Here is a 144,179-nt window from a genome sequence, read left to right as displayed (position 1 = left end):
AGTTTTAAGTATGGTACCGTTCCAGAATGTTGTCTATGTGAGCCGAGGTCGCGGGACCCGATCACATTCCCCCGAGTCAAGGAACCTGGCTAGATGTTTTTTTTAAAGTCTTTTTCAGAGTTTCGGGAGGTGCAGAGGACCATCGTGTCTTTGAATGCTCGGGGAAGGGAGCACCCCTAGCCCACGAAGGGAGGGGTCTGCAGGAGGTAGATGCCCACAGCAATTAAACTGTTATTGGATATTTTGTATTATGTACTGGTTCCAACTCCAAAGGAAATAATGTGTGAGTTTAGTTACTAACTGTGAGATTGTACTACTTGTTTAGAATTAATTGAACAAATTGCATATGCCTATGAATTGTTGTGTCCATAGATTGTGAAAGTTTGAAATACATTTATGGCTGATGAATGGTGGCATTTATTAAAGTGTCAGGCAATTGCATTATCAAAAAAAAGGAAGCTCGTTTTCTTCCGATTGTATTTTTAACAAATATGTTTTGGCTTGGCTCTTTTAAAAAAAAAAGAAAAAAAAAGAGAAGCTTGTTTTCTTCCGTTTGTATTTTTAACAGATATGTTTTGGCTTGGTGGTAATCCCATTAAAGATGTTGTATCATGTTAATGTCACAAGTGGTGCAGAGGTATTGGTCCCTCCATGCTTGAATTATTGTAAATACTCAGTGGTGCAGGGGTATTGGACGCCCTCCATGATTGAATTATTGTAACTAATCATGTTTTTCTATCGATAGATGCCTACCGTGTACTACGGTTCTCTCTGGTTAGGGGAGATGGAGGTGTCGGGGGATCAGAGATAGATATAGATAAGTATGAGGGAAGGTTGTTTATGGGGGGTCAGAAATTATTGCTCACCTTTAAAAAGGATACCACAAGCAAGTTTTAGTATCCGATGGGGGACTGTAAGGTTCGCAAGAATTTCAGAAAATTTCTACAGCCCCCGAAGACTATTTTTGATTAAAGAAAACCTGGGTGGAATATACCTTAAAAACCCAGGGCTTCAAAAATGGCTGTCAGGCCTCATGGCAGAAGACAAAGACAGCCTCTCCCATCGCTGGCTGACAAAGGATTTGAAAAAAAACACCAGCCTGTGCGAATATGCATGAAGTACTTGAAACTGTCAATCAACTGCAGTTTAGGAAGTTTCACTCACAGGACAAAGGGTTGTTTGTTTATAAGCCCTCTACAATGTTGACTCAAGGGCTTAAGTACTTAAAGCTGTCAATCAGTTGCGGTTGGGCGGTGACCGCACAAGAATGGATTGTTTACAAACCACTTGAGTGCTGTTGACTGAACACTTAGGGTTTCAGTGGGACATTTCAAACTGATCACAAACCAGTTAAAATGAATGGGTAACACATGCAAACACATTACAGTCAATGGGGACAGGTCGGTCCCTTTTCTATAGCCCAGGTGCATCCAGTTTTGGGCGTGAAGACAACAGCTCCCAATGGGGTATAAAGATAGCCCCTCAGGAAGCCATTCTCTCTCTCTGCCGCCTTGCTTCCAATGCCCTGCCTACAGCTCAACAGCCTGCCCAAAGAAGTGGAATACCAGCAGTTACTTTTGAATTACTGGGGTATCTCTACTTCGGGGCAGTGAAGAATCCAAGACAGAGCGCAGGGGCACGGAGCAGGCGTTTACTGGTGAGCATAAAACTTTCTGGCCCTTTACAAGGCAACCTAGATAGTTATTAGGGGTGGGAATTAAAGGTGGATTTTGTTAAATTGTGATTTTAGTCAATTTTCCCTTGATGTGTCCATTTCTCCTCCCCTATTAAGTAAAAGTGTGCTGTATTAAGTAAAGGTGTGCTGTATTAAGCAAAGGTGTGCTGTATTAAGCAAAAGTGTGCTTTATTAAGCAAAGGTGTGTTGTATTAAGCAAAGGTGCGCTGTATTAAGCAAAGGTGTGCTGTATTAAGCAAAGGTGTGCTGTATTAAGTAAAAGAGTGCTGTATTCATCATTATTTTCAATTTATTCTTATTTTCCATAAATACTGGTCTTCTTTGCACCCAACCACGAGTCTCATTTTGTCTACATCGCTACTGAAATAAGTCCGGCGGTCAGAACCAGAAAAGGGGAGTGATTCGAAACCGCACGGGGCTCTGGAGCAGCTCAGATACTTCTGACTGGCCAGAGACAATAACCCCATTACACCAAAAACACCCCCCCCCCTTTTCTACAAACCTTCCCCAGAAACAGACCCAGTGATCCAGGAAACTAAAGCCCTCGCTCCTTACCAGTGGCTGTAAATGTCACCACCACCCTCAATCTTTTTGCTACAGGATCCTTCCAGGGCTCATCAGCAGACATCAGCGGTATCTCCCAGTCGGCCACACACACTTGCATCACGTAAGTTACCGGTGCCCTCTTTGCAAAGTCGCACAATTACATTCACTTCTCCACGGATGAAGCAAGTGTAACCGTGTATGCAGTTGGCTTTGCAAATATGGCAGGCTTACCAAGAGTGCAGGACATCGTAGACTGCACACATGTGGCCATTAAGGCATCCCATCAAATCCCAGCTGTATTTGTCAACCGCTAGGGCTTCCACTCCCTTAACGTCCAGCTGGTGTGTAACTACAGGAAGAGCATTATGCATGTTTGCGCCAAGTTCCCTAGCAGTTGCCATGACTCGTTCATCCTGCGGCAGCCTACTGTGCCTCAGCTCTTCAATCCGCCCACCCAACTTTCTGGATGGCTACTTGTAGACAAGGGCTATCACCTGAAGACGGGGCTAATGGCCCCGTTCAGGAGGAAATCAAATGAAGCTGAGGAGCGCTACAATGCCAGCCACATTTCCACCAGAGCCATCATTGAGGAAACAATTGGCTTCCTCAAAATGTGATTCAGATGCCTCAACAGATCAGGTGGAGCCCTACAGTACTCACTAGCTAGGGTCTCTAGAATTATCATGGTCTGCTGTACAGTGCACAACATTGCACAGCAGCATGGCTTACCGGTGCCTGAGGAACAAGTGGCTCAGCGCACAGCCTCCTCATCTTCAAAGGAGGAGCAGGAAGGATGAAAATCTTGCAGAGGCGGATGTGCTAGTTCCACTATCATGCGAGCCCATTGCTGGCCATGATGCAAGGGATGCACTAATCCATGCCAGATTCACTTAAGTTTATGAAGCAAACACATGTGGCTGCCACCTTCTCAACACACCATACACCATCTGTACAATAAACTGTGGGTTCCTATCACTCTCACCACCAACATTACAGATGAAAGGCGCCGTGACACCTCACTGTGACACTTCCATTTCCAGACACATAGGCCAACTCTTTGAATGTTTGCAATCACATTACTTTATTACAATTGAAATGACGATGATAATCTTAAATTTGTATTACATCAAAACACCCAGGTGACTATCCTTGTGACTATTTGCATGCTAACTTTCTCTTCTGCGTGCTTCCACGTGGTGCTTCCCCTGTGGCTTCAGCAGATGTGGAGGCACCTTGCTCACTTTCATGCTGCTCCTGCTTCGACACCTTTGGCGGACGTCCTCTGGGTTTGCGAGCCTGGAAGGGCTCAGCAACAGTCTGCTCCTCCTGCGGCTGTGCAGGGGCTGAGATGGCCATCTTAGTTGGGTGAGGAATCTGGGGCTCTGACTGAGGGCTCCGCAGTGGCATGGGAGTGTGAGCACTTGGAGAGGAGCCCACACTTCCCTGTTGTTGACCACCAACATCCCTCTCATGGGTCACCTGCACTTCACTGCTAGCAAGTAGCTGGAGAGCACCTTGCTACACATCAGTGGGGCCATGAGGACCTGTCTCTGTACTGACAGTCCTCATAATGGGGACATCCACGTGCCTCTGGTGTCTCTCCTCAATAGCTGCCCATTTATCCTCCATAGCAGACCATTTTTTAGAAGAGTCACCATGCTCTGTTGAGTCTGGCGAGTTATGTCCTCCAAGGAGGTTGCCACCCTCTTCCTATGTGGCACGTTCATGCACCATTGCCTCCAACATGGCATTGCTTATGTTTGAGATAGACTCCTCCATTCAATGACCTTCCCGCCAACATAAGGTCAGAAATGGGGATGTTCACTGATAACTGCACAATGTTCAACGCCATTCACAACTCCTCAGATAATGAAACAGTCCACGCCCGCATGCAACAAGACCTGGACGACGTTCAGGCTTGGGCTGATAAGTGGCAGGTAACATTTGCACCACAGAAGTGACAGGCAATGACTATCTCCAACAAGCGAGAGTCTAACCACCTCCCCTTGACATTCAACGGCATTACCATCACTGAATCCCCCACCATCAACATCCTGGGGGTCACCATTGACCAGAAACATAACTGGACCAGCCACTTAATTACTGTGGCAACAAGAGCAGGTCAGAGGCTAGGTGTTCTCTGGCGAGTGTCTCACCTCCTGACTCCCCAAAGCCTTTCCACCATCTACAAGGCACAAGTAAGGAGTGTGAAGGAATACACTCTACTTGCCTGGATGAGTGCAGCTGCAACAACACTCAAGAAGCTCGACACCATCCAGTACAAAGCAGCCCATTTGATTGGCACCCCATCCACCACCTTAAACATTCAATCCCTCCACCACCAGCGTACTGTGGCTGCAGTGTGTACCATCTACAAGATGCACTGCAGCAACTCGACAAGGCTTCTTCAGCAGCACCTCCCAAACCCGCGACCTCTTCCACCTAGAAGGACAAGGGCTGCAGGCGCATGGGAACACCACCACCTCCAAGTTCGCCTCCAAGTTATACACCATCCTGACTTAGAAGTATATCGCCGATGCTTCATCATCGTGGGTCAAAATCCTGGAACTCCCTACCTAACAGCACTGTGGGAGTAACTTCACCACACGGACTATAGCGGTTCAAGAAGACAGGTCACCACCACCTTCTCAAGGGCAACTAGGGATGGGCAATAAATGCTGGCCTTGCCAGCGACATCCAGATCCCATATGTGAATTTTTTTTAAACTCGCAGTTACCGTGGATGCAAAACCTGTCAGAGACTCCTGCAGTTGTTCCTGGAGCTCTGGCACCGCTCTCTTTCTGGATGGCCCCAGAAACACAGGTTCCACAGTTAGGAGTGCCCTGTGGCCTCTGATGAGGACTCTCCACTGCTGTCCCTGTCTCCACCATCTGCTGATACTCACTTGTGAGCTGTGATAAACCAGGTGACAACACTAATCTATCTCGCGAAGGACCCACCGAGGTGTGCGTCTCTGCGCTGGTGTTGGGTGTGCTCAATTCTGCTGACACTGTGCCATCAGAGGTTGCAGCTACCTCTGAGGAGTCTTCAGGCTCTTCCTCCTGGACAGTGGGGAGGGGGGCTCTCGATGTTCCTGTGGGGGAGTAAAGGCATGAGTTAGACATGTGATATTAACACAGCAGGCACACTGAATTGTGCAGATGATCAGAACTCAATCTGTATGAACATCAGATGCCATACCAGTCACTCATGCAATCTAAATGAGAGGGCTGCAAATCTATTCTGTCACCAGCATGCTCTACTGCGCCCATCTGACCGTCCCCTACTTCCAGATCCTCAGCACCTCCGATGATGTCGAGAGCAGCCTCCGCAGCGGTGATCAAGTGGGCAATGGAATGTGGCCCTCCTCCTGTCCTCCCCCTCTCCCTCTTATTGTAGGCTCTCTTTTCCTGCAATGAATGGACACAAGTGGAGTTTGAGTGAGAATGTTGGAATGAGTGTAGTGAATCCATAGCATAGATGCTTAGAGGGGGACAAAGATGGGGTGAGGTGCCAATACCAAGGGCCCTCCCTGTGCGTTGTTAGTTGTTGTCTTTGCATAACAGTGATAGCGAGTATGAGGGGTGCATAGTAGAATAGTGAAGTGATTCTGTACATAGAGAGAGAGAGATGGTTAAGGTTGCAAGGGATGTAAGGGTAAAGTGGGATATGCAGCAGTAGGTTGACAATGCAGAGTGCTGGTGATGAGAGGAGATGGGGAGCAGATTGAAGGTAAGTGTGATGTTATACTCACTTTTGCTGTGCGTAGCAGGTCATTGAACATTTTCCTGCACTGAACCCAGGTGCAAGCACACAAAGACCTGGCACTCACCTCCTCAGCAATTTGCAGCCAGGCTGCCTTGGTTTGCTGAGGAGGCTTCCTCCGTCCATTTGAGGGGAACAGTACCTCTTGATGCCCTCTCACTCCCTCCACAAGAGCATGGAGGGAGTCATCTTCATATCTGGGAGATGCCTTTGGTCTTGAAGCAGTCATTTTCAGATGTGCCACACCGAGAAGCAGCAGAATAGGATTGATCAAAAACAAGGCTGCATGGGCCCCTTAAATACAGCTGGCTGAGAGGCATCAGCAGAGCCCAGCAGCAGACCTGAACCCTCTGATTGGGCTGGGCAGCATGCAAGATGGGCTTAATCAGCCCACTTAAGCAAAAATCGTTATTTCAGGGCGGCTGAAACCGGCAGCTGGACCGGAATCCGCTGAACATCAAAGCCGCCTCCAACATGCCTCCACTTGGAAAATCGCGGCCACAGCATCTACATGCAGCTGAGCAGAGCTAGGAGAGTCCTGTGACCTCCAATGAGGACTCTCCACTGCTGTCGCTGTCTCCACCATCTGCTGATGCTCACTTGTGAGCTGTGATACATCAGGTGACAACACTACTCTATGTTGCGAAGGCCCTGCTGAGGTGTGCGTATCTGCGCTGGTGCTGGGTGTGCTGAGTACTGGTGACACTGCTCCCTCAGAGGCTGCGGGTTCCTCTGATGAGTTGTCCGGCTCTTCTTCCTGGACAGTGGGAAGGGGGGCTCTCGATGGTCCTGTGGGAGAGTAAAGGCATGAGTTAGACTTTTAGGTAGCAGACACATCCTTTTGTGCAGATGATACAAAGTGAATCTCTATGAACATCATATGCCATTGCAGTCAATCATGAAATCTAAATGAGAGGGATGAAACTCTATTCTGTCGCCAGCTTTGTCTAGTGCGCCTGTCTCTCCATCCCCCACTTCCAGCTCCTCGCCACCTCCAACGATCTTGTGCGCAGCCTCCTCAGCCCTTGTCAATGTCACTAAGAATGCAGTCCCTCCTCCTGTCTTTGCTCTCTCCCTCTTATTGTGGGCTATCTTTTCCTGCAAGGAGGGACACAAGTTTAGTTTCAGCGAGAGTGATGGAGTGACTATGAAGAACCCATAACATAGAAGTTTAGATGGAGGCCAAGATGGAGTGAGTTGTCAAGAGAAATCTGACTCCCTGTGTGTTGTTAGTTGTTGTCATTGCATAACAGTGAGAGCGAGTGTGAGGGGTGCATGGTAGAATGGTGAAGTGATTCAGTACAGAGAGAGAGATGGATAGGTAAGAGTGCAAGGGAAGTAAGGGTAAGGTGGGATGTGGAGTAGCAGGCTTACAAAGCAGAGTGCTGGTGATGAGAAGAGAAGGGAAGCAGATTGAAGGTACGTGTGATGTGATACTCACTTTTGCTGATCGCAGAAGATCATTAAATCATTTCTGGCACTGGATCCAGGTGCATGAACAAATGGGGCTTGCGCTGACCTCCTCAGAAATTTGCAGCCAGGCTGCCTTGGTTTGATGAGGAGGCTTCCTCTGGCCATCGGGAGGGAACAGAATCTCCCTGCGCCCTCTTACTCCCTCCACAAGAGCTTGGAGGGAGTCCTCAGTGAAAAGTTGAGCAGCCTTCGGTTTTACACCACTCATTGTGTCCTTGGCACATTCCGAGACCAGCAGAAATGAGAAATGAAAGGCTGACACTGTATGGGACCCTTAAAAACAGCTACAGCAATGACGTCATCAGAGGCCAGTAACAGACCCGATCCCAGTCATTGGACTGGCCAGCATGCACCACTGCACTTAAGGGGCCAATTAAATTAAATTTCAATTTGGGAGTGGCTGAAGCTGGTAGCGGGCCTGGAACCCGCGCACCAGGCAACCCGACTCCAACCTGCCTCCTCCATTAAATTTGCGGCCCTAGTCTCTTTTAAATTCGGAAGTGGGTGGGTTTGAAGCAGTTTGGGTTTGGATTTAAATTTTTTAGCGGGAACAATTCAGTTGTTTGCACCTCCCGTTAGCGCCTTAAGAGGGCGCCAATTGGGGCGCAAAGCAACTAGAGGCCAGGTGCGGCGATGTTTGCGCCGCTCGTGAAATTAACAAGACATTTTGCGGCGGCGCTAAACACTACCGGCACGATCTCCTGCGCCGGCAGATTGTGATGTCAGTCGAGTGCGCAACGCCCCATTAGCGCCCCGAATGGGATATTGAGTGGCGCCCCCTGCCTTACCGTCTGCCGCTAGCAACGACAGGTGGAGGGGAGTGTTTTGCTGTCAGAAAGGGACGGGGGAGCACTATTTAAAGACGACCGCTTCCTGCCTTTTTTTGCTGGTGATATTTTTGCACCACGCATTCTGTGAGAGAGAGAGAGACTTCTGGAGAGATTCAATGCTGTGTGAAGGAGTTTTGAGCACTGAGCAGCACTTTGCAGGTTCATTTTGATTTGCCCTTCCTTGCTTCACCAGCGCTCTGAGGCAGCGCCTCGCTCCTCGGCCTTGCGCCTTAAGACAGGTGTGAAGCGCCTGATTTAGCACTCCAATCACCTCCAGGGGCGATAAAAGCCAAGTTTGCTGTCGGAGGCGATAATTAGCGCCAGGCGCTAAACTTTGCGCACAGCCGATAATGGCGCCCCAAACGTGGCGATTCTGAATTTTTCCCCCTTAATGTTTTAACTTCCCACCTGCCCCAAACTCATATGTTTTTGCGGGTTAAAATTACTCAATGTCTCTATTTATCCACAAATCTATTCCGTGCCTTATACATATGTACTGTATATTTGTATGCAATACATTTTGGCCTAGAAATTCATTATAGCCACTTTTGGGGCGGTAAAGTCGGGCGGCCGCTAAAGTTTGCGCCCGGCGCAAATTCGAGGCCACTTCTCCGATATTCATTAGCTTCGCCCTAAGAGTTTGCTCGAGTGCTAAAACTGGCGATGCATGCCTCTCTTTAGGTGCTAAGCCGGAGGTGCTGAGCGAGAGCGCCGAGGCCGGGCGCAGCGCAGGTGCAGCCATTTCTTGATTGACAGCAGACACCCTGGCGCCGGCCAGCTCTTAAGGGGGAAGGGTCGACTTGGTCTGCTGCCACGCCCTGGATAGTGGAGCCCTGCAGCTAGGCCTGAACACTGCTGCTGGACCCAAATAGCACCTGAAACCATGGAGAAGGCCCGTGAACGAGCGCAGCGCTTCTAAGAGCTTGACCTGAGGGTGCTGGTTGGTGCTGTGGAGAAAAGACGCCATATTTTGTTTCCGGACAATGGCAGGAAGCCGCCGGCCCGCGTCTACCGGAGAGCCTGGAGGCATGTCGCCACCAAGGTGTCATCCAACAGCGAGGTCCCCAGGAGCGGTGTCCAATGCCGCAAAAAGCTGAATGACCTCGCCAGGATTGTAAGGGTGAGTACCCTTTCCAGTGTCCTCCTCATCCTTGCATGTGCACCTCACATTATGGGCAAAGGGACCTGAAAGCCCTAATGGCCAGCCCTCATGCAGCAGCTATGGGACACTCATGAACATCAATTGCACATTGTGCACTTAACACACTGGCCAGGCTATTCAGCCATGGGAGGCAGTGCACACAAGATCAGGGCTACAGACTGGCCAGGCTATTCGACCATGGGAGGCAGTGCACACAAGATCAGGGCTACACACTGTACCTAGAGTCCGTCCGTTCTCTTGCAGGCCAAGCTGGCCAATAATAAGAGGAGCCGGAATGCGACCGGGGGAGGCGGACCCCAGATCCAGCCGCTCACCGAGCTGCAACATCGCGTGGAGCGCATCATGGGTGCCCGGGTGATTGGCCCCGTTGCATCTGGAGATGCCGACCCTGTTCTGGGCACCAATGGTAAGGACATCACCTTTTGGACCTCTCTCGTCCCACTTGTGCATCAGATTTACATCCTTTGCCACTGTCCGACCAATGCGCTGAATGCCACCACTCATGCATCCCTCGCTGACGCCCTCTCCTCACTCTAAAGCTACTCTTGTGCCTTCCTGCTTTCAGATGGTGAGGAGGAGGTCCCTGAAGTTGCCAGTGACAGCCCCTCAGAAGAGGAGGAGGAGGAGGAGCAAGAGGAAGGCGGCCCATCAGGGGAACCCTCAGCCGCGGCAACCCATGCCAATGTAGGGGACACGTCTTCCCTGGAGGGGAGCGTGGGGGAAGTGTCGGAGGGGAGGGTAGCTCCTGGGACCAGCGGCCTGCAGAAACGCGGGAGGGGGGTGGAAGCTCAGCGGCCTTCTCCCCAGAGGGGGGAAGGGTCGGAGGGGAGCCCAATTGCTGGGCCCAGCGGCATCCAGCAATGCAGGAAGGGTCGGCCAGCTCGGCGGCTGTGGTGTATGTAACCGTTCCACCTTTAAGAGAACTATTTTAAGAGATGCACTAATTTATCTTGGCTGCTGTATACTGTAATACCGGTGGTGACCACACCGGTATATTAGTGCTGTGTAATGATTTATTGGGCAGTTCAGCCTGACCTCCGACTAGTAAAGACCTGTTGAATTTACTCTTGTGGTCTGTGTGCAGTGATTCTTATTAACAATAACTAGAACACACAGACTTAACAGTGGCGACGATGACGATCTTACCCTGTGGCAGAGTTATGTCCAAGGCAGTTTAACGGGCGTCGAGAAGAGGCATCCGCCCTCATCATCCTGCTGAGAAAAGACTCGGGTCTGAAGAGCAAGGAAGAATCCTGACACGAAGCCTTCCATCAGCAACAGGCAGTGATCATCCCTTCTATCACGGTGGTGGGTAAGCCGATCAGCGACGAGCAGCAAGTCGGCCACGTTGGCTGTGAAGTAGGGGAGGGAAAAATGGAGGATATAAGGGCGGAGAACTCGACCACAGCCGGGGAAAAGAGCCGGACAGAAGTCGGGGCCAGAGACGCTGAGACTGGGGCAGCGTAAGGCACGGGAGCCGCGGTGAATGCAAACGCAGCCGGTGTAAAAGACCGGGCTGCAAGCGGGCTGGGAGACGCAACAGCGTCGAGAGTGAGCTCGACCGCGACCGGGGAAAAAGGCCGGGCAACTACCGAGGCCGCGAGGCGCGGGATAAAATTTTAAAAAACCGCAGGGAACTCAGCCGCAGCCGGGGGAAAGGACCGGACTGCAAGAGGGGCTGGGAGGCACGATTTGAGAACCGCTGGGGAGGGCAAATGCAGCAATACGGCAATCGCCATTACAGCCAGCGGGGGAGAAAGGCAAACGCGGGAAGCCGCCATTTTCGTAGGCGGGGGAAGAAGACAAGCGCGGGAAACCGCCATTTTGAAAAAAAAATAAAAGAAAAATTTATTTTTGTTTCTCAAGAAGATTGCGAGGATGCCTAAGCGTGGTAACATCAATGATTTTGATCCCGATGTTGAAGATTGGGCCACGTATGTAGAACGCATAGAGATTTATTGTAAGGCAAATAAAATATCAGATGAAGATAAAGCACTAGCCTTACTAAACTCAATGGGTGCAAAGACATACGGGCTATTGAAGCATCTTCTATCACCAGCTAAACCGGCAGATCAGGCTTTCGCTAATATTGTTGCTGTCCTGAGAAATCATTTGAACCCCACACCGCTGATGTTAGCGGAACGATTTAAATTTTATGCGAGAACGCAACTGAAAGAGGAAAGCAACGCGGAGTATTTAATTGAACTGCGTAAGCTAGTGAAATACTGTCAGTTTGGGAAAAGACTGACAGAGGCACTGAGAGACAAATTCGTGTGTGGATTGTCGAAAGAAGGGACACAAAAGCGGCTGCTTGAAGAGAATGATCTTACACTTGATAAGGCTGTCACTATTGCAGCAGCGCATGAAGCCGCAGCGAGAGGCACTGCGGAAATGCAGCTGAAGGCAGCGGTACTCAGCGTAGATCAAATGGCTTTGGGTACAGCGAAATGTTATCGTTGTGGAAAGACAACACACGATCAGAACCAATGCTGGTTTAAAAATCAGGAATGTAGAAAATGTGGCAAGCTTGGTCACATAGCTAAAGTATGCCGGTCAGGAAAGAAGACCAGCAACAAAAAGTCACCACAGGAAAAGTGCAGAAAGGTACATAAGGTGGCTGAGAAGAATTCGGATTCAGACTCCAACAGCAAGGAACTGGGTAGTCTGAGAATTCACAATGTGAGTAAGGAAGCTGACCGACAAACTATCTGGGTCACACTTCAGATAGCAGGGGTCCAAGTGAAGATGGAATTGGACACCGGATCGGCATTGATGGTCATGAATAAGCAAGATTACAAAAGGTTATTCACACATATTCCCCTACGGGATACGGAGATAGTATTGCAGACATACACGGGGCAAAGAGTATACCCCATCGGAAAGATAAAAGTCAAGGTGGTACACAAGGTCAAAGAACACCAAGGAATGGACTTATATGTACTACCTGAGGGAGGTCCACCACTTCTGGGACGGGAGTGGATCAGGAAAATAAATATGGACTGGCACTCCCTAAAAGCAATAACGGTAGATTCCGGAAAAAAAAAGATGTCAAACCTGAACGATTGTCCAGAATATTGGATGAGGCTAAAGAGGTGTTCCAACAGGGACTGGGAACACTGAGAGGAATTACGGCAAAAATCAAGATTGCAGAACATGCAAACCCAAAATTTTTCAAAGCCAGACCGGTACCTTATGCGATACGACCTGCTGTGGAAGCTGAGCTGGAAGGGCTAGAACGTTCAGGAGTACTGTCTAAGGTGGACTGGAGTGAGTGGGCCACGCCCATTGTTCCCGTCATGAAGCGTTCATCGAGTAACAAGCCAGGGGAACCGGGGAAGGTCCTAATCTGTGGAGACTTCAAGATCACGGTTAATCCGGTGCTTCACAAGGTGCAATATCCGCTTCCGCGGATTGAGGATATCTTTGCTTCATTGTCTGGCGGGAAACACTTCACCAAGATAGACCTGGCGCAAGCGTACTTACAGATGGAAGTTGAGGAAGAGTCGCGCCAGTATCTCACAATCAACACGCACAGAGGCTTGTATCGATATAATAGACTGGTTTTTGGAGTGGCTTCGGCTCCAGCAATTTGGCAGAGGGCCATGGAGCAGGTATTACAGGGAATTCCAAGCACTCAATGTTACTTGGACGATATCCTGATTACAGGAGATGACGATGAGGAACACCTTGCAAATTTGAAACTGGTGCTCACCAGATTGAAGGAATATGGACTTCGAGTTAATTGCCAGAAATGTGAGTTCTTTCAGAAACGGATCTCGTACTGTGGTCATGTCATTGACCAGGAGGGGCTGCACAAGTCACCTGACAAGATCGAAGCTGTTGTGAAGGCTCCCGCTACGGAAAATGTATCCCAGTTGAGTTCGTTCCTAGGGTTGATTAACTATTACCATAAGTTTCTGCCAAATCTATCCACGGTGCTGCACCCACTGAACGCTCTTTTGCAGAAAGAAGTACCATGGAAGTGGAGCGAGGACTGTAAGAAGGCCTTTCACAAAAGCAAGGCATTGATCACCTCAGAGAAAGTGTTGGCTCACTTCAACCCAGCGCTACCTATTCGTTTAGCTTGTGATGCTTCTCCTTATGGTATTGGAGCAGTACTCTCACACAAGTTGCCAAATGGCTTGGAAAGGCCAGTCGCATTTGCATCCAGATCATTGACCTCCGCTGAGCGCAACTATGCTCAGATAGATAGGGAGGCTCTCAGCCTTGTGTGGGGAGTAAAGAAGTTTAATCATTACCTGCAGGGCCAGAAGTTTACACTGCTGACAGACCACCAGCCGTTGGTATCCATTTTTAACCCTAAGAAGGGTGTTTCGTTGATGACAGCGCAGAGGCTCCAGAGATGGTCCCTTTTCCTAGGGGCACATCAATATCAGATATAATTCAAAGGTACAAAGCAGCATGGTAATGCTGATGGGCTGTTGCGCCTGCCACTACCTACTGAGGAGGAGGCACCGACGGTTGACCCGGTGGAGTTATTTCACTCGCCCATCATCGAATGTTTACCTGTCACCAATGCAAATATTGAAAGGGAGACTAGGAATGACCCGACACTGTCCCGGGTCCACGAATTGACAGTAAAGGGATGGCCAGCCCATGGTGATCCACTGTTACCGGCATTCTCAGCAAGACGAGAACAGCTGTCCATCTGTCAGGGAACATTGATGTATGGAACAAGGGTGATTATCCCTCCTAAGTTAAGAGAGAGAGTTCTAAAAGAACTACATGAAGGTCATCTGGGGGGAGTCAAGATGAAAAGCCTTGCTAGGGCTTATGTGTGGTGGCCAGGTATCGACCAACAGATAGAGGATCTGACGAAAAGCTGCTCAGGGTGCCAAAAAGTCCAAAATGCACCTCCAATTGCACCGCTGCATCCATGGGAATGGCCTTCAACCCCATGGCAACATGTACATATTGACTTTGCTGGTCCATTCATGGATTCCATGTTTTTAATTGCGGTGGACGCACATTCTAAATGGCCAGAAGTGATTAAAATGACTACCACTACCTCGGAGAAGACGATCGCGGTGCTAAGAACGATATTTGCAAGAAATGGATTGCCAGAGCAAATATGTTCAGACAACGGACCACAGTTCGTGTCAGAGGAATTCCAGAAATTCCTGAAGAAGAATGTGGTGAAACATTATACCTCTGCCCCATATCATCCAGCTACGAATGGGCTGGCCGAGAGGTTTGTACAGACGTTCAAAAAGGCAATAAAGGCCATGAGCGAAGATCAGATTCCATTGCAATACAAGGTGGACAATTTCCTACTGGCATATCGAAACGCCACCCATGCAACAACAAACCAAAGTCCTGCCATGATGTTCTATAACAGGAGGTTGCGGTCCAGGTTGGACTTGTTAAAACCAAATGTGCGGAGGGAAGTCAAAAACAAACAGTTCCAGCATATCAATAACAAGCCCACTCGGAGTTTTGAAATAGGACAACCGGTGTTAGCCAGGGACTATAAAAACGAGAAATGGCAATCTGGAACAATTTGGGCCAGACAAGGACCCCTGATGTACACGGTAGATGTTGGTGAAAATGTAATGCGACGTCATGCTGACCAACTGGTGGGATCGAGAACAAGGGTCGGGCCCATGGTTACGACAGAGACAACCGTGGAGGAAGTTAGTGAACCTGAAGCATCTACCTCAGAAGTGAATATACCCGATGATGATGTCCTATCCATAGGGGATCAACTAGATGAGTCACCCCAGCAACGAGAACCAGAGACCCCTGAAAGGCGTTATCCGTCTCGGATCAGGAGGCCTCCTCAGAGACTGAATCTGTGAACTGTTTTTACATGAAGTTGTGTATATATGTTATTATGTTATGTGTAATGGGGAATATATACTGTTAAGCTAAAAAGGGAGGATTGTGGTGTATGTAACTGTTCCACCTTTAAGAGAACTATTTTAAGAGATGCACTACTTTATCTTGGCTGCTGTATACTGTAATACCGGTGGTGACCACACCGGTATATAAGTGCTGTGTAATGATTTATTGGGCAGTTCAGCCTGACCTCCGACTAGTAAAGACCTGTTGAATTTACTCTTGTGGTCTGTGTGCAGTGATTCTTATTAACAATAACTAGAACACACAGACTTAACAGCGGCCTTCTCCCCAGAGGGAGAGTCCGGCCTCCATTCCGGAGACGGCCAACGCCGAGGAGATGCGCCGCCTCGAGGACTTGTCCGCGGACTCGGAGCGCCGGCACACGGAGCTCATGGGGGTAGTGGCACGGTTGCCTGAGGCCATCGAGTCCCTGTCTCGGAGTGTGACCGAGTTCGGGGCCTCACAGGCCACCAGTCGGGCGGAATTCGGGGCAGCTCAGGCAGCGAGTGGCCAGGTGATCAGTGGGGCCGTGCAGTCACTGGGTGCTCTGATGCGGTCACTGAACAGGTCAACACGGGCACTCACTGCTGCCACACTCGCTGTGTCAGCCAGGCATCGCCAGGGCACCCGGCGCGCTGCAGCAGCACAGCGGTCTGTCCCTCGGCAGATTGGTGCGCATGCTGCAGTGCTGGCCCGGCCGAGTGCCAGTGCCTCAGGCGACCAGCGAGCGCCTGCCATCTGCCAACTTGCCCCCGTTCCTCCAGCCGCCACTGCCACTCCCCCAGTGGAGCTGCCAGGAGCTGCTGCAGTGACTGATGCTGGCCAGCCACAGCTGCAGCATTCACCAGCCGGCCCCTCGACGGCCAGACCTCATCTAGGCCGACCCCCAAGGGCATCTGCCGTCACAACATGTGCCCCTCAGGAGCCTGCCCCCAGCCTTGCAGCAGCCAATGGCCTCACTTTGAGGAGGAGCAGCAGGGCGTGCAGGGGCCGCCAAAGTTTGCGGAAGGCATCGCCCTCGCGGGCCACTAAGTAGAGGGTGTGTCCAAATGTTGTGTTTTCTGGAATGTGTGTTTTGTGAAGGCCGAGGATGAAGGCCATTTTTGTTAATGCTCCCCAGGTTGTGGGAGTAAGTCATGTGTGTGAGTGTTTTTTGGGGGTTTCGTCTGTTTTTGGTTTTCATGTGGGAAGGGCCCTGAGTTTGTACAATAAAGCATGTTATTTATTCACATTGTCCATGTTTGATCTTTGAAGTGTTTGTTGCCTTAACCGGCTGACGGCTTGCGGAGCAGCTGCAATCATGTTGTTTCATTGGCACAAGCCATTCCCTGGCAGGGGGCCTAGAAGTGATGGTCAATAAGCCGCCGTCGGGCGGCCCTTGGACCTCCTGCCTCCCTCCTGGGCTGGTACTCCTCATCCTCCTCCTCCTCCTGCTCCTCCTCCTGAGGTGGTGGCCCAATGTGAGGTGGCAGTGCCTGAGTCCTGCGGATAGCCAGGTTGTGCAGCATGCAGCAAACAACGACGAATTGGGAGACTCGCTCCTGCGAATACTGGAGGGCTCCCCCGGAGCGATCCAGACAGCGGAACCGTTGCTTGAGGATGCCGATTGTTTGTTCTATGATGTTCCTAGTCGCTTGATGGCTCTCGTTGTATGCCTCTTCAGCAGGGGTCGTGGGCGCGCGGAGCGGGGTCATGAGCCAGGTACACAAAGGATAGCCTTTGTCCCCGATAAGCCATCCTCTTGGGTGAGGCTGTGCCTGGAACATGTCAGCCACAGTTGTCTGTCGCAGGATAAAGGCATCGTGGCTGCTGCCTGGAAAGCGGGCATTGACAGCTAGGATGCGCTGCCTGTGGTCACACACCAGCTGTACGTTGAGGGAATGGTAGCCCTTCCGGTTGCGGTAATCCTCGGCATGCTCCAGAGGTGCCCGCAAAGCCACATGCGTGCAGTCAATGGCGCCCTGCACCATGGGGAAGCCCGCTATTCTTGCAAATCCCACTGCACGCTGCTGCTGCTTCTCCGGGGTCATGGGGAAGGAGATGAATTGATGTCTCCTTCTGAAAAGGGCATTGGTCACCTGGCGGATGCAGCAATGCACGGCGAACTGGGAGATGTTAGCGATGTCCCCAGCAGCGGATTGGAAGGAGCCGGTGGCATAGAAGTTGAGAGCCACTGTCACCTTCACTGCCACCGACAGAGACGTCCTGCGCATCAGCTGTGGATGCAGATCTCTGTGCAGCAGCTGGCAGACGTCTGCAACCACCTCCCTTCTGAAGCGCAGCCTCCTAACACACTGCGCGGCAGACATGGTCAGATAGGAGGACTGCTGGCGGTATACCCTGGGTGAGTAAGGCCTCACTTGGCGACGCCTGTTGCCCCCTCTGTGTCTAGCCAGGGCTGCCACTCTCTCACGGCGTCTGTAAGCCCTTCCGGCATAAGGCTGAAACTCAGCGTTGGCACCCAATGCAGCCCCCATTATATGCTGGCAAACACTGAGATCTCAATGAAGGCAAAGATAATTGCTAAGCTCTGGTCTGAGCCAAAAATACCTGTCCTAGTGTTGGGCCAAAGCAGTAAGCTCTCCTCCTTGGTCTCTCTCCAAAAAACCGTTGCACAAGAGTGAATGCTGCAAAATGGCTGGCCTTTATAGTGCAGGGTAAGTGCCCTTTAATTTGCGCTCCCCGCGGCCCGACTCGGCTGTGTACCGTTCCACTTCACAGTCGTTAGGGCCGCCCGGCGCACAATGGGGCGGCGTGAGTGAAGTTCCGGTTCCGGGCGCACAAAGGGCGTTGCACGACGAAATGACTTTGCACCGGCGCTAAATGTCTACTGAAGTTGGGGCGAGGCGCAGATCGCGCTGCGCCCGGGCGCTAAGCGCCTAGCGCTCGAGATCTACTCCTCCTGAGGCGCTAACGGCTGGCGCGCCCAACTGAATTTCTAGGCCTTTATATTTAAAATTTACTACTGCTGAGTTATTGAACTGTTTGATAATGTTTCTGCCCAGTTAAATTGAACCATATCCCTAATTACCTCACTGAATTGTGCCTTTTTCCAGTCCATTTCTACCATTTTCCAGTCCAGCACCCTTATCTTTGATATTTTACATTGAACCGAACTATGGGTCCTTATTTCCCAAATGCTCTCTTACTCTCAGTCATTTCCAAGAATTAAGTTAAGCAATGCTTTAATTAAACTCAAACAATGATTCAGGGTAAAACCTAGGAATGGATAAGAAAATGGCTGAAGGATAGGAAACAATAATTCTTGTTAAAGGTGTTATATAAATGTAAGAGAGAGATATTCAAGTGCTGGAGGCAGTGCAGAGAAGAGCTATAAGGCTGATCTCCAGTGTCCAGAACCTGAGTTATTACTAAAGACTGGAGAAATTGGTGCTTTTTAGCCTAGAAAGGAGGCACCTGAGAGGTACATAAGAACATAAGAAGTAAGAGCAGGAGTAGGCTACACGGCCTCTTGAAACTGCTCCGCCATTCAATAAGATCATGGCTGATCATCGACCTCAACTCCACTTTCCTGCCCGATCTCCATATCCCTTGATTCCCCTAGAGTCCAAAAATATATCTACCTCAGCCTTGAATATACCCAAAGACTCAGGATTCACAACCCTCTGGGGCAGAGAATTCCAAAGATTCACAACCCTCTGAGTGAAGAAATTCTTCCTCATCGCAGTCTTAAATGGCTGACCCCTTATTCTGAGACTATGCCCCCTAGTTCTAGACACTTCAGCCAGGGGAAACTCTCTCCCTATCCCCCCCCCCTAAACATCTTATAAGCAGGAATATTACATTTCCAGTCCTGTCCAAACTTAAGCCCTAATGCAGGAGTTAGAAATTCACATTCTTGGGGGACTGAATCAATTTCTGGAAAATTATAACCACTACTGTATATCATATCCCTCTATAGTTATTAGTGCTTCTAACTCTCCAATTCTATTTTGAATGCTTTGTGCATTCATATACATACCACTCAATCTGGATTCCAAATATTTGGAAATATTGACCTGTATTCTTTTTCCTATTTTTCTCATTTAATTTTTTATCCTTTGCCCCTTCTATACAGTGCTTTTATTTCTCACTTCTTCATAGTCTATTTCTTTTCTTTTCTCCTCTGATAATATTTTCTCATTATTTATTTCAGCTAAGCCTCACGCTTCTATTGCAACTGCTTTATTAATTCTGCTCTCCCTCGTTAGTCTCAAGCCGACTCTTTCCCCACCTCCCAGTCATATAAATTTAAATCCTTCCCTGCTGCTCTAGTTACCCTCTACGCAAAGCATTATTGGTGTCATTTTGGTTCAGTTGAAGGCCACAAACTGTTTTGAATTCATACGGTCAAAAAAAAAAGTAAGATTTTCATCCCATAAGTACTTGAACCCATGGTAGAATTAGTTCAACATGCCATCAAGTCTTACATTTTATGACTGCAAGGATAAAACCAGCACTTATGTGACAAGAATAAAAACAGAAAATGCTTGAAATACTCAGCAGGTCAGGTAGCATCCATAGGGAGAGAAACAGAGCTAACATTTCAATGTTAACCCTATTTCTCTCTCCACAGATGCTGCCTGACCTGCTGAGCATTTCCAGCATTTTCTGGGTTTTTTTCAGACTTCCAACATCCACAGTATTTTGCTTTTGCTTCTGTGACAAGATTGCACAGTGATTATTTATGTTTGTTAGTTAGTGTGCACATGAACGTCTGTAGTGACTTCCTATGCACTTCTATAGTGTCAAGAAAACTACAAATACTCTGAAACCATACCTTATTGTTACTTTAGAAAGAGATTGACATTGTATTTGTGGTGTGACTGGGTAAATGGCAGCATGTGATAACAAGACAGTACTGGAAAATATTTTCATTAATTACTTAATTCGTGGCATCTTAAATATTGTTGCTGGTAAGTGAAGCTGCTTATTTCGAATGCTGTCACCCCACATTCGTCCTATTTCTTCAGAGCTGCAGAGTCATGTATATCATGCATTATCTAGCCAATGTATTACTTTGTCATTCAGTTGCCCTCACAAGCAGCTCTAATACATTTCTACAGCATTCACGGCATGTTTCAACACATGTCTGCCACACCTAATTCCCCCATCAGCTGGATTATATCGTTGTACTGACTTTGATAGTAACCATGTACCATTCAATCATTTGAGTCCTGTCAGTCGTTAATGGGCCTGGGGAGCCACACATGGTCTTTGAAATCAGAAGCATAGCTGAATGAGTGCTGCAACAGCAAGTGATCGTATATAAAGAGCATTAGTTGCTTTTAGCTGTGCTGGGTAATAACAGAAGTCAATGCAGTTGGGCCTCTGAAGAACTATTTTGAAAACCGATAAACTAAACAGCTCAAAAACATCTACCCTTTTAAACACATTTTCCAGTGGACCATTTTGGGAACCTTTTGCTTATTCAATGAATTTTTCCCATATTGCACTAAATAAGGCAGCAAAGGCTTTGAATTGTACTACTCGCACTAATGTAATTCAGTGATTATTCAGCCCTGCAGTTGCCTATACTCTTGAGTCTCTTGAAATTTATATTTAATAAATATCGAAATAATGGTTTCAAGATTTTCATTAAGTTCCATCTCCTGGGGTAATCAAGGTCACAGCTGCAAACTTAAAATTTGTTAGCCTTATTTAATGTTATTTGGCATGTCAGAATATAATAAATGTTGTACATCTCTTCTTAAAAACAATGTTGCACACAGTCTGCTAAAACTAGGAGAAAAAATAGTGTAATAAGTGCATGTATTTGTAATTAAGCAATAATGATAATTCATTGTAGATACATTATTGGAATCTGAGTCCATGTGAAGACACTGGGAAATTTCTCTCTTTGTTGTATGGTAAATTACAGAAAGGAATTGCACAAAGGTTACAAAGGTTTAGAGAACGGTAGCAAAGTGATAATGTTCCTGGACTAGTAATCCAGAGGCCTGGACTAATAAACCAGTGATAAGATTTTAGATCCCACCATGGCAGCTGGGGAACTTAAGTTCAGTTAATTAAATAAAAGTCTGGAATAAAAAGCTAGTATCAGTAATGGTGACTATGAAACTACTGGATTGTCGTAAAAACCAATCTGGTTCACTAATGTCCTTTAGGGAAGGAAATCTGACGTCCGTACCCGGTCTGGCCTATATGTGACTCCAGACCCACAGCAATGTGGTTGACTCTTAATTGCCCTCTGAAATGGTCTAGCAAGCAACTCAAGGGCAATTAGTGGATTGGCAATAAATGCTGGCCTTGCCAGCGACACCCACATCCCGTGAACAAATTAAAAAAAACTGCTGAGTGCAATTAAATTCAAACATTTTGGTTTGCTGAAGGCTTACACTTGAAACACTCTGCATAAAATATTTCTCCTAACCGCACCCTTCATCCTTTTGGTGATGGTCTTCCAAACTTTCCTTCTTGTTACCAACATAGAAACATAGAAACATAGAAGATAGGAGCAGGAGTAGGTCATTTGGCTGCTCGAGCCTGTCCCGCCATTTAATGAGATCATGGCTGATCATCTAAATTCAGTACCCTGTCCCTGTTTTCTCTCCATATCCCTTGATCCCTTTAGCCTTAAGAAAAATATCTAACTCCTTCTTGAATATATTTAATGAGTTGGCCTCAACTACCTTCTGTGGTAGAGAATTCCATAGGTTCACCAATCTCTGGGTGAAGAATTTCCTCCTCATCTCTGTCCTAAATGGCTTACCCCTTATCCTTAGTCTGTGACCCCTGGTTCTGGACTCCCCTGCCATCAGGAACATCCTTCCTGCATCTAGCCTGTCTAGTCCTATTAGAATGTTATAAGTTTCAAGGACATCCCCTCTCATTCTTCTAAACTCTAGAGAATACAAGCCCAATCGACCCAATCTCTCTTCATATGTCATTCCTGCCATCCCAGGTATCAGTCTGGTAAATCGTCGCTACACTCCCTCCATGGCATGAACATCCTTCCTCAGACAAGGTGACTAAAACTGCACACAATACTCAAGGTGTGGTCTCACCAAGTCCCTGTACAACTGCAGCAAGACATCCTTGCTCTTCTACTCGAATCCTCTCGCTAGGAAGGCCAACATACCATTTGCCTTCTTAACTGGCTGCTGCATTGGCATGCTTACCTTCAGCGACTGGTGTACAAGGACACCCAGGTTTCGTTGCACTTCCCTTTTTCCCAATCTATTGCCGTTCAGATAATAATCTGCCTTCTTGTTTTTGCCACCAAAGTGGATAACCTTGCATTTATCCACATTATACTGCATCTGCCATGCATTTGCCCAATCACCCAACCTGTCCAAATCATACTGGAGTTTTTCTGCATTCTCATCACAGCACACATGCCCACGCAGCTTTGTATCATCTGCAAACTTGGAGATATTACATATAGTTTCCTCATCTAGATCATTAATATATATTGTGAATAACGGGTCCTAGCACCGATCCCTGCAGGACCACACTCGTCACTGCCTGCCACTCAGAAAAAGACCCGTTTATTCCAACTCTGCTTCCTGTCTGCCAACCAGTTCTCTATCAAAGTCAGTACCTTACCCCCAATCCCATGTGTTTTAAACTGCTCGCTAATTTCTTATGCAGGATCTTATCGAAAGTCTGCTAAAAGTCCAAATACACCACATCCACTGGTTCTCCCTTATCTATTCTATCAGTTACATCCTCAAAAAATTCCAGTAGATTAGTCAAGCACGATTTACCTTTTGTAAATCCATGTTGACTTTGCCTGATCCTGTCACTGTTTTCCAAATGCTCTGCTATTACATCTTTTATAATGGACTCCAGCATTTTCCCCACTACCGATGTCAGGCTTACCGGTCTATAATTCCCCTTTTTCTCTCTTCCATGTTTTTAAATAGTGGGGTTACATTAGCTACCCTCCAATCCATGGGAACTGTTCCAGAGTCTATAGAATTTTGGAAGATGACCAGCAATGCATCTACTATTTCTAGGGCCACTTCCTTAATTAACCTACGATGTAGAATATCAGGCCCTGGGGAATTATCGGCTTTCAATCCCGTCAATTGCCCTAACACCATTTCCCTACAAATACTGATTTCATTCAGTTCCTCCCTCTCATTAGCCCCTATGTTCCGTGACATTTCTGGGAGGTTATTTGTGTCCTCCTTTGTGAAGTCAGAACCAAAGTATGTATTTAATTGGTCAGCCATTTCTTTGTTCCCCATTATAAATTCCCCTGATTCTGACTGCAAAGGAACTACGCTTGACTTCACCAATCTTTTTCTCTTCACATATCTATAGAAGCTTTTACAGTCAGTTTTTATGTTACCTGAAAGCTTACTCTCAAACTCTATTTTCCCCCTCTTAATTAATCCCTTTGCCCTCCTTTGCTGAATCCTAAAATGCTCCCAATCCTCAGGTTTGCTGCTTTTTCTGGCCAATTTATATGTCCCCTCCTTGGATCTTATGCTGTCCCTAATTTCCCTTGTCAGCCATGGTTGAGTCACCTTTTTTTTTATGCCAAACAGGGATGAACAAATTCTGTAGTTCATCCATGCGATCTTTAAATATTTGCCATTGCCTATCCATCACCAACCCTTTAAGTAACATTCCCCAATCCATCCTAGCCAACCCACGCCTCATACCATTGTAGTTTCCTTTATTTAAATTCAGGACCCTAGTCTCTGAGTCAAATATTTCATTCTCCATCTTAATTAAGTATTCTATCATATTATGATCGCTCCTCCCCATGGGGCCTCGCACAACAAGATTGCTAATCAATTTTTTCTCATTATACCCAGTCTAAGTTAGCCTGACCAGTGAAAAATAGTTGCTCTCTGTAGGGGGTGGTGTGGTTGGGTTGGCGCGTGCGCCCAGTCAGTTATGCCTCTGACTGTTTGGGAGCAGTTCGAATCGCTCCCACGCCCCTGGGTTCTAGACACCAGATTGGGGTGCAGGCAGTGATACAGAAAAGACTCGAGTAGACAGGTGGTTTGGATGTAAGCAAAACCAAGACTTTATTAAACAGAAAATTAACACAGTCTTACGAGAAGTTACTAGTATAAAATTACATGCAAATACAAATAACTATACTTATACGGGGAATGGGGAACACACGGCACATCGAGGGAAAGCAACTATCTTAACAATCCCCTGATCCTTATCCCACCCCCTATACTTAACTAGATTAAGCTATGAGGGGCCAGAATTTATGCTCACCAAAGAAAAATCTGCTGAATTCAAAACAGCGGTGGGGCTTGGGTTTCACTCTTTGTGCTCTCTGGAGCCTGACATCGTCACGTGGTCTCCGGGTGCTGCAAGGGCATTGTCCAGGTACGAGTGCCCCAAAGTTAACGTCTCTGCTTGGGTACTTTACCTCGCAGGGATGATGGTTCCTCTTCCTCGGTCGGCAGTTGGAGTTTGCATGAAGATAGTCACAGGTCAGCTGGATTGAAGGCCCGATTAGTCGAAGCTTGTCTTCAATCGTCTTCCCAATTCGTCTTCCTAATTCATCTCCCCCAATTCGTCTCGCCTCCTCGCCTCATTGCGTCCCACCTCGCCTGGCCTGATTTGTCTGTGTCCCCCCGGTGCAATGCCGGGCGTTCCTGATAGAATGGGGAAAGGCACGGGCAGAGGCCAGGGGGTAAGCGCGGGACGGGGAAGAGCAGCAGCCATGAGGGCGAGGAGCATGAAGAAGAAGAGAGCCCGAGAGAGAGATTGCTACCCGGGGCCTTCAGTTATACTCCTTCGGATGGCCCTTATCTGCGTGCCAAATCAGGTTAGTTCTTTGTCTTAATCTTGGTGGGCTATTTTAATAATGGTAGCAATCTACACTAACTGTTTTTAGATGGCTGGTAATCGCATCTACTGGCCTGATAATTGACTGGTTTTGTTATTAATACCTCTTAATGGGCCTCTCCTGCCTCGATGGCTTACTTAAGCTGTTCCCCATTAACTATGCAAACTGCTTAATGGCCTTAACTATAGGCCTAACTGGGTTTTGATCTGTCTCCGATTTGGCCTAATACATAATTCAAAGTCCTGGCTGGTTTTCAAAATGCAAAGTCTCTCTTCACAGAAACTGCAGCTTTGGTTTCGATTTCTCCACAAGCTGCCTGTGCCGCAGAGTCCAAGTTTTTAAAATCTCACAGGCTTTCAGCCACGAGGCGCGGACACCATCTTGGGTACCCTTTTTAATTAAAATGTCCACGCAGGGTCCCTTTTGTTAATAATAACCTTTGGGGAAATGTAGAAATGTTACAAATCTTACATCTCGTATAACTAATTAGAAACCATTCATAATTTTGAACATCTCCATGAAATTGCCTTTTAATTTTCTCTACCCTAATGGAGAGCTCCAGTTTTTCTAGTCTGTCCTCAGAACTAAAGCTTCTCAATCTTGGAATGAGCATAGTGAATCTTTTCTGCACCCTCTACAGGGCCTTGGACTCTAGCCTTTCAAATCACCCATTAGCTTCGTAACAGTGATTCTGCAACTATTAGCCCTGTATCCTCTTTCCTAATAGAAAATCATCCGATCCTTTCCTGAACATAGAAACATAGAAACATAGAAGATAGGAGCAGGAGTAGGCCATTTGGCCCCTCGAGCCTGTTCCGCCATTTAATGAGATCATGGCTGATCATCCAAATTCAGTACCCTGTCCCTGCTTTCTCCCCATATCCCTTGATCCCTTTAGCCTTAAGAAATATATCAAACTCCCTCTTGAATATATTTAATAAGTTGACCTCAATTACCTTCTGTGGTAGAGAATTCCACAGATTCACCACTCTCTGGGTGAAGAAATTCCTCCTCATCTCAGTCCTAAATGGCTTACCCATTATCCTTAGACTGTGACACCTGGTTCTGGACTCCCCCACCATCGGGAACATCCTTCCTGCATCTAGTCTGTCAAGTCCTTTTAGAATTTAATAAGTTTCAATGAGATCCCCTCTTATTCATCTGAACTCCAGCGAATATAACCCCAATCGACCCAATCTCTCCTCATACGTCATTCCTGCCATCCCAGGTATCAGTCTGGTGAATCTTCGCTGCACTCCCTCCATGGCAAGAACATCCTTCCTCAGACAAGGCGAACAAAACTGCACACAATACTCATGGTGTGGTCTCAACAAGGCCCTGTACAGCTGTAGCAAGACATCCTTGCTCCTGCACTCAAATCCTCTCGCTATGAAGGCTAACATACCATTTTCCTGCTTAACCGCCTGCTGCACCTGCATGTTTACCTTCAGCGACTGGTACACAAGGACGCCAGGTCTCGTTGCACTTCCCCTTCACCCAATCTATTGCTGTTCAGATAATAATCTGTCTTCCTGTTTTTGCCACCAAAGTGGATAACCTCCCATTCATCCACATTATACTGCATCTGCCATGCATCTGCCCAATCACCCAACCTATCCAAATCATACTGGAGTTTCTCTGCATCCTTCTCACAGCACACACGCCCACCTAGCTTGGTGTCATCTGCAAACTTGGAGATATTACATCTAGTTCCCTCGTCTAGATCATTAATATATATTGTGAGTAGCTGGGGTCCTAGCACTGATCCCTGCGGTACCCCACTAGTCACTGCCTGCCACTTGGAAAAAGACCTGTTTATTCCAACTCTTTGCTTCCTGTCTTCCAAGCAGTTCTCTATCCAAGTCAGTACCTTACCCAGCAATCCCATGTGCTTTAACTTTGCACGCCAATCTCTTATGCGGGACCTTAGCGAAAGCCTTTTGAAAGTCCAAAAACACCACATCCACTAGTTCTCCTTTATCTATTACATAGATACATAGAAGATAGGAGCAGGAGTAGGCCATTCGGCCCTTCGTGCCTGCTCCGCCATTCGATGAGATCATGGCTGATCCTTTAATTCAGTATCCCGTCCCCGCCTTCTCTCCGTAACCCTTAACCCCTTTTGCCCGTAGAAATATATCTAATTCCCTCTTAAATATATTTAATGAGCTGGCGTACACTGCCCTCTGTGGCAATGAGTTCCACAGGTTCACCACTCTCTGAGTGAAGAAATTCCCCCTCATCTCTGTCCTAAATGGTTTAGCCCTTATCCTTAAATTATGTCCTCTAGTTCTGTTCTCACCCGCCAAGGGAAACATTCCTTCTGCATCCAGTCTGTCTAGACCTGTCAGAATTTTATACACTTCTATGAGGTCCCCTCTCAATCTTCTAAACTCCAGTGTGTACATCCCTAAACTACATAGTCTCTCCTCATAGGTCATTCCCGCCATTCCTGGTATCAGCCTGGTGAATCGCCGCTGCACCCCCTCCATGGCAAGAACATCCTTCCTCAGATGAGGCGACCAAAACTGTACACAGTACTCGAGGTGTGGTCTCACCAGTGCCCTGTACAGCTGCAGCAAGGTATCCCTGTTCCTGTATTCTAACCCTTTTGCTATGAAGGCCAGCATACCGTTTGCCTTCTTGACCGCCTGTTGCACCTGCATGCTCGCCTTCAGTGACTGGTGTACAAGAACACCCAGGTCTCTCTGTACTTCCCCCTCTCCCAATCTATTGCCATTTAAATAATAATTTGCCCTCCCGTTCCTGCACCCAAGGTGGATAACTTCGCACTTGTCCACATTATAGTGCATCTGCCATTTATCCGCCCAATCGCCCAGTCTGTCCAAATCGCTCTGGAGCTTCCTGGTCTCTTCCTCTGAGCCCACCCCCCCTCCTAGTTTAGTGTCGTCTGCAAATTTGGAAATGCTGCATCCGACTCCCTGATCCAGGTCATTAATGTAAATTGTGAACAGCTGGGGGCCCAGGACAGATCCCTGTGGTACCCCACTTGTTACTGCCTGCCATTCAGAAAATGAGCCGTTTATTCCAACTCTCTGTTTTCTATCTGACAGCCAGTTCCCTATCCACGCCAAAACTTTCCCCTTTATCCCATGAGCCTCAATTTTCCATGCTAATCTTTTATGTGGGACCTTATCGAAGGCCTTTTGGAAGTCCAGGTACACCACATCTACTGGCTCTCCCCCATCTATTCTACCAGTTACTCCCTCAAAAAATTCCAATAGATTAGTCAAGCACGATTTACCCTTTGTAAATCCATGTTGACTCTGTCCTATCCTGTCCCCATTTGCTAAGTGCTCCGCTATTTCATCCTTAATGATGGACTCCAGCATTTTGCCCACAACTGATGTAAGGCTTACAGGTCTGTAATTACCTGCTTTTTCCCTACCCCCCTTTTTGAATAGTGGGGTAACGTTAGCTACCCTCCAATCCATCGGCACTGTTCCCGAGTCTAATGAATTCTGAAAAATCATCCTTAGTGCATCCGCTATCTCTAGGGCCACCTCCTTCAGTACCCTAGGATGCATGTTATCAGGCCCTGGGGATTTGTCCACCTTCAATCCCTTTAGCTTCCTTAACACCATATCCTTAGAGATATTGATTTGCGTCAGTTCCTCCTTTGCCAATGTCCCTATTTTTCCCGATATCCCAGGGAGGTTTTTTGTGTCTTCCTTCGTAAAGACTGACCCAAAGTATGCATTTAGTTGATCTGCCATTTCCTTATTTCCCATTATATATTCCCCCGTATCTGACTGCAATGGACCAACTTTGGTTTTCACCAGTCTTTTCCTTTTGATATATTTATAAAAGCTTTTGGAGTTAGTTTTTATATTTTCCGCCAGCTTGTTTTCGTAAGCTATTTTGCCCCTCTTGATCATGCCCTTTGCCCTCCTTTGCTCTATCTTAAACTGTTCCCAATCTTCCGCTCTGGCGCTTTTTTTGGCTATTTTATACGCCCTATCTTTGGATTTTATGCTGTCTCTAATTTCCCCTGTTATCCACGGTTGAGTCACCTTTTTAGATTTCCTTTTATGCCAGATTGGTATAAACAATTTTTGCAATTTTGTCATTCTATCTTTAAATGTTTGCCATTGTTTATCTACCTCCAGTCCTCCCAGGAACGTTGTCCAATCAGACCTACTCAGTTCCCGTCTCATGGCATCATAATTCCCCTTGTTTAAATTCAGGACCTTAGTCTCTGAGTCAATTTCTTCGCTCTCCATTTCGAGTGAGAAATCGATCATGTTATGATCGCTCTGACCCAAGGGTCCCCGTACAACAAGATTACTGATTAGTCCCTTCTCATTGCACAGTACCCAGTCCAATATAGCCTGTTCCCGAGTTGGTTCCTCGACATATTGATCCAGATAACCATCCCTTAAACACTCAAGGAATTCCTCCTCCTCATTATTTTTACTGATTAGGCTAGTCCAATCTATATGTAAGTTAAAGTCACCTATGATGACCAGTATTCTACCAGTTACATCCTCAAAAAATTCCAGTAGATTAATCAAGCATGATTTACCTTTTGTAAATCCATGTTGACTTTGTCCAATCCTGTCACTGTTTTCTAAGTGCTCTGTGATGTAAGAAAACTACTAGGCACTTGATCTGATTATTAAACAAGGCTTTAATCAACTGTTTTTCAACATGGAGATCTAGATGTGTCTTTCACTAGTCCCTGTTAAAGAATGTCCTGCACAAGCTGGGCTCATGCCCGAGTATTTATACTCTCCCTGGACAGCGCCACCAGCAGGTCACCCAGTATTACTCCATAAGTCATTTCCACATGAATGAGATTCATGTCATTCTGCTTTTACATCTTTTAAAATGGACTCTAGCATTTTCCCCACTATCGGTGTCAGGCTTACCGGTCTATAATTCCCCTTTTTCTCTCGACCACATTTTTTAAATAGTGGGGTTACATTAGCTACCCTCCAATCCATGGGAACTATGCCAGAGTCTATAGAATTTTGGAAGATGACCAGCAATGCATCTACTAATTCTAGGGCCAATTCCTTAAATACCATATGATGTAAATTATCAGGCCTTGGGGATTTATCGGCCTTCAATGCCGTCAATTTCCCTAACACTATTTCCCTGCAAATACTGATTTCATTCAATTCCTCGCTCTCATTAGAACCTATGTTCCCCGACTTCTCTAGAAGGTTATTTGTGTCCTCCTTTGTGAAGACAGAACCAAAGTATGTATTTAATTGGTCTGCCGTTTCTTTGTTCCCCATTATAAATTCCCCTGATTCTGACTGCAATGGACCTATGCTTGCCTTCATCAATCTTTTTCTCTTCACATATCTATAGAAGCTTTTACAGTCAGTTTTTATGTTTCCTGCAAGCTTACTCTCATATTTTATTTTCCCTCTCTTAGTTAATCCCTTTGTCCTACTTTGCTGAATCCTAAACTGCTCCCAATCTTCAGGTTTGCTGCTTTTTCTGGCCAATGTATATGTCCTCTCCTTGGATCTTATGCTATCCCTAATTACCCTTGTTAGCCATGGTTGAGTCACCTTTTTTGTTTTATTTTTACGCCAAACAAGGATGAACAAATTCTGTAGTTAATCCATGCGATCTTTAAAAGTTTGCAATTGCCTATCCACCGTCAACCCTTTAAGTAACATTCCCCAATCCATCGTAGCCAACTCGTGCCTCTTACTGTAGAATTCGCAAAATTAATGTTGTATTATAAGGGTCCTCTGGCAGAAGAGGTCGTGATTTTTAAAAGACTGTTTTAAAAGAAGCCCAGAAAAGGGACACACAAAATGGCCACCAGACCCCGTGACTAGCTTATTGGGACACTTTAAAATGGTTCCTGCAGTCCCCAGACAGCCTTTGTGGATTCAACCCATAGTAAGTTCTGGAAGCCGTTTCTGAGAAAACGAAACCAGACTTTAATACATACATAAAGATTGGATGCAGATCCAGTCAGATCGGCCTGTAGATAAAGGTCATCTAAATGTTTACACAGACAAAGGGAACAGTTCCATATTCATAAAGAATGCATCAAGGACACGTTAAAGACATCAAGAAGACATTAAAACATTACCAGGTCATTCCAGACCAGAGATGGCCATCACCGGCCATCCCGAAAGCAGTTTAAATATAATAACTACCCCGCTGTGCCATAAGCCCGCCAAAAGTTAAACAAAGACTAACCTTGATTTGGCAGGAGATAGAGGCTTCTTCTGAGAAGTATAATTGGAGACACCCGGGGTAGCAAAAAGAGGCTTCATCTTAGATGATGGGAAGAGAGAGGTTCCTTTCCTTCATCATCTTCGTAGGACCTTCAGTAATAGCCGTTACCTTCGATAGCAGCTGGAGTTCGGAGAAGAAGACGGTTCGAGTCGGCATCCCGCCCCGGGGTAAAACATCGGGAGATCATCGACCAACCCCAGGCCGTTGACGAAACGGGAGGGTAGAAAAACTACCGAAGATACCTATATGAAAGCCGGCTAGGGGCTTCCAACCGTGGTCAAGCAGATGATCTCCGCCAACATCCAGGCCCGTCAGTGTCCAGCCTGTCCGTGACCTTCACCTCGAGAGAAAGAGAGAGAGAGAGAGAGGTGTGGTGCAGCCCGCTGTGGCTCCACTGACCACGAGGAAACAGGATGCATGAGGGGATCAAAACGCAGACCTGTTTCAAAACTCTATACTTTTCCAACTGGATTGGTGAGCATGTTTCTGGCCCTTCATAATTGGATCTAGATAGGTTTAAGGGGGTGGGCATTTTGGATATAATTAACATGAGTTGTTGTCCCTCGATGTTCCGTGTGTTTCCCCATTTCATGATGACTATTGTAAAGTATAATATGCCTGTATCTATTTTAGCTAGTACTGTATTGTTATGATTTGTTTTTCCCTCCCATGTACCCTCTTGTTTGCTTGCATTTGATTTGTTTTTCCATATGCAATAAAATTCCATTTTGATTCATTAAACTTGGTCTATAAGAGTCTTCTCTGCATTGTAGTTCCTTCACCTAAATCCAGTGTCTAGAACCTAAGGGGCGAGTGCATTGAACCACTCAAGGTTTTACTGTGCAAAAGAGAGAGAGAGGCCTCTGGCGAGAGAAACCTCGGCGATCTCAGAGAGAAAACCCCTTACAGAAAATGGCGACCGCAGCAGGACACTGGCAGCAGGATTGCAATGTATTAGACCCAGGTTTGAATGGTCGAAATGCAATGGATGAGAGGATAGCAGATTATGTCTTTAGTAAGGTAAATCTCACTAAGCAGTGGATTTCCAATCTCTTACTGGATGGGTGTCCTGTAGACGCAGCCATCAGGTGGACAGAGAGCAAAGAGCATAAGAAGTCAGTGGAAAAGGCAGTGTGGCTGATGTGCTACAAGAAACAGGTCCAGATTTTGGACCGGGTCGTTGCAGCACAGGCAGCCAAGATCACTACCCAGGCAGCAGAGATAGAGGAAAAGGCCATGGGTGGGGAAAAACTCATCACAACACTTCACGCGCTGAATCAGGAACGCCAAGTTGTAGCCAGCCAACATCAGGCTAGAATAGAGTATCTGGAATGCCAGGTTACTGAGGCAAAGATCCATGAAGCGAGAATACGGGAGAAAAACACTCGCCTCGCACAGCAGCTAAGAGCGCAGGAGGAGAGAGTAGTGGAAGTCAAGGCAGCTTACAAGCTATTCCTTGAACATGGGTTTGAGAGCGCAGACCATGGCCCCTGCCAAAAGACCATAGAGGACCTGAGAATGGCCCTGGTTAAGGCAAAAGGCATGGTATGCCTCGTAAGCCCAAAAGCAAGTCAGATTGACTTTTTGCAGGAATCCAAACATTCGGTTCCTTGCGAAGTAGTTGCAGCACCAGCCACTGAACCCTCAGCCCCGTCAAGCTATAGTGAGGCTTGGCCCGAAAAAGGGATGGTGGAAGAAAGGGTAGACGAGATGGTGCAGGAGGAGGAACAACCCCTGGAAGTACAGCCGGAGCCGGCACCAATGTGTCCGACTCGGCACCAGAGGTTCAGTCCCAACGCCGCAGACGGCATGAACAGACCCCACATGAACCAGCTCGTGGTGCCCTACGGTGCCCCACAACTAAGATCCATGGTGAGCCACCTCCCAAGACTCACAGTAAAGGGAGATCCCTCAGTTCATTTCAGGGAGATAGAGGAGACAGCCGCCATCAATGATTGTGATGATCTTGAACAGGCGAAGATGCTGCTCTTCTCCCTGGATAGCACAATCCTTCAGTGCCTCTCAGACGAGAGTAAGAGGGGATGGAAAGGGTATACGGATCTCAGGGATGAGGTCTTGGAAGTTACGGGAGTAGACGATGGTAATCCGTTCCAACGGGTGGAAGGGACTGTGCAGCTAGCTGGAGAACCCCCGCGGGTTTTCGCAGAAAGGCTGTGGCCAGTGTATCGACGCAGTTGTCCGGGCATGCCTGAATGGGTTGCAATGAACGCCGAACAGCAGGTTCATTGGCTCCGTTGCTTGGTTGCTAACAGCTTGCCACAGATACAGGCCTTAGCCAGGTCCTGGTTTGACCCGCAAGGTCCCGGTGTCACGGAGGAAACAGTGCTCCGCCAGCTCACCGTGGCATACAAGAATTGTAGAGGTCAGGAGACACCTCCCTCTAAGGGAAAAGTGCATGAGGCAAAACCTGCAGCCCCAAGCAAGAAGGAGTGGCGTCAGGAGGGGAACCGCCCTGCCCAAGCCAAGGTCAATTGCTACGGGTGTGGGAAGGATGGACATTGGCGCAAGGACGGTAAAAATCCGTGGAAAGATAATAAAGGGAAATCTCCCGCAGCCCAAACCCAAGCCCAGACCGCCGCCCCAGCTCCAGCCCAAACCCAAGCCGCAGCTCCTGTCCCAGCTAAGGGAGCCAGTGCGGCTATGGATCCCGCTGCGATAGAATCAATTTTAGAGACAATGTGTTCCCTTATGATCGCACAGGGGAAGATAGCTGTCACCACTGGTCTTGTCGTTCCCGAAACCCCGACCCCTGTGCCCAAATGACTAGAGCCGGCGCAGCCCGTTTACTTGCGTGCGCTGCGATATGATATATGGAGGTGACCCCTCATGTAGATGGAGGTGGAGGAGGTGAAAGGGATCTATTTGCTGGACACGGGGGCATCATGCATCGTGATCCACACAGATGACCCTGCCACCTCACCTCTCTCCACCGGGGTTCCATATATTCTGTCGGGCTTCACAGGCAAGGAACAGGCTGGCGCATTTTCCATTCCCCTCTCCATTCATTTAGGACCACTCCGCACCAAGTGGAAGTGTATACTGATGAACTGGGAGGTGGAGGGGGGAAAGGGGATCCTCGGGTCCGATTTCTTGGCAGAACATGGGATTCTCGAGGACCTAAGAAATCATTGTCTTTCGGGAGCGTGTAAGGGTAAACAGGGCGAAGTAGTTGTCATCCCAGGGAAAGGAGAAAGAGGGACCCTGTGCACCGTGAAGCCAAAAGAGGGCTATGAACTCGAGCTCATGGTCGCAGGCATCCCACAAGATCTGCAGGCATTCGTGTCAGACCACCTGACTACATTTGCCACTCACAAACACGATTGTGGTAGGGTCACCGGGTTTGAGGTCAGAGTAGACGGAGACCCCATGGCACGACCCCAAATACAGTACAACTTCCCTGGGAAGCAGAGCCTGACATGGAGACGGCAATGTCTTCATTGGTGTAGCAGGGCGTGTTGAGACCGATTGTCACCCATGTAAACTCTCCTTTGTGGCCGGTGAGGAAGCCGGACGATTCCTGGAGAGCCACAGTGGACTACCGAGTCCTCAATAGCAACATACCAGCCTACGCGCCGACGGTAGCAGCAGTTGCTGACCTGATAGGAAGTAGTCCAGCCTCTGCAACAACGTTCACGGTGCTGGATATTTCCAACGGGTTTTGGTCCATCCCTTTAAGGAGGGAGGATCAGTACAAGTTTGCCTTTACTTTTAAAGGGCAACAGTACCCCTGGAACTGCTTGCCACAGGGTTTCCACAACAGCCCCAGCATTTTCCATCAATGCATGGCAGGGAGTTTAAAGGAGTTCAGCCAGCCCAATCAGCTAGTGCAGTATGTGGACGACCTGCTCCTGTTCACAGATTCCAGAGAGGAGCATGGCCCACTATTGGCCGAGTTATTGGAGCTGTTAGGCAGGAAGGGTTTCAAGGTGAACCCGAAGAAGGCACGGATCGGCCAGCAGGAAGTAAAATTCCTGGTTCTGAGCATCCGCGCCGGTGAAAGAGCCATAGATAAGGCCAGACGGGAATCGGTACAAGGTCTACCGATCCCCACCACCGTAACGGGTGTGAGGTCCTTTTTTGGACTGACCGGGTACTGCAGAGACTTTATTGAGGACTATGCAGCCACAGCAGCCCTGTTGCTCCGACTCGTACACAAGGGAGTGGAGTGGCCCTGGGATGAGGGATGCCAGGCGGCAGTTGAAAAACTCAAGAGGGACTTGCAGATCGCGCCAGTTCTGGGGGCCATAGATGGGGGGGAGGAGTTCTTCCTGGAGGTAGCGGCTAGCGTGGATAGCTTGAGTGCTGTACTGCTTCAAGAGCGACACGGCAAGCTGCGGCCAGTGGTTTATTCCTCCAGGGTGCTCACCGATGTGGAAAGGAGTTTTTCCAATTGCGAGCGGCATCTCTTGGCCACGCATTAGGCTGTGAAAAGGTCTCTAATCTTCACAGGCACCTCTCCCATCACTCTCCTCACCCATCACACACCCACTCGGATGCTTCTGGATGGGAGGATTAAGGATGGGACAGTAAGCAGTGCCCGCATTGCACGCTGGACCCTTCTCCTTTCACAGATGGAGCTGAAGGTAAAGGGTCTCTGCGAGCCCAAGCTCGCGGCCAACATGGTATATCCCGGAACAGCCCATCGGTGTTCTGTAGAGGGGGTATGGGAAGTGAACGTAGGATTATGGGCTGGGATACATCCCACGGGCCGCGAGATCTTCGTAGACGGTTCCAGCACGGTATCCGCTGGCGAACGACTCATGGGGTGTGGAGTTTATGACCCCACGGCAGATATTGCCCTGGCGATTAAGCTCCCCAGCACTATGAGCGCCCAGCAGGCTGAACTGTCCGCGGTAGTGTGCGTCGTTACACACCCCAAAATCTTCCCCACCCCATACACGATTTGCTCGGACAGCATGTTCACTTGCAACTCGTGTACGGAGTACCTAGCCATCTGGTCCCGCCGTGGATATACCTCTGCGGACGGGCGACCCTTAACCGTAAAGCCCTTGTTAGAAAAGATCCTGGCCGCAGTGGGGGAGGAAGGGGAAGTCTTTATCCACAAGGTGAAGGCCCATTCCTCCACGGAACCCCACAACCAGTGTAACCAGCAAGCGGATGTACTAGCCAGAGAAGGTGCCCGCACCGGCACTTTCTTGGATCCCTATGGGTCCAAACCCGTGGCAGTAATCCAGGGCAGGGATGGGAATCAGGGGGCCACAGGGGTAACACTGCCCCCAGACCTCAAGACCGTCCAAACCCTAGTTCCCGCCCTAAAACCAATCCTCAATGCCATCACTGAGGGCAAAGAAGTAGAAGGTCCGTACGGTACAGCAGCACTCTCCATCAAGGAAGGCATGCTGTTCCAAGGGGAACAGTGGGTTGTGCCGCAGCAGCACCAGAGGGAATTCCTTCAACTGGCCCATGAGGGTCCAGGAGCAGGATACCCCGTGCCTGAGGTCACCTGGCAACGGGTAGAACAGGCGGGATGGTGGCCGGGACTTCAGGACGATGTCCGCGAGTTCTGCACTAATTGTCTTGTGTACGCTGCAAACAACCCAGACCCCCAGAAAAGGAAGGTGCCCATGGGGCACATCAGGAGAGTAGAGGGACCATGGCAGTCGATACAGGTCAACTACATCGGGCCCCTGCCCACCGCCCAGGGAGGCTATAAATATTGCCTTGTCCTGGTGGATGTGTTCACCAAGTGGGTAGAAGCCTTCCCATGTAGAACATCCACGGCACTTAGCACTGCCAGGATCTTGGTCCAGGAGGTGTTCTCGCGGTGGGGACTACCACGATTCGTGGAGTCCGACCGAGGGAGTCATTTCACCGGCCAAGTGATGCAGAACACCCTCATGCTCTTAGGCATTGAAGGGAAGTGACACGTGGCCCACAATCTTCAGTCATCCAGGATTGTGGAACGCATGAACCACACCTTAAAAGAAAAGTTGAGGAAAGAGATGATGGGCTCGCCCCAGAAATGGGCGGAAGCCTTGCCTCTGGTCCTCATGGGGATCCGGGCTAGCCAGTCTAAAAGTATGGGGTACTCCCCGCATGAATTGATGACTGGGAGAGACATGCGAACCCCCACCCATGTGCTAGCCCCGGTGCTCACTGAGGGTCAGCTCCGAGAGGTGAATCGGGACAAGTTTGCCCGGACCCTTTTGGAGCACCTAAAACAGGTTTATGGGCAAGCGGCTGGGAACATGGGAAAACAGCATCAGGGAAACCGGCTGCTGCTCGAACCCCGCAAGGCACAGGAATGGGAAATTGGAGATCAGGTCATGGTGAGAAACTATGCCCAAGTAGGGAGTTTAGGACCACTGTACATGGGGCCCTACAGCCTTGTAGACAAAGCCAGCCCCATGGTTTACGCAGTGAAGTTGCCCCAGCACACTAAATGGTTTCACATCAATCAGTGCAAACTGTTTAAACCAGGTGCAAAAGAGCCAACAACTGAGGCCAGGTCTGAAGGTGAAAATCCTCAGCCTGAGGCGTGCAATAAGTCATAGACCACACAGGCTGGAACCGCAGCCTGCCTGGAGGGAGAAGCTGTCCCGCCCACCTGGGAGGTTTCCCCACTGGCCTGGGATTGGACGAGGAGGAGCCCGAAGACAAAGGCCCTCCTCCTGATCCGAACGCCATCGGGGGGGAGCCCGAACAGAAAGGCCCTGCCCTCGACACGATTCTGGAGGACGTGGAGTCGGAGGACGGAGGTCCCGCCCTTGACTCAAGCTTAGGGGAGGTAGGAATTGGGGGCAGAGATCCTCCACCTGTAGGGACAGGTGAGGAGGAGTCATCTGCCACAGACCCAAATCCCAAAGGGGCGGAGCCTGAGGGAAGGGAGCCGAAGCCGGCAGCCGTGGAGGTGCCACGGGCTGTGAGAGCTAAAGTCCCAACCGAAGGTCTGCTCGCTAAGGGAGCCACGCCCAAAGTACCTCTTCGCAGGTCGGCTCGAATGCCTCAGCCGGTTAAACTTTGGCCCGATTCCCCCGATTTCAGTAAATGCCGACTTGGAAAATCCCTGGCAAAACGCAGTCCCCAGTTGACAGCCAAAGGCTGCGGGGAACCCAAGCCACAGGTCAGTGCAGCCCCGCCACAAGGAGCGGCAAGCTGCAGTCCAATCAGGGATTAGGTAAGCCGCCCGGGGACGGGCGGCGCTGTACATAAGTTAAGTTTAAGTTTAATTAAGTTTAAGGTGTGTAAATATTAAAGTGATTAGTGTTATAAGTAGTTTTGGAATCTGCCCAGTATGTGTGTTGTTTGAGATCGAGGTCGAAAGACCTGATCATGCCTTCACCTAGGCCAGAATCTCTCGGGGCCTGGCTGTATCATTTAATTTGTTACGGGAAGCAAAGAGATGAGAAGAATTCTCGTCGCGTTCGCGGTGATCGGGTGTAGCTGGGCCTATCGGGGCCACACCAAGGACTCCACGATCTACGGGTGCTCGGGGAGCACAGCCCCCTTCGCAACCGATGGGTCGGGCGAGCGGGACGCTGAGGAGACAGCCACCTATTTCCACGAAGGGAGGTGGCCAGGATGGCTGGGGTCGAACTCTACGGAATACTCCAGCCAGTCCGGGTTTGCGTACCGAGAGACTTCCTTGATGTGCCCCCGAGTGAGGGTCCTCGCACCCAGAGTCAGCGTTACCGTCGGGAAGAAGATTTGCTTGGTTTGTAATGGACATGTTCCTTTGGACCAATGGTGGTGGCTGCGCAAGTTGAGCAAAACCATGAAGAACTCTACGGTCGAGTGGGAGAGACTGGGTAACAATACCCATCGGATTATTACGGGGACTCAAGGGGGGTTGAGTGTCTGTTGGGACAAATGGTGGGAACCAGATGAGGGCATTTACGTCTGTATGTGGGGTTCAGAACGCGCCTGCCCCACAGACGTCTCCATCTTTTTCCAAAGGCAGTGGCAAGATGCTGGGAAAGGAATGAGGTGGGACGTCAGCACACGGGCGTGCGGAGTCCCATACTCTCAGATCCCAGTGAACGCCAGTGAGCTCATCACCCACCCCCGCAAGCCCCTGCCCACGATTCCGGTAGCCAAAGCCCGCAAGGAAGGGTGCCCCACCACTACCAAGGGACCCGGGAACGGATTGGTATTAGTACCCACAGGTCAGGTGCTGTACCAAGGGGTGCACTACGCGGTGGCCTCTGTGATTTTAAACCTCACCGAGGTGCGATTGCCAGACTGGTGCCCCAAGGAAACAGAGCAATTGTACCAGGTCCTGTTAACAAACATGTTCAGGCAGTTTTACAAATTCGACTTTGCTGATGTAGACAGAGCCGAATAGTACACCACACCACATGAGGTCCTGGAAAGGATAGGGAGACAAAGAAGGGGTGCAGTAAATGATATTTTCACAGTTTTTAACACAGGGACTTCCGTCATCAACACTCTGGATGACGTGGAGCTGCAGACCCAGATTAATGGTTTGAAAACGCAGTTACGAAAGATACTGACTGACGAGAACAAGTTGGTGGGTTCTGAGTTACATGAGGACCAGTCCATGACACTACTGTAAGAGCCATAAAAGCTTAAGAAAATACTTTAAAATAGTGGTTAAATGGCATAATACAGTTAATTTACCTGACCGACTTATTGTATTAAGAAACCCCCTATTTTCTTGCTCCAGTAGTATAGTCCGAGACACTCCCTTCATTCTTGCCATAATGGAACAGTCCCTAAGCCACACATGGGTGCAGCCATTTTACAGTTTAAACTGCACATGGTTGAAGGAGGCAGAAGCTGTGAGGTTTGGAGCAGTACAGTTTTTGACCGTGTTCGTTTATACGTGTTTGCTTTGTAATTCCGTTTGTTAAGTGTTATAGTAAACAGTTTAAAAGACAAAGCTACGTTTGGGAACGTTTTATTTCGACACGCGTCTACTCGTTGTTAAAAACCCCACAGCTCAGTGGCTGCCTGTTTGGAAACTAAGAAGCGCCACTACATTAGTCAAAAACTTGCTCCCTAAGAAGGAAGGGACGGAATCGTCGGCGAACGTATACCCGAATGGTCACGGAGCCAGACGACAATATAAGAAAGCGAAGGTACAGTGACTGCTACTTGCTTTGTTCATTCTATTGAGAAGCTAAATAAGAGCTGCGGGTAAAATGGCGGAGGCCTTACGGAGCCAGGAGCTTCCATCAGCCAGAAAGATTGCTGGCCAAAAGAGGGAAATAAAGCTCACCCCAAAGGCAATGGAAGAGAAGTTACATAGAAGCATAGGTGCAAGGAAGGCTAAATTAGCTCAGATAACTGGAAAAATGAAGATAATCGATCGTCTCATGGAAGATAATGCTAATATTAAGAAAGCTGAAGACATGATGTATTACGATTTCTCCAAGCTGCATGAAGAATTTAATGTACTCAATGAAGATGTATTAGCACTTCTGCCTGAAGAAGAGGGAAACGCTGATCAGCACAACTGGTTTGATCTTAAATCAACCAGCATTAAGGACTATATCAAGGCCACGGAACAGTGGATGTTAAAGATTCGTCAAGACGCTGATACAGCAGAGAAAGATAAAGTTGACGATGAAGTCGGACCAGACGATAGCATTTCAGAGACTTCCGCCAGACCGAGCAAAAATTGAAAAGAAGGTAGCTCTGTTTCTGGACGCAGGTCAGTCGCTTCTACCACAAGCTCGTCGCGATGCATGAGAGCGGAGGCCGAATGGGCGGCATTGATGGCGCGCGCAGCATCTTTAGCGGAGAAGCAAGCTCTTGAACGGGAAGAGGCCCAACTGCAGGTCCAAGAGGCCCAACTGCAGGCCCAACGGGCCCAGGTGCAGGCAAAGAAAGAACAGCTGGAGATAAAAACAGCTATCGAGGTCTCAGACGCCAGGTTGAGTGCGTACGAAGATTATGAAGGCTCACGGGATGGCGGGAGCCACTGCCAGTCAACGTCGTCACATAGAGTTGGATCCAGGGCACCTTCAAGAGTTACAACAGAGCCCGAAGGCAATCCCCTGGCATTACGGCGTGGAAGAGTGGCCTCTCCACTAACAGGAGCACGTGATGCTACCCCAGACGTCAGACGGTCTAGACTAGACCCTGCTGATGACCACCAGAGGCCTGAAAACACAGGGAGAAGCCTATACCGAGTGATGCAACGTCAGAACGAAATTACAGAGATGCTTGTAAAACAACAGAATCTGTTTCGACTCCCTCAAAGAGACATACCAGTGTTCCAAGGTGACCCACTCAAGTATAAGCCCTTCATCAGATCCTTTGAACAAGCCATTGACTCCAAAACAGAGAGCAGCAGTGATAAGTTGTACTACCTGGGACAGTACACCAGTGGTAAGCCACAAGACCTGGTCAGAAGCTGTGAACACATGAGACCGGACCGGGGATACATAGAAGCCAGGAAGTTGCTGCAGGAGCACTATGGTAACGAGCTGAAGATAGCCACTGCATATATCGAAAAGGCTACCAAGTGGCCACAGATCAGATCGGAGGACGGAGAGGCATTGAACGCATATGTTCTTTTCCTCATAGGATGTCGCAACACCATGGAGGATGTTGAATTCATGGAAGAGATGGACAATCCTACGACTATGAGAATCATCATCTCTAAGCTCCCTTACAGGATGAGAGAACAATGGAGAAGAACAGCCTTTGAGATAATGGAGAGACGGAAAAGTAGAGCCAGGTTTGCAGACTTAGTGAACTTCATAGACAAACAGGCTAAAATTGCTAGGGACCCATTGTTTGGAAACATCCAAGATGTCAGCCCGACCACCGATGGAAGAGTGAAAGCCAAGCCTGTTGAATCAAAGACTCTCAGGAAAGGTGGTTCCAGGGGAAGCAGCTTTGCAACTATCGTCACCCAGGCCGAGGAAAAAAGGCCCCAGAACTCATCTCCCAAAAAGAGCAGCACAGTGACGTCTGCTAATGCCTTTCAGAAGCCATGCTTATTCTGCCAGAAGAATCATACATTGGATTTCTGCAGCGACATCAAAGCACAGCCACATAAGGACAGAATCGAATTCCTGAAGTGCAACGGCCTATGCTTTGGATGTCTCTCTCAGGGGCACCTGAGTAGAAACTGTAAGCAAAGAACAACATGCAGAGAGTGCACTCGGAAACATCCCAGTCTGCTGCATATCCATAAAGAAGAACAAGTCTCTAAGAAGAGTGAAGAAAACAATACCGACGAGAAGGTTGTTTCAAGTGCTCTGGTGTCGCTAGAACCAGAGACTTGTGGACTCACTGGGGCCGGTGACAGTGACTGTATTCTTGCCATCGTACCAGTAAAGATCAAGTCTAAGAGGGGCGAGAAGCTTGTGGAGACTTACGCCTTCATGGATCCAGGTAGCTCAGCAACATTCTGCACAGAATCACTCATGCGACAGCTGAACGTTAGAGGCAGAAGAACAGAAATCCTATTACGCACCATGGGTCATGAGAAGTCAATGCAAAGTTATATCCTGTCAGACCTAGAAGTGTGTGGACTTGAAGAGAAGGACTTCATAGACCTGCCTAATGTTTTCACACAGAGGGAGATTCCTGTTAGAATAGGGAACCTAGCCCTGCAGAAGGATGTGGATAGATGGCCTTACCTAGAAAAGGTGCGTCTCCCATACATTGAAGCAGAAATTGGCCTATTAATTGGAACCAATGCCTACAAAACTATGGAGCCATGGCAGGTGATAAACAGCAAGGATGACGGACCCTACGCCGTCAGGACAGCCCTTGGATGGGTAGTCAATGGACCGGTAAGGAGAGATGATGGCCACAAGTCGAACAAGGAGGAACGACAAAACATCACAGTTAATCGCATCTCTATCGCAAGCATTGAAGAGCTGTTGATACAGCAGTTCAACGCAGACTTCTCTGAACGCAGCTGTGAGGAAAAGACAGAGATGTCACAAGAAGACCATCAGTTCATGGGTTTGATGACAAGGTCTACACAGTTCATTGATGGCCACTATCACATTGGTTTGCCACTGAGAAGACAGACCGCGAAGATGCCGAACAATCGCTGCATAGCAGAGCAACGCGCCATCAGTCTAAAGAGAAAGCTGAACAAGAACCCCGACTTTCACGCAGACTACAAAGACTTCATGAGAAACATCATAGCGAAAGGCTATGCTGTAAAGGTGCCCGAGGAACAGTTGAACAGAGACGATGGAAGGGTCTGGTACATTCCTCATCATGGGGTGTATCACCCAAAGAAGAAAAAGATCCGTGTAGTGTTTGACTGCGCCGCCTCATTCAGAGGAACTTCACTGAATGACCAGCTGCTTCAAGGTCCTGATCTTACTAATACCCTCATTGGCGTCTTGACTAGGTTTAGACAAGAGCTCGTTGCCATGATGGCAGACATAGAATCAATGTTCTACCAAGTTAGAATCCCTGATGAAGATGCTGATCTTCTGCGCTTCCTTTGGTGGCCAGATGGCGATGTTAGTCAAGCGATGGTGGAATGTAGAATGGCCGTACACTTGTTCGGAGCCACATCATCTCCCAGCTGTGCAAGCTACGCTCTCAGAAAAACTGCAGAAGATGGCAAAGGCAAAGCACCATCAGAGGCTGTGGAGACAATCTTCAGAAACTTTTATGTCGACGACTGTCTGAAGTCCGTGTCAACAGAAGACGATGCCATCGCACTGTCAAGAGACCTTAGAACTCTGTGTTCGAATGGAGGATTCCATCTGACTAAGTGGATAAGCAACAGCAGAGCAGTTCTAGCTTCTATCCCAGAAAAGGAAAGAGCCACTGAAGTCAAAGATCTGGACCTGAGCCACGATGTCCTTCCTATCGAGAGAGCTCTTGGTGTACAATGGTGCATCGAGTCAGACACGTTCAACTTCAGGATAATGGTGAACGAAAGACCATCCACAAGACGAGGGATTCTCTCCGTGGTCAGTTCCATCTACGACCCTCTTGGATTCCTGGCACCACTCATTCTGCCGGTGAAGCTGATGCTACGAGAGCTGTGTAGAGACAAGAGAGGATGGGATGAAGATATCCCAGAAGGTCAAGCTCAGAGATGGCACAGATGGTTGACAGATTTGCAACAACTTTCTAGCTTCAACGTCAGTAGATGCATCAAGCCCGCGAGTTTTGGAGTTACAAAGACGGCTCAACTACATCATTTCTCGGACGCCAGTGAGGACGGCTATGGCATGGCTACTTACCTCTTGCTGACAAATCAACAGGGCCAGAAACATTGTGCCTTCCTCATGGGGAAATCCAGGGTGGCTCCGCTGAAGCAGGTCACCATCCCGAGACTGGAATTGACGGCAGCGGTTGTTGCAGTTAAAGTTGACCAGGTGATGCGGAAAGAGTTACAGCTCCCATTAGAAGAATCTGCCTTCTGGACGGATAGCACGACGGTGCTGAAGTATATAGAGAATGAGAAGATACGCTTCAAGACCTTCGTAGCAAACAGAATCTCATCCATTAGAGAAGCTACACAACCATCTCAATGGAGGTACGTAAACACCTCATTAAACCCAGCAGATCAAGCCTCACGAGGATTGAAGGCTGAAAACTTCATGAGGAGTGAAACTTGGATACAAGGCCCAAGTTATCTGCTGGAAACAGAGAGATCATGGCCAGAAAGACCAGATATGCCAAGTCAGATTGCTGAAGACGACGTCGAAGTCAAGAGATCAGTCACAGTAAATCTCATAAATACGAAAGAGAACTTTGACACAGTGAACAAGCTTGTTAACCATTTCTCAGGATGGCACCAGTTGAGGAAAGCAGTTGCATGGTTTCTAAGGTTGAAAGAGTTGCTGCTACACCTGAGCGGTAAGAGAAAAGAGTACCGAGCCACTATCAGTCAGTCTGAAAGTAACCCTGATAAGCAGAGAATGCTTCTACAGCAGTATACGCATCATCACAAGACCACATTGGGCAAGAATTCATTGACCGTGGAGGATTTGGCCAAGGCTGAGAAGGAGATAGTTCGCTTCAGTCAAAGACAAAGATACCCAGAAGAAATCGAAGCTCTACAGCGAAATACTCCAATCAAGAAAGTTAGTCATATCTACAAGCTGGACCCTACACTGCAAGATGGACTACTGAGGGTGGGAGGGAGACTAAACAAATCTGCTATGCCAGAGGAGGCCAAGCATCCTGCTATCCTTTCTAAGGACCTCCGGGTTGCTACCCTCATTCTTCAGCATATACACCAGAGTATTGGGCACAGTGGGAGGAATCACGTGCTTGCGAAGCTAAGACAAAGATACTGGATTCCAGGAGCTAATTCCGTAATAAGAAAAATACTCTCTGAATGCATTGTTTGCAGACGGTTACACGCTAGAGCTGGGGAGCAGAAAATGGCAGACCTGCCTGAAGACCGTTTGTTACCAGACAAGCCCCCATTTACAAACGTAGGGGTGGACTATTTCGGGCCTTTCGAGGTAAAGCGAGGACGGTGCCTTGTCAAGAGATATGGTGTGCTTTTCACTCGTTTGACCATCAGAGCTGTTCATATTGAGGTGGCACACACGCTTGACACTGATTCCTGTATTAACGCCTTGCGGCGCTTTGTCTGTAGAAGAGGACAGGTGTCCATTATGCGTTCTGATAATGGCACTAATTTCGTCGGAGCGGAGAGAGAACTACGGGAAGTTATCGAAGGTTGGAATCAGCTTAAAATACAGGAAGCCATGATGCAAACAGGAATTCAGTGGATCTTCAATCCTCCGGCTGCATCCCACTACGGAGGTGTCTGGGAAAGACAGATACGCACCGTAAGAAAACTACTCAGTTCTGTACTGAAGCAGCAAGCGCTTGACGACGAGGGACTCCAAACCGTTCTGTGCGAGGTCGAAGCCATCATTAATGACCGACCAATAACTAAGACATCAGATGATCCCAATGACCTCGAAGCCCTGACTCCGAACCACCTGTTGTTGTTGAAAACACAGCCAGCCATGCCCCCGGGAGTCTTCAGAAAGGAAGATCTGTATGCCCGTCGGAAGTGGGCAAGTTCAGTATATGTCAGACCTTTTCTGGACCAGATGGACAAGAGAATACTTACCTCTGCTACAGGAGCGTCAAAAATGGTTCAAAATAAAGAGGAACTTCATTGTCGGAGACATTGTCTTAATTGTGGATGATTCAGCCCCTAGAAATTTTTGGTTGATGGGAAAAATAATTAAGACCATGCCAGACTCCAGAGGCGTCGTTCGTCACGTTTGTTTGCAAACCAAGACCAGTACCCTGGAAAGACTGATCACAAAGCTCTGCCTGCTACAAGAAGCAGCGTGAAAGGTTCCCGAACGAAAAAAGTGGACACTTATATAGTAAATATGTTGAACTCATTAGTTTATGACTCTTAATGTTTGAGTAATTGATATGCTTCATGTGCCTAGTCAATTAGGGGCCGGAATGTAAGAGCCATAAAAGCTTAAGCAAATACTTTAAAATAGTGGTTAAATGGCATAATACAGTTAATTTACCTGACCGACTTATTGTATTAAGAAACCCCCTATTTTCTTGCTCCAGTAGTATAGTCCGAGACACCCCCTTCATTCTTGCCATAATGGAACAGTCCCTAAGCCACACATGGGTGCAGCCATTTTACAGTTTAAACTGCACGTGGTTGAAGGAGGCAGAAGCTGTGAGGTTTGGAGCAGTACAGTTTTTGACCGTATTCGTTTATACGTGTTTGCTTTGTAATTCCGTTTGTTAAGTGTTATAGTAAACAGTTTAAAAGACAAAGCTACGTTTGGGAATGTTTTATTTCGACACGCGTCTACTCGTTGTTAAAAACCCCACAGCTCAGTGGCTGCCTGTTTGGAAACTAAGAAGCGCCACTACAACTACACTTAAAAGAAATTATAGCTGAGCTGGAGAAACACACAAAAACAGTAAATGCTCTCATCAGGGAGGATCGGAATGCGTCCGATCAGGCTGTGCAGAACGAAGCTTGCGTGCTGCACGGGGCGTGGTTACTGGGCGAGGGCCGCACTAATCTGGAGGATTTGAAACAAGGTCCCCTCCTGGATCAGCAACAAGCACCTCGCAGCCCTCCACCCTTTTGAGAATGCATTAAGTCTGTGCCAGCTCAGACTAGCTTCAGAAGCCTACCCAGTCCCAGTGGACTGTGGACGGTCTAATCACACCATTATGGGTATAGTAGTAAGAATACCGGTGATGGGAAAGACAGCTAATCCCACCCCGGTATACAGGGTGGAGAACATTGGAGTCATTCAGGGGGGTGCACACATTCGCTATACAGCGGTCCCACCTTACGTCATTCGATGGGAGCATGCAATGACAGGCACCGACCTCTCGGGGTGCCGGAGCTGGGGAGCACACATCATCCTGTGTCCCCAGCACCTGAATGCCTATTCGAAACCACAGTGCGGATTCAGAACTGCTGGCGCGAAGCCTATAAATTGCACCATGGAGGAAATGGCACAAGGCCATGTGCCCCCGCAGGTGGCATATATAGGAGGTGGGACATACTGTGTCACCAATGCAGCACCCCGCTACCAACATGGACAGCACGGCTGGTGTCCAGTGAGTGACAGCAGTTTCTGCATCAAGCCCAAGGCAGAAGTTCAAGTGGCCCAAGAGCGAATTGTCCCCATTCCTGAACCTTCCACTGTTCACATCACTGTTAAAGAGAATTTCACCGATCTGCAACGATTTGTTGCACATTTTGGATATATCATTCCCCCTCTCCCTGAGCACCTCACCAAGATATTAAAAGCCGTTGTCGTTTCACAGAAACATTTTTACACACTGGAGCAGAAGACTTTAGAGATAGGGGCAAGCATACTGGATATAGTAACCCCACCATGGTGGGACCTGTTCACTAATATAGAAGTCCCTTCTTGGATTAGGATAACCTCTCACATCCTTGTAGTGCTTCAGGTTTTTATTGTGGTTTATTTACTGTTTGTACACTGTAAAAAGGTCAGACTTTCGCAGAAGTACGAGAACAGAGGAGAATGGAGAGAGCATTATGTGCAGGTAAAAGAAGAGACACCCGTTTAGATTTTTTGCTGCTGTGTATAAAGTTAAAGTTTCTCTCCATCCCTTTTGTTTAATGTTTGTCCATGTGTAATTTTTGTGTGTGTACTTTATTTTATTATTGAAACTCGTTAAGCGAGTTGTTGTTAATAAATGATAATGTGTATGGACCAGGTGGTGCAGGGGTATTAGGCCTCCCTCCACGCCTGGAAATGAGTGTGTCAGATTTTAAATCCAATGTATTGCCATCTATAGATGCTTAATGTACACTGTAGGTTTTCTGAAATGGGAAATACATGTGTCCTGGGGTCATAGATAGGTAATTACAGGAGATGGTTTAATTGTGGAAGGTCAGATAATTTTGCTCACCCAGAGTTATGATACTTCAAGCAAGTTATAGTATCATCAGGGGGGACTGTAGAATTTGCAAAATTAATATTGTATTATAAGGGTCCTCTGGCAGAAGAGGTCGTGATTTTTAAAAGACTGTTTTAAAAGAAGCCCAGAAAAGGGACACACAAAATGGCCGCCAGACCCCGTGACTAGCTTATTGAGACACTTTAAAATGGTTCCTGCAGTCCCCAGACAGCCTTTGTGGATTCAACCCATAGGAAGTTCTGGAAGCCGTTTCTGAGAAAACGAAACCAGACTTTAACACATACATAAAGATTGGATGCAGATCCAGTCAGATCGGCCTGCAGATAAAGGCCATCTAAATGTTGACCCAGACAAAGGGGAACAGTTCCATATTCATAAAGAATGCATCAAGGACCCGTTAAAGACATCAAGAAGACATTAAAACATTACCAGGTCATTCCAGACCAGTGATGGCCATCACCGGCCATCCCGAAAGCAGTTTAAATATAATAACTACCCCGCTGTGCCATAAGCCCGCCAAAAGTTAAACAAAGACTAACCTTGATTTGGCGGGAGATAGAGGCTTCTTCTGAGAAGTATAATTGGAGACACCTGGGGTAGCAAAAAGAGGCTTCATCTTAGATGTTGGGAAGAGAGAGGTTCCTTTTCTTCATCATCTTCGTAGGACCTTCGGTAATAGCCGTTACCTTCGATAGCATCTGGAGTTCAGAGAAAAAGACAGTTCGAGTCGGCGTCCCACCCCGGGGTAAAACATCGGGAGATCATCGACCAACCCCGGGCCGTTGACGAAACAGGAGGGTAGAAAAACTACTGAAGAAACCTATATGAATGCCGGCTAGGGGCTTCCAACCGTGGTCAAGCAGGTGATCTCCGCCGACATCCAGGCCCGTCAGTGTCCAGCCTGTCCGTGACCTTCACCTCGAGAGAGAGAGAGAGAGAGAGAGAGAGAGAGAGAGAGAGGTGTGGCGCAGCCCGCTGTGGCTCCACTGACAACGAGGAAACAGGATGCCTGAGGGGATCAAAACGCAGACCTGTTTCAAAACTCTATACTTTTCCAACTGGATTGGTGAGCATGTTTCTGGCCCTTCATAATTGGATCTAGATAGGGTAAAGGGGGTGGTCATTTTGGGTATAATTAACATGAGTTGTTGTCCCTCGATGTTCCGTGTGTTTCCCCATTTCATAATGACTGTTGTAAGGTATAATATGCCTGTATCTACTTTAGCTAGTACTGTATTGTTATGATTTGTTTTTCCCTCCCATGTACCCTCTTGTTTGCTTGCATTTGATTTGTTTTTCCATATGCAATAAAATTCCATTTTGATTCATTAAACTTGGTCTATAAGAGTCTTCTCTGCATTGTAGTTCCTGCACCTAAGTCCAGTGTCTAGAACCTAAGGGGTGAGTGGGTCGAACCACTCAAGATTTTACTGTGCAAAAGAGAGAGAGAGGCCTCTGGCGAGAGAAACCGCAGCGATCTCAGAGAGAAAACCCCTTACAATACCATTGTAGTTTCCTTTATTTAAATTCAGAACTCTAGTCTCTAAATCAACTACTTCACTCTGTTAATGAAGATTTCTATCATATGATGATCTCTGTTTCCCAAGGGGCCTCACACAACAACATTGCTAATTAATCCTTTCTCATTACATAATTCCCAGTCTAAGATGGCCTGATCTCTAGTTGGTTCCTCGACATATTGGTCCAGGAAACCATCCCGTGTAAACTCTAGGAATTCCTCCTCCACAATATTGTTACTAATTTGGTAAGCCCAATCTGTCTGTAGATTAAAGTCACCCATGATAATTGCTGTGCCCTTATTGCAGGCTTCTCTAATTTCCCATTTAATGCCATCCCCAACCTCAGCATTACTGTTTGGGGGTCTGTATACAACTCCCAGTAACGTTTTCTGCCCCTTGGTATTTCTCAGCTCTACCCACACAGATTCCACATCATCAGAGCTAATATCCTTCCTTACTATTGTGTTAATCTCCTCTTTAACCAGCAATGCTACCCCACCTCCTTTTCCTTTTTGCCTGTGTTCCTGAATATTGAATACCCCTGGATATTGAATTATCAGGTTTGGTCACCCTATAGCCATGTCTCCGTAATTCAAATTACATCATATCCGTTTACAACTATTTACACAGCTAATTCATCCACCTTATTACGAATGTTCCTCGCATTAAGACACAAAGCCTGCAAGCTTGTTTTTTTAACACACTTAGTCCTTTTAGAATGATTATTTACTGCAGCCCTGTTTCATTTAAACCCTTGATTTCTCTGCCTTCCATTTTTGCTTTTCTCCTTCCTGTCTTTTGTTTCTATCCTTGCTTCCCATTCCTCTGTCTCCCTGCACAGGTTCCCAAACCCCTGCCATTTCAGTTTAAACCCTCCCCAACAGCACTAGCAAACACTCCCCCAGGACATCGGTCCCGGTCCTGCCAAGGTGAAAACCGTCCAGTTTGTACTGGTCCCACCTCCCCCAGAACCAGTTCTAATGTCCCAGGAATTTGAATCCCTCCCCCTTGCACCATTCCTCTAGCCACGTATTCATCTGAAATATCCTTCTATTTCTACTCTGACTAGCACGTGGCACTGGTAGCAATCCGAAGATGACTACCTTTGAGGTCCTATTTTTTAATTTACCTCCTAACTCCCTATACTCAGCTTTTAGGACCTCATCCCATTTTTTACCTATATCATTGGTACCTATATGCACCATGACAGCTGGTTGTTCACCCTCCCCCTCCAGAATGCTCTGCAGCCGCCCCGAGACATCCTTGACCCTTGCACCAAGGAGGCAACATACCATTCTGGAGTCTCGTTTGCGGCCGCAGAAACGCCTTTCTATTCCCTTTACAATAGAATCCCCTCTCACTATAGCTCGCCCATTCTATTTCCTCCTGTCCTGTGCAGCAGAACCACTCATGGTGCCAGGAAGTTGGCTGCTGCTGCCTTCCCCCGATAAGCCATCTCCCTCAACAATATCCAAAGTGGTATATCTGTTTGAGAGGGGGATGGCCACAGGGGACCCCTGCACTACATGCCTGCACCTACTGCTCTGCCTGGTGGTCACCCAAACCCTTTCTGCCTGTGCAGCCTTTACCTGCGGTGTGACCAACTCCCTAAACGTGCTATCCATGATGTCCTCAGCATCGTGAATGCTCCAGTATGCCATGGGTTTCTCTTCTACCAATACTTTCTAAAACAAAAAAATCTTGTTTTGTTTTGACAACCTTAACATTTAATTTTATCCCCCAGCCCTTGAATCCTGTTGCTGACAGAAGAATTTTCCTCGATCCAAATTTTCCATACCCATAAAAATCTTGAAGACTTCTATCAAATATGCACCCTCCTGCTCTTCCTCAAAGAGTAAAATTTCAAGCTAAATAAAGCTTTCCTCATAACTGAACCTGCTAAAGTCAAGTATCAATCTCTTAATCCTTTTGGATAACTTCCAATAACTCTACATCTTTCATGTAATACAGAGGCCAAAACTGAACATAATACTTCAAACGTGGCATCACCAGGACCAGATATATCACTTCCTTATATTTATAAGTCACACCCTTTGCTATACATCTCAACATTTGATTTGGTTTCTTCACTGCCTGTGAACACATAACCAATAGATATAACCAACTCTGCACCAACTCTCAGATCTCTTTCTAGCACTGTCACCTCAAGCACATTGCTACTTATTATGGAATCTGCAATATAATTTCTTCTATCAAACCTATCAAGGTTTATATAGATAAGTGTGAGGTGGTGCACTTTGGTAGGAAGCATAAGGAGGCCACCTACTGCTTCAAAAATAAGTTGGGGAATTTTATCAATGGGGGCGCATTGGAGGCGGTACTGAAACCCGACAAGCTGCAGTCCCGCCTCCAACTTTAATTTGTCGGTTTTTAGTCCCGCCTCCATCGATGTCTGGCCAACCCATGCTATTTTCCCTTGATTGCCCTTGTTAAGTCCACCCTGCGGGTTTAGCAGGCCAATTAAGGGAAAGCCAGTGACAGAGAATGTCAGCATTGACATTTCATCTGTCAAAAATTTTTGACAGCTGAATTGTCATTGTTTGACAGATTTGAGAAGCTGTCAAACACTGACATTCTCTGTTGTTTGGTGAGTCCTTGTACTCAGACTCACCATACCTATTTCCTGAGCAGAAATCAGATGGCTGTTGCATTGGAGAATGCAGCAACCATTCTGTCATCTCTGCCATTGAGATGCTGGAGTCTCCAGATCCCCAATGATTGAAGCCTGCAGGAAGAAACAAAGGTAAGGAAACTTATTCTAACACTTTTCACACACCTCACATAATTATCTCTCCACACTTGCACCCATCACTCACCTCCACAGCACACTTTTTGACCCCTCTCACCCTCACTGACCCTGGCGGGGGTTTCCTGACATCGGGAAGCCCGCACTTCAGTTGGAAAAATGGGGATAATCCTCTTAACTGCCTGTTAATTACTTGTTAACAGGCAGTTAAGTGGCTGTAATCCCCTTCCGGCCTCCAGGAGATGGGACCCGGTGCGGGTCGTTACCTGCCTCCTGGGAAGATGGCATGGAGGCGGGTTGGGGGTGGGATGGGTACTCGCTCCCAGTTTCAGCCATTTTTCTGGCAGTCCCGCCTCCAAACCTGCCTCCCCAGGGCTGGCAAAATTGCCCCCTAAGAATATAAATGGGGTAGAGGTGTAAAGGAGTTTAGGGGTACATATTCACAAATCATTACAATTAGCAATATGGGTTAACAAAGCCATAAAAAGTGCAGACAAAGCACTGGCGTTCATTTATAAGAGTAACAGAATTCAAAAGCAGAGAAGCTTTGTTAAACTTATTAAACTAGAACCTTTGTTACACCACACGTAAAGTACTCTGCACAGTTCTGGTCTCCATATTACTAAAAAGGATACAGAACCTGAGGATTGGGAGCAGTTTAGGATTCAGCAAAGGAGGACCAAGGGATTAAATAAGAGGGGGGAAATAGAATATGAGAGTAAGCTTGCAGGGAACATAAAAACTGACTGTAAAAGCTTTTATAGATATCTGAAGAGAAAAAGATTGGTGAAGTCAAGCATAGGTCCCTTGCAGTCAGAATCAGGGGAATTTATAATGGGGAACAAAGACATGGCTGACCAATTAAATACATACTTTGGTTCTGTCTTCAGAAAGGAGGACACAAATAATCTCCCAGAGATGTCGGGGATCATAGGGTCTAACGAGAGGGAGGAACTGAAAGAAATCAGTATTTGTAGGGAAATGGTGTTAGGGAAATTGATGGGATTGAAGGCCGATAAATCCCCAGGGCCTAATAATCTACATCCTAGGGTACTTAAGGAAGTGGCCCTACAAACAGTAGATGCATTGCTGGTCATCTTCCAAAATTCGATAGACTCTGGAACAGTTCCCATGGATTAGAGGGTAGCTAATGTTATCCCACTATTCAAATAAGGTGGTACAGAGAAAATGGGGAATTATAGATCTGTGAGCCTGACATCGGTAGTGGGGAAAATGCTCGAATCCATTATAAAAGATTTAATAGCAGAGCACTTGGAAAACAGTGACAGGATCGGACAAAGTCAACATGGATTTACAAAAGGTAAATCATGCTTGACTAATCTACTGGAATTTTTTGAGGATGTAACTGGTAGAATAGATAAGGGAGAACCAGTGGATTTTTGTATTTGGACTTTCAGAAGGCTTTCGATAAGGTCCCACATAAGAGATTAGCATCTAAATTTAAAGTACATGGGATTGGGGGCAAGGTACTGAATTGGATAAAGAACTGGTTGGCAGACAGGAAGCAAAAAGTTGGAACAAACAGCTCTTTTTGCCGAATGGCAGGCAGTGACTAGTGGGGCACCGCAGGGATCGGTCCTCGGACCCCGACTATTCACAATATATATTAATGATCTAGATGAGGGAACTAGATGTAATATCTCCAAGTTTGCAGATGACACAAAGCTGGGTGGGCATGTGTGCTGTGAGGAGGACGCCGAGAAACTCCAGTTTGATTTGGACAGCTTGGGTGATTGGGCAGAAGCATGGCAGATGCAGTATAATGTGGATAAATGCAAGGTTATCCACTTTGGTGGCAAAAACAGGAAGGCAGATATTTATCTGAAGTGCAACGAGACCTGGGTGTCCTTGTGCACCAGTCGCTGAAGGTAAGCATGCAGGTGCAGCAGGTGGTTAAGAAGGCAAATGGTATGTTGGCCTTCATAGCGAGAGGGTTCAAGTACAAGAACAAGGATGTCTTGCTGCAGTTGTACAGGGCCTTGTTGAGACCATACCTTGAGTATTGTGTGCAGTTTTGGTCGCCTTATCTGAGGAAGGATGTTCTTGCCATGGAGGGAGTGCAGTGAAGATTCACCAGACTGATACCTGGGATGGCAGGAATGACGTATGAGGAGAGATTGGGTCAATTGGGCTTATACTCACTGGAGTTTAGAAGAATGAGAGGGGATCGCATTGAAACTTATAAAATGCTGACAGGACTGGACAGACTGGATGCAGGAAGGATGTTCCCAATTGCTGGGGAGTCCAGAACCAGGGGTCACAGTCTAAGGATAAGGGGTAAGCCATTTAGGACAGAGATGAGGAAGAGTTTCTTCACCCAGAGAGTGGTGAACCTGTGGAATTCTCTGCCACAGAAGGCAGTGGAGGCCAATTCATTAAATATATTCAAGAAGGGGTTGGATATATTTCTTAAGGCAAGGGATCAATGGATATGGGGAGAAAGCAGGGACAGGGTACTGAATTTGGATGATCAGCCATGATCTCATTGAATGGCAGAGCAGGCTCGAGGGGCCAAATGGCCTACTCCTGCTCTTATCTTCTATGTTTCTACATTTCTAGAAGCACTGGAGAAAGTGCAAGAAGTGTTTACAAGGATGATACCAGAATTGAGAGAGTGCAACTATCAGGAAAGCTTGAATAGTCTGGGGCTCTTTTATCTATAAAGGAGAAGTCTGAGAGGTGACCTGATTGAGCTATTTAAAATTATGAATGCATTTGACAGGGTAGACATAGAGATGATGTTTCTATTGTAGGAGAGTCCAAAACTAGGGGCCATAAATGTAAAATGGTCAATAATAAATCCAATAAGTAATTCAGGAGATACCTCTTTACTCAGAGAGTGATGAGAATGTGCAACTCGCTGCCACATAGAGTGGCTAAGGTGAAAAGCATAGATGAATTTAAGGGGAAGCTAGGTAAGTACATGAGGGAGAAAAGAATAGAAGGATATATTGATGGGGTGAGATGAAGTGGGGTGGGAGGAGTCTCATGTGGGGCATCGACACCAGCTTTGACCAGTTGGGCCAAATGGCCTGATTCTGTGCTATAAAATTCTATGTAATTATACATCTGGTAATGCTTACAGATCTGTAATTTAGGAGTTTATCCTTAGCCCCCTTTCTAAAATTAGGGGATCACATTTTTTACTTTCCAGTCCAATTAGGACATTACTCGACTCCAATTGAGCTTTGAAAGATATCTGTAAGGGGTTTTGCAATCTTCACAGCTACCTCCAGCAGCATTCATATTGTTATGCAGTGGACAGAAGAATCATTACATAAATAGTTACTTAGTTAGCAAAAGGCAATAATGTGTGTCATGCTGTGGTGAAGGGATAATTACAAGTCCTAGCACTTCCTGGGCTACCACAGATCAGGTGTATTCCCCAGATGTTCACCTTCAACTTAAGTTAGAGATAGCTGAATTTTTTAAGGTGCTTAAATGGGTCTAAAGGTTCAGACTATCTCTCCCTAAAGGAAAGGAATGACTGAAGATGTTACCATCCTCCAGATAGCACTTTTAATAAGTTTAACTAGACTGTAACCTTCCGGATATTATGAGGGTCCAGAATACCCCCCAGAATTCTGCAACTCCTTACAAAAGAGTGTACATAAATTGGGTTTGTGAGTTTATACAAAAATACTCTTTGAGACAATTCTTAAAATATATAGTTTATTTAAGAGCCGACATTCATTCAACAGCTGTTGAGTCAGCCGCAACATTAACAATTCAAAATACAAATAGCTTACATTTCTTATTTCTCAGAGATCCTTATTCTCAAATCTTTACTTTGTTACATTTCTACATTTCTTACTTATCTCTAAATCCAGAACATCCACCAAAATCAAATATCTTGATTATCCGAGACTCAAAGTTAAAAACTTACAGATGGTGCCTGTAAAGTTGAGAAATGATTGGCCCATTCAGCGACTTCTGACTTTCTGTTTGAAAAGGTCTATCTTTTATACCCTTTTTGCAGTGGTCTATTCTTTGAAGTTCTCTGTTGATGTAAGCTAATTGTCTTTTTCATTCTCTCTGTTTAAATGCTTTCTATTCTTACTGTCAAGTTAGCTGCTGCATGCATAATTATGTCTCTACCTTTAGGTGTTTCAAAAACCATCATAAAAACAATATGACAGCAATGGTTTCTGTTTGATGCCATTCTAACTGAAGATTTTCCATTCAATTCTTAATATCACTTTTAGCTTGTTTAACAGACTTCGAGTCTCCTAACTGCTCCAAGTTCAATACAAACACAATGTAGTTGCTTGGTGTATCTATTGAAGTCATATCTTCAAAGTGTTCTTGTTGGTATCATATTTACTATATATAAATTAAAGACACTTTGACTGAGTGTTTACTTGTTTTCTAGCTATCTCAAGTGGTTACATATTTAATCGTGTTTCCTGTCTTCCAAGTATAACATTAAAAGTATTTGACCAGCAGGAGTTTCTTTTACTTGATGTCATCTTTTCAAGGGCACATGCCTCTTTTAATGTTTGTGTTTCTGTTCAATGTGTTAGCTTATAACACCTTAAACTGGGTCTTCCATTGTGTTACTCTCAAACTCCAGACCCACTGGAATTGCCAAACTGCCATTTCAATAGGGTAATTGTTTTAGTATATTTAACTAATTCCCATTTCAAAGTTTTTACGTTTACAACTTTGTTAAACAACTGAACTTTATCTCAGAAGCTTGTATTTCTGTTTGCAGCGTGTGTCTCTGAGGCTTTAGATTTTTAAACCCAGTATATCATGTATTAATAAATATCAGAATTCTGTTCATTTATGGTGTATCTCTTGAAATATGGCTTATTCCGTCACAGTGGGTTGATGTGGATTGTTAAAAGTTAAGCTTGTGACCTGTTTGGATATAAGTTGGAAACCGCAGTTGCGATATCTGATCAAATAAGCATGAAAGACATTTTTGAAATAAACAAACACATTGAGATTTTCAAAGCTTTCTTTGAGACTATGAGTAATCCAAAACTGTTGCACAGTGCCAGAGGCATTTAAGCCAAATGTTATAAGAGTTGACTCTTTATTTTAGGTATATGCTATAAACTAGAAATTAATGTTCAATAGTATTCTACTGTAAACATTAATAGCTTTTTAGTAGCAACACTTGTATAAATAATGAACACCCTATATCAGTAGAAAAATTAACAACATTTTAGTAAAGCTGTAAATGTAGAATCCTAACATTTCATAAATGTTTGGTATTATTGTATATCATATTATTAGTTTTTAATTAACTTTGATTATGAAATACTTGCAAATATGTTAAATGCCTAAAATATTATGCATCATCAGTGTTATAGAGATGTTTTAAATAAATTAATAAATACATGTGGGCACTTTAAATTAATCACTGTTTTTTATAATCATTTCAGGTTCATTACTTGGGGGTGTCATCCCTCTCAATTTATTGAAAGGGTAAAGAGTGCCGATAAACAGACCCGATTGAATTCAGTCCCAAATAAAAGATGTTATTTTGGTTTATCTGTGAACAATTGAATTATTAATTTTGTACACTTTGATCAGATGTGGGAGACATTCCTTCAGTAACATGTGCTGCCTGTTTAATATCTTTTTGCAAAAATCCTTAGACTGAGGAAAACGGAATATTTTATGAAGAGCCTTGTTGCAGATCAATTTTTTGATTTTATTCAATGCCTAGATGCTTGATGAGCTCTAATGGAACAGCTTTGTAGCCCTTTGATCCAGAGCATGGCTGTTCACTATCTCCTCTATTGTTTGTCCTTGCAATAGAGCTCTTAGCCATTGCTACAGAATATAACGAGGTACAAGTGAAATCCAGGTCACTGATCAAGAGCAAGAGATTTTCTTATGCACGGATGTCCTGTTGTAAATTTTCCTCCCTGCAGTTTGGGCTTTTATCAAACTATATGATGTTCTCTTGGGGTATTACATTATTCATAAAAATACAGAAGTCATGGGCCTGGTATGCCTGCATTCTCAAGATCAAACTCCTTTCCACTTTAAGTGAACTGCTTTACATTTTAGAATCATCTCCAAAACATTATAACCATGCAACATGGAAATATCTATCTTAACTAGCACTGCATTGTAAATCTTCACTATAAACTTTTATATTTTCATATTGCTCTGTATTCAAGATACATTGTATCCTATTTAATGATAATGAAAAGCTATAAAAATCCACAGCGGGCGGTCTAGCATCAGTACGTAACACCATGGACAGGAAGAGGAAGACTCAGGCTCAAAATTTCAGCCTCATCGGACCTCAGGCCTGGTCAGCCTCCATCCCCGATGATGTAGTGTATGTACCCGTCTACCTTTAAGGGAACTATTGAATGTAACCGTTCACCTTTAAGGGAACTACTTTTGGTGTGGCACTATTTGTTTGGCTTCTGTATACTGTAATACCGATAGTGACCACACCAGTATATAAGTGTTGTAGCAGGATTGCTGGGGCAGATTCGCCCAGACCTTCGAATAGTAAAGACCTGTTTGTTTGTTACTTCTGAAGTCTGTGTATTTATTAACTGCACAACTCACAGACTTTACAGTGGCGACGAGTCCGATCGTACCCTGCGGCAAGATTACCAAAAGCAACGAAGAGCGTCGAAGAGAGACAACCGCCCTCGTCGTGCTACCAAAAGAAAACACGAGGCTGCAACAACAGAAAGCAGGAAGACTAACAACAAAAGCTGTATCAGCAACAGGCACTGACTACCCTTCTGCCACGGTGCGGAGTGAGCCGAACAGCAAGAAACAAGGCGGCCGAAGAGACTGTGAGTAGGGGAAGGTGTAGAAGTATCCGGAGGATAAGGGCAGAGCACTCGACCTCGGTCGAGGGGGAGCTGTGCCGGCCAAAAGTCGGGTCCAACGGCGTCGGGTGACAGCCGGACCGTGATCGGCGGGAACAATCCGGGCAGCGACCGCAGCCACGAAGCGCTGAGCCTGCGAGTAGGAGCGGGAAGAGAAACCCAGCCGCAGCCGGGGAGGGAAACACCGGTCTGTGAGAGGGCTGGGGAGGCGAACGGGAACCGTGCGGGTGAGAGCCGGGTGTGGAGAGAGAGACTGCGAGGAGCCAGTCCAGCGGCTGAGCTGTTCTCCACCAACGGGGTACTCAGAGCCGGCAAAACCGAACGTGCGGGAGTGGGTGAGAGACACAGCCGAAAACGGGGTGAGAGACTGCGTGAGAGCCAGTCCAGCGGCTGAGCTGTTCTCCACCAACGGGGTACCCAGGGCCGGTAGCACCGAACGTGCGGGTGAGAGAGCGACAGAGCCGGGTATGGAGAGAGAGACTGCGCGAGAGCCAGTCCAGCGGCTGAACTGTCCTCCGTTAACGGGGTGTACCCAGCGCCGGTAGAGCCGTGCGGGCGGGAGGAAAAGACATAGCCGAGTAAGGGGAGTTGTGCGGTAGCCAGCCAGCGGCTGAACCTGTCCGCTGTGGGGGAAGCGTACCCCTTCCACCGGGAAGAAACACGGGAAGCCGCCATTAGGCGGAGAAGACGCCAGAAGCGGGAAACTGCCATTGAAGTGGGCGGGGCGAGAAAGGAAGAGCGGGAAACCGCCATTTTTGCGGGAAAACCGCCATCTTGATTGACATACCGCCATTGAAGTGGGCGGGGAGAGAAGGAAAGAGCGGGAAACCGCCGATTTCACGGGAAAACCGCCATCTTAGAAACAAATAAATAAATAAGAATACTTAAAGAAATACTGGTGCTGCTCCCAAGGGAAGAAAGATGCCTAAGCGAGGGAATATTAACGACTTTAATTCTGAAATAGAAGACTGGGCCACGTACGTGGAATGCATAGAGATCTATTGCGAAGCCAACAAAATAGAGGAAGACGACAAGGCGATAACATTGCTAAACTCGATGGGGGCAAAAACATACGGGCTCTTGAAGCATCTAATAGCACCAAATAAACCAGCGGATCAGACCTTCGAAGAGATTGTGGCTGTGCTGAAGGACCACTTGAACCCCACACCACTGATGCTGGCTGAACGATTCAAATTCTACGCAAGAACGCAGAAGAAAGACGAAAGCAATGCGGAATACTTGGTCGAACTGCGTAGGCTAGCGAAATACTGCCAGTTCGGAGGGAATCTGACAGAAGCGCTGCAGGACAAGTTCGTATGCGGATTGTCCAAAGAAGGGACGCAGAAGCGACTACTGGAAGAGAACGACCTCACACTGGACAGGGCTGTCCTTATAGCTGCATTGCACGAAGCCGCAGCGAAAGGAACGGCGGAAATGCAACTAAAGGCGGCGGCACTCGGGGTGGACCAAATTACTTCAAGCACAACAAAATGCTACCGTTGTGGGAAGACAACACATGACCAGAATCAATGCTGGTTTAAGAACCAAGAGTGTAGGAAATGTGGCAAACTGGGTCACATCGCGAAGGTATGCCGGTCCGGGAAAAAGACCAATAATCAAAGGAAGCCACCACCAGAAAAGTACAACAAGGTACACAAGGTGGCTGAGAAGAGTTCAGACGAACAGAATTCAGACTCAGACCCAAACAACCAGGAGCTGGGTAGTCTGAGAATCCACAATGTGGGTAAAGAAGCGGATCTACAGGCCATCTGGGTCATACTAAAAATAGCTGGAGTCCAAGTAAGAATGGAGCTGGACACTGGATCAGCTCTATCAGTCATCAACCGAAGGGACTACCACCGGCTATTCTCTCACATACCTTTAAGAAATACCAAGTTCGTATTACAGACATACACGGGGCATAACATATACCCCGTGGGGAAAATAAGAGTCAAGGTGAGAGATAGGGGTAAAGAACACACAAGAATGAGCTTGTACGTATTACCTGAGGGAGGACCACCACTTCTAGGACGGGAGTGGATTAAGAAAATAGACATGGAATGGCATTACCTAAAAGCCATAATGAGGGAGGACTCGGTGCAAGCTATTAGCTCAGATTCTGAAATGGATGATGATAAGACCAAGTCGAAAATGGAAGACAAGGCTAAAAGGGACTTGCCGACGATGGGAAAGAAAACGAAGTCATGCAGAAGGACTTATGGTACCAAGAAGAATAACGCTGCAGAGCAGAACTCCAGGTTGACAGAGAATTCTGAGCCTGTTCAAGCAAAGGATTCATCCATGACGGAAGAACACCGAGCTCGGACGCAAACTTATGTCAAAGTACGACAACAATTAGAACAGTTGAGTGATCGTCTCGTACAAGAGATGAAAAATATGGAAAAGTTCTGGGACACCGAATGGGGGAACCTGGAAAGACTACAGAGACAGCTAGCTCAAGCAGAGAGCGACCATAGAGCCATCATGGCCAAATACCAATCACATTCCCCTGATGCTGTTCAGGAACTAGAATATTTACAGAATGAACCAAAGGAAGAGGAATCTTCAGGGAGCCAGGATTTTATTCCAGTTCTTCTTTACGACTCCTTACAAGCAGAGTGTGAGAAGTTGAAAGAACAGTATGAACAGGCCCAGGCTACAATTTTGGAGGGGGTTAACTCGGCAGCCTCCGAAAAGCTAGTTTCAGTAGAAGCATATGAACAACTAAAGGTTGAACATGAGCAAGAAGTCCAAAGGCTGCAGGAAATTCTTGATGAGCTCAAGGCCAAGACAGACTCATCGATAGAAGCTCCATCCATAGATGAGCAATTAGAGGTGAAAATCATGGCAGAGCATGAAAGACAGGATGTCCAAGAACTTATAAAAACATTGAAGGACACCCAAGACAAATATGAGGCGGCAATGACCGAGGTTCAACGACTTGAAGAACAGATTCAACTGGGAATCCTTTCAGTGGAAGAACAGGACACTGTAAGAATGGTCCCTGAACATGAACTAGAGGGCATCAGGGCGCAACTTTTCCGAGCGCTGAAAGCCAAAGTTCAAGAGGAACGTAAGGTGGAAGTATTGGAGAAAGAGGTGGATGAAATGGAGAAGACTCTGATCCACCGTGTTCCCAGGGAAGAGTTAACGGTCGGCCAACTCCTTCATATGCTGAAGGACAAGACTCTGCAAGGGGAACAATCTGAACACGAGCTTCAATCTTCAGGGGGAACGAGTTCGGAGCTCTCAAAAGTCACAGAGATAGCTGAGGTGGCAACACAAATTTTACAAGGATGCCAAAACTACGTTGAATCACGTCAAGGTGGACAGAAGAAGGTGGAAACCGTTACTTCAGTAGAAGGGTTAAATAGCCTGATAACGCAATTACCGATGGAAAGGAAGGTATTGAACTCACAAATGAGGTCCGTCGTGAAGGAATGGCAGATAACCCAGGAAGAGCGGGATGAATATGAAGGCATGAAGAAGGCTTTTCAAGAAAGATGTTTAGGGAAGGAACCACCGTCAGCTAACGTCCAGACGGGTGAGGAGGAAGAAGAAGTCTCTCTCGCTGGCCTAACTCAGGACGAACCTGAATATTACCATGACCTGGTGAGTGACACTGAATATTATGAGGATGTGGTCTGCCCAGCTTGTGATGAAAACTCTCAACGTGCTGAAATCCGGATGAAGCACTTAAGGTCTAAGGAACATAGAGAGTTGGTGGCGCTACAGCTGGCAGCCGAGAAAGGAGCTCCGAGAGTTTCAAAAAGGCAGAAAAGAAAAAGAAGAAGCAGAAGATAATAACTGTCTAAAATATTAGCACTTCTACCATTCCAGGCGGGACATTACGAAAGGAGCTAAATTAGTTGAAAAACTGGAAAATGTCAAGACAGCCAGTTGGTTGTAAAAGTCCGCACTGCTGGTTCAACAGGACGAAAGTTCAAGCTGTTACGTCAAGAAAAAGGCTATGGAGGAGTCACGCTAGCCAGGTGAACCGGCTACACCAAAGAAATGTTGTTCGGAATGAGTCAAGATCAGAGACTGAATCTATGAACTGTTTCCGCAGAGACTGAACCTGTGAACTGTTTCCACCGGGATTATATTTGTAAATTGTTTTATATGACATTGACTCCACCGAGATTATATCTGTAATTTGTTTTATAGGAAGTTGAAGATATGTATGTTTAACGGGGACTCTGTAAGTAATAAGCTAAAAAGGGAGGATTGTAGTGTATGTACCCGTCTACCTTTAAGGGAACTATTGAATGTAACCGTTCACCTTTAAGGGAACTACTTTTGGTGTGGCACTATTTGTTTGGCTTCTGTATACTGTAATACCGATAGTGACCACACCAGTATATAAGTGTTGTAGCAGGATTGCTGGGGCAGATTCGCCCGGACCTTCGAATAGTAAAGGCCTGTTTGTTTGTTACTTCTGAAGTCTGTGTATTTATTAACTGCACAACTCACAGACTTTACAGATGAGACCCCAGCTTCCAATCCTGGCCAGTTTTTCAGGTGCAGTGCTGAAAGTGGGAGAAGAGGGAATCAGCTAGTGTTCCTTACACATCACACTTTCACACCTGGCTCCAGAAAGGCATTAAAAGAGGTTATTAAGATACTTGGAGGTGATTTTAACCCTACCTTCCCAGTGGGTGTGCAGCTAAAACTGCCCAGGTTGTTTATCTGCCTTGTACCCGGGGAGCAGACTGATCGCGATTTTAACCTGTTCAACAGATGGGGTTCTTCTTTACGTCTGCATGCTGGGTCCTGATGATGTTAGAGGGATCGAACCGCAGTTTTAATTCGGCAGCCTGAGCAGGAAGTCTGAGCAGCCAGGCCAACCCAGTGGGGATGCAGATCGGGGATAGAACAGGTTGGAAAAGTTAAGCTTTTAAACTTTTTTCTACTTTCCTTGTGGGGTCGGGAGGAGCAGTGGGTGCCGTGGACTCAGGCCCCAACCCCACTCCCCACCCCCAGCCGGCAGCCAATCCCGCCACTTACGTGCTGTCAGCGGGTGGCCTCTGAGCCGTATGATTTTCTGCTGCTTCCTGCTAACTACCCGGCCGGAGCTGGTGGGAAGTCGGTTGATGGGAATTAAAATTAGGCCTGTGAGTTAAAATACTATGGGCCTCATTTCTGGAGGAGTGGGTGAGTTTCTCAATCACATGGCTGCACTCCTGCCCAAAACTGGCCTGGAATTAAAATCAGGGTTACCTGCTCAGCCTCCATCCACTTCAATCTATCCTAGTGTGAATGACTCAGGCGACTATGAAAGTGGAAAATAGGAGAAAAAATATTTATAAAATATGAACCCACAAAATGTTCCTATCTGTCTCATCTCATTTTCAGAAATAGTGTCCCAGGATCATCCTATTTGTATTAAGGTTCAAGCACAAATAATGTGTGTAAAGCAGCAAAGATATTTTTGGTGCAGCAACTAAGGATGAATGGGCAATAGGAAAAGTTTTCCTTTGTCTACTATTTGCAGCATTAAAAAGATATGAGGAATATGTTGATGATTTCACTACAAATAGCAAATAGAAGAAATTTTCCCCCATGTCTAAAACATCAACCAAACCATTAATTCATAGAATCATAGAAGTTACGGCACAGAAGGAGGCCATTCGGCTCATTGTGCCTGTACTGGAAATTATGACTAGTTTATTGAACAATCACAGATTGTTGACAATTTATGAAAGTTCAATATAATAGTAGCTAAACAATGGGCTAAATATTTGATAGCCCCCAAAAACGGGTGCGGGGATCGCAATGCGTGATTAACTGGCACCCTTTCAAAGTAATGCAGACAGAACGCAAACTTTGTGCTGCCTGCTAATTTAAATGATAGTGGTGTGTAGCCCAGCACTAAACGCGTTGCTGAGTGGCTGTATGCTCAGCAGGGGCACCAAGTTCGTGTGAGGCTAGCACCAATTAAAGCTAGCCTGCAGTTCTTAAAGCCAGTCTACACATCTTAAAGCGGAGGTACAGTTTGACAAGAGCAGGTGCTGGAAGTTGTTGTAGATGAGTGTGTGACCTACAGGAAGAGTGAAGATAACACAACATAGCAGAGAGAGGGTGCCCAGATTTTCTGATGCAGCACTCGAGGCTCCGGTGCAGGCGGTGGACAGGACGAGAGGTTTCCTCTATCCACAGTGGGCCAGGAGACCCTCCAGACAGATGCTGAGAAGGGAATGGGAGCAGATAGCTGTCGGTGTCAATGTAAGCAGTGTAGCCCTGAGGACCTGGGTGTAGTGCAGGAAGATGTTTAATGACCTCACACGAGTGGATTGTGGAGGACAAACCTGCTGTCCTCTCTCAGGATGACAGCATTAGTCCTCCCACCACTGTCACTCCGCCAGTGAACATAAGAACATAAGAACATAAGAACATAAGAAATAGGAGCAGGAGTAGGCCAATCAGCCCCTCGAGCCTGCTCCGCCATTTAATAAGATCATGGCTGATCTGATCCTAACCGCCAATCTACTATCACAGAACCATCTCCTGAATCTAACAGAATTAGACACACGAAATAGGAGCAGGATCAGGCTACACAGCCCCTGGGCCCGCTCCGCTACCCACAGGGCCATGTCCGATCCGAACCTAGACTCATGTCCAAATTCCTGCCCGCTCCCCGTAACCCTTAATCCCCTTTACTTCTAGGAAACTGTCTATTTCTGTTTTAAATTTATGTAATGATATAGCTTCTACAGCTTTTTGGGGCAGCATATTCCATGGACCTACCACCCTCTGAGTGAAGTAGTTCCTCCTCATCTCAGTTTTGAAAGAGCAGCCCCTTATTCTAAGACTATGCCCCCTAGTTCTAGTTTCACCCATCATCGGGAACATCCTCCCCGCATCCACCCGATCCAACCCCTTCACAATCTTATATGTTTCAATAAGATCGCCTCTCATTCTTCTGAACTCCAATGAGTAGAGTCCCAATCTACTCAACCTCTCCTCATATGTCCATCCCCTCATCCCCGGGATTAACCGAGTGAACCTTCTTTGTACTGACTCGAGAGCAAGTATGTCTTTTCTTAAGTATGGACACCAAAACTTTATGCAGTATTCCAGGTGCGGTCTCACCAATACCTTGTACAACTGAAGCAATACCTCCCTATTTTTATATTCTATCCCCCTAGCAATGAAAGCCAACATTCCATTGGCCTTCTTAATCACTTGCTGCACCTGCATACTAACCTTTTGAGTTTCGTGCACCAGATCCCTTTGTACTTCAGTACTTTCCAGTTTCTTGCCATTAAGATAATAGCTTGCTCTACGATTTTTCCTGCCAAAGTGCATAACCTCACACTTTCCAGTATTGTATTCCATCTGCCAAATCTCTGCCCACTTACTTAGCCTGTCTATGTCCCCTTGCAGGTTTTTTATGTCCTCCTCACTCACTACTTTCCCTCCCATCTTAGTATCATCTGCAAACATATGTTACACTCGGTCCCCTCCTCCAAATCGTTAATATAGATTGTAAAGTTACCATTATGCACAGGATGACATTTCATTGGCAGGATAGGCGCACCAACATCAGTGTTCTCACTCAGGCCAACATCCACAGCATCGAAGCTTTGACCATGCTTGATCAACTCCGATGGATGGGCCACATCGTCCACGTGCCCGATACGAGACTCCCAAAACAAGCGCTCTATTCGGAGCTCCAACATGGCAAGAGAGCTCCAGGTGGGCAGAGGAAACGCTTCAAGGACACCCTCAAAGCCTCCTTGAAAAAGTGTAACATCCCCACCAACAACTGGGAATCCCTGGCCCAAGACCGCACAAAGTGGAGGAGAAGCATCCGGGAAGGCGCCGAACACCTCGAGTCTCTTCGCTGGGAGCAAGCGGAAGCCAAGCGCAAACAGCAGAAGGAGCACACGACAACACAAGCATCTACCCACCTGCCCCTTCAACCACCGTCTGCCCCACCTGCAACAGAGACTGTAGGTCCTGCATTGGACTCATCAGTCACCTGAGAACTCATTTTTAGTGTGGAAGCAAGTCATCCTCAGTTCCGAGCGACAGCCTAAGAAGAAAAGATGACATTTCACTGGCTGCTGACATCAGTCACCATATGACTGTTGTATGCCATGTGGCTGTTTGAGATTTAATTCTGTCACCAAGTTGCTGGGAGGTCTCCCTCTCTCCTTCTCCCACCGCCAGCAGCTCTGCAACTCCAGGGATTTCAAGGGCGTGCTCCTCTGCTGGTGTCAAATTATTGAAGACTGGTGGGCCAACTCCGGTTTTCTGCCTCTCCCAGTTGTTGTGGGATCTCTTCTTATGCAAGGAGGGAAAGAAGAGAACTTTGAGTGAGAGTGATGGAATGAGTGTAAGGAATGGATGGGTTACATCTGTAGAGGGTAACTATGAGGGAGTGGCATGATATTGCCAAATGGCCTCCTTTTGTGGTGTTACTTGCTATGATTGCAGTAAGATGAGGGTGAGTGTCAGTGGTGGTTAGTTAGATGGGGATGTGAGTAGGTGCACAGACAAAGAGGCATGGGTGGATCTGCAAGGTAGGTTGGTGTGAGGAGTGATATGCAGGAGTAGGTTTAGGAAGGCAGAGTGATGGGGTTGGTGTGACAGGCACATTAGGATGTAGGTGAGTGTGGCATTGAAGGAACATTCCAGTCCACAAGGACAAAATAATGGCTGAAAACATTTTCAGCAGCATTTTTCCCTGAACTCCCTCAACTTTCATTAGTGCTCATCCTTTGCTGTGCTGTTGCATTACTCCACATAATTAGAAAAGTATTCTTCAGTAAACAGAACAAATCAAGTGCAACTGATTTATTTCTACTTTCTGTTATATGTGTGTGCTGTCAATATGCTTTACCGTGGTTTTTACCCTTACTGTTGATGCAATATGTAACCCCTAACCTACTACTTCATCTTTGAAGCAATTCCTCTGTGGAAGGAGCAAGTGTCCTGGCAGGCTTTCGGCTTCAATGACAATTTGTTCGGATTTTGTATGGTCCTTCTGCTCTTTCTTGCCTCAGAAACTGATTCAGCCATGCCCACTGTTGGTTCACTGCTTCTGCCCGCTTTCCGGCATATCTACTGTTACTTGCACTGGGGATAGGCTGGAGGTGGTGCCACCCTGAGAAACAATAGCCTTATCCATGCTTACACCGGGCATGCTGCTGGGCACATGTTCAGCACATTCACTGAACTGCGTGGCAACAATGAGGTATGTGAATCCCTGCCCCAAGGTTCTCTCAATCCATTCACACAGCATTTCGAAGCCAGACAAGAGAGCCTCTGTTAGACTATAGCCCAAGGTTTTTACAGCACTCTGAGCATCTATGCAGATGCCCTATTGTGCATAAGACTTTTGCCACTGAGAGCTTCACTTCAGATGCCACAGAGTTACAACATTGTACACTGCAGCTCCGTCAACCATCCGTCAATAACTGTGCAAACATGCCTGGTGGGCTCCTTTATACAACTAATAGAAGATTTTGTACAGACACAAGTGACACCAGTAGACAATCTACTTAAACAGCAATCTCCTTTTAAAAGAAGGCCTGTGAAGTTAGAATCACTAGAGCTAAAGCAAAAGCATGAAACTTCTCGGTTCTCCTGGCAGAAAATGGGCTATTTTAACCCTGCTTACCAGGCAGAAATCTGGAGAACAGGCAGTTAAAATTGCCATGGGGGCATACCCGCTGACATCTGCTTTCTATCCATTCCTTCAGTTCTTGACTGCAGTCTCTTGCCACTTGGCGTTGCGCCGCACCTGGCGGCCACCTGCCGATTCCAGGTGGGAAACTGACCAGGTCATGCAAATGAGGCCCCAGTGTTAAAATATCTCAGGCCTCATGCTGCCGAAATAAGGATGGTTTGCCACCCGATTCCCACCCCCTGTTACAATCAAGGCTCAAGCGTCTGCTCTTCGGTTGCTGTTGCCACTTGCCGCTCCTCACCTCTACACTGTGACTCATCTAATGCCAGCTCCTCAAGCTCATTATTGACCTGGCTTGGAAAAGTTGGTGAGAGTAACACAGGAGGCTGTGAGGTGCTGGCTTGCCTGGTGATACTGGCAGTGTTGTCAGGCCTACAGTCCTTCCAGGCCTACAAATACAGAAGTCGAACCGGTGTCAAAATGCTGCCGCAAAACAGCACGTTTGAACACTCCTCTCATTGTCATACGATGTGAGTGACATGATTGAAGGTGAGAGTATACCTATGTGCTAATAACTGAGAAGGGGATATAAGGCAAGAACACTGGATAAATGCAGAGCAACTGTAAAACTCAAACTGTGGCTAACAAAAAATTCAAGGGGCTTCACACAAGTAACCCTCGTAATCCAGCCATATGTCATTGGTGAACTGTTGTCTACATTGTAATGTGCAACTCCTGTAATATCTGAAGTGGAGCCCTCAGTGGCACAGGTCTTAAGCTCAATGAGGGTATCTTCAGCCTGGAAAAGGCAACCAGATTCACTTTCCCCCACTTCCTCAATACTCTCACCAGCAATGATGTTAGGATGGCCTTCTCAAAAGGAAGCCAATGGCTGGTAGTGCTGGATTCCTGCAGTTCTGATCTGCTTCTTTTGATTAACTGCCATTGTAATCTTGAGATTCTGCAAGCATAAATAGGAGAGATAGGAAAATACAGTTCACCTCCTGACTTATAAAAATGGAAATGCATCCTACAGTTAGTTTGGCTTACCAGAATTTCTTGTGCGAAGTCTCTTAATTATTTTTGTTGATGGCCACAGTTTGAGTTATACAATTGCTCATTGTATTTCTCCATTGCTGCAGTGCACTTGCATTCAGTATGCTGTTTCCCTCATGGTTGTATTGTACAGGAAAAGCTTCTATTGATGGTTATTATGATTTAGTACAAAATAATTTACATATATAAGGGTACTCATTTGCATGACTATTTGTGGAATATACTTGACATCCCAAATTGTACTTTAGTTGCTTTCTTAACATCAGCCATCCTTTTCTTCACATCTCACCAGATCTGCCAGGTTCTGAGACTACGTTTACACATCTGTTATTTTTCCTAAGCCTGTCCTATCAGGCACTTCATGAACGACCTCCATCAATTTCATACCATAATGCCCTCCTGTCCTGACTTACACTAATAGTGCTTTCGGTATCAGCCCATCAAAACAACTGTTGCAAGCCTTGGCAACCTGCATTTTTACAGTAATAGCATTAAATAAACCCTGGCCTACTTTACCCCATGCAAGTGCAAACATTTAAATACCCCCTTCAATCAGTTAGCTGCAACGGTGCACAAACAGTAATGCAATGAATGACAAATTAATATTCAAATTGTGTCATGGCATCTTCAACATCCACCTAAACCATTGAGAAAGGCTATTTATAGTTACATCCAAAGGACAGCACCATTGACAATTCACTGGTGTCAGGTCTAGATTAGGTGCTCAAGGCTTGGAGTGGGCCTTGAATCCACAACCTTCTGACTCAGCTGTAGAAGTGCTACCAATTAAGCTAAACTGACACCTAGATTGCCTGTTCTTCCAGTTCGAGCTCATATTTTGCCACTTCAGGAGATTTTGGTTTGAGACGCCATATAGATTTGAGTTGTTAGGAATGTTTTGTCTTTATTTGTGTCAATTTATTGTATGTGGTGGTTGTTGGACAGGTAGAGCAACAAAAAATACATGTAAGCATAGTTTATACTCGACATCTCATCTAAATACCAAAACCATTGAATCTAATTCCACGATGACTATATATAAATCACTTCCATAGCTAATTAATATTTATCACTCTATGCTTTTCTAACACTGATAGCAACTTGAGTCTCTGTAAACAACTTGAGAACTCAAGTATCCAATTTTTCTGATTGTCCTCGCATTTTAAGGTGCAGGCTTCTGAACAACAGATAACAATAGAGAAAATAACAGTATTCTAGATATGTTTCTTAAGGTTGCTTGATAGTTTAAAAATAAAATCTTTTTAACGTATCACCAAGTGCTGCTGAGTCAAGGTTTATCCTTCCACTAACCTCCACAGTGACAGATGGAAAGACTCACCAAGTATACAAGTTCTTTGGTATTTTAATGGATATTCCATTGATTGATGTAGTCTGATCTCTATCTAATACATAGTGGAGAACCTTATCCTTCAGACCCCATTCTTCACAAACCCTCTAAAGTTGTTTTGTGAATAACTAGAGTTTTGTTTCTGTAGAAAGGTCGATGAAGCCCATATAATTCATATAGTCTAAATCAATCACATTGATGGTTCCCAGTTTAATGTCATGGCGTAGCCTATTTCCCCAATTTTTCATTATTTGTCCAAGAAAGACATTGAACAGCAATGGAGAATGTGAGTGCTATTGCATAGCGCAAGTTTCCACATAAAACCAGTTATTAAATTCACCCTGTATTATAATGTCACGTTTAGAGGTTCTATGTAGTTGTCGAGTGATTCAAATTAACTTGCAGTCAATGCCTATTGATATAAACATTTGCCACAGTGCCTCTCTCTACATTGTATTGCAAGCAGGTTTGAGGTTAATAAATTATGTGTGCAGTGATATTTTAAACTTGCTACACTTCGCAGATGTTTACTGCTTCCTCTTACCCATATAGCTCATGAAAGCATCTGATGAGATCAGAAGGACACAATTTATTTTCCAAATTGTGTATTTACAAAGTTTTTTTATTTCAGATTATTTTTATTGCTTATTATTTTTGGACGAGAGATTACAGAATGTGATATCATACTCAAAGGACCAGGAATTCTTTCAGTGCATTTTCACTGTTGGATAGCAATTAGAACCGTACTTCCACTTGTTTTGCTTGCAGGCTGATTCCAGACTGAATGAAGTCAGGCATTCGGAAGCAAGTAAATGTTGCATTGCTATAAGCTGCAAGTAGAGCAGAGTTAATAATGTGCAGCTTTTGTCATTTATTGAGATCTACTTTAAGATACACATTCAATAATCCAATGATAACACATATCTTTCAAATTACAGGAGAGTATTGTGACATAAAAACCCACTCCATTTTGAAGTGCTACTGTATTTCTACCTTTTTAAGATGATGAACCATATGGGCACATCTATACTTACTGATCTGTTTGGACATTTTCATTTTCAAACCCCTCCTGCAATGCCTGGTTAAATCTATTACTATCTAAATTTTAAATGAGTTTTGCACAAAATTGCCATCTGGTTAAATGTTAAGTTGCACAGGATTAGTATAATTTTAAAATTTATATTAAATTTTCCAATTTACTTCACTAAATCAATTGCGCAGGAGGAATTCAGCCCTGCTTCAGTCAATAAAATGCTTTTTCGTATGCATTTTGCAGCACTTCTAATTTCTGTCCCTTCAATGAATTTATCTAACCCTTTAAATTACTAATTGACTGAGCCTGTCCAGGAGAGGTGAGAGTGTGGAATGACAGTTGGATAAGTGTTCAATGGGGGAGCATCAATGGATGGGTCGAAGATCAACAGGACATGGTGCAGTAATCAGGTAGGAAGGAAAGGAGTATAAATGACAGATACAATGGAAAGGAGGAAGAGACAGAAGAGCAAGTACTAGAGTGGTACAAAGAGGTGGGAGACTGAGTGCAGCAGAGATTGAGTCTGCAATGGAGCATGCTAATGTACAACAAACTGCCAGTATTTCCAGTGCATTTGTGTAGGAAATTCGAAATGCTTTAGTCACTTTGCTTAGGCAAAGCTCCTGGAAATATGGGTGCAGGGCCGTATTGTGAGTCGTAACAAGGCCTGTCTGTAAATCAGAGTCGAGGCCTACCTGGAGTAAAGTTCAGAACATGCTTGAATGTTGGAGTTCAGGGCCACTTGTTTGATTATTTGCTTCAGCATCACAGCAAAGGTCATATAAATATTTGACTTGATTTGAAGTAAACTTTGAATAAATGCACATTTATCCAGCTGTCAGAATTATATTATGGAATTAATGATGAGTAGTCAAGACCTCTAAGCAAGTACAAACATTCTCCATGTTGAAAAAAGAACAAGCAATCTATTAAAAATAGACAATAGATATAATATTAATTAAAGGGCTGCCTTACAGTTTCTTTCTTTATTCCGATGTCATAATTTGTCATTATTTTTCAGTCCTATCAGTAAATGATTTTTTTCCATCTGATAACACCATTCTTGTTGTTACCTCTCTCTAACTGAATTTTCTCCACACAGTTTTCACACAAATGTACACATGGATCCTGTAACTATTTAAGTGCATAGCAAATGTTAAATAGGAGTTAATTATTTTCTCCCAATTTTCATGTATTCTCAGGAATGCAAATCTTTACTCTACTTTTTCTGCGAGATCAAACATGTTATCACTAACAAACAAGTAAAAGTCAACCAGAGTGCTGCTGTAACAATGCTATTTACGTGGCAAATGAGCTGGCTAATTTTCTTGTGCTGTGTGCATGCCTTTGGCTCTTTATGTTCTGATTTGCTGAGGTAAAAGGGGAAACTCAGTGCATCCAGAAGGCCCTGCATTAACCGACACCTATTATGGCAGATATCCTACTTTCAACTTATTAAAATTGTAGCCCATGGTGAAATAATTGCTTGCTGAAGCACTCCATGCTCTCTTTTGCATTTAGTTTATCACCAGCTCCAAAGTAGATATCTACCAGCTCACAAAAATATAAGGATAAAATGATATAATAGGCTTCCACAAGAGTCGTGGGTTAGTAGTGGATGGCCTAGAAATTCGAGTAGACCAGAAACCTGCCGGTAACAGCGCCGGCCAAGGCTAATGGCTGCCCGCAGAAAGAGCGCATGCACAACCTGTATTTTGGTGTTGCCTACTAATTTACCTGAGCGGAGCGGAGAATCTGTTGTGCAACGCACTCTTTCTGGCACTAACCTCAGCAGGAGGCCGGTGCAGTGTTCTCGGGCAATGTACTATGTTGGATCATTTGGTGACAGCTCCTGGGTATGCTATCAAGTCCACTGATGACCCTTGTGCGGTTGGAGCATTGTGCATTTGTCTTTCCATGGCTCCCCTCTTACTTTTGCAGACATTTCTCTGGGTCTTGTGTGGGGTCCACAAATGGGTGCCAGACTGCCTGTTACTCCCACCTTCACTGCTGCCACAGGTCCACAGATGTTTTACCCAGATGTTTGCTGTGTGTAGGTTTGTGCTCCACCATGGTGCTGGAGAGGGAGTGGGTGGGGGATGGGGATGCATTGACTTGCAGCTAGCAGTGACAGTGCACTAGACTGCATATCACATAAGGCATTCACTCCCTGGTGAGTGGCTCTTAAAGCACAGGCTCAGATCTGGAGGGATTGTGACTGGAAACACCACAGGTCTGTGGCACAGATGTCCTTAAACCTTTGCATGAGACATCAATGGAAATACATTTTTAAAAAAGGGGAACGTGAACTCTTGGTCAGGAGTTTATTGGTGTAAATGGTGCAGAAGAGACCTCAATAAAATTTTTAACAACCGCAGACTTTTGAAGAACTCTTGGTGAGAATATGCTGCCAAGCCTTTTCAAAGCAGACTTTCAAACTTTGCATATCATTTTATAAATTCTTAAACTAGAAAACCCCAATATATAAAATTTAAGAAAATACAGCTTTGATTTTTCCTCAGATTATTACAACTGTAGCGCAGTGTAGTTTATGTCAAAAATATTTACCTCCTATACTGTTTGACTGACCGGGATGGGGGTGGGAGGAGATTTGATGCATCTCATTGCAAGCAGTTTTCACTCCAATAACTCTCCATAGTTAACAGATATCCCAGCAGCTGTTTACTGTATGGTATCTAGCTAACCGTCATTTTCTCCAACCTCTCCACACTGTCAATGGCTACAAGCACTGGCATGCTTTGGAGAGGGCGGTAAGAGGAGCTGTGAGCTCCAAAATGGATGAACGTGCATCAATTTGGCGCTGTACGCCGATTGACGGCACGTTCCTGCTAATTGTAATACTCTGCATGAGCACAGGTAACAGCAGCACTGCCAACTTGCCATTTTTTTCGAAAACGGGCCTTAACAGCCAGCGCTGACACCTCCAATTTCTAGGCCAAAATGAATTTGTTATTATTTTACATTTTAAACAAACTTTCCAAGCTGAGAAACATTTTATGAGGATGAAGACGCAGCCAAATGCTGAATGTAGGAGATGTAGCCAAATTGAAATTCAGGGGTTACTTTAGGTTTGCTGAAACTCTGAGTTGTCACAATTCTTTTCAGTATTCTGTTTGATAGGAAACATACTAGGAAACTAAATAATGAGATATGTATATGGATATTTAAAAATGCAGGTGATTGTTCAAAATGAAGGCTGAGTTGGACAGTTAAGTATAAGTAATGAAAAATTGCTGAAGCGTGAAAGAATTCTTGAGCTTGCCATTGTATTAGCCAACTCTGATGCTGAGTTCAGAAAGAATAATTAGGACAGATCACATCCTATGAATATATCTGATGCTTAGGCACCTTTTTAACTCTACAACTTGAATGCATGTATCGTGTGAAAAAGTAAAATTCAATCAACAACGACAAATTGCATTTATGTAGCATCTTTAATACAGTGAAACATCCCAAGACGCTTCACAGTTTGTGGGGTGGGGGGGTAAAACCAAAGCAGTAGAAGGAGGCTGAAGTTAGGGGAGGTGACTTGTTTGAAGACTTAGGGCTGGATTTTCTCAGCCGCAAGGAGGCGGGTATGGAGGCGGTACTGCCGGTAAAGTTGCAGAAAGTGGGGGCGGCTGGCAAACCCGCCCCCATCCCGCCTCTGTGCCCTTTTGCCAGGAGGCGGGAAGCTGCCCTGCCCCGGGTCCCGTCTTCTCAAGGCGGGAAAGGGATTAAATCCTTTTAGCTGCCTGTTAACAGGTAGTTAACAGGCAGAAAAAAGGATTAGTCACATTTTACCTTTTCAGGTGAAGGCTTCTCGACCTCGGAGAATCCCGCCGGGTTGGAGGAGTCGAGTGTGAGGTCTGCGGGGGTCGGAGGGGCCTGAAAGTGAGATGTAGAGGTGAGTGATGGGTGCAAGTGTGGAGTGGTAAGTATGTGAGGTGAGTGTTAATTGTTAGAAAATGTTCACTTACCTTTGTTTCTGCCTACAGCCTTCAGCCACAGTGGTTCCGGAGACCCGACATCTTCATTGTAGATTTCACAAACTGGCTGTTGGATCCTCCGAACCAACAGTCATCTGTGTAGTGTCCGCGTATCAATAACAAACGGACTGCAGGAGAACGGTAATAAGAGGTGTTTACTGAACAGAGGGTATGCTGGAACTGAAAGTACAGAAGCCTGCTATGGCTTTATATACAGGTGTGGTCACTGCCGGTACTACAGTATAAAAGCAGTTCTCTCTTAAAGGTACATACACAACAATTCCTCCCCTTTTAGATAAACAGTACATAACATTCATTTAACAATTGAATAATAACTAATTACAATTACAATTTTCTTTGTACTATATACATCAGCTGAAAGTAATCATTTATAAATTCAGTCTTTAAGGAGGCTTCCTGATCCTGTCTGGATAGCGCCTTTCTCGAGTATCCTGTTCTTGCAGCGGAGTCGATTCTAGCTCATTGTCATTGGTTGGTTCGTCAGCTTCCAATGCCACTGATTCTGAGGTAGACGCAATCTGTACTTCGGGTTCATCACCAGGTGCGCATGCTCGTGGTATGGGTTTGACTTGTTCCTGTGACTCTAGAATCTGGTCAGCATGGCATCTCACGATGCTCTCTCCAACGTCCAATGTGTACATTAGTGGTCCCTGCCGTGTGCATATCGTTCCTGGCTGCCATTTTTCTGTTCGGTAGTCGCGGGCCAAGACTGGTTGCCCTATCTTGAAGCCCCTGTTTGGCTTTTCATTGATGTGCTGGAATTGCTTATTCTCAACATCTCGTCTTATGTTTGGCTTGAGCAAGTCCAGACGACATCTTAACCCACGGTTAAAGAACATCATGGCTGGAGCTTGGTTGGTGACTGCATGTGTCGCATTTCGGTAAGCAAACAAGAAATTATCCATCTTGTGTTGCAGTGGTGTGTTGTCGTTATACATCGCCTTTATTGCTTTTTTAAAGGTTTGAACAAACCTCTCAACCAATCCATTTGTGGCTGGATGATATGGGGCGGATGTGTAATGCTTTACCCCATTCCTCAAAAACCTCCGGAAATCCTCGGACACAAACTGTGGTCCATTGTCGGAGCAAATCTGTTCTGGCAAGCCATTCCTGGCGAAAATGGTCCGTAGGACTGCAATAGTTTTCTCCGTGGTGGTGGAGGACATTTTGATGACCTCTGGCCATTTCGAATGTGCATCCACGGCGTTTAAGAACATTGAGTCCATAAATGGACCAGCAAAATCAATGTGAACCCGTTGCCATGGAGATGAGGGCCACTCCCATGGGTGTAGCGGGGCCTGTGGTGGAGCGTTTTGGACTTTCTGGCATCCTGTGCATCTCTTGGTCATTTTCTCGATTTCTTTATCGATTCCCGGCCACCACACAAACGCCCTGGCTAGGCTCTTCATTTTTATCCCTCCCAGATGACCCTCATGAAGCTCATTGAGCACTCTTTCTCTCAACTTGGGTGGAATTACCACTCGGGATCCACACATCATGGTCCCCCGGCACACTGACAGCTGTTCTCTCCTTGGCGAGCATGCTGGCAACAGTGAGTCGCCATGTGCTGGCCATCCCTTCACCGTCAAATCATAGACCCGAGAGAGTGTCGGGTCATTTCGGGTTTCCTTCTCTATACTTGAGTTTGTAACAGGTAGACATTCGACTATGGTTGAATGGAATATCTCAACAGGGTCCACTGCAGGTGCTTCCTCCACCGTAGGCAGCGGCAGGCACGACAGCCCATCAGCATTTCCATGCTGTTTCATGCCCTTATACTCTATGTCGTATTGATGTGCCCCTAGAAAAAGGGACCATCTTTGCAGCCGTTGCGCCGTCATCACCGGAACGCCCTTCTTTGGGTTAAAAATGGAGACAAGAGGCTGGTGATCAGTCAGTAAGGTGAATTTCTGCCTGTGCAGATAGTGATTGAACTTCTTCACCCCCCACACCAGGCTGAGGGCCTCCCTGTCAATCTGGGCATAGTTACGCTCGGCTGAAGTTAACGAGCGTGATGCAAAGGCTATTGGCCTCTCTGAACCATCAAGGAATTTGTGCGACAGCACCGCTCCAATGTCGTAGGGAGACGCATCACATGCCAACCAAATCGGTAGTGATGGATTGTAGTGGGCCAATACTTCTTTTGAAGTGATTAGGCATTTACATTTCTGAAAGGCACGCTTACACTCATCACTCCATTTCCATGCTACTCCAGTTTGCAGCAGGGCATTCAGCGGGTGCAGAATTGTAGACAAATTTGGCAAGAACGTATGGTAGTAGTTCACCAACCCGAGGAACGACCTCAGTTGTGACACATTTTCCAGTGCTGGAGCCTTGACTACTGCCTCAATCTTGTCTGGGGACTTATGTAACCCCTCTTCATCAATCACGTGGCCACAATACGAGATTTGTTTCCTGAAAAACTCGCATTTGGGGCGGTTGGCTCGTAGCCGATATTCTTGTAATCTAGTTAGCACCTGCTCCAGGTTGGCAAGGTGTTCACTGTCATTTCCGCCCGTAACCAGGATGTCGTCCAAATAACACTGGGTCCCCGAGATCCCTTGCAGGACTTGTTCCATCGCTCTCTGCTAAATTCCCGGAGCTGATGCTACCCCGAAAACCAGTCGGTTGTACTGGTAAAGACCTTTGTGAGTGTTTATCGTGAGGTATTTTCTAGATGATTCATCTACCTCCATTTGTAGATACGCTTGGGCCAGATCAATCTTCATAAAGCGTTTCCCTCCAGATAGTGAGGCGAAAATATCTTCTATCCGCGGAAGTGGATATTGTACTGTGTGAAGGACTGGGTTCACAGTTACCTTAAAGTTCCCACAGATGCGAACCTTCTACGGTTCCCCAGGCATGCTGCTCAATGATTTCTTCATTACAGGAGTGATGGGTGTGGCCCACTCCCTCCAGTCCACCTTAGACAGCACACCCGCATGCTCCAGACTCTCCAGCTCTGCTTCGACGGCTGGGCGGATCGCATACGGTACCGGTCTGGCCTTAAAAAATTTTGGGTTTGCGTTATCTTCAATTTTTATCATTGCCTTTACGCCTTTTAGAGTCCCAAGTCCTTGCTGGAACACCTCTTTCGCGTCAGTTAGAATTTTTGACATTCGTCCAGGTGTGGCGTCGTCATCCTTTTTGTCAGCCACAGCTGGCGCCTGAATGGAATGCCAATCCAATTGTATTTTTCGGATCCATTCACGTCCCAATAATGGTGGTCCTCCATCTTGTAGTATATATAGATACAGTTCCTGTGTTTCCTTGCCGTTGTATTTAACGGGCACCCTTATTTTTCCTCTGGGGTAGACTTTTTGCCCCGTATATGTCTTCAAGACAATGGACGTATCCTTCAAGGGAATGTGTGAGAATAGCCGCTCGTAGTCTCGTCGATTCATGACTGTTAGGGCTGATCCTGTGTCCAATTCCATCTTTACTTGGGACCCTGCTATCATGAGGGTGACCCAAATGGTTTGGTGATCCTCCTTTGCGATCACGTTGTGTAACTTTAGACAACTTAGTCTCCTGCTCTCGGAGTCATTATCACTCTTCTGGTCTTCTGAACGACTGTCCGTCATCTTTTGTACTTTCTTGTACTTTTCCTTAGTAGTTCTTTTAGTGTTGGTTTTCTTTCCCGACCTGCAGGCTCATGCTACGTGTCCCACATTTCCACATTGCCTGCATACTTTGTCCTTAGCCCAGCAATCCTTCTGGTCATGGTTTGTACTGCCGCAGCGATAGCACTTTTCTGCTCCATATGCCATTTGATTGGTGCTATATTCTTGCGGTTTCTGTTGTATTTCCACAGCTCCCCGTGCTGCTGCTTCGTAGGATACTGTAACGCTGAAAGCCTTTTCTAGCGTAAGGTCCTTTTCCGAAAGTAGTCGTTTCTGGGTTCCTTCACTCTGGAGCCCACAGACAAACTTATCCCTTAAGGTATCTGCCAGTCCTGCTCCGAACTGGCAGTGCTTCGATAACTTGCGTAGTTCCGTAAGATAGTCAGCATTACTCACATCTTTGTGCTGGTTTCTTTTATGGAACTTGAATCTTTCTGCTATCAGCAGCGGTGTAGGGTTTAGATGTTCCTGGAAGATATTGACAATCTCTTCAAAGCTTTTCTCCATTGGTTTAGCTGGGGTAATTAAATTCCGCAATAGGCCGTACGTTCTCGCGCCCATCAAATTTAATAATACCGACGCCTTCTTTTCATCGGCCACCCCATTTGCCTTGCAGTACATTTCAATTCTTTCCACATATGTGGTCCAGTCTTCTATTTTGTTGTCGAAAGCAGTGATAATGCCACTCTTCGGCATCTTGGGTGGTTTAAAATGGCACCTCCAGCGCTTTTCCTTCTTCCCCAATGGATTAAAATGGCGCCTCCCGCGCTTTTCCTTCTTCCCCTTGCTGCCAATGCTGCTCCTAGCGTTCTAAATAGTAATGGCGGCGCCCCGCGGCTTCGGCGCATCTCTTTTCCTTCCCCTCTTTTATTTTCTCTAACGTTGCCCGGCTCTTGAGCACCGACCGCGCCCTGTGCGCTCCACCCTCTCTCTCTCTTTTCCTTCCCGACGACGTTGCATGGCCCCCTTGCAGAGCCGCTCGATCGAGCTCAAGCCCGCCGCAGTCCGGAAGGGACAGCGCACTACCTGCTACCAGCACGATTTGCTGGAACACCTTGACTGGGGAGCCAAGCCCAGCTCTCCACAGCTTCCCTGCGATTCACTGAACTCCGATGGATCACTGGGCGGTTGCCCACGGTCGACGCCCGTTGCTCTGGCTTCGACCTCCAAGAAGCTTCTTTTCAGGGATGGATCCCTGTGAGGTGATGCAGTGCTGCAGGTGAGTTCGAACCTGCTCGTCACCACTGTAGTGTCCGCGTATCAATAACACACGGACTGCAGGAGAACGGTAATAAGAGGTGTTTACTGAACAGAGGGTATGCTGGAACTGAAAGTGCAGAAGCCTGCTACGGCTTTATAGACAGGTGTGGTCACTGCCGGTACTACAGTATAAAAGCAGTTCTCTCTTAAAGGTACATACACAACAATCTGCTTTCTACAAAGTTGAAAGGTTTGATGAGCCCTGAAAACAAGGTCTCATCAAGCTACACAGAATGCCAGTGTTTGACAGCTTCACAGAGCTGTCAAACGCTGACATTTCTTCTTTCAAGAAGTCTTGACAGATGGCACATCAGACGTTGATGTGCTCTGTCAGTGACTTCCCCCGAATTGGCCTGCTGAGCCCGCAGGGCGGGTTTAACAAGGTCAATCAGGGGAAAATCCCGTTGGTTGGTCAGAACATGATGGAGGCGGGACTGGGACCCGACAAGCAGTAGTCCCGCCTCCAGCACGTCTCCATTCATAAAATCCAGCCCTGAGGTTTTAAGGGGATTTCTGAAGATGGGGAGAGATGTAGAAAGACAATGCAGTTTAAGAAAGGAGTTCCAGAGTGTGGGGGCAAGATGGGAGAAGGACCTACGGTTCTTGGTAGAGTGGAGGTAGGGGAGGAATGCTAATTTTAAATTGAATGTCAGCAATAATTGTTGCAGTCCTTTAAAGGCTGAAAAACTGGTATGGGGGTGGGGTGAGAAGAGGGAGATGATATTCCAACGCGAATGTTCCAATGTTGTCCTGAATGGTTTCCCATCCTCCAACCTCTGTAACGTTCAGCCTACTCAAAGCTCTACTGCCCATATTGCATCGCACACCAAGGCAGAAATGTTCCTGCTGCTGTGCGTGAGGGTTTGGAAGCGGGTCAGCAGTAAAAGTTACAGAAACTATGAGAGCATTGGGAATGTGCTGTCATCCCGCCTCCTCGTGCCTTTAACTCGGGTGCATTTGCCAGCATGCCACAGACCCGAACGGCAGAGGCGGGCAACCTAATTAATCTCATTAAATTCTTGCTGTGAGACCCTTAACAGGGATTTTAACCCGACCTTTTGAATTTCACTTGGTGACCACGGGAATCACTCAGCTCGGGAACCACATCTGTCAAGCTGAGGCGGAAGCACTGTGACTGTTGATTGAGAATATTACTGCAGAGCATGGAAATCCCAATAAATACTCCCACAAGATAGCTCATTACTTGCCTATGGCAAAAGCTCTTGCTGACTCCATTTTGAGCACAGATTTAGGTGTCTAGAGTATTTTCTGCAACCTCAGAAGCCACTCTAACCACATTGCTAGTAACTATCACAACATTTACAGATTGCTCTTCTGCCATCTATTACATCAGTGCCGCTTATACTGTCTCACCCAGAATTGAACCATGATGAGTCCCAACACCAGCAGCACCAGGCACAGCAGCAGCAGTAGTAACAACACCAACAACTTTCTCCTCAACGACCTGATGCTCCACAGGACAGAGAACCTCAGCACAGGGCTGCACTGCACCAGAGGCGATACCCTCAACACAGGGTATACAGGCAGAGGATGAGCTTCCTCAACAAGACTGTACAGCAGTGCCAAAGTAGGCTTAGGCTATCGCACCAGGTCATTGCAGACATTTGCTGCTTGCTGGAACAAGACCTGCAGGCCAGAAGACCTGGTGGACACACCTTACCAGTGGTAGTCAATGTTACTAAAGCGGCCTCAACTTCTTTGCCTCAGGGTCCTTCCAGGGATCTGCAGCAGACATCTGCAGCATCTCGCAGTTGGCCGCCCACCGATGCATCACACAAGTCATGATGCCCTCTTTGATAAGTCAGCCAATTATAACTTTGCCACTGATGAAGCCAGTGTTACTGAGACAGCGTTCGTCTTTGCGCTCTTGCTGGCATCTCAGAGGTGCAGGGCATCATTGACTGCACACATGTGGCCATCAAGGCACCCCATCATCACCCAAGAGTGTTTTTCAACTGCAAGGATTTCTACTCCCTCAATGTGCAGCTCATCTGCAACCATAGGAAGATCAACATGCATGCGTGCACCAAATTTCCTGGCAGCTGACATGACTCATTCATCCTGCACCAGTCCACCCTCCCTCAGCTCTTCACACCGCCAAACAGACTTACTGGCTGGCTGCTTGGAGACAAGGGCTATCCACTGAAGACATGGCTCATGACACCCTTGAGGAGGCCAAGCAATGAGGCCCAGGAGCACAATAATGAAAGCCACAAGTCCACCAGATGTGTTATAGATCAGACAATAGGCATGCTGAAGATGCGCTTCAGATGCCTTGACAGATCTGGAGGAGCCCTGCAGTATGCACCAGCCAGGGTCTCCTAATCATCATTGTTTGCTGCATGCTGCACAACATTGCACAGCAATGAGGATTAGAGCTGCATGATGAGCAAGGCTCTGAGCACACAGCCTCTTCAGAGGAGGAGGAGGTGGAGCATCAGCTGGAAGATGAGGAGGAGCAGGAGGAACCTGAGGTCCAGATGCCACCAGCACCTGAGCACATTGCTGCCCAGGAGGCCAGGGATGGCCTCATCATGGCCAGATTTACTTAACTTCTGCATTACACCCATATGGCTGTTACATGCTGTACCAAGTTTCCCCACCCCCAACAACAACATAATGTATCCCTACAATAACATAGAAACATAGAAACATAGAAGATAGGAGTAGGAGTAGGCCATTCGGCCCCTCGAGCCTGCTCCGCCATTCAATGCGATCATGGCTGATCATCCAAGTTCCGTACCCGGTACCTGCTTTCTCCCAATACCCCTTGATCCCTTTAGGCTTAAGAAATATATCCAACTCCTTCTTGAATATATTTAATGAATTGGCCTCTACTGCCTTCTGTGGTAGAGAATTCCATAGGTTCACCACTCGCTGGGTGAAGAAATTCCTCCTTATTTCTGTCCTAAAAGGCCTAACCCTTATCCTTAGACTGTGACCACTGGTTCTGGATTCCCCGACCATCAGGAACATCCTCCCTGCTTCTAGTTTGTCCAGTCCTGCCAGAATTTTATAAGTTTCAATGAGATCCCCTCTCATTCTTCTAAACTCCAGCGAGTACAAGCCCAATTGACCCAATCTCTCCTCATACGTCATTCCTGCCATCCCAGGTATCAGCCTGGTGAATCTTCGCTGAAATCCTTCCATGGCAAGAATATCCTTCCTCAGATAAGGCGACCAAAACTGCACACAATACTCAAGATGTGGTCTCACCAAGGCCCTGTACAACTGTAGCAAGACATCCTTGTTCCTGCACTCAAACCCTCTCGCTATGAAGGCCAACATATCATTTGCCTTCTTAACCGCCTGCTGCGCCTGCATGCTTACCTTCAGCGACTGGTGCACAAGGACACCCAGGTCTCGTTGCACTTCCCCTTCTCCCAATCTATTGCCATTCAGATAATAATCTGCCTTCCTGTTTTTGACACCAAAGTAGATAACCTCACATTTATCCATGTTATATTGCATCTGCCATGCTTCTGCCCAATCACCCAACCTGTCCAAATCATCCTGTAGTTTCTTGGCATGCTCCTCACAGCACACACGTCCACCCAGCTTTGTGTCATCTGCATATTTGGAGATATTACATCTAGTTCCCTCGTCTAGATCATTAATATATATTGTGAATAGCTGGGGACCAAGGACCGATCCCTACGATACCCCACTAGTCACTGCCTGCCACTCGTAAAAAGAACCGTTTATTCCAACTCTTTGCTTTCTATCTGCCAACCAGTTCTCTATCCAAGTCAATACCTTGCCCCCAATCCCATGTGCCTTAACTTTACATGCTAATCTCTTATGTGGGACCTTATCAAAAGCCTTCTGAAAGTCCAAATACACCACATCCACTGGTTCTCCCTTATCTATTTTACTCGTTACATCCTCAAAAATTTCCAGTAGATTAGTCAAGCACGATTTACCTTTTGTAAATTCATGTTGGCCTTGTCCGATCCGGTCACTGTTTTCCAAGTGATCTGCTATTACATCTTTTATAATGGACTCTAGCATTTTCCCCACTACCGATGTCAGGCTTACCGGTCTGTAATTCCCCGTTTTTTCTCTACCACCTTATTTGAATAGTGGGGTAACATTAGCTACCCTCCAATCCATGTGTACTGTTCCATATTCCATCGAATTTTGGAAGATGATCCGCAATGCATCTACTATTTCTAGGGCCACTTCCTTAAGTACCCTAGGATGTAGATTATCAGGCCCTGGGGAATTATCGGCCTTCAATCCCATCAATTTCCCTAACACCATTTCCCTACAAATACTGATTTCTTTCAGTTCCTCCCTTTCATCAGACTCTATGTTCCCCAACATTTCTGGGAGTTTATTTGTGTCCTCCTTTGTGAAGACAGAACCAAAATATGTATTTAATTGGTCTGCCATTTCCTTGTTCCCCATTATAAATTCCCCTGATTCTGTCTGCAAGGGACTTACGCTTGACTTCACCAATCTTTTTCTCTTCACATATCTATAAAAGCTTTTACAGTCAGTTTTTATGTTCCCTGCAAGCTTACTCTCATATTCTATTTTCCCCCTCTTAATTAATCCCTTTGTCCTCCTTTGTTGAATCATAAACTGCTCCCAATCCTCAGGATTATTTCTTTTTCTGGCCAATTCATATGTCCTCTCCTTGGATCTTATGCTCTCCCTAATTTTCCTCGTTAGCCACGGTTGAGTCACCCTTTTTGTTTTATTTTTATGCCAAACTGGGATGAACAAATTCTGTAATTCTTCCATGCGGTCTTTGAATGTTTGCCATTGCCTATCCACCATTAACCCTTTGAGTGACATTCCCCAATGAATCCTATCTAATTCGCGCCTCAGACCATCGTAGTTTCCTTTAGTTAAATTCAGGACCCTAGCCTCTGAGTCAACTACTTCATTCTCCATCTTAATGAAGAATTCAATCATATAATGATTGCCCTGACCCAAGGGGTCTCGTACAACAAGATTGCTAATTAATCCTTTCTCGTTACATAATACCTAGTCTAAGATGGCCTGATCTCTGGTTGGTTTCTCGACATATTGGTCCAAGAAACCATCTCGTAAACACTCCAGGAATTCCTCCTCCACAGTATTGTTACTAATTTGGTTAGCCCAATCGATATGTAGACTAAAGTCACCCATGATGACTGTTGTGCCCTTTTTGCACACTTCTCTAATTTCCCTTTTAATGCCATCCCCAACCTTTGCATTACTGTTTGGAGGTCTATATACCACTTCCACTAACGTTTTCTGCCCCTTGGTATTTCTCAGCTCTACCCATACAGATTCCACATCATCAGAGGTAATAACCTTCCTTACAATTGTGTTAATCCCTTCTTTAACCAGTAATGCTACCCCACCTACCTTTCCTTTTTGTCTATCTTTCCTGAATATTGAATACCCCTGGATGTTGAGTTCCCAGCCTTCGGCAGCCTGGAGCCATGTTTCCATAATCACAATCAAATCATATTCGTTTACCTCTATTTGTGCAGCTAATTCATCCACCTTACTACGAATGCTCCTCGCAATAAGACACAAAGGCCTAGAAATTCATTGACGCCACTTTTGGGGCGCTAAAGTGGGGCGTCCGCTAAAGTTTGCAGCCGCCGCCAAATCGATGCCACTTCTCCGATATTCATTAGCTTCGCCCTAGGAGTTCGGGCGAGCGCTAAAACTGCTGCTGGACGCCTCTCTTTGGACGCCTCTCTTTGGACGCCTCTCTTTGGTGATCGATAGCGCCGAGGCCGGGCGCAGCGCAGGTGCGGCCATCTCGTGATTGACAGCAGACAACCTGGCGCCGGCCAGCTCTTAAGGGGGAAGGGTCGACTGTGTCTGCTGCCATGCCCTGGATAGTGGAGCCCTCCAGCTAGGCCTGAACACTGCTGCTGGACCCAAATAGCGCCTGAAGACATGGAGAAGGCCCGTGAACGTGCACAGCGCTTCTCAGAGCGTGATCTGAGTGTGCTGATTGCTGCTGTGGAGAAGAGGCGCCATGTTTTGTACCCGTACAATGGCAAGAAGGCGACGGTCCGCGTCTACAGGAGAGCCTGGAGGCATGTCGCCAGCAAGCTGTCAGCCAACAGCGACGTCCCCAGGACCGGTGCCCAATGCTGCAAAAAGTTAAATGACCTCACACGCGTTGTCAGGGTGAGTACCCTTTCCAGTGACCTCCTCATCCTTGCATGTGCACCTCACATTATGGGCAAAGGGACCTGAAAGCTCTAATGGCCAGCCTTCATCTAGCAGCTATGGGACAGGCATGAGCATCAATTGCACATTCTGCACTTAACACACTGGCCAAGCTATTCCACCATGGGAGGCATTGCACACCAGATCATGGCGACACACTGGCCAGGCTATTCCACCATGGGAGGCAGTGCACACAAGATCAGGGTGACACACTGCCCAGGCTATTCCACCATGGGAGGCAGTGCACACAAGATCACGGCGACACACTGTACTTAGAGGCCGTCCTTTCTCTTGCAGGCCAAGCTGGTGAATAATCGCAAGAGCCGGACTGCGACCGGGGGAGGCCGACCCCATATCCAGCCACTCACCGACCTGCAACATTGCGTGGAGCGCCTCATGGGTGGCCGGGTGATTGGGCCTGTTGCATGTGGAGATGCCGACCCTGTTCTGGGCAGCAATGGTAAGGACATCACCTTTTGCACCTCTCTCGTCCCACTTGCGCATCAGATCTACATCCTTTGCCACTGTCCGACAAATGCGCTGAATGCCACCACTCATGCATCCCGCACTGACGCCCTCTCCTCACTCTAAAGCTACTCTTGTGCCTTCCTGCTTTCAGATGGTCAAGAGGAGGTCCCTGAACTTGCCAGTGACAGACCCTCCGAAGAGGAGCAGGAGGAGGAGCAAGAGGAAGGCGGCCCATCAGGGGAAGTCTCAGCCGCGGCCACCCAGGCCAATGTAGGGGACACGTCTTCCCTGGAGGGCAGCGTGGCGGAAGTGTCGAAGGGGAGGGGAGCTCCTGGGACCTGCGGGCTGCAGAAAGGTGGGAGGGGGGTGGAAGCTCGGCGGCCTTCTCCCCAGAGGGGGGATGCGTCGGAGGGGAGTCCAATTGCTGGGCCCAGCGGCCTCCAGCAACGCAGGAAGGGTCGGCCAGCTCGGCGGCCTTTTCCCCAGAGGGAGAGTCCGGCCTCCAGTCAGGAGATGCTCTTTGCCGAGGAGATGGAACGCCTCGAAGACTTGTCCGCGGACTCGGAGCGCCGGCACACGGAGCTCATGGCGGCAGTGGCACGGTTGCCTGAGTCCATCGATTCCCTCTCTCGGAGTGTGGCCGAGTTCAGGCCCTCAGAGGCCACCAGTCGGGCGGAATACCGGGCAGATCAGGCAGCGAGTCGGGCGGAATTCGTGGCAGCTCTGTCAGCGACTGGCCAGGTGATCAGTGGTGCCGTCCAGTCACTGGCTGCTCTGATGCGGTCAGTGAACAGGTCAACACGGGCACTCACTGCTGCCACACTCGCTGTGTCAGCCAGGCATCGCCAGGGCACCCGGCGCGCTGCAGCAGCACAGCGGTCTGTCCCTCGGCAGATTGGTGCGCATGCTGCAGTGCTGGCCCGGGCGAGTGCCAGTGTCTCAGGCGACCAGCGAGCGCCTGCCATCCGCCAGCTTGCCGCCATTCCTCCAGCCGCCACTGCCAGTCCCCCAGTGGAGCTGCCAGGAGCTGCTGCAGCGACTGATGCTGGCCAGCCACAGCTGCAGCAATCAACAGCCGCCTGCTCGACGGCCAGACCTCGACTAGGCCGACCCCCAAGGGCATCTGCCGTCACGACATGTGCCCCTCAGGAGCCTGCCCCAGCCTTGCAGCAGCCAATGGCCTTACTTTGAGGTGGAGCAGCAGGGCGGGCAGGGGCCACCCAAAGATGGCCAAGGCATCGCCCTAACGGGCCAAATAGTCGAATGTGTGGCCATTTGTGTTTGTTTCTTGAGGCCGAGAATTGGATGTTTGTTTTTTGAAGGCCGATGATGTGATGTTTGTTTTGGACGAAGGCCGAGAATGACGGCCATTTTAGTTGCCCTATTTTGTTAATCCTCTCCAGGTTGTGGGAGCGAGTAATGTGTTTGAGTGTTTTTTGGGGGTTTCGTCTGTTTTTGGTTTTCATGTGGGAAGGGCCCAGAGTTTGTACAATAAAGCATTTTATTTATTCACATTGTCCATGTTTGATCTTTGAAGTGTTTGTTGCCTTAACCGGCTGAGGGCTTGCGGAGCGGCTGCAATCATGTTCTATCATTGGCACAAGCCATTCCCTGACAGGGGGCCTAGAAGTGACGTTCAATAAGCCGCCGACGGGCGGCCCTTGGACCTTGTGCGTCCCTCCTGGGCTGGTACTCCTCATCCTCGTCGTCCTCATGCTACTCCTGCTCCTCCTCCTGAGGTGGTGGTCCAACGTGAGGTGGCAGTGCCTGAGTCCTGCGGATAGCCAGGTTGTGCAGCATGCAGCAAACGACGACGAATTGGGAGACTCGATCCTGCGAATACTGGAGGGCTCCCCCGGAGCGATCGAGACAGCGGAACCGTTGCTTGAGCACGCCGATTGTTTGTTCTATGAGGTTCCTCGTCGCTTGATGGCTCTCGTTGTATGCCTCCTCAGCAGGGGTCGTGGGCGCGTGGAGCGGGGTCATGAGCCAGGTACACAAAGGATAGCCTTTGTCCCCAATAAGCCATCCTCTTGGGGGAGGCTGTGCCTGGAACATGTCAGCCACAGTTGTCTGTCGCAGGATAAAGGCATCGTGGCTGCTGCCTGGAAAGCGGGCATTGACAGCTAGGATGCGCTGCCTGTGGTCACACACCAGCTGTACATTGAGGGAATGGTAGCCCTTCCGGTTGCGGTAATCCTCGGCATGCTCAAGAGGTGCCCGCAAAGCCACATGCGTGCAGTCAATGGCGCCCTGCACCATGGGGAAGCCCGCTATTCTTGCAAACCCCACTGCACGCTGCTGCTGCTTGTCCAGGGTCATGGGGAAGGAGATGAATTGATGGCTCCTTCTGAAAAGGGCTTCGGTCACCTGGCGGATGCAGCAATGCACGGCGAACTGGGAGATGTTAGCAATGTTCCCCGCAGCGGATTGGAAGGAGCAGGAGGCATAGAAGTTGAGAGCCACCGTCACCTTCACTGCCACCGACAGAGACGTCCTGCGCATCAGCTGTGGCTGCAGATCTCTCTGAAGCAGCCGGCAGAAGTCTGCAACCACCTCCCTTCGGAATCGCAGCCTCCTAACACACATCGCGGCAGACATGGTCAGATAGGAGGTCTGCTGGCGGTATACCCTGCATGGGTAAGGCCTCAGTTGGCGACGCCTGTTGCCCCCTCTGCGTCTAGCCAGGGCTGCCACTCTCTCACGGCGCCTGTAAGCCCTTCTGGCATAAGGCTGAAATTCAGCGTTGCCACCCAATGCAGCCCCCATTATATGCTGGCAAACACTGAGCTCTGAATGAAGGCAAAGATAATTGGTAAGCTCTGGCCTGAGCCAAAAGTACCTGTCCAAGTGTTGGTCCAAACCAGTAAACTCTCCTCCTTGGTCTCTGTCCAAAAAACCGTTGCACAAGAGTGAATGCTGCAAAATGGCTGGCCTTTATACTGCTGGGTAATTGCCCTTTAATTTGCGCTCCCCGCGGCCCGGCTGGGCTGTGTACCGTTCCACTTCACAGTTGCTCGGGCCGCCCGGCGCACAATGGGCCGGCGCGAGTGAAGTTCCGGTTCGGGGCGCACAAAAGGCGTTGCACTAGCAAATGACGTCATGATGTGCGCGCGCAGCAGGGCGCGTGCTAAGACTTTGCGCCGGCGCTAAATGTGTACTGAAGTTGGGGCGAGGCGCAGATCGCGCTGCGCCCGGCCGCTAAGCGCCTAGCGCTCGAAATCTACTCCTCCTAAGGCGCTAACGGCTGCCGCGCCCAACTGAATTTCTAGGCCAAAGCCTTCAGGCTTGTTTTTTTAACGCTCTTAGACCTATTAGAATTATTATTTACTGTGGCCATGTTTGATTTAAACCGTTGATTTCTCTGACTGCCACTTTTTTTCTCCTTCCTATATTTTGCTTTTATCCTCGTTTCCCTTTCCTCTGTCCCCCTGCTCAGGTTCCCAACCCCCTGCCATTTTAGTTCAAACCCTCCCTCCGAGCACTAGCAAACACTCCCCCTGGACATCGGTCCTGGCCCTGCCCAGGTGCAAACCGTCTGGTTTGAACTGGTCCCACCTCCCCCAGAACCGGTTCCAATGTCCCAAGAATTTGAATCCCTGCCCCTGGCACCATTTCTCTAGCCACTTATTCATCTGAAATATTCTTCTATTTCTACTCTGACTAGCATGTGGCACTGGTAGCAATCCTGAGATTACTACCTTTGAGGTCCTATTTTTTAATTTACCTCCTAACTCCCTATACTCAGCTTTTAGGACTTCATCCCATTTTATACCTATATCATTGGTACCTATATACACCACAACAACTGGCTGTTCACCCTCCCCTTCCAAGATGTTCTGCAGCCGCTCTGAGACATCCTTGACCCTTGCACCAGGGAGGCAACACACCATCCTGGAGTCTCATTTGCGGCCGCAGAAACGCCTATCTATTCCCCTTGCAATAGAATCCCCTATTACTATAGCTCTACCCCTCTTTTTCCTCCCATCCTGTGCAGCAGAGCCACCCCTGGTGCCAGGAAGTTGGCTGCTGCTGCCTTCCCCTGGTAAGCCACCCCCCCCATCAGTATCCAAAGCGGTATATCTGTTTGAGAGGGGGATGGCCACAGGGGACCCCTGCACTACCTGCCTGCACCTACTACTCTGCCTGTTGGTCATCTTTACCTGCGATGTGACCAACTGATTAAATGTGCTATTCATGACATCCACAGCATCACGCATGATCCAGTATGTATCCACTTGCTGCTCCAGCACTGCAATGCGGTCTGCCAGTAGCTGCAACTGGGCACACTTCCTGCACACATGGTTGTCAGGGACACAGGAAGTGTCCCAGAGTTCCCACATAGCGCAGGAGGAGCATACCATGGCACTGGGCTCTCCTGCCATGACTTCCCCTTTAATTAATTTAAATTAAATTAAATCAAATCAATCCCACCAATTACACTACAGTTAAATGGTATATTTAAGGGCCCTGGTTTACAAACAGTCCCCGTTACACCACAGAGACTTTAGAAACTATAAACCACAGAGTTAAGGTTTAAAAAGGGAGAAATACTCACCAATCAATCACTTACCTGCTTTCTGGTGACGTCACACTTCAATTACTTTTTACTTCTCTCCTTCCCTCTGAGTTCGGAGTTCGGTAAGGCTACCTGGGTCTCTGGAGCCTTTTATACAGCCGCCGCTCTGCTCCGCGATTCCCGCCGACTCTCGCTCTGCACTGAGGCCTACCTGGGTCTCTGGAGCCTTTTATACAGCTGCCGCTCTGCTCCGCGATTCCCGCCGACTCTCGCTCTGCACTGAGGCCTACCTGGGTCTCTGGAGCCTTTTATACAGCTGCTGCTCTGCTCCGCGATTCCCGCCGACTCTCGCTCTGCACTGAGGCCTACCTGGGTCTCTGGAGCCTTTTATACAGCCGCCACTCTGCTCCACAATTCCCGCCAACTCTCGCTCTGCACTGAGGGCTACCTGGGTCTCTGGAGCCTTTTACACAGCCGCTGCTCTGCTCTGCGATTCCCGCCAACTCTCGCTCTGCACTGAGGGCTACCTGGGTCTCTGGAGCCTTTTATACAGCCGCCGCTCTGCTCCGCGCTTCCCACCGACTCTCGCTCCACCATAACCAAGCCATTTCTTTCACACTGTCTCCCATTGCTGGAGGTAACGTTAAGTTTCACCATTCTTTCCAACTCACAAAGCCACTTCCAAAGTAGCAGACAAAAATGGGCATGACCGGAAAGTGGTGAAAATAAATCCTTTTATATGTGTCATAACAGTAATGGAAGCTTAACAATAACACTTCTTTAAACACCCATGTGCTTACCCTTGTGCATCTACTTCTATGTCATTTTTCTTGTGAAATCAGAGTGATGGGGATGTGGTGACAGGCACAGCAGGATGAAGTTGAGTGTGGCTTTGTAATCACCTTTCCTGATCTCATCAGATCATTGAAGCGCTTCCTGCACTGTACCCAGATCCGCCTTACGACATCCCTGCTGTTCACCTCCTCAGCAATTTTTGACTCTTAGGGAGGTCTCTTCCTCCCATCAGCAGGGAAGAGGGCCTCGCTGTGTGCTCTGACTCCCTCCACAAGAATATGCAGAGAGTCATTGGAAAAGCGGGGTTAAACCCTCTGTCATTGGGAAGTCATTTTTCTATTTCTGCACAAGACACTCCTCTCTAATCCTCCCTCCACACTCCTACATGAACCTTCAAATGTGATGTGGCCAAGGCTGCTTTAAATATCCCTGCTGGAAATGAGTCATTGATGACATCATCAGACATGCACAATTTAACAGGGCCGGGAAACGTGTGCATGTTTGCCTTAATAGGGGCCATTATGATAAAGTCGATCTGAGGAGCGGGCTGATCAATACATCGCGGTACTGACCTGCTACATGACCTGCATGCACTCGACCTGACTCAGTGAGGAAAATTCCGGCCCAAGTTCCCCTCACCCATCACCTCTGTCTTTGCTGATCTACATTGTCTCTCAACACTTCAAATTTAAAATTCCCACCCTTGTGTTTAAATCCCTTCATGGCCTCTCCCTATCTTTGTAACTTTCTCCAGCTTTGACACCCCCCTACCGAAATCTCTGTTCCTCAGACTGGCCTCTTGTGCCTCTTCTGCTCTCTTTGTCTCTCCATTGGTCGCATAGGTGCCATGTTATGGAATTTTTTGCTAAACACCTCTACCTCGCCATCTCACTCACCTCCTTTAAGACCCTCCTTAAAACTAACATCTTTCACCAAGTTTTAGGTCACCCTCCCAATAGCTCCTTCGTTGGCTCGGTGTCTATTTTGTTTTCTGATTAAATCACTGTGATTAACCTTGAGATATTCTTCCACCTTAATATTGTTATATAAATGCCAGTTGTTGTTGTTGTTGTTGTTGAAGGACTGGCAAATGAGAATAACCAAAGTGGAGACACAAAATAGAATATGTGGGCAAGTGGCAGAGCCCAAGAAGTGAGTGTGCAGAGTCGTGCCTGCTTCAGCAACCCAGGGCACTATTTTAGAGGACAGGAATGCACCATGGCTGGCAGAAGGTGGCTAGGCTGTCCCGCTCAATGCTGTGATAGCCAGGACTGAGCCATATGAATAGCAGTTGATGACAGTGGTAATCTAGACAGCCCTTGGCATGGCAATCCCCTATTCTGCACATTGATTCCAGATGTCCATGGTGTGGGTGACAAAGCTCTGCAACCTGTTGACCTGAAGCAAGTTCAAGCAGTTGTCTTTACTCATTGACAGGTAGGTGTGCCAAGATTTGCAGTAATGGTTTACTGCCTACAGTTCTCCCTGGCATGCTTTCCTTTATCTTGTATCACGTCAACCATGAAATATTGTGACTGAAGTGCTTTAAAAACAAACTAACCATAAGGAGCAGATAAATATTGCCCCCTTAAAGTTTGATTCAAAAATACACGTTATTTTAGAAGAAGTTTAGAAAATACAAAAAAGTCTCTCTAATGAAAGCAAAAGCTACTAAAAAGGGCACTGTAAAAAGAGCAAACCAAGTGCAAAAGTCACAGATTTGAGTTAGATGTTAGTTTTAATATTTTTGCATCAAATTAGAGGATGTAATGAGGCGAAGGCATGCAACAGGAACTCTCTCCACCACCGGCGTACCGTGGCTGCAGTGTGTACCATCTACAAGATTCACTGTAGCAACTCGCCAAGGCTTCTTCGTCAGCACCTCCCAAACCCGCAACCTCTACCACCTAGAAGGACATGGGCAGCAGGCGTATGGGAACACCATCACCTCCAAGTTCCCCTCCAAGTTACACAGCATCCTGACTTGGATATATATAGAAATATAGAAACATAGAAGATAGGAGCAGGAGTAGGCCATTCGGCCCCTCGAGCCTGCTCTGCCATTCAATGCGATCATGGCTGATCATTCAAGTTCAGTACCCGGTCCCTGCTTTCTCCCCATACCCCTTGATCCCTTTAGCCTTAAGAAATATATCCAACTCCTTCTTGAATATATTTAATGTATTGGCCTCTACTGCCTTCTGTGGTAGAGAATTCCACAGGTTCACCACACTCTGGGTGAAGAAATTCCTCCTCATTTCTGTCCTAAAAGGCCCACCCCTTATCCTTAGACTGTGACCCCTGGTTCTGGACTCCCCGACCATCGGGAACATCCTCTCTGCATCTGGTCTGTCCAGTCCTGCCAGAATGTTATAAGTTTCAATGAGATCCACTCTCATTCTTCTAAACTCCAGCGAGTACAAGCCCAATCGTCCCAATCTCTCCTCATACGTCATTCCTGCTATCCCAGGTATCAGCCTGGTGAATCTTCACTGAACCCCTTCCATGGCAAGAATATCCTTCCTCAGATAAGATGACCAAACCATATCGCTGATCCTTCATCGTTGCTGGGTCAAAATCCTGGAAATCCCTACCTAACAGCAGTGTGGGAGTACCATCACCACACGGGCTGCAGTGGTTCAAGAAGGCGGCTCACTACCACCTTCTCAAAGTCAATTAGGAATGGGCAATAAATGCTGGCCTTGCCAGTGATGCCCACGTCCCACGAATGAATAGAAAAAGAAAGGAAGACTTACATTTATATAATGGCTTTCATGACCTTAGGACATCCCAGAACACTTTGCAGCCAATTAAGTACTTTTTGAAGTCTAGTCACTGTTGCAATGTAGGAAGCGCAGCAGCCAATTTGCTCCCACAAATGACTCATCCAAAAGATGCCACCTCCGACAATGCAGCACTCCCTCAGTACTTCACTTGCATGCTCTACAGCTCATAAAATGCACCAGACCGCAGAATTGTAACCCAGCAAGAAATATGCAAAGGGCTTGCCCTCCATTTCTGCCTCTCCCCTGTCCCTCCTGCATATCTGCTGTCCTGATGCACACTCTGAGAATTGACCTGGAGCCTGAATTCAAATCAAATTCACACCTGAAGTGGTCTGAACTGGGTCACTTCTCATTTTACTGCAAATATCTACATTTTACCCAGTTCAGATCATTTTGGAGTCTTGTTATGTTTAAGCAGAGAGGGAAATATGCATATATGGATGCAGGACATCATTATGCCTATTTCATTGTTAATTTCCCACTGTTATGGTATTGGAATTGTAGAAAAGTAGCTGCTATTTCTGGTTGGAACAATGTTAAGTAAGATGTTTTTAAAAAAAACAGACATCTACCTGCTCATCGAATTAAATAACAGGTCCCTAATCCTTGGCAGTCTTGATGCAAAGTATGTATTTATTTTGCCTGGCAGCTTAGTGAGGATTGTGCCTGTAGCCTAATGGGGAAGTGTTTGTTTTCACTGGTGGTCTCGGTTCATGGGCCAATCAATTCAGTGGTGGGCCTGCACCCCTCCCAGTAAAGAAGTGAGTATTGATCCACTCTCCTCAGCAATGTAGACAGTATATACAAGATACACTGGACAGTGGGAATAGATCCATTGATTCATCTTTGCAAAGATCAGAGCACTAGAGCCAAATGTAACTGAATTGTGTATTATTACTTGCATGCATTATGTTGGGAATTTAACACTGCTTAGTGCTGAAAATCAGTTGGGAAGAAGGTATAATAAACCTTGCAAGAAAGCATTCAGTTGACACTAACCTGATTCAAAGTGAATATGATCTCACAGTGTGAAGGCAACTAAAACCCTCACAAAATTGCACCAGCAGTCACTAAAAAATCTGATTATGCAATTCAGTTGTTTTATTGCAAAGTATATTATCTTGAATTTTCTGAGGAAACCAGTATTATATTGGACAAAGGTGCTATTACTGTCACTTCTTGCTTATTGTCACTTTTATTGCTGTGCAATTGAAAGTGACAATAAAAGGACTCCAGTGCACTCATTTAGCAGATGTGTTTGCATCTTTCCATCTCTAGCATCCTGCCATAGTGAGACTCCATTCAAATATACCTCCACTAACAGATTCTGTGGGACATTCTTCTTAAACATGTTGAAGGTTCTTTAGGAATTAATTCCAAATCTTAGGATTGTGTAACAAGGGTCATGAGCTCATTTCTCAGAGCGCTAGTGCTCCATAATTCTGTGGCTACAAAAATTTCCTCAGACTTTAGTGTCTGCAGCAGGAATGTTTCACCTGTGATATTTTTTCCTTGTCTTATTTCCTTCATTTTTCCATTGTAACAATATTTGAACTAACACGTGCGGGAAGATTGGAACCAACACATGCTGGATGATTTTGAGGTAGAAATTCATCCGGGCCCATTTTTTGCAGCACGTGGCTGAGCCATAAGACCTCGGACCTCATGTAAATATTCTGGGTGAACTATCGATGCCTATAGCACTTCAACAGGCAGTTTGCTCTTCAGGAGGATTGAATTTTGGGCCGCTTGCCTCACCAGCAGTGACCTTATGTAAGTCCCTGAAGAGAGGGGTGGGGGAGGGCAGCAGGACAGGAGCCAATTGCAGTCATCAGGAGTGCTGTGGATCCAGAAGCAGTATTTCTGCTCCTACTTGCTCCACATTAAAGATGATTTACTTTTTTTACTTACCTTTCTGCTGGCGGCCACTTGCTAGGCTGCATCCACACTAGCAAAACCTAAGCAGAGCAGACCTGGCACCTGCTCCTCTTAGAGTAGACCAATTGGCCTGACAAGTCCTAAAGCAGGCATTAGGCCCACAATTAACATAGGCAGGGGGCCTAATACATGTTTTAGATGGCTGTCCCAGATGCCTGAATATCGTCCGATGCCAATATGGCATTGGATATTTTTCAAGCATCCTTGGGGGCCAGGGCATGGCACTGTGAAATTAGTAATTTTTTTCTCCCATCTTCCATCTGGCAGTTGACCAGTGGAGTGTGATAAGTGGCCGTTCTGGGAGTGAAGGCCAGAAACATTTTGAGGACAAGGCCTCATTTAGGTAGAACCGGAAGATCGTGGACCTGCAATTTTCTGATAAGCCACCTGCTGTGCTTGAGGCCCCAATGATGGCATTGGGTTTCAAAAGTTTCTGTCCTTTGTGTGTGATACAGCAACTAAGCAAATGTAGCCCCAGGGAAGAGGAAAAAATGGAGTACGGGAAAGTTTCTACAAAATAAATGATACTTTCTAGGCGATAGCACCATGCCTCTAAATTCAGCCTCACCAAGTCCATCCATTGTTTCCCTAGGCAACAGAGTGGGTCCAGCTTCTTGAGTACTTTGAGCATCTTGGTCATTGCAGGGCTGAGCCCATCATGGTGCTCTCCCAGTGGTTGTGCACGGCCTTGGCCTGCAAACAGATGCAGTGCAGAACATCAGGGGAACTCCTGTGACCACTAAACCTTTCTCCAGGGGCCAACACTTTGCAAAGGGGAGTGCCTAGTCTAGGAACATAGGAACAGGAATAGGCCATTTAGCCCCTTGAGCCTGTTCTGCCATTCAATGGCTGATCTGCGACCTAACTCCATATTCCTACCTTTTCCCCATATCCCTTAATGCCTTTGGTTAATAAAAATCGATTAATCTCAGATTTAAAATTAACTGTAGTCTATGGCGGCATTACTGAGTTGCAACACTAAGAAAAATTGCCTCATTGCAAATATGCTTTGTACTTTGTACTGCATACATCTGTTTTGTGGAAAGGGAAACAATTTTGTTTTCATCCTCATCTTTATTCATTGGGATGCTGGCATTGTTGGTGAGGCATGTATTGCCTGTCCCTAATTGCCCAAGAGATGAGGCACCTTCTTGACAACTGAATGGCTTGCTAGGCAATTTCAAAGGGCTGTTAAGAGTCAACCATATTGCTCTGTGTCTGGAACCACATATAGGCCAGACCGGGTAAGGATGGCTGATTTTCTCCCCTAAAGTGCATAAGTGAAACAGATGGGTTTTATATGTCAAAACAGTAGTTACATGGTCACCATTACTGATGCTAGCTTTTTATTCCAAACTTATTTAATTAACTGAACTATAAATTATGACAAGCAATCGTTTTCGCCTAATGATGAGGCAAATGCCTGTCATATGTAGTACAGCTGTAAGCTCTCTCCTTTATAAACAGCCTTGCAATTTGTCGTGCATAGTGCACTAAGGAAATCTTCCCTCAATAGTAATATTGAATATTGAGTCAGCAAAAACAATGCAGAAGTTCAGAGCCACAATGCTCTAAATGAAACCCGCTCTTGAGTTAAAATAACAACTTTGGGGAGCCAGCTAAACTACTAGATTTCATAAAAAGTAGCTTTATTTACAGTGAGTAAACACAACATGTATTTGATATGATGAATAACCTTAATAATTATCCCACAATTTGCTGAAAGAGAAGAAGAATTCTAAATGCATGGAACTCTTCAATCTCATTCAATCAAATGAACTCAAGGTGCATCACAATTCTTGTTTTGCCTTGTTGGAAACAGCTTCACATTGACTAGCTTTGGTGAATGATCAATAATTATGTCCCAATTTTATTCATTTCTCACCTTTGCAAATGAAAACCTTTTCATTATTCACTGATGATTCATAATTCCTGTTCCGTTCTATGTTACTATAAATTTATACATGTTAAAATCCAGCTGCCATTCATTAGCTCATCAACTTAACTTGTCCAGATCTCTTTGGAAGCTATTAATCTCCCTTACACTAGACATCTGGACAAACATCTTGACTTTATGAGTAAATGTATTTATATCAATAATGTAAATGACAGAAGATGTAGAACCAGGGAATGGTATCACATTGCTTGCTTCTAGTAACTAAATACATAATAAACTAGAAATGAAACTAATAGATTTCTAAAAAGTCATTTTTTTCACACAACAGGAGCTAGAATAACTTTAATAATTGTCTTGTACTTTGCTGAAAAAGAAAATGAAAATAACTTAAAACACATGGGCCTAAAAATGTGGTTGCTTTGCACCTTCCAAAATTCAGCGGGAGGTTAGCAGCGGTGGTAACCGTTAGCGCCCCGCAGTGCTGTGCCGTCGGTGTCATCACCATGCGCAGCACCCCGCTTGCATCCCGGCCATGATCTTTTGTAGCATCCCCTGACTTACCGCCGGACGCTATGTCTGACGGGGTCAGGGGGGCCTTCCTGCGGCCGGGGTGGCGCTAATTAAAGATGAGGTGCTGGGCGGCCATTTTTGTTGCTGGCCACCTGCCAGCACCTGCCCCTGTTGCCGTCCCCGGCCTCCTGACCAGCTCCCCCGCAGAGTGCCAGCTGCACTCAGTAAGCCCAGTGTAACATTTGCATATCGAATTATCATTGGCCCGCAGGCATCTGTAAGGAATACCTATTATATTCACATGCTGAGTTGTCATTGGCCTGCAGGCATCTGTAAGGACTGCTATGGTTTAGAAGACCAAGGGGGTCCTGACTCCATCTTGTCCACACGGTGCTGTATTGATTGAGAAAGTTTACAGACCTGATGCTTCATTGAAAGAGTTTAAATTGTAATACTCCATTGTCCTGCAATTTATTATTTTTGTACAAAGTGTGCAAAACAAGACATGGTGTCAGAACAGGGATTTGAAATGGACATCGTTGGAGCTCCCTTACCCCAAATGAATTGGGAATCTTTGAACTTACCTAGAGAATGGAGCAAGTTCAAGCAACACGTGGAGTTGATGTTTTCGGGTCCACTGAAAAGCAAAGGGGAGGAAGAAAGATGCAGCTACCTACTCTTGTGGATCGAAGAAAAAGGGATAGACATTTTTAACACATGGTCTCTCACCGTGGATGAAGCAAAGGTACTGAAAAATTATTTTGACCATTTTGAAGCATATGTGATGCCCAAGACAAATACGATATTCACTAGGTACAAGTTTCAGGAGAAAGTACAAGGAGCTAGTGAGTCGTTTGAACAGTTTGTGACTGAGTTAAAACTGCTGGTAAAAGACTGTGCATATGCAGATAAAGATGAGATGGTCAGAGACCACATCGTGTTTGGAATACATTCAGCTAAAGTGAGAGAGAAACTATTGAATGTTGGGTCCGGGCTAACGCTGGATAAAGCTATGGACATAGCTAGATCGCACGAGATAGCCCAAGCACAGTTGAAAACCATAACCGGTGCCACGAACAGCTCGTGTGAACAGACAGTGCACGCAGTTAATAGACACACACCAAAGAACACTGCCCAGAGAGCGTGTTTGAGAACAGAAAGAACAGAGAGGGTTCTAAAAATGGGCGACACAGATATAAAATGCTTCAAAAACTGTGGATATTGTGGAAACAACTGGCATGGAGAAAAGGAGTACTGCCCTGCCAAAGGAAGGCAATGTACTAAATGTGGTAAACAGAACCACCTTGCTAAAGTTTGCAGGACTGTTTTCAGAAAGCAGTACACACAGTGAGTGACAGCTAAATGCCAGATAGAGAGCCAAATGCAGAGGAACTGTTTATTGATTCTGTGTCACAGAAAAAACAGATTTCAGGGACTGAGCAAGCCTATGCCGATATTGAGATAGGAAAACAGGGCAAAGAGCTTAAGTTTAAACTAGACACTGGAGCTCAGGTTAATGTAATTCCTCTGATTGAGTATCACAGCTTGAAGGATGAGTGTGAGCTACAACCCATCTCACGCAGACTGACCTGCTATGGGGGTGAGCAGCTCATTGTAAAAGGCACATGCGTGATGAAATGCAAGTACAATGAAAGCGACATGATGTTGGACTTTTACATTATTGACACTCGAGCACCTCCAGTGCTCGGTCTAAAGGCATGTTTAGACATGGACCTCATCAAGCTAGTGCTATCATTGACAGCACCAGTTGAGAAGCAGACAGTCATGGAGGAGTTTGCTGATGTTTTCAAAGGAATCGGACTATTCCCAGGTGAATGCACTATTCACCTTGACCCAGCAGCAACCCCTGTGGTTTGCCCACTGAGAAGGATACCCCTTGCTCTATGTAGTCGCCTGAACTCGCAGAGCATGGAGAATACAAAAATCATCATCCGGGAAACAGAACTGTCAGAGTGGGTCAACGCGTTAGTAATGGTTGAGAAACCACGTACAGGCAAGCTCAGAGTCTGTCTCAACCCCAGAGATTTGAACAAGGCTATCAAACGCCCTCACTACCCTCTATCAACGCTAGATGACATCACACCCAAGCTAGTGGGAGCACGTTACTTCAGTGTAATGGACGCACGATCAGGATACTGGACTATCAAGCTCACGGAAGAGTCATCTAAGCTAACAATGCTCAACACACCATTTGGACGCTACCGATTTCTGCGTTTACCATTTGGTCTTATCTCAGCTCAGGATGAATTCCAGCGGAAGATCGACAAAACCTATGAAGGCCTCGATGGAGTAGTCGCAATCGTAGACGACATCCTCATCTATGGCAGGAATAGAGAGGAACATGACAGGAACCTCCGTGCGATGCTACAAAGATCACGGGAGAAAGGTATTCGGCTCAACCCCGAGTTTGACAGCACCAGTTGAGAAGCAGACAATCGGATCCACCGAGATCAGTTATTTCGGGCATCGCCTCACAACTGATGGCATTAAGCCGGATCCAGAGAAAATCTCTGCCATCAAGAAGATGGAGCCGCTGAAGAACCGCGCAGAGCTAGAGACAGTACTAGGCATGGTTAACTACTTAGCCAAGTTTACCCTGAGCCTCTCCGAAACCAATGCACCCATGCATCAGTTGTTCAAAACAATCCAATGAGTTCCTGTGGGACAAACAACATGACACAGCATTTCAGAAAATGAAAGACCTAATCACCAGAGAACCAGGACCAGTTCTTGCCTACTTTGACCCCAACAAAGAGCACAGGCTACAAGTGGATGCATCAAAGTATGGACTAGGTGCAGTATTACTGCAAGAAGGAAAGCCCATCGGCTACGCTTCCAGATCTCTCACAGACAGTGAAATCAACTATGCTCAAACCGAGAAAGAGCTATATGCAATTCTGTTTGGATGTAAGCATTTCCACCAATACATCTATGGCTGGCAAGTCATTGTGGAATCCAACCACAAGCCCCTCGAATCAATCATGAGGAAACCACTAGCCGCAGCCCCACCAAGGCTACAGAGAATGATCCTTCAGCTACAGAAGTATGACTTCACAATCATTCACCGTCCAGGCAAAGATATTCCTGTCACAGACACGCTCTCCAGAAAGTCTCTTAGCTACCAGGACAGCAGCCTCAATGAAGGCATGGATGTGCAGGTGCACATGGTGTACAACAGCTTACCTGTGAGTGACTCAAAACTGAAGGAGATCCAAGCAGGAACAGAGAAAGATGCACAACTCACACTGCTGAGCAAAGTCATACATGAAGGATGGCCTGAGGAAAGGAGGAAATGCCCTCAGAGCATATCTGAATTCTGGAACCACAGAGACGAACTGTCACAAATCAACAGAATCATCTTCAAAGGGGAGAAAATCATCATTCCTACCAGTCTCAGAGAAGAGATGTTGACAAAAATTCATGCTGGACATATGGGCATGGAAAAATGCAAACAAAGAGCACGTGACATTATGTTTTGGCCCAGAATGTGCAAACACATAGAGGACATTGTCAAAAAATGTTCCATTTGTCTAGAACGCCACCCATCAAATGTCAAAGAGCCAACAATACCTCACCGTATCCCAGACAGGCCCTGGCAGGCCATCAGCTGCAAGCAAGTGCATGCAAAACATGTACAGAGACAGCATCACCAAAAGAGATACTATGACAGGTCAGCTAGACTACTGCCGCCGCTGCACAATGGAGAATCCATCAGAATCCAGGAGCATGACTACTGGAAGCCAGCAGTCGTCATCCAGCCAGCTGACACTGAGCGATCGTATCACGTCCACATCCCAGAAGGACAGGTTTACCGCCACAATCGCAGGCACCTCCTGAACACCAAGGAACAACACCGTCATTCCGACGAGAGGTCAAGCCTAGAGTTACCCTTGACTTGTGAACTGTCAAAGGGTGTAGGCAGATCACTGCCCTAAAAAAAAAATGTACATCGTTATTGAAACGTTGCGATGTTTTCAGTGCTAGTTAAATGTTGAGTTTACTTATATGTTGATGCTACTGAGAACATTATGTAGAAGAAAGGTTCAAAAGTAATGCATAACATTTTTCTTTTAAAAGAAAGGGGATGTAACATTTGCATATCGAATTATCATTGGCCCGCAGGCATCTGTAAGGAATACCTATTATATTCACATGTGATTACATGCTGAGTTGCCATTGGCCTGCAGGCATCTGAAAGGACTGCTATGGTTTAGAAGACCAAGGGGGTCCTGACTCCATCTTGTCCACACGGTGCTGTATTGATTGAGAAAGCTTACAGACCTGATGCTTCATTAAAAGAGTTTAAATTGTAATACTCCGTTGTCCTGCAATTTATTATTTTTACACAGAGTGTGCAAAACAAGGCACCCGGCACTTCTCTTTTGCCGGCACACCGATTCCTGGTGGCCTAGCTGGGCTTCAGGTCGCGCTGAGCAAGGCCTCTCCCCTTTAAGAAGGGGAGGAAGGCCTGCAGTACTGAGGCATATAGTGCCACGATATTCCTTCGCAGCGCCCCCAAGAGGGAGGCGGGGCGCTCCCAGTAGTGCCCCGCTTTCCTCTTGGAGTGCAACCGATGAATTTCGGCCACGGGGGTGCTAATTATTTCGGGGCATTAAAAGTAGCGCCCCAGCGAAGTTAGCGCCCCAAGGGGGCGTGGCTCAATTTTTCCCCCATGGAACGTTTCAATTTCATGTAAATTGAAAAATGTTATTAAAGTAAAAATAAAATCATAAAATATGAATTCATACTGGGAGCTGTATTAGATTTTATTAAATCTACATTTTTGGAGGCGCATTTTCTCTTTCAATTGTGTATGTGTCATTGTATCATTATTGGCTTTATTTGTAAAATGAAGAGTATGAAGAACTGCCAACACAACTCAGCATAAAAGCTGGGTCGACTTTCCTGGGTTTACCATCTAATGCCTAAAAAATGGGCACTATGCACAGAGTATTGTGCCAAAGCCGCACCACCCCCCCTCACCCCACCGCCTCTCTGCACCCCCCCACCCCCACCACCGCCCACCACCTTGTGTGCCTGAATAGCACTGTAGCTGAACTGAAAACAGAAAATGCTGGAAATACTTAGCAGGTCAGGCATCATCTGTGGAGAGAGAAACAGAGTTAACGTTTCAGGTCAATGACTGTGGTGTATGTACCTTTAAGAGCCCCTGTGTACTGTAATGCCGGTAGTGACCACTCAGGTATATAAGCCTGTATAGCGTCTTGTATCTTTTAGTTCACCTCCAGACTTTGTTCAGTAAACACCTGTTAAACCAACTCCTGCATTCCGTGTCTCCATTAAAACACGGATACAACAGTGGCGACAAATTGGAAATGGACTTACCTGCAATTTGGCAGCACCTCAAGGAGATCGATTCCTCAGACGAAGGTCGAAGAAAAAGAAACTTTGGTTTCACCAGCTAGCCGGGCTGGTGGCAGGTACTGCACTAATCCTTCCTGGGCGGCGGGCTGGGGCTCTGCAGTGGGGCCGAGCAGCAAGTCGGAAGGCAGAGGCAAACAGAGATGGAGGGTGGAGCACTCGGGAGACGGCCGGCGCTGCAAAGCAGGTCGGCGTTCGGACCAAGCAGAGGGAGGGAAAAGTCCCAGAGAGTCCGGCGGGAACGAGTCTAAAACTATTAAAAATATCTGTGTAAATAAAAACCTTGGAGAACAGCGTTGTCAGCAGCGGCAGCGGCGGGAAAGCGCGGGAGGCGCCATTTTTTCTCGGCAGGGAAGAAAGGAAAGCGCGGGAGGCGCCATTTTTGATTTTCAGGATGCCTAAGACTGGCAATATTACTGCTTTCGATAGTGATATAGAGGATTGGACCACATATGTGGAAAGAGTGGAGGTATATTGCACAGCGAATGAAGTAGCGGATGATAAAAAGGCATCGGCACTTCTAAATCTGATGGGCGCAAGGACATACGGGCTGTTATGAAACTTAATCACTCCAGCCAAACCGATGGACAAGAATTATAAGGAGATTGTTGATACCTTACAGGAGCACTTAAACCCAACACCGCTGCTGATAGCGGAATGATTCAAATTCTTCAGGAGGAATCAGCACAAGAATGAAAGTAACGCTGATTACCTCACCGAATTAAGAAAGCTGTCAAAGCACTGCCAATTCGGGGCAGGACTGGCAGATTTTCTACGAGACAAATTCGTCTGCGGTCTCCTAAGTGAAGGAACACAGAAAAGGCTACTTTCTGAGAAAGATTTGACACTGGACAAGGCTTTCAGTGTGGCTGTATCATACAAAGCAGCAGCAAGAGGAGCTGCAGAGATACAGCAAAAGCCACAGGACTTCGGCACCCATCAAATGACACGGGGTTTCGAGAGATGTTATCGCTGCGACAGATCCACCCATGACCAGAGGGACTGCTGGTTCAAGGACAAAGCATGCAGGCAATGCGGAAAGATGGGACACATTGCACGTGTATGCCGATCTGGAAACAAAAAATCTACTGACAGAAAAAAAATCAATAAGGAAAAGTACAGAAAGGTACAAATGATGACGGACAGTAGCTCCGAAGACCAGAAGAGCGATAGCGACTCCGGAAACAAGAGACTATGCTGTCTCAAATTACATAATTTAATTGCCAAAGAAGATTACCAGACCATTTGGGTTACCCTCACGATAGCGGGGTCCCCAGTTAAAATGGAGCTGGATACAGGATCAGCTCTGACCGTCATAAGTTGACGGGATTACGAGCAGCTATTTCCGCATACACCTTTGAAAGACACATCCATTATCTTGAAGACATATACGGGGCAGAAAGTATACCCCAGAGGGAAAATAAGGGTGCCTGTTGTATACAACGGCAAGGAAATACAGAAGTTGTATTTATACGTTCTGCAAGATGGTGGTCCACCGTTGTTGGGACGTGAATGGATCAGGAAAATACGTTTAGACTGGCACTCCATTCAGGCACTGACGGTGACCAGTAAGAAAAAAAATGATGATGACGTCATACCTGAACGATTAAAAGACATCTTGGCTAACGCGAAAGAATTGTTTCAACAGGAACTAGGAACCTTGAAAGGCGTCACCGCCTCAATAAAAGTGGAAGATGCGGCAATTCCCAAGTTTTTTAATGCAAGGCCGGTGCCATACGCAATTCGTCCAGCAGTCGAGGCAGAGCTGGAGAATTTGGAAAAAGCAGGCATGTTATCCAAGGTAGATTGGAGCGAGTGGGCAACACCCATTGTCCCGGTCATGAAGAAAATGTTGAATAATGATAAATCTGAAAAACAGAGAAAAATTCACATCTGTGGAGACTTCAAGGTGACTGTAAACCCGGTCCTTCACACGATACAGTATCCTCTTCCAAGGATAGAAGATATTTTCGCTTCACTATCCGGAGGGAAACGTTTCACCAAAATTGACTTGGCACAGGCATATCTACAGATGGAGGTTGAGGAGGCCTCTAAAAGGTATCTCACGATAAACACACACAAAGGCCTGTACCAGTACAATCGACTGGTTTTCGGAGTAGCATCAGCTCCAGCTATCTGGGAAAGAGCTATGGAGCAAGTCCTGCAAGGCATTCCGGGGACTCAATGCTACCTAGGCGACATCCTTGTAACAGGAGAAAACGACAACGAGCACCTTGCCAATTTGGAGCAGGTGCTCACTCGGCTGAGAGAACGGGGCCTACGAGCAAATCGCCCCAAGTGCGAATTTTTCCAGAAACAAATATCATGTTGTGGCCATATAATTAACGAAGAAGGGTTGCATAAGTCACCTAAAAAAATTGAAGCAGTCATAAAAGCCCCAGCACCTGAAAATGTCTCACAATTAAGGTCGTTCCTGGGATTGATAAATTACTATCATAAATTATAACCGAACTTGTCAACTGTTCTGCACCCTCTTAACGCACTGCTACAAACGGGAGTAATTTGGAAATGGAGCGAAGACTGTAAACGTGCCTTCCATAAATGCAAAGGCTTGATCACGTCCAAGGAAGTGTTGGCTCATTACAACCCATCACTGCCAATCAGACTGGCGTACGATGCATCCCCTTACGGCGTAGGAGCGGTATTATCGCATAGATTCCCTGATGGCTCAGAGCGGCCGATAGCTTTTGCGTCACGCTCATTGAACTCAGCTGAGCGTAACTATGCCCAGATCGACAGGGAAGCACTCAGCCTGGTGTGGGGAGTGAAGAAATTCAACCATTACCTACACCGACAAAAATTTACCTTGTTGACTGACCATCAACCCCTCGTCTCCATATTCAACCCTAAAAAGGGCGTTCCCATTATGACAGCGCAAAGGCTACAGAGGTGGTCCCTTTTCCTAGGGGCACACCAATATGACATAGAATACAAAGGATCAAAACAGCATGGGAATGCTGACGGTTTACCGCGCCTACCGTTGCCAACGGTAGAAGAGGCACCTACAGTGGACCCAGTGGAGATGTTCCACTCAACCATAGTAGAATGTCTACCAGTAACAAATTCTACCATTGAAAAGGAAACGAGAAATGACCCGACTCTCTCATGAGTCCACGATTTAACGGTGAAGGGATGGCCAGCGCATGGCGAACCACTGTTGCCAGCATTCTCGCAAAGAAGAGAACAGCTGTCAGTGTGCCGAGGAACCTTGATGTGTGGATCCAGAGTGGTGATTCCACCCAAACTCCAGGATAAATTGCTAAAGGAGCTTCACGAGGGGCATCTGGGTGGAGTGAAAATGAAGAACCTAGCCAGAGCATTTGTGTGGTGGCCAGGTATCGATGGAGACATCGAAGAAATGACCAAGAGCTGTCTAGGATGCCAGAAGGTCCAAAACGCCCCACCACAAGCCCCTCTACATCCATGGGAGTGGCCCTCATCTCCATGGCAAAGGGTACATATCGACTTTGCTGGTCCATTTATGGACTCAGTGGCCTAGAAATTCAGTGGGCCTTGCGCCCACTTAGCGCCTAAAGAGGTCTTTTGCACCGGCGGGGTGGTAGCGCGGAAATTGAGTGCGGCGGTATTGGCGGCGGTAGCCGTTAGCGCTGCGCCGGGACCGATGACGTCATCAGTGTGCGCGGAGGCCCGTAACGCCCCGAAACCGCGCCGATCCCCATATTTATTTGCGCCCGCCTCCTCCGAAGCGGGCGCAAACAGCGAACAGAAAACGGGGCCGTCCTGCTGCCATAGTGGGACGCTTTAAAGCTGAAGGTGCGGCCGGCCGCTTTTTCGGTGGCCGCCTGCCCGCACCTCCTTCCCCGGCCTCCTCCACCCCCCCCCCGCGGCATTGCCGGCTGGTTCCCGTGGAGCCCGGCACTTCTCCGTTGTGCCGGGCTCTTTTGCCGGCACTCGCGATCGGGGCTCCGGCCGTTGCAGGCACCTCCCCCTTAAGAGAAGGAGGAGGCCTGCAGTACCGCAGCCTGCCGCACCGCATCGGGTGGCGCTGCGGCAACCAGCGCGCCGATATTCAGTTGCAGCGCCCCAAACGGAGGCGGGCACACCCTGGTATAGCGCCCGCTTCCGAATTGGGGCGCAGAAGACGAATATACGGCATGCGCTAATGCCTCCCCGCCCAGCGCTAACTTTTGGGCGCGAGCGAGCTGCCCACGCCCAAGAGAATTTCTAGGCCAATGTTCTTAATCGCGGTTGATGCACACTCCAAGTGGCCGGAGGTAATAAAGATGTCCTCCACCACCACGGAAAAAACCATCACAGTATTAAGGACCATATTTGCCAGGAATCGGCTGCCTGAACAGATCTGTTCTGATAATGGGCTGCAATTTGTGTCTGAAGAATTCAGGAAGTTCTTAAAAATCAATGGGGTTAAGCACTACACGTCCGCCCCATACCATCCCGCCACCAATGGATTAGCTGAAATGTTTGTCCAGACCTTCAAGAAGGCCATAAAGGCCATGGGTAATGAAGACATAAATCTACAGCATAAGGTAGATAACTTCTTGTTTGCGTACAGGAATGCAACACATGTGGTTACAAACCAAACTCCCGCCATGATGTTTTTCAATAGAAGACTAAGATGCCGGCTGGATTTGATCAAGCCAAACATCAGAAGGGATGTAGAGAACCGGCAATTTCAAGGCATGAATGAAAGGCCAACTAGAACCTTCCAGATTGGTCAACAAGTTTTGGCCCGGGACTACCGTACCGAGAAATGGCAGCCTGGAACTATTTGCACACGACTAGGACCGCTGATGTATACCGTGGACATTGGTGAATGCATAATAAGGGGCCATGCTGACCAGATCATAGAGTCATCCGAAAAGGGGCAACCTACACCACAACTCTATACGCCTAATGATGAAGCAAAGATACCCATAGTATCTACCTCCGATCCGGTGATACTGGAACCAGATGAACCCGACACTGGCATTCAAGCCGAATCAACCTTGCCAAAAGAACCTACTACACCACCGAAAACTACGACACCACCGAGGCGTTATCCGGACCGAGTCAGGAAGCCTCCAGAGAGACTGACTTATTATTGGTTAACTGCAGCAAATGTGTAGATTATTGTTCTTGTAAATATGTTAATTAATGATTACTTAAAATGTTATGTACTGGTTATCTAAAAGGGGAGGAATTGTGGTGTATGTACCTTTAAGAGCCCCTGTTTACTGTAATACCGGTAGTGACCACTCGGGTATATAAGCCTGTATAGCGTCTTGTATCTTTTAGTTCACCTCCAGACTTTGTTCAGTAAACACCTGTTAAACCAACTCCTGCATTCCGTGTCTCCATTAAAACACGGATACAACAATGACCTTTTGTTAGAACTAGAAAAAAGTTAGCGATGTAATAGGTTTTAAGCAGGGGCAGGGAAATGGGGGAGGGGAGGATAGGACAAAAGGGAAGATCTGTGATAGGGTGGAAGGCAGGAGAGATTAAATGACAGTGATGGTGCAAGGCTAAAGGAGACTTTAATGGGACTAGGAAGGAAACAAAAGATGGGTCTAGAGGAGGTGTAAATGGGAATATCAGAAGAATCAGAAACAGCTGCCATCCAAAAAAATGGGGGCAGAGGTTATGATCTGAAATTGTTGAACACAATGGGCTGGATTTTGTGGATGGAGGTGAGTTGGAGGCGGGACTGCTGCTTGTCGTGTCAATGTCCCGCCTCCATCCTCGCCTGAGCATTCAGAGGCATTTTCCCCTGATTGAGCCTGCCCTGTGGGCTCAGCAGGCCAATTAGGGAGGAATTCACTGATAGATCACGTCAACGTCAGATGTGCTATCTGTCAAGACTTCTTGAAAGAAGAAATGACAGCTCTGTGAAGTTGTCAAACACTGCCATTCTCTTTAGTTTGATGAGACCTTTTGTTGAGGACTCATCAAACTTTTCTACATTGTAAATTTCACATATCTGTATGATCAGAGGATCCAACAGCCATTATTTGAAATTGACAAGGAGAATATCGGCTCTCCCTATCCAGTACGGCTAAAGGCTGTAGAAAGAAAACAAGGTAAGTGCACTCTTTTTCAAACTTACATATTTATCACTCCACACTTGTACCCATCACTCACCTCTACACCTTACTTCCAGGTGCCTCTGACCCCGCAGACCTCCTCCACGTCTCCTCTAACCCGTCGGGGTTCACCGAGTTCGGGAAGCCTTCACCTGTGAAGGTAAAAAAGCACTAATCCTTTTTTCTGCCTGTTAAATACTTGTTAACAGGCAGTTAAAAGAATTAAATGCCTTTCCCACCTCCAGGAGACGGGACCCGAAGCTGCACATCTTCCTGCCTCCTGGCAAAAGGGCACGGAGGCGGGATTGGGGCAAGTTTGCCATCTGCCCCCACTTACTCCGATTTTACCGGCTGTCCTGCCTCCATGCCCGCCTCCTCGGGGCTTGGAAAATCCAGCCCAATGTTGAGTCTGGAAGGCTGTAAAGTGCCTAATGGAAGGATGAGAGTCTGTTCCTCAAGCTTACATTGAGATTCATTGGAACAGTGGAGGAGGCCGAGGATAGAGTGGGGCGGATAATTAAAATGACAAGCAACTGGAAGCTCGGGATCATGCTTGTGGATTGAATTAGAGCTGTTCCGCAAAGCGGTCACCCAATCTGTGTTTGGTCTTCCCAATGTACAGGAGACCACTTCGTAAGCAGCAAATATACAGTATACTAAATTGAAAGAGGTACAATAAATCTGTAGGGGGTGGCGTGTGGTGGTGTTTGGCGCATACGCCCTGTCAGTTATGCCCCTGACTGTTTTGTGAGTGGTTCGAATCACTCCCACGCCCCTGGGTTCTGGACACTGGACTTAGGTACAAGGCGGAGGTACAGTGAAGTCTCGAGTTGAAGAGGAAAAACTCGATACAATCTTATGGAAAAATTACTAGTGTACACTTCTACAGGCAAATAAAAATACAAAAGAATAATAACTATACTTATACAGGGAATGGGGAACACACGGCACATCGAGGGAAAACAACTATCTTAACAATCCCCTTATCCTTATCCCCCCCCCCATACCTAACTAGATTAAGCTATGAGGGGTCAGAATCAATAGGGTTTGTTAGACTCAAAACAGCGGTTGGGTTCGGGGTTCGCTCTTGGTGCTCTCTGGAGCCTGCCGTCATCACGTGGTTTCGGGGCGCTGCAAGGGCATTGTCCAGGTTCGAGTACCCCAAAGTTAAAGTCTCTGTTTGTGTACTTTACCTTGCAGGGATGATTCTTCGTCGCCAGCCGCCAGTTTGAGTTGGTGTGCAGATATTCGAAGGTCGGCCGAGACTGAAGGCCCGGTAATTCGAAGCCTCCCCTCAGATCATCTCCTCAGTTGGTCTTCTTCAGCCGGTCTTCCTCAGGTGGCCTTCCTTCCAGTGGTCTTCCCTCCTCCCCTCGTCGCGTCCCTCCTCGCCTGGCCTGAATTGTCCGTGTCGGCCCAACCTGGTGCCGGGGTGATTCCAGATGGAGTGGGAAAAGGCACGGGTAAAGGCCAGGGTTAAGCGCGGGACAGGGAAAGAGCCGCAGCCACAAGGGCGAGGGGCCGAAGAGCAGCGGCACACCAACCAAAGAACTCCCACAAATGACCCTTCAATGTTACCCGGGGGCCTTCAATTATACCCTTGTCGAAAACCCTTATCTGCACACCAAATCAGGTTAGTTCTTTGTCTTAATTTTGGCGGCTAGTTTAAATAATGGTAGCAATCCATACTAACTGTTTTTAGATAGCCGGTAATCACATCTACCGGCCCGATAATTGACTTGCATTGTCATGAAAGTTCCTTGATGGGCCTGTCCAGCTTCGATGGCTCTGTTAACCTGTTTCCGATAATGTATGTAGACTGTTTGATGACCTCAACTATAGGCCTAAACTGAATTTAGATTTGTCTCCAATGCGGTCTAATGCATATTTCAGAATCCTGTCTGGTTTCAAAATACAAAGTCGCTCTTCACAGAAAACTGCAGCTTTGGTTTCGATTTCTCCACAAGCTGTCTGCGTTGCAGAGTCCATTTTAAAATCCTACAGGCTTTCTGCCACGAGGCACGGACGCCATCTTGGGTACCCTTTTTGATGTAAAATGTCCACACAGGGTCCCGTTTATTAATAACAGCCTTTAGGGAAATGCAGAAATTTTGCAAATCTTACAGTCCTCCCTGTGATACTAAAACTTGCTTGAAGTATCATACCTTTAAAGTGAGCAAAATTTTTCTGACTCTGCATAGTCAACCTTCCCCTGTCTAATATACCCATGACACATGCACTTCCCATTCTGCGAAAATGTAGTGTACATCAGCATACAGAGAGTAAAATTACAGACTTTACACACACATCCAAGCATGGAGCAGGTCCAACACCCCTGCACCACTTGGTACACATATCTTTATTAAGCTGCTTCGCAAAAAACAACAAAAGAAAAAAGCCTTTGTTAAAAATAACAAACACAAAAGAAACGACAATCCTTTAATCAAAATATTGGGAAAAAGACTTAAACCGGCGTATCTCCCTCCACCTTTACCTAACGTTCTTTCCAAATCCTCTGGTTTTGGAATTCTGACCACCGACCTTTTCCCTTAGACTGGATACAAACTAAATTCAACACTATCCCTAACTGGCAAACCACGAGAATGTGGGAAGCCAGTCTGATCCATGAAGGGACCTCTATATTACTGAAAATGTACCACCAGGGTGGAGACACAATACCCAACATCTTAGTCCCTATCTCTACTGTTTTCTGTTCTAGAGTGTAAAAAGTTTCTGTGAAACTATAACGGCTTTGAGTATTTTGGTAAGGTGTTCAGGGAGAGGGGGAATTTCAAAGCCAAAGTGTGCTACGTACTTCTGCAAATCCGTAAAATTCTGCTTCACAGTGAGGAGAACAGTGGAGGGTTCAGAAATGGGGACAATTCGCTCCTGGGCCACTTGAACTTCTGCCTCGGGTGTAAGGTTCGCAAAAATTTCGGAGGATTTCTACAGCCCCCGAAGATTATTTTTGATTAAAGAAAACCTGGGTGGAATATGCCTTAAAAACCCAGGGCTTCAAAATGGCTATCAGGCCTCGTGGCAGAAGACAAAGGCAGCCTGCCTGTATATCTACCATCCCTGGCTGACAAATGATTTGGAAAAAAAAACCCAGCCTGTGCGAATATGCATGAAGTACTTGAAACTGTCAATCAACTGCAGTTTAGGAAGTTTCACTCACAGGACAAAGGGTTGTTTGTTTACCAGCCCTCTACAATGTTGACTGAAGGGCTTAAGTACTTAAACCTGTCAATCAATTGTGGTTGGGCAGTGACCGCAGGACAATGGATTGTTTACAAAGCACTTGAGTGCTGTTGACTGAACATTTGAGAAATCAGTTGGGACATTTCAAACTGGTCGCATACCAGTTTAAATGAATGGGTAACACATTCAAACCCATTACAGTCAATGGGGGCAGTTCGGTCCCTTTTGTATAGCCCAGATACATCCAGATTTGGGCGCGAAGACAACGGCTCCCAATGGGTTATAAAGCTAGCCCCTCAGGAAGCCATTCTCTCTCTCTGCCGCCTCGCCTCCATGCCCTGCCTACAAGGGGAACAGCTCAACAGCCCGCCCAAAGAAGTGGAATACCAGCATTTACTTTTGAATTACTGGGGTATCTCTACTTCGGGGCGGTAAAAAATCCAGGACAGACCGCAGGGGCACGGAGCAGGCATGTACTGGTGAGCATAAAACTTTCTGGCCCTTTACAAGGCAACCTAGATAGGTAATAGGGGTGGGAATTAAAGGGGGATTTTGTTAAATTGTAATTTTAGTCAATTTTCGCTCGATGTGTCCGTTTTTCCTCCCCTATTAATCAAAGGTGTGCTGTATTAAGCAAAGGTGTGCTGTATTAAGTAAAAGAGTGCTGTATTCATCAGTATTTTCAAGTTATTTTTATTTTCAATAAATACTTGTCTTCTTTGCACCCAACCACGAGTCTAGTTTTGTCCATATCGCTACTGAAATAAGTCCGGTGGTCAGAACCAGAAAAGGGGAGTGATTCGAAACCACATGGGGCTCTGGAGCAGCTCAGATGCTTCTGACTGGCCAGAGACAATAACCCCAGTACCCCCCTCTTTCTACAAAATGGCGACCATGGCAGGACCGTCGGTAATAGTATGCGACGTAGCAGACCGGTGGTCTGGGTCTGGAGAGAGCAGCCGTTATTGGTTTTCTTTTTATCCAACTGATCTGTTTGTGGTTAGGTTCCCGCAGGCTTAGGGAAGTTAAAGCAGAGAGTTGGGATAAGGAAATGGAGATTGAAGAATACCAGGCCAAGATAGAGCGCCTGGTGGTCCAGTTTAGTGAGAGTAAAAGACACACGAGGTACGAGTTAGAGTACCTGAAGTGCCTAGTTGCAGAGGCCAAGAGCAATGAGATGAGGGTGCGGGAGGAGAACGCCCACCTCATACAAGAAGTAAAAGAGCAGGAGGAAAATGTTAGGGAGGTAAAGGCAGCGTATAAGCTGGCCTGCAACCAAGGGTTTGAGGAAGCAGATCATGGCCCCTTTAGGGAAGAGATAGAAAGCTTGAATATGGCTTTAAAGAGGGCAAAGGGGATGATATGTCTTATCAGCCCGAAGGCAGGTCAGTCGGACTTTACCAGCAACCCAAATAGAACCGTCCCACAGGCAACACCCAGAACAAGGTTGGTTAGGGAATCAGAGGTCCCACGACCGCCACCCACAGCTCCGAGCTTTCAGGAGCTTTGGCAGCAAAGTGGGGTGGAGAATGAGGTGGTAGAGGAAGCACAGCATGCCCCGCTAGATAGGCCAGGACCAGGACCAGTGTACCCCCCCGACAATGGAGGTACGGTCCGTCCGTTGATGAAGATGACCATGGGGCCATCCAGAATCAGTTTGTGGTGCCGTATGGCACCCACCAGCTCAGGGACATGGTTAGCCACATCCCCAAGCTCACTAAAAAGGGAGACCCCTCACTGCAGTTCAGGGAGATAGAACAGGCAGCTTGTGTTAATGACTGCGATGATGCAGAGCAAGCAAAAATGCTGCTGTTTTCCCTGGGAGGTGATCTCCTCCAGGCCCCATCTGGCGAGTGCAAAAGGGGGCAGAAGGATTATGAGGATCTGAAGAATGAGATATTGGAGGCCATGGGACTCAATGATGGTAGTCCGTTTGCCCGGGTACAAAGAACGGTGCAGCTCCCAGGGGATTCCCCGCAGGCGTTCGCAGACAGGCTGTGACCAGTCTACTGGAGCACATGCCGGGGAACGCCTGGGCGGGCAGCACTGAACCCAGTCCAATTGACTCACTGGCTCCATTGTCTTATGACAAACAGCCTACCCCAGATCCAAGCCCAGGTCGTTGCTTGGTTTGACCCCCGAAACCCCCAGACCACTGAAGAAGCAGTGATACACCGGCTCACAGTAGCCTTTAGAAACATGAGGTGAATCGAGGTGCCCCAACCCAAGGGAAAAGTCCATGAGGTTAAACCTGGGAGCCAGAGTAAGAAAGAGTGGCACCAGGAGGGGAACCGGCCCTCTCAGGCTAGGTTAAATTGTTATGGGTGCGGGAAAGATGGTCACTGGAGAAAAGACTGTAAGAATCCCTGGAAGGATAACAAGGGGAAGGATCCCAAAGCCCCAGACCAAAAGGCAGGGCCAGATATCCCTCCCGCTGTGATCGAGTCATTTTTACAGTCCCTACGGTCTCTTCTGACTGGCCAGGGGAGAGTAGCACCCACCACCGGTGCTTTGACCCCATCTGCCCCATCCCACTCCCAGCAATGACTAGAGCCAGCACAGCCTGTCGACGTGTGTCCCCACGAAAATGCTGAGGGGAGCAGGCTCTATGATAAGATGGGGGTGAAGACGGTGCAGGGGAGATATTCGGTGGACACTTGAGCTTCCAGCACGGTGGTCCACTCGGAAGACCTGACCAATTCACCCCAGTCTAACAAGGTCCAATTTAGCTTCATGGGACCCACAGGGAAACGGACAGCTGGGATTGAACCTGAGGTCAGAAATCCTCAGCCGGCAGCGGGTACAAGCTCACAGGCTGCACAGGCAGGTTCTGGGCTTGTGTTAGGGGAGGAGCCATTCATGGCCAGTGTAAGTTGTTTAACCAGGGGGACAGGGAAGGAGAGTTCTGGGACCCCTGTAGAGCAGGCCCGGTAGCAGCAAACCGGGACAAGGGAGGAACACAGGGGATAGTTTTGGCCCCGGACCAAAAGCAGGTCCAAGCCCAAGATTCCGCCTTTAATAAGCCAGAGGCAGGGAAACGGGCAGCTGGGATTGAACCTGAGAATAGAAATCCTCAGCCTGCAGCGCGTACTCTCACACAGACTGCACACACAGGCGCATTTGCATGCGGGAGAGGTGAAGTTCCCCAGCACTTGGCCCGAGCGATTCCCCCTTTCTTGTGGGACTCCGGGGAGGAGCCTGAACCAAGTTTTAGATCTGAAGGGGAAGACTCTCAGCCACCGGCAGCCAGTGGCAAGGGATTGCCTGTCCCCAGCCCAGGTTTGGGAAGGGAGGGACCCGAGGGAGAAGGTCCCCAGCCAGCAAGGAGTGCGACCCAAGCTAAGGGTCCACTTGCCAGGGTAGCCCCACCAGCAACACTCACTAGGAGGTCCCTTCGGGTACCCCAGCCCAAGAAAGTATGGTCACCCACTTTCCAGTGGAGTAGGGCGGCCTCCCGAGTCAGGGAGAAGCCAAAAGACAGAAGTCCCCAACCAGCAGCCATAAGCTGCGAGGGACTTGAAATTGGAATCAGTCCAGCTTCACAGCAGGGAGCAGCCTGTAACAGTCCAAACAGGGATTAGGCTGGCCACCCAGAGATGGGCAGCGCTTGTATATAGCTTTGTTTAAGTAATATTTATAGAGGATTAAGTTAGAATCTGTTATTAATTTTAATTTTATATTGCAATTAGGTAGTGTTAATTATTCGAGTATAAGTTTCAAGTATGGTACCATTCCAGAGTGTTGTCTATGTGAGCCAAGGTCGCGGGACCCAATCACATTCCCCCAAGCCAGGGTACCTGGCTAGATTTTTTTTTTAAAGTCTTTTTCAGAGTTTCAGGAGGTGCAGAGGACCATCATGCCTTTGAATGCTCGGGGAAGGGAGCACCCCTAGCCCACGAAGGGAGGGGTCTGCAGGAGGCAAATGCCCACAGCTGTTAAACTGTTATTGGGCATCCAGATTAATATTAAGAGTTTACAAAAGCTTGTTAATTATTTAATGTTTTGTATTATGTACTGGTCCCAACTCCAAAGGAAATAATGTCTGAGTTTCGTTTCTAACTGTGAGATTGTACTACCTGTTAAGAGTTAATTGAACAAATTGCATATGCCTATGAATTGTTGTGTCCATAGATTGTGAAAGTTTGAAATACATTTATGGATGAAGAATGATGCCATTTATTAAAGTGTCAGGCAATTGCATTATAAAGAAAAAAGGAAGCTCGTTTTCCTCCGTTTGTATTTATAACAGATATGTTTTGGCTTGGTGGTAATCTCATTAAAAATGTTGTATCATGTTAAAACTATGTCACAAGTGGTGCAGGGGCATTGGGCCCTCTCCATGCTTGAATTATTGTAAATACTCAGTGGTGCAGGGGCATTGGACTCACTCCAGGTTTGAATTATTGTAACTAATCATGTTTTTCTATCGATAGATGCCTATCGTGTACTACGATTCTCTCTGGGTAAGGGAGATGGAGGTGTCGGGGGATCAGAGATAGATATAGATAAGTATGAGGGAAGGTTGTTTGTGGGGGTCAGAAATTATTGCTCACCTTTTAACAGGATACTACAAGCAAGTTTTAGTATCCGATGGGGGACTGTAAGGTTCACAAAAATTTCAGAGGATTTCTACAGCCCCCCAAAGATTATTTTTGATTAAAGAAAACCTGGGTAGAATATGCCTTAAAAATCCAGGGCATCAAAATGGCCATCAGGACTCGTGGCAGAAGACAAAGACAGCTTCCCTGTTTATCTACCATCCCTGGCTGACAAAGGATTTGAAAAAAAAACACCAGCCTGTGTGAATATGCATGAAGTACTTGAAACTGTCAATCAACTGCAGTTTAGGAAGTTTCACTCACAGGACAAAGGGTTGTTTGTTTACCAGCCCACTACAATGTTGATTCAAGGGCTTTATTACTTAAAGCTGTCAATCAATTGCGGTTGGGCGGTGACCGCAGGACAATGGAATGTTTACAAAGCACTTGAGTGCTGTTGACTGAACATTTGAGAAATCAGTTGGGACATTTCAAACTGGTCACATACCAGTTTAAATGAATTGGTAACACATTGAAACCCATTCGTCAATGGGGGCAGTTCGGTCCCTTTTGTATAGCCCAGATACATCCAGATTTGGGCACGAAGACAACGGCTTCCAATGGCGTATAAAGATAGCCCCTCAGGGAGCCATTCTCTCTCTCTGCTGCCTCGCCTCCATGCCCTGCCTACAAGGGGAACAGCTCAAATGCCCACCCAAAGAAGTGGAATACCAGCAGTTACTTTTGAATTACTGGGGTATCTCTACTTCGGGGCAGTGAAGAATCCAAGACAGACCGCAGGGGCACGGAGCAGGCATTTACTGGTGAGCATAAAACTTTCTGTCCCTTTACAAGGCAACCTAGATAGGTATTAGGTGTTAGATCCGTGATTCCTTAAATAGGATGTTACCCCAAGAACTCCACGGAGGCTGTAACTTAACAATCAACAGGTGTTTACGAGAGTAGAGTAGTCTCACGACTGAAGTACAGAAGCCTGCTCCGGCTTTATATACAGGTGTGGTCACTGCCGGTACTACAGTATACAGGAGCTGTAAAACAGATCTCTCCTAAAGGTACATACACAACAATTCCTCCCCTTTTAGATTAACAGTACCATAACATTCATTTAACAATTAACATTTTTAACATGCAACATTAACTGAAAATAGTCCATTTATAAATTCAGTCCTTGGGGCGGCTTCCTGATCCTTTCGGGATAGCGCCTTCCCTGAGGTTCTTGTTCTTGGTGCGGAGGCGATTCTGTCCCCTTTCGTCGGTTAGTTCATCAGTTTCGACTGCTACTGTTTCTGAGGTAGATGCTACTGGTATGTCAGGTTCATCACCAGGTACGCTAGACATGGGGTTGACTCGTTCCTGTGATGCTAGGATCTGGTCAACATGGCGTCTCACAATGTTCTCCCCGACATCCACTGTGTACATTAGTGGCCCCTGCCGTGTGCATATCGTTCCGGGTTGCCATTTCTCTGTTCGGTAGTCGCGGGCCAAGACTCGTTGTCCCACATTGAAGCGCCTTGTCGGCTTCTCATTGATTTCCTGGAATTACTTATTCTCAACATTTCTTCACATATTTGGTCTGAGCAAATCCAGACGAGATCTCAACCTTCGGTTAAAGAATATCATGGCTGGGGTCTGGTTGGTAACTGCATGTGTCACATTTCTGTAGGCTAACAGGAAATTGTCCACCTTATGCTGCAGTGGAATTTCATCATCGCACATGCCCTTTATCGCCTTTTTAAAGGTTTGTACGAACCTCTCAGCCAATCCATTTGTGGCTGGATGATACGGGGCGGATGTGTAATGCCTTACCCCATTCCTTCTCATAAATTTCCGAAACTCTTCGGACACAAACTGTGGTCCATTATCAGAGCAAATCTGCTCTGGCAAGCCGTTCCTGGCAAATATGGTCCGTAGGACTGCAATCGTTTTCTCTGTAGTGGTTGAGGACATTTTTATCACCTCAGGCCATTTCGAGTGCGCATCCACTGCTATTAAGAACATTGAGTCCATGAATGGACCAGCAAAATCAATATGCACCCGTTGCCGTGGAGAGGAGGGCCACTCCCATGGGTGTAGAGGGGCATGTGGTTGTGCATTTTGGACCTTCTGGCATCCTGAGCAGCTCTTGGTTAGGTCCTCGATTTGTTGATCAATCCCCAACCACCACACATAAGCCCTAGCAAGGCTTTTCATTTTCACCCCTCCCAGATGACCTTCGTGAAGCTCATTGAGCACTCTCTCCCTTAACTTGGGTGGAATTACCACTCGGGATCCACACATCACTGTCCCCTGGCATACTGACAGCTGTTCTCTTCTGGATGAGAATGCTGGCAACAGTGAGTCGCCATGTGTTGGCCATCCCCTCACCGTCAAATCATATACCCGAGACAGTGTCGGATCATTGCGGGTCTCCTTCTCTATATCCGCGTTAGTTACTGGCAATCGTTCAATTATTGACGAATAAAATATCTCAACAGGGTCCACTGCTGGTGCTTCCTCCACAGTAGGCAGTGGCAAGCGTGATAGCCCATCAGCATTTCCATGCTGTTTTGTGCCTTTATATTCTATTTCATATTGGTTTGCCCCTAGAAAAAGGGACCATCTTTGTAACCGTTGTGCAGTCATCACCGGAACGCCCTTCTTTGGATTAAAGATGGAGACAAGTGGTTGGTGGTCAGTCAGCAAGGTGGACTTCTGCCCATGCAGATAGTGGTTGAATTTTTTTACTCCCCATATTAGGCTGCGGGCCTCCCTGTCGATCTGGGCGTAGTTGCGCTTGGCTGAGGTTAGTGACCGAGACGCAAAGGCTACTGGCCTCTCCAACCCATTTGGGAATTTGTGCAACAGCACCGCTCCAATACCATAGGGTGATGCCTCACATGCCAACCGAATTGGTAGTGCTGGGTTGAAATGGGCCAACACCTCTTTTGATGTGATCAATTCTTTGCACTTCTGGAAAGCTCGTTTACATTCGTCATTCCACTTCCATGGTACCCCCGTTTGCAGTAGGGTATTCAGTGGGTGTACTACTGTCGACAAATTTGGTAAGAACTTATGGTAGTAGTTTACCAGCCCGAGGAACGAACTCAGTTGTGACACATTTTCCGGCGCTGGAGCCTTGACTACTGCCTCAATCTCTTCAGGAGACTTATGTAACCCTTCTTCATCAATAATGTGGCCACAATATGAGATCTGCTTCTGGAAAAACTCGCATTTGTGGCGATTAGCTCGTAGCCTATATTCCTTTAATCTAGTGAGCACCTTCTCCAGGTTGGCGAGGTGATCACTGTCATTTTCGCCCGTGACCAGGATGTCGTCCAAATAACACTGGGTCCCTGGATCCCTTGCAGGATTTGATCCATTGCCCTTTGCCAAATAGACGGAGCCGATGCTACCCCGAACACCAGTCGGTTGTATTGATAGAGACCTTTATGAGTGTTGATCGTGAGGTATTGTTTCGAGGCTTCTTCTACCTCAATTTGCAAGTACGCCTGGGCCAGATCAATTTTGGTGAAGCGTTTCCCTCCAGATAGCGAGGTGAAAATATCCTCAATCCGTGGAAGCGGATATTGTACCATGTGAAGGATTGGGTTCACTGTCACCTTAAAATCCCCACAGATGCGGGCCTTCTTTGGTTCCCCAGGCGTATTACTCAACGACCTCTTCATTACAGGAACGATGGATGTAGCCCACTCGCTCCAGTCTACTTTGGACAGTACTCCTGAACGTTCCAACCCTTTCAGCTCTGCTTCAACGGCTTGCCTGATCGCATAAGGCACCGGTCTGGCCTTAAGAAACTTTGGACTTGCATTTTCCTCTATTTTAATCGTTGCTGTTATGCCTTTTAGTGTTCCGAGTCCCTCCTGGAACACTTCTTGTGCGTCAGTTAGCATTTTTGACAGTCGTCCAGCTGTGGCGTCGTCATCCTTTTTGGCCTCATCCTTCAGTGCCTGTATGGAATGCCAATCAAATTGTATCTTCTGGATCCATTCACGTCCTAGTAGTGGTGGTCCTCCATCAGGCAATACATCTAGGTCCATTTTAGGTATTTCCTGGCCTTTGTATATCACTTTCACCCTTATTTTTCCTTTGGGGCAGACTTTTTGCCCAGTGTACGTCTTCAAGACAATCTCTGTAGATTTCAAGGGTATCTGTGGAAACAACCACTTGTAGTCCCTTTGGTTTATGACTGTTAGGGCTGATCCAGTGTCCAATTCCATTTTCACTTGGACTCCGTCTATCTTGAGTGTGACCCAGATAGTCTGGTGATCCTCCATTTTGGAAAAACAGGACACATAGCAAGAGTCTGCAGGTCAGGGAAGAAAACCAACAGCAAGAAATCTCCACAGGAGAAGTACAAAAAGGTACATAAGGTGATGGACAGTAGTTCAGACGAACAGGGAAATGATACAGACTCTGGAAGCAAGGAGCTGGGTTGTCTGAAACTACATAAGGTAACCAAAATGAACCAACAATCCTTCTGATCGTGTGTTGTTCTGCCGCAGCGATAACACTTCCCTGCTCCATATGACATTTCATTGGTGCCTTTTTCTTGCGGTCTCCGTTGTATCTCTGCAGCGCCCCGTGCGGCTGCTTCGTGTGATACTGCCATGCTGAAAGCCTTGTCCAGCGTAAGATCCTTTTCTGATAAAAGCCGTTTCTGGGTTCCTACACTTTGAAGCCCACACACAAACTTGTCCCTAAATATATCTGATAGTCCCACTCCAAACTGGCAGTGTTTCGATAAATTGCGCAGTTCCGTTAAGTACTCAGCATTACTTTCGTCTTTATGCTGGTTTCTTTTGTGGAACTTAAATCTTTCTGCTATCAGCAGCGGTGTGGGGCTTAAGTTGTCCTGTAGGATTTCGACTATACTTTTGAAATTCTTCTCCACGGACTTCTCTGGGGTTATCAGGTTTCGCAGTAACCCATAATTTTTTGCACCCATGGAATTTAACAAAACCATTGCTTTCCTAGCATCTGGCACTTCATTCACCCTGCAGTACACCTCAATGCATTCCACATATGTCGCCCAATCTTCGACTTCATTGTCGAACGCCGTGATACTGCCATTCTTCGCCATCCCTGGGTGTAATTTAACTGTCTAAATGGCATCTCCCGCGCTCTCCCTTCTTCTCCGCTGGAACAAAATGGCGTCTCCCGTGCTTGCCTTCCTTCCCGCGCTCGCCCTTCTTCTCCGCTGCGGCTTCAAATAAATGGCGTCTCCCGCGCTCTCCCTTCTTCTCCGTGGCACAATGGCATCTCCCGTGCTCTCCCTTCTTCTCGCCGCGGACGCGGTTCAGCCCTTGAGCCCTGGCTGTGCTCTGTGTGTTCTCCTGTGCACCTTTCCTGTTGCCGTCGCTCAGTCCTGGACCCGGCTGCTGCTTTAACCTCTCTCTCTCTCTGCTTGTTTTTCCTCGATGCCGCTCGGTTCTCTAACCCCCCGGCCACGCCCTGTGCGCTTCACCCTCTCTCTTACCCCGTCGACGCTGCTCGGCTTTTCTACGCCGGCGGTCAGCTCCCGCCGCCGCTGTCCGGGAAGGGTTTGCGCTGCACCTGTTGCCAATCTGTTGCTGGATCGTCATGGCTCTCAACAGCCACTCCTGCGATGTTCACTTGCTGCCGGATGACTGGGTGCTTGCTCGTGGTCAACGCCCGTGCTTCTGGCCTCGACTTTCTTCCAGCGTCCTCCCGGAGCGACTCCTTGACGGGAAATGCAGAGTTGCAGGCAGATTCAAATCAACCTCGTCGCCACTGTTAGATCCGTGATTCTTTAAATAGGTTGTTTCCCCAAGAACTACACGAAGGCTGTAACTTAACAATCAACAGGTGTTTACGAGAGTAGAGTAGTCTCACGACTGAAGTACAGAAGCCTGCTCCGGCTTTATATACAGATGTGGTCACTGCCGGTACTACAGTATACAGGAGCTGTAAAACAGTTCTCTCTTAAAGGTACATACACAACATTAGGGGTGGGAATTAAAGGGGGATTTTGTTAAATTGTAATTTTAGTCAATTTTCCCTCGATGTGTCTGTTTCTCCTCCCCTATTAAGCAAAGGTGTGCTGTATTAAGCAAAGGTGTGCTGTATTAAGTAAAAGAGTGCTGTATTCATCCTTATTTTCAATTTATTCTTATTCTCAATAAATACTGGTTTTCTTTGCACCCAACCACGCATCTCGTTTTGTCTACATCGCTACTGAAATAAGTCCGGCGGTCAGAACCAGAAAAGGGGAGCGATTCAAAACCACATGGGGCTCTGGAGCAGCTCAGATACTTATGACTGGCCAGTGACAATAACCCCAGTACCCCCTCCCCTCTTTCTTCAGGGTTTAAAACAGAAACTGCTGTCACTAACCGGACACCAGCTATGCTGTCCATGCTGGTAGTGGGACGTGCCGGTGGTGACACAATATGTCCCACGTCCTATGTATGCTACCTGCGGGGGAACATGGCCTTGTGCCATTGCCTCCATGGTACAATTTATAGGTTTTGCGCCAGCAGCTCTGAACCCACACTGCGGTTTTGAAAAGGCATTCAAGTGCTGGGGACACAGGATTATGAGTTTTCCCCGGCTCCGGCACCCTGAGAGGTCAGTACCTGTCATAGCGTGCTCCCACTTAATGACGTAAGGCGGGACCGCTGTGAAACGAATGTGTGCACCCCCTTGAATGACTCCAATGTTCTCAACCCTCTATACCGGTGCGGGTCGGGCATTTCCTACCCATGACCGGCATCCTAACTACTACTCCCATGATTGTGTGGTTGGACCGCCCACAATCCTCGGGGACTGGATAGGCTTCGGAGGCTAGCCAGAGTTGGCACGGGCTCAATGCATTCTCAAAAGAGTGGAGGGCTGCGAGGTGCTTGTTACTAATCCAGGAGGGGACCAAACCCTGTTTTAAATCCTCCAGATTACTGCGGCCCTCGCCCAGTAACCACGCCCCATATAACACGCACACCTCATTCTGCGCAGCCTGGTCAGAAGCATTTCTGTCCTCCCTTATGAGACCATTTACCGACTTTGCGTGCTTTTCCAACTCGGCTATGATCTCCTTTAAATGGACCGTCATGGCCTGGTCCTCATGCAACTCTGAGCCTTGTTCTCATCCAGTAGTATCCTTTTTAACTGTGTTTTTAAACCATTTATCTGGGTCTGCAGCTCTATGTCATCCAAGCTGTTGATGACAGAGGACCCAGTATTAAATGCAGTAAAAACATCATTCCATACACCCCTCCTTTGTCTCCCTGCATTACCCAAAAATTCTCGGTGTGTGGTGTAGAGTTCGGTCTTGTCCACGTTGGCAAAATCAAGCTCGTAAAATTTCTTGAACATGTCTTTAATAGGGCCTGGTATAACTGCTCTGGTACTTTGGGGCATCACTCCGGTAAATGTACCTCCGTGAGATTTAAAATCACGGAGGCTACCGCGTCGTGTACCCCCTGGTACAGCATCTGATCGGTGGGGACAAGTACCAACCCATTCCCTGGTCCCTTGGTGGCGGTGGGACAATCCTCCCTGGATAACCTCGCCGCCTGCGCCATCGGCGGGGGCTTACGGGGGCGGGTCACCAGCTCAATGGCATTGACTGGGATCGGGGAGAATGGGACTGCGCACGCCTTCAGGCTGGTATCCCATCTCATCCCATCCCCGGCGTCTTGCCACTGCCAGTGGAAAATAATGGATATGCCCGCGGGGCAGACCTTCTCTGACTCCCACATACAGAAGTAAATCCCTTGATCCGGCTCCCACCACTTGTCCCAACACACGCTTAGTCCTCCATGAGTCCCGGTAATCATCCGATGGGTTTTGTTTCCCAACCGTTCCCACTCAACTGCAGGGTTCCTCATGCCCTTGCTCAACTTCCTGAGCCACCACCACCTATTCCGTGGAATGTGTCCTTTACACAGCAAACATATTCGCTTTCCAATGGTGACGCTGACCCTCGTGGTAACGACTCGTACCCTGGGACACAGGAGGGAGGCCTCCCCGTACGTGAATCCGTTTTGGCTGGAGTACTGAGACGAGTTGGACCCCAACCATCCTGGCCACCTTCCCTCGTGGAAGTAAACGGCGGTTTCCTCTGCATCCCGTTCACCGCTCCCATCGATCGCCAGGGGCGTCTTGTCTCCCGATGTGGGAGTCTTGGATGTCGCCCCTCCTCTCCACACTCATCCCGATCAGGGCGAATAGGATCACGATCCATTCCATCCCAAAAATCTTTCTGCAAAAAGATGTAAAAGAACATGCAGCCAGGTCCCCAAGAGATTCTCTGGCTTGGTGAAGCATGGTCAGGTCCCGCGACCTCGACCCAAAGATACACTCTTAACAGACTACTTAACTTAAAACTACCCATCACCTTATTTAAATTAAATTATAAACACCCAAACTTAAGCTAAATAATTACTCTTTCTTAAAACGTAACTTAAATTAAAACTATATACATCTGCCGCCCGTCTCCAGGTGGCTAGGCTAATCCCTGGTTGGACTGTGGCTTGCCGCTATCCCCGGCGTGACCGCACCATCCTTGACTGTTGGTCCCTCGCAGTCCATGGCTGCTGGCTGAGGACCTCTGTCCTTGGACCTCTCCCTGGCACGAGGGGTGGCCCTTGGTAACTGGAGGGCTGGTGACCATGGATTACTCGGCTGGGGAATCAGTGAGGACCTTCTAGGGGCTTTGACGGGTGAGGCTTTCTTGGCCGCTGGGCCTTTTTCACGAACCGCTGCTTCCCCAGGCTTGACCCCTCCTGAACCTGGGCTAGGGGCAGGTAACTTTTCGCAGCCTGCTGCTGCGAGCTGAGAGTCACCGCCCCCAGATCCCATGGCTGGGTCCGAGGCGGTGTTTTCGACCTCAGGTCCCTCCCTCTCTACAGCTGGATTAGGGGCGGGGTTTTCGCCCTCAGGTCCCTCCCCCTCGTCTGGATCCCAGAAGAGTGGGGGAGTGTCCCAATCGATGGGTGGGATGGTCCTTCCCTTCAAGCAAGCCACAGCGCCTGCCTATGCAGCCTGTGAACTCGTTCCTGCTGCAGGCTGAGGATCTTTATCCTCAGACCTTTTCCTAACTAGCTGCTTTCCCCTTTCAGGTGTAAACAGCTTACACTGGTTGATGTAACCAGCGGCCTGTTTTAAAACTAATGCTGAAGGCTCGCCCGCTGCCCCGAACGGATCTTCTAGGGGCTCCCCTTTCTCTTTCCTCACCGGGACGGTCTCACAGACGGGATCTTGGGCCCGGACCCGCTTTAGGTCCGGGGCCAAAACTAACCCCCCGTGTGCCTCCCTTGTCCCAGACTGCGGCTTCCGGACCTGCCCGAAAGGGGTCCCGGGATTCTCCTTCCCCAGATTTATCTATGGCCCTTTCTCCACCGCGCACGGTCAGACCGAGGAATTTCACCTCCTGCTGTCCGATCTGCGCTTTCTTGGGATTTACCTTGAAACCCTTCTGTCCTAACAGCTCCAGCAGTTCGGCCAATAGCGGGCCATGCTCCTCTTTCGAATCAGTGAACAGGAGCAGGTCATCCACATATTGAACCAACTGTCTGGGCTGGCTAAAATCCTTCAAACTGTTGGCCATGCACTGATGGAAAATGCTGGGGCTGTTGTTGAAGCCCTGTGGCAAACAGTTCCACGTGTACTGTTGTCCTTTAAACGTAAAGGCAAACTTGTACTGATCCTCCCTCCTTACAGGGATGGACCAAAACCCGTTGGAAATATCCAGCACCGTGAAAGTGGTCGCGGATGCTGAAATACTCCCGATGAGGTTGGCACTGCTGCTACTGTGGGTGCGCAGGCTGGGATGTTACTATTGAGCACCCGATAGTCCACCGTGGCCCACCAGGAATTGTCCGGCTTTCTGACCGGCCATAACGGAGAATTCACGTGGGTCGCTATCGGTCTCAGAACTCCCTGCTGCACTAATGGCTGCTTCCATGTCCGGCTCTGCTTCCCTGGGGAAATTATACTGTTTCTGTGGTCGGGCCACGGGGTCCCCATCTACTCTGACCTCAAACCCTGTGACCCTCCCGCAGTCGTGTTTGTGAGTGGCAAATGTGGCCAGGTGGGCCTGCACAAATGCCTGGAACTCTGGTGGGGTGTTACTGACCATGAGCCCCAGGTTGTAATCCTCTTTGGGCTTCATGGTGCAGAGGGTCCCCTTCCCTTCCTTACCCGGGATAACTACGATCTCACCGTTCTTTACTTTTCCTGCCTCCCAGAGGCAGTGATTCTTCAAATCCACTAGGATCCCGTGGCCCACAATATAGTCGGCTCCCAGGACCCCTCTTCCATCCTCCACGTCCCATTTCATCAGGACACACGTCCACTTGGAGCGGAGCGGTCCTATCCGAATGGCGAGCGGGATGGAAACCGAGCCGGCCTGTTCCCTACCCGTGAACCCCGATAGACTGTATGGGACCCCGCTGGAGAGAGGTGAGGTGATGGGGTTAGCTGAGTAGATCACGGTGCGTGATGCCCCCATGTCCAACAGATAGGTTCCTGTCACCTTTTCCACCTCCATCTCCAATAGGGGTCTCCTCCACTCATCATATCGGAGCGAACACAGATAAACAACAGGCTGCGCCGGCTCTAGTCATGGCTGTGGGTTGGATGGGGCTGAGAGTACCGGTGGTGGCTGCTACTCTTCCCTGGCCAGTCAGTAAGGACCACATGGCGTCCAAAAGTGACTCGACCTCTGCGGAAGGTGTCCCTACTCCCACATTTTGGGCTGGGGCTGTGGGATGCTTTCCCTTGTTAACTTTCCAAGGGTTTTTGCACTCCTTCCGCCAGTGACCATCCTTCCCACACCCGTAGCAATTGCTCTTAATGTTGGGGGGGTTTACTCCCTTCCTGGTGCCATTCCTTTCTATTCTGCACTCCTGGTTTTATCTCATGCACCTTCCCCTTGGGTGGGTGTGCAACAGTTCCCCTGCCGGTTTTGTAGGCTAGGGTTAGCTGCCTAATTACCGTGAGCTCTGTGGTCTGAGGATCTTTGGTGTCAAACCAGGCTTCTGCCTTGGCCCGGAACTGTGGCAAGCTGCTCGCCACTAGGCAACGGAGCCAATGCATCAGGGAATCCCCATTCAGGAACGTCCGGCCTGCCGTCCCCGGGCAAGCTTCCCAGTACATCGGCCACAGCCGGTCCGCAAAAGCCTGTGGGGTTTCCCCAGAAAGCTGGATCGTCTTCTCCATGCGGGAGAAGGGACTTCCCTCATCCATCCCCATGGCCTCTACAACCGCATCTCTAAGCTTTTCGTACCCGCTCTGCCCCCTTTTACACTCGTCAGAGAGGGATTGGAGGAGATTACTCTCCAGGGAGAATAGCAGCATTTTGGCCTTCTCAGCGTCATTGCAGTCACTGACGCTGGCGGTCTGCTCTATTTCCCTGAAGTGGATCGAGGGGTCTCCCTTGGCGGAAAGCTTCGGGATATGGTTGACCATAAACCTCAGCTGTTGGGTGTTAAAGGTTAATACGAACTGGTTTTGGAGGGGTCCCTCATTGTCGCCATTGGCGGGTGGGCCGAACCTCCGATGCCGTGCTAGGCACATCAGTCCCGGTTCCGGCATCTTGGGTGGGGGTTGCTCTACCTCTGCCTCCACCTCTGGCTCCACTTCGGGTTCCACCCCCGGTTCCACCTCCCCTTGCTGCCAAACCTCACTGAAACTTGGCGCTATGGGTGGTGGCCGTGAGTTCTCCTCTCTCTCAACCGGGTCGTCCCTAGGCACCACCAGTGACGTTGGAACTGTCCTCCCCTCGTCCCCCATAAAATCTGCCCGGCCTGCCTTTGGGCTTATGAGGCACACCATGCCTTTTGCCCTCCGGAGGGCCCGGCTCAGATTTTATATCCTCCCTTGACAGGGGCCGTGGTCTGCCTCCTCAAACCCCTGTTCATTTGCTAGCTTGTAAACGGCTTTTACCTCCTGCACTTTCTCTTCCTGTTCCCTAATCTGCCTTGCCAAGCGGGCGTTTTTCTCCCGCAACCTTAACTCATTTCCCTTGGCCTCGGTGACTTGGCACCGTAGGTATTCCAACTGGGCCTTGTGTTCTCCTACTTATCCCGGATCTCCAGGGCTGAAACTCGACTGCCTATGCTGCAATGAGCCCGTCCAAGAGCTGGACCTGCTTTTTAAAGCACATCAGTCAAACTGCCTTCTCTAAGGACTTCTTGTGTTCCTTTCCCTCTGTCCACTTAGCTGCTGCATCTATCGGACGCCCAGCCCTTAACAGAGTGGTGATCTACTTCTTAGTGATATTCACCTTGCTAAACACATAATCAGAAATCCTTTCCTCCATCACGGTTCGCTCATCCGAACCACTGTCCACTGCATCGCAACCTTGTTGCCGGTGTCCTGCCGCGGTCACCATTTCTGTAGGGGGTGGCGTGTGGTGGTGTTTGGCGCATACACCCAGTCAGTTATGCCCCTGACTGTTTTGTGAGCAGTTCGAATCGCTCCCACGCCCCTGGGTTCCAGACACCGGACTTAGGTACATGGCGGCAGTACAGAGAAGACTCGAGTAGTCAGGTGGTTGGATGTAAACAAAACCAAGATTTTATTGAAGAGGAAAAACTTGATACAATCTTATGCAAAAATTACTAGTGTACACTTTTACAGGCAAAAAAAAATACAAAAGAATAATAACTATACTTATAGAGGGAATGGGGAACACACGGTACATCGAGGGAAAACAACTATCTTAACAATCCCCTTATCCTTATCCCGCCCCTATACCTAACTAGATTAAGCTATGAGGGGTCAGAGCTTCATGCTCACCAATCAAAAGGGTTTGTTAGACTTAAAACAGCGGTTGGGTTCGGGGTTCGCTCTTGGTGCTCTCTGGAACCTGGCGTCGTCACGTGGTTTCTGGGCGCTGCAAGGGCATTGTCCAGGTTCGAGTACCCCAAAGTTAAAGTCTCTGTTTGGGTACTTTGCCTTGCAGGGATGATTCTTCGTCGCCAGCCACCAGTTTGAGTTGCTGTGCAGATATTCGAAGGTCGGCTGAGACTGAAGGCCCGGTAATTCGAAGCCTCCCCTCAGATCATCTCCTCAGTTGGTCTTCTTCAGCCGGTCTTCCTCAGGTGGCCTTCCCTCCGCTGGTCTTCCCTCCTCCCCTCATGGCGTCCCGCCTCGCCTGGCTTGAATTGTCCGTGTCTGCCCAACCTGGTGCCGGGGCGATTCCAGATGGAGTGGGAAAAGGCAAGGGCAAAGGCCACGGGGTAAGCGCGGGATGGGGAAAGAGTGGCAGCCACGAGGGCGAGGGGCCGAAGAACAGCGGCACACCAACCAACCAACGAGCTCCCACGAATGACCCCTCAATGCTACCCTCAATGCTACCCGGGGGCCTTCAATTATACCCTTGTCGAAAACCCTTATCTGCGCACCAAATCAGGTTAGTTCTTTGTCTTAATTTTGGCAGGCTAGTTTAAATAATGGTAGCAATCCATACTAACTCTTTTTAGATGGCCGTTATTCGCATCTACTGGCCCGATAATTGACTTGCATTGTCATGAAAGTTCCTTGATGGGCCTGTCCAGCTTCGATGGCTCTGTTAATCTGTTTCCGATAATATATGTAGACTGTTTGATGGCCTTATCTATAGGCCTAAACTGAATTTAGATTTGTCTCCAATTCGGTCTAATGCATAATACAGAGTCCTGTCTGGTTTCAAAATACAAAGTCGCTCTTCACAGAAAACTGCAGCTTTGGTTTCGATTTCTGATCAAGCTGTCTGCGTTGCAGAGTCCATTTTAAAATCCTACAGGCTTTCTGCCACGAGGCACGGACGCCATCTTGGGTACCCTTTTTGATTTAAAATGTCCACACAGGGTCCCGCTTATTAATTACAGCCTTTGGGGAAATGCAGAAATTTTGCAAATCTTACAAATAACTGTTTCACCTGGAAGGAGTGTTTGGCATCCTGGATGGTGAGAAGGGAGGATGTAAAATGGCAGGTGTTGCATCTCCTGCGCTTGCACGGAAAGGTTTCATGGGAAGGGGAGGGGGTGTTGGGGGTGGTGGATGAGTGGACCAGGCTGTCACAGAGTGAACGGTCCCTTCAGAATGCTGAAAGGGGAGGGGTGGGGATGGTCTGTTTGGTGGTGGGATCATGCTGGAGGTTGTGCAAAAGGCGGAGGGTGATCCGTTGGATGTGAAGGCTGGTGGGGTGGAAGGTGAGGACAAGGGCCACCCTATCGTTCTTGGAGGGAGGGGAAGGGGGTGAGAGCAGAAGTGTTGGAAATGAAATAAAGACTTGCATTTACATAGCGCCTTTCACGTCCACTGGACGCCTCAAAGCGCTTTACCGTCAATGGAGTTCTCTTGCAGTGGAGTCACTTTTGTAATATGGGAAACGCAGCAGCCAATTTGTGCACAGCAAGGTCCCACAAACAGCAATATGATAATGACCAGAATATCTGTTTTTGTTATGTTGGTTGAGGGATAAATATTGACCAGGACACCGGGGATAACTCCCCTACTGTTCTTCGAAATAGTGCCATGGGATCTTTTACATCCACCTGAGAGCGCATATGGTGACTCGGTTTAACGTCTCATCCGAAAGACTAAACCACCTAACGTTTTATAACACATCCATGTGCATACCCTTGTGCATCTACAGTTGTGTCTTCTTTCTCTTTCTACAAATCCTATGACATGCAACCCCTGTGGCTTCAGCAGAGGTAGAGGCAGGCTGCTCACTTCCCTGCTCTGACTGCTTAGATACTTTTGGCGGACATACTCTGGGTTTCGGAGCCTGTGCGGGCCCTGCCAAAGACTGCTCCTCTTGCACCTGCATCAGGATACGAGGCACCATGTAGGGCTCTGACTGTGTGGGGGGGGGGCAACAGGGGAGAAGTGTGAGCACTTTGAGCAGAGCCCGCACTTCCGTGTCCCCTCTCACCATCAGCCCTCTCATGGCCCAGCCGCACTTCCCTGCTAGCAAGGAGCTGGAGAGCACTTTGCTGCACATCAGTGGGCCAATGAAGGCCCAAATCTAGGTTTGTATCCATCTTAGATGAGGCTGCAATCAGAGTCTGCAAGCTGTTGTGCACAGCAAGCATGCAGTCATTCAACTGGCGCATTTGATGCTCCCTGCAGGTGGCCACTGTAAGGGGTTTTCTCTCTCTGAGATCGCAGAGGTTTCTCTCGCCAGAGGCCTCTCTCTCTCTTTTGCACAGTAAACCTTGAGAGGTTCGACCCACTCGCCCCTTAGATTCTAGACACTGGACTTAGGTGCAGGAACTACAATGCAGAGAAGACTCTGATAGACCAAGTTTAATGAATCAAAATGGAATTTTATTGCATATGGAAAAACAAATCAAATGCAAGCAAATGAGAGGGTACATGGGAGGGAAAAACAAATCATAACAATACATTACTGACTAAAATAGATACAGGCATATTATACTTTACGAAAGTCATCATGAAATGGGGAAACACACGGAACATCGAGGGACAACAACTCATGTTAACTATACCCAAAATGCCCGTCCCCTTAAACTTCAATTATACTTCTCAGAAGAAGCCTCTATCTCCCGCCAAATCAAGGTTAGTCTTTGTTTAACTTTTGGCGGGCTTATGGCACAGTGGGGTAGTTATTATATTTAAACTACTTTCGGGATGGGCGGCGATGGCCATCTCTGGTCTGGAATGACCTGGTAATGTTTTAATGTCTTCTTGATGTCTTTAACGGGTCCTTGATGCATTCTTTATGAATATGGAACTGTTCCCCTTTGTCTGGGTAAACATTTAGATGGCCTTTATCTACAGGCCGATCTGACTGGATCTGCATCCAATCTTTATGTATGTGTGGGTGTCTGGTTTCGTTCTCTCAGAAACGGCTTCCAGAACTTACTGTGGGTTGAATCCACAAAGGCTGTCTGGGGACTGCAGGAACCATTTTAAAGTGTCCCAATAAGCTAGTCACGGGGTCTGGCGGCCATTTTATGTGTCACTTTTCTGGGCTTCTTTTAAAACAGTCTTTTAAAAATCATGGCCTCTTCTGCCAGAGGACCCTCATAATACAATATTAATTTTGCGAATTCTACACCACCCTTTCCATGGATGAACACATCATAGCCATGACCTGTGATATTGTGCTGCTCATGTTGGAGAGGGACTCCTCCATTCTCCCTCCAGGGGGTGGTAATGGGACAATAAAGCAACAAATGATGTGTCCAGAGGAGCTGTAAATGTTTACAGCAGAATCATTACCAGCTCCTGCTGTCTGAAAAAATGGGAGCGCTAGTTAGGATCGAAAGTTGTTGAACTCAATGTTAAGGCCAGAAGGCTGTAAAGTCTCAGGCCTAGAAATTGAGTAGCCTTAGCGCCGCATTTGAGGCGCTAGAGGGCCTAGCGCCGGAGTTATGGCCAGTTGGGAAATTGAGTGGGGCCCTTCCATCGGCGTTAAGCCGGTAGCGCTGCGCCGACACCGATGACGTCATCGGTGTGCGCAGCGTCCCGGTTGCCATGCCGACGGGCCCCAGCGCCGAAATTCAGTTGCGGCCGCCTCGCCCGTGGCAGCCGCAACTAAGACTCTGGCAACCGAGTCTTCCCCGAGTTAGCGCCGGCGCATTAAGGTCGCGCGGCGGCCGGCCGCTTTCCCGTCGGCTGCCTGCCCGCACCTCCCTCCCCGGACTCCTCCACCCCCCCCCCCCCGCGGAACAGATGCGTCTGGCCTGCAAGCCCGGCACTTGTCCGAGGTGCCGGGCTCATTTTTTCAATATTTGAACGGACAGCGGGCGGGTGCAGGCAGCTCCTCCTTAACTGAAGGAGGAGGCCTGCACTTCCCCAGCCTGCCGCACCGCATCGGGTGCCGCAGCGCCGGATTAGCGCCGCAATTCGGCACTCAGCGCCCATTGGGAGGCACTCACACCCGGCAGTAGCGCCGGCAGCCGTCTGGGCGCGGCGCTACTGAATTTTTGGCGCGCGCAAGGGAATTAGCGCCGGCGCTAAATTTCCGGCGCTAAAGCCCTGGCGCGGCGTCAACTCAATTTCTAGGCCATAGAGTCATAGAGTCATAGAGTTATACAGCACAGAAAGAGGCCCTTCAGCCCAACGCATCCGCGCCGGCCATCAAGCCCTATCTAATCTTATCCCATTTTCCAGCATTTGGTCCGTAGCCTTGTATGCTATGGCATTTCAAGTGCTCATCCAAATGTTTATTGAATGTTATGAGGGTTCCTGCCTCTACCACCATTTCAGGAAGTGAGTTCCAGATTCCAACCACCCTCTGGGTGAAAAAGTTTTTCCTCGAATCCCCTCTAAACCTCCTGCCCCTTACCTTGAATCTATGGCCCCTTATTATTGACCCATCTACTAAGGGGCAAAGTTCCTTTCTATCCACCCTATCTATGCCCCTCATAACTTTGTATACTTCAATCAGGTCCCCCCTCAGCCTTCTCTGCTCGAAGGAAAACAACCCCAGCCTGTCCAGTCTTTCTTCATAGCTGAAGCACTCCAGCCCAGGTAACATCCTGGTAAATCTCCTCTGTACCCTCTCCAAAGCAATCACATCCTTCCTATAGTGTGGTGACCAGAACTGCGCACAGTACTCCAGCTGTGGCCTTACCAGCGTTTTGTACAGCTCCATCATAACCTCCCTGCTCTTATATTTTATGCCTCGGCTAATGAAGGCAAGTGTCCCATATGCCTTTTTAACCACCTTATCCACCTGTTCTGCTGTCTTCAGGGATCTATGTACATGCACACTAAGGCCCCTCTGACCCTTTGTCTTTCCTAGGGTCTTACCATTCATTGTGTATTCCCTTGCCTTGTTAGTCCGTCCAAAATGCATCACCTCACACTTTTCAGGGTTAAATTCCATTTGCCACTGTTCTGCCCATCTGACCAACCCATCTATATCATCCTATAGCCTGAAGCTTCCCGCCTCGCTATTTACCACCCCACCAATTTTCGTGTCATCTGCGAACTTACTGATCATACCTTTTACATTTACATCCAAATCATTAACGTAGACCACAAACAGCAAGGGACCCAGCACCGATCCCTGCGGTACCCCACTGGACACAGGCTTCCAGTCACAAAAACAACCTTCCACCATCACCCTTTTCTATTCTGCCACTGAGCCAGTTTTGGATCCAATGTGCCAAGGCACCCTGGATCCCATGGGCTCTTACCTTCCTGACCAGTCTCCTATGCGGGACTTTATCAAAAGCCTTACTGAAATCCATGTAAACCACATCCACTGCACTACCCTCATCCACACACCTAGTCACCCCCTCGAAAAATTCAATCAAATTGGTCAGACATGATCTTCCCTTGACAAAGCCATTCTGGCTATCCCTAATTAATCCCTGCCTCTCCAAGTGGAGACCAATTCTATCCCTCAGTATTTTTTCTAATAATTTCCCTACCACTGATGTTAGGCTCACTGGCCTGTAATTCCCTTGTTTATCCCTACTACCCTTCTTGAATAATGGTACTATGTTAGCTGTTCTCCAGCCCTCTGACACATCCCCTGTGGCCAGAGAGGCTCTGAAAATTTGTGTCAGAGCCCCTGCAATCTCCTCCTTTGCCTCACATAGTAGCCTGGGATACATCTCGTCCAGGCCTGGGGATTTATCCACTTTTAAGCCTGTTAAAACCGCTAGTACCTCCTCCCTCTCGATGCTAATATGTTCAAGTATATCACAGTCCCCCTGCCCCATTTCTATGTCCACATCGTCCTTCTCCATAGTGAACACAGATGCAAAAAATTCATTTAAAACCCCACCTACATCCTCTGGCTCTACACACAGTTTGCCACTTTGGTCCCTAATGGGCCCTACTCTTTCCCTAGTTATCCTCTTGCCCTTAATATACTTATAAAACACCTTAAGATTTTCCTTTATTTTGCTCGCCAGTGTTATTTCATGGCCCCTCCTCGCTCTCCTAATTTCTTTTTTAAGTATCCCCCTGCACTTTTTATATTCCTCTAGGGCTTCCTCTGTCTTTAGTCCTTTTTATCTGCCAAAAGCCCCCCTTTTTTTCCTAATCCATTCTCATATATCCCTTGACATCCAAGGTCCCCTGGGCTTGCTGGTCCCACCCTTGACCTTTACGGGAACATGTTGCCATTGTACTCTCTCAATTTCCTTTCGGAAAGACTCCCATTGCTCCGATGTGGATTTTCCTTCAAGTAGCTGATCCCAGTCCACATTGGCCAGATCCTGCCTTATCATATTAAAATCGGCCTTCCCCCAATTTAGAACCTTTATTTCCAGTCCATCCTTGTCCTTTTCCATGACTACCTTAAATCTCACTGAATTATGGTCACTGTCACCAAAGTGCTCACCTACTAACACTTCTACCACTTGCCCAGCCACATTCCCTAGAATTAGGTCCAGTACCGCCCCCTCTCTTGTAGGACTTTCTACATGCTGGCTGAAAAAGCTCTCCTGGATGCACTTTAAGAATTCTGCACCCTCTAAGCCTTTCACACTCTGACTATCCCAGTTAATATTGGGCAAGTTGAAATCCCCCACTCTAATTACCCTATTATTTGCACACTTCTCTGAGATTTGTTCCTCTATCTCCCCCTGGCTGTTTGGGGGCCTATAGTACACTCCCAGCAAAGTGCTAGCCCCCTTTTTGTTTTTAAGTTCAACCCATATGGCCTCATTAGAGGAACCTGTTACTATATCATCCCTCCTTACAGCAGTAATTGTCTCCTTAATTAATATTGCAACACCCCCTCCTCTTTTACTCCCCCCTCTGTCTCGCCTGAAGATTCTATACCCCGGAATATTGAGCTGCCAGTCTTGCCCCTCCCTCAACCATGTCTCCGTGATAGCAACAATATCAAACTCCCATGTGTTCATCAACACTTTCAGTTCATCCACCTTATTCGTAAGACCCCTTGCATTAAAATAAATGCCATTTAGCCTAGCCCTACTCCCTTGTGCCGTTACATATTTGCTCAGCCTTCCAGTCTGACTTATTTTTTCCTCTATATTTGGCTGTACATCACCCCCTATTATAGCTCCACTCTGTATCCCATCCCCCTGCCAAGTTAGTTTAAACCCCCCCGAACAGTGCTAGCAAACCTCCCCGCAAGGATATTTCTCCCGTTCTAGTTCAGGTGCAACCCGTCCAACTTGTACAAGGCCCACCTTCCCCAGAAGCAGGCCTAATCAAAATGGTGAGGTGTTGTTGCTTGAGCTTGTGATTGTGCAAATGTCTTTCTAATGGGATGTTCATTTGCAATGTTCTGGGAGGAGCCTTGGGATATTACGCCCGTGCTGGGACTTGCACTCCTGCAATGTTACCAGGATTCAATGTCCTTGGATGGAAAAGGCCCTCTCCTCAAAGCAGTAAAGTCACTGATGGAGGCTTCCCCTTTTGTTGCAGAGCACTGCCTTCTTGAACAGTATAGCAAGTGTTCAGTGCCTCTGCTATCTGTTGTCAAGCATTCTGTCCAGCCATTTTTTGATACTTTCCTGCCTGAGGCTTTGTACAGAAATGTCCTCTGCCGCTCCACAGCCTGCAGCAGCACCTCCATGCTTGTCCCATCACTTATATTCAAGAACCTCAGGGGCAGTCAATTACAACTCTTCTGCTGCACTTCCTTGCTCCTGCCTCCTCTTGCTCCATTACACTATGCTTCCCAAAATCAGTGGATGGCCTTGTTTGATTAAACCAGAATAACTTCTAACTACCCTCCTGCAATTTAACCTTCTGAGCTTGGCAAAAGCTTCCTCTTGCACATTTTTGTTTAAAAACCTGAGTGACCCCATTCGACAGATTTTAACTTGGAATGAGCTCCTGAAACCACTCTGGCAAGTCAATTTCCCACCCAGTAGAGGAAGCAGGAGGCCTCATTTAAATGCCGCTTGTCTACTTTTCACCTGAAACCGCTGCTGGCAGGTGAAAAATCATTGGACAAGGGCTGACTCCCAGTTTCCTGATAAGTTGTGGGGAGGGGGTCTCGGGAGGGTCTTACAGGAAATAAGGGGAGTGCGCTTGCTCTTGCAGGCTCCACAAAGGAATGTTTTATACTTACTTGAAGAGCCTTTTCCAACTGCAGACCAGCTGTAGACCCACTTTCTACCTAGTAGAAAAGCCACAGCGATTTCCTGGCCTAAAATGACATTGACCTCGCATTGACGCATATGACCCTAACTAATATTTATATATGAGGCACCTGCCTTTGTCTGTTGGATGCCTCAGCCACTGCCAACACCAGTGGTGTTAAAATTGGAAATCGGTGGGAATGGAGCAGGAAATGGAACCGCTTCATTTTAACTACCCACCCCCCTTGCTCCTGCCCAGTGTGGAGAGTTAAAATCCTTCACCCCCGCCATGTGTCTCTGACTCTGTTTTTTATTACTCTGATCACAACCCACAGGGAGAGTTTATGCAAGACAACCTTTGCAGAGTGCTCAGGACCAGTGATGTCCCAACACATTTGGCCGCGATTTTGTCATCGGTGTCAGGGTGGGTGCGGGACAGCTGATTTCTGGCTTCCAGTCCCACCCCCAGCTACCTCCGCTCCACAGATGTGATTTTCCCTTGATTGACCTTGTTAAGCCTGCCTTGCGGGCTTGCCAGCCAATTAACAAGAAGTGGGTCTGATGGCGTCATTTGATGACACGTCATCTGCTGGTTTCCTTAAAGGGACCATGCACAATTTTATTTTGACAGTTGATTTCTCAGTGTTTGACAGCATTGAGGTGCTAAAAACACTGACAATCACTGCACAAAGGTTAACTTTTGCACTCAGGCTCTCCAATGACTCTCTCCATATGCTGGAATAGATGGCAGCTGCAGGTGAGGTGACAGAAGCGATCTGTCGCTGGTGAGAGAGGTTCTCCCAATGAGGTGGCACTGGACATATAGTTAGGTTTAAAAACTTGTAAGCCAAAGAAATCTGCAAATGTTTTAAAAATGCAGTAACCAACATTTTCTTACCTCTGAGGCTCACCACCTGCAGCATTGGATCCTTCACACCACTTCTGCAGCTGTCATCATTCCACAAACATTACTGCAGACTCACAACATGCCACACTTACAACATGCCACGTGGTGTCCGGACGTCAGAAAAGCCGAACCAAAAATGGGAAAATCCAAAGACAGGCTGACAACTACTGGCAAGTACCTGTTAATAGGCAGGTAATTGTCTTTAATCCACTTCCCGCTGCTAGGTGTCAGGTCCATTCGCAAATTGGGGACCCGACACTTGGGAAAGCTGTTACCCGACACTTGGGAAAGCTGTTTGGAGGCAGGTTAATGCCAGATTCAAAACGCACCGTCAATCAAATCGAATTTAACCTCTGACCCATTTCCAAACCCATCCTCTGAGCACCAGCAAAATCGCGGCCAAAAGGTATCAGGTGTTTATTAAATACCAAGACAGGCTAATGAATTGTGTTGTTTACGACCTGTGGGAAAACAGCTTCAAAGCCTAGGTCATTAGCATTTTAACCATCTTTCATCTCAGTGTTGTTTTTACCTGAATTTGGATGTATACAATTTGCTTTAAAAGACAACCCTTAAATATATTACCAAATCATTTATGTGGAAGAATGGTCAGAATAAAATGCCGGAACGTGACAGTAGCCTCCTGCAAGCAGCCAAAAATGTGCACAGGCCATTTTCTGTGAGTGTGGTACCTTGTGCTTTGCTTTTTCACTATATTTTAACATAAAGTGAAGTTAAGATGCATTGCAGGCCATGATTGTAAACTAATGCTAGTTGTTACCATACCTTGGTAAACTTGTGTACACCAGCAAATGTCTTCCTCGCCTGCTCTCAGTTTTGCTGTCTCTCCCTGCGTCCATACTGTTCTAATGCTGTTCCTTATTGTAGCATTGCTCTCATCCCCAAAATGTGACACCCTTCTCGGTAGGACCTCCAAAGCAGTGTCACTGAATGGTGTCTCCAGTCATTATTCCTCTTTGTCTATCTCTTGTAATTTCCCCTCTTTGTTGAGAGGCAGCTTTAACAGCAACCTACAGCCACTTAAGAGCTGCTGGCAATCTGCTCCCAGCAAGGCAAAGAAAATCAGACAAGGTGGAAATCGGGCAACTGATTCAGTATTGGCTGCTTTTCATCCAGCGATAAAAGTTAAATTGACCCCCACTGTGTATCAGAAGTGCTAAATATTTATTAAAATGAGAGATACAATTTCAAAATTTGCAGATGGCACCAAAGTGGAGGGTATAGTTAATACTGAGCAGAATAAACTTGCAGAATGGCTATGTGTTTGTTAAATAAATTCAATATAGATAAATGTGCGATGGTGCATTTTGGTAGGTAGAATAAGGAGGCTACATACTCATCGGAGAACAAATGGGGTAGAGGAGCTACTGAATCGAGGGGTACAGATACATATATCACTAAAGCAGCAACGTAGATTATAGACCATTAAAAAAAATAAAGCACTTGGGTCCATTTCTAGAGGTTAGAAGTAAAAAGCAGAGAAGTTATGTCAAATCTGTTTAGAACCTTGATTAGACCACACTTAGAATACTGTACAAAGTTCTGATCTCTATATTATAAAAAGGATATAGTAGGTGCAAAAAAGATTAACAAGGTTGATACCAGAACTGTTAGGTTATACCTACCAGGAAAGATTGAACAGGCTGGGGCACTTTCCTCTATAAAAGAGAAGGCTGAGGGGTGACCTGATAGAGGTCCACTTTCTTATATTTATGGCCCATATTTTTGGTCTGTGGGGCAGACCAGAACTAGGGGCCATAAATATAAGATAGTCACTAATAAATCCAAAAGGGAATTCAGGAGAACCTTCTTTACCCAGAGAATGATTAGAATGTGGAACTCGCTATCAGAAGGGATAGTTGAGGCGAATAACATAGATGCATTTAAGGGGCAGCTAGATAAACAAATGAGGGGGAAAGGAATAGAAGTTTATTCTGATAGGGTTAAATGAACAGGGATGGGAGGAGTCTTTATTTTTATTTGTTCATGGGATGTGGGCGTTGCTGGTAAGGCCAGCATTATATTACCCACCCCTAGTTGCTCTTGAGAAGGTGGTGGTGTGCCACCTTCTTGAACCGCTGCAGTCCATGTGGTGAAGGTA

The sequence above is a fragment of the Somniosus microcephalus genome, chromosome 2 (assembly GCF_052327205.1).
Source record: "Somniosus microcephalus isolate GS21.2 chromosome 2, FLI_Smic_1.0, whole genome shotgun sequence".
In the NCBI taxonomy this organism is placed as follows: domain Eukaryota; kingdom Metazoa; phylum Chordata; class Chondrichthyes; order Squaliformes; family Somniosidae; genus Somniosus; species Somniosus microcephalus.
This window is presented reverse-complemented; position numbering follows the sequence as displayed.